The following is a 139,455-nucleotide window of genomic DNA, read 5'->3' as shown; positions in this document are numbered from 1 at the left end:
GCACACTCTTGTTTCTTAGCAAGTATGATGGTTAGGTTCCTTCTCTGGTTCAAAATCCCACTCCCAAACCTGCATACCCAACTCTTTTCATGCAGCCCTGCTCTCCGAGCTCAGGTACTGCCCCTTTTAAATCTTTTCAAATTATAGTGCTGTTCAACCTGTATCAGAATCCACAGGACACAGCCCAAACCCCAGACGAATCACACTGTAGGGGATCAGGCAGAACAGGTTCAGGGTGGACAGCCCCCAGCAGGCCATCCCTCTTGATTCTACCCTGCCCACTCCTCCAGGTCACGTGAGTGACATTGAGGCACGGGAACACATGATAACTTCTTTCAGGTGAGGGTCGGCAGGATAGGTTGGGTTTTCTGTGCTCCAGGAATTAGCTGAGTTCCTCCTGGTCCTTCACAGGAGGTGTTCATGGAACTGCAGGAGGAGTATGGGGCATTGAGGTGAATGTGAGCAACAACTTGAGGGACCAGCTCTTGGGCAATGTCTGTGTCAAGGTGCTTGCTGTCCCCTCCTTAGAGCCCAGAAGTGGAGGGTCACCCATGAAATCTCACAGGTTAAGGTCCATCACTAAATCCAGACAGCCTCAAAGCTGCTGACTAATCCCCTGAAGATCTCCATTTCCTTTGTTGATCCCGACCCACTGTCCTCTCAGTTCTGGTGGAAGGAGGATACAGAGAGGGCAGTGGCTGAACTCAACATCCGCTGATTCAACAGGCAGGCTGTGGATACCGAGCTGTTTCCTGCCACTGACTTCTGGGAGTCATGCTGTCAAAAGTACGAGGATGGAGTATGGTAGTGCAAGAGTGGGAAGACACTTGAGTATGTAGTGGGTGGCTATCAGTGATAGTGGCCTCCTTCATCTGTCCTCTACTAAGGGAATGTACTCGAGCTGGCTTCTGCAACTTCATGCACCTTCAACCCCTATCCTGGAACCTCTCTCCAGTGGCAGCTCTATGGGCAGAGACCCAGATGCAGGTACTGTCACCAGCTAGCATGGGTCCTTGGTTTAATGACAATGGAAATTAAAATAACTGCTGGGCATGGTGGCACACCCCTGTAATTCCAGCACTCTGGGAGGCTGAAGCAGGAGAATCAAAAGTTCAAGCCCAACCTGGGTCATTTATCAACTTAGCAAGACCCTGTCTCAAAATTTTTAAAAAAAGGCTTAGGACCAGGAGGCATCCCACCTGCCTGGCAAGTGCAAGGTCCTGAGTTCAATCTCTGGTACTGGAAAAAAAAGGAGGCGGGGGCTGGAGGTGTAACTCAGGGCAAAGACCCTGGGTTTATTCACCATTATGGGAAAAAAAATTGAGCTGGTCCCTTGACAAAAGAAAGTAAGAGAAAATAAGGAAAAGACTCTAACTTGAGTATCTAGAGGGGCATACTCTAAGGAAGAGGATCAGACTGGCCCATTCATAAAAGAATGAAGGCCAGTTTTTATGCTTGCTTTGGTGGGCTGAGATTGGTCAGCCCTTGTCTCAGTCCTTGTTTCATAGCTCTGGAGGAATCCTCATGACTTGAGGAGCAATTCAGTTTCCATGAGATAAATCCTTATGAGTTGAGGGGCAGTTTTCATTCTGTGAGGCTCTGCTGGAATATAAGGTGACTCTAGGTTTAGGGCAATGGAGATTTCTGGGCATAGGATAGTTGAATGCTCCTGTAAATCTCTTATTCTTGTGTCCTCAGTCTTGAAGGGTGATGAGATAGGCTAGGTAAATTTAGAGCTAACATACCCTGTTTTGCCAACTTTTAGACAGACTTTTCCTAAATGACTAAAATGCCTATATACAGAGCTGAGGATTTGACCCAGAGTTTTACAAAATGAAGCCCAAGCTTTGTTCTACTTTTAATTACTTATTGAACATGTGTAGAACGAAGTGGAGAGTCGTGATTTTTAGGGTGGAGGAAAGAAAACAAACAAACAACACTTTCCAGGGCCGGGGATTTAGCTCAGTGGTTCCGCCGCCTGCCTCGCAAGCGCAAGGTCCTGAGTTCGATCCCCAGTACCAAAAAAAAAACAAAACACTTTCCAGTCTGCCTCAGAAGAAAATACAAATCATGCTTCTGATGAGTAACAGGTTAAGGGCCCAGAAGTTTGTCTTCCGTGTTAGTACCTCAGGACTAGCCTGCCAAGATTTCTTATCCCCAGAGCCCTCTATACCTTGAGCCTGATCGTTAACCTCAGTCACAGTGTCCCAAGACTCATGCCCTAAGATTAGTTCTGATCCACATCTGGAGACCATCACTTAAATCTCAACCCCTAAACTAGCCTGAATCCCAAATCCAAGACCAGCCTGAATCTCCAACGCTGAGACTACCTCCTGGAACCCTAGTCATGTTAATGTTTACCGTACCCAGCCCAACAGCTCCAAGCCAGCTATCTATATTCCTCTCTCCAGGTCACCCCCCACAGGGTCTTATACTGGCTACTGTCCCAAAGAAAGAAACCAACGGTGTTTCCCAGACCACCAGCATGGTGATTTCTGAAACTTTGACCCTTTTGCCCTTCATCCCTAACAGACAGATATTTTCAGCCAGGATCACTCCTCAAAGCCCCCTTTACTTTCCAGCCTCACCTTTCCCAGGTTCCAGAACTCCAAATTTATCTGTTCTGCTGTCCCTCCCCTGTGGTAATAAAATTTCGTATTAAAAACACTGAGCCTAGGGGCCGGGGATTTAGCTCAGTGGTTCCACTGCCTGCCTCGCAATCCTGAGTTTGATCCCTGGTACCAAAAGAAAACCACCCAGCCTAGCTGTGGGTGTTTATTTCCTTTTTGCTGACAAAAAGGGGAAATTGCACTGCCTCCAACCACAAAAACAGTTGAACTTCAAACAAGAGCTGTGAGAGGCTTTCGACCCAGGTCTGTACTGGTAGTGTGGTGATGCTTTTGTGCTGGAAACCTCAGCATTTCTCTTTAAGGCTTCTTCAGGGGGCGATGCAAGTTGGAGGATTCCTAACATGGTGATCATGTTTCGGGGTGATGGTGCTGGGAGTCCATTGGGAGTCTCCCAACAAGTTAGGGCTGAGCTCTATATCCCATGCTCCCTCCCCTTTATTTTTTATCTTGAGACATGGTCCTGCTAAATCAGTAAGTTGCCCAGGCTGGGTTTGAGGTGTTTTTTTTTTTTTGGTACTGGAGATCGAACTCCGGTCCTTGTGCTTGCAAGGCAGGCGCCGGAACCACTGAGCTAAATCCCCAGCCCAGGGGTTCCAGGTTTTTGTGGTCCTCCTGCCTTAGCCTCAGAACTGGGATTACAGGTGTATGCCACTGTGCCAAGCTAGAACTGAGTCTTTGGAGCCCACTACCCTGAGGTAGGAGTTGATAATACTTAAATTAAGTGTACTATATGCCAGGCATTGTCCCAGGCAATTTACTTTTCCTGTTTGAGATGGGTTCCTGCTGTGTTTGTTGCCCAGGCTGGTCTGGAACTCATGGGCTCAAGGAATCCTCATCTCAGCTTCCTGACTAGCTGAGACTATAGGCAACCACTACCACACCTAGCTCTAAATGTTTTTTTTTTTGTACCAGGGATCGAACTCGGGATCTTGAGCTTGTGAGGCAGGCAGCAGCACTACAGAGCTAAATCCCCAGCCCCTGGCTCTAAATGTTTTACTTCTAATAACAGTTTTAAATTCTCCACTATGGCTCTATGAAAGAGGTGCTATTATTACACCATTTTAGGGATGGGAAAAGGAAGGTTGTACGGAAGGACAGGGAAATATGAATCCACACAATCCTGATACAGTTTTCCTTAGCCATCCTGAAGCCTTGGGGCTTCTCGGATAATAGGTCAGGAGTTGGGTTGGAAGGTGGATTCCCAGTTTCCAAAGGGACCTGGGAATCGTGTGCCTTCACTTCCACTACTTCCTTCTTCCACCTGGGTTTCCCGCAAAGTGCGGCAGAGGCGCTGCGGTCGGAAGTCCTGCAGTCGCGGCCCCCAGGCTGCAGGCCCCGGCTCGGATGGGGCTCAGGTACTTTCTGCAGACCGTGCTGCTTCTGGCCCTGGCAGCGCCATCAGAAGCCTCCCAGTACTGCGGCCCCCTCCAGTACTGGAACCCAGACAACAAGCGCTGCAGCGGCTGCCTGCAGCCCTTCGGGCCGCCTCCTTACCCGGGTGAGGAGCCGGGACTGGGTGTATGCTTAAATCCGGGTGGAGATAATGGGTGACAGGGAGCTGGGGAAGGAGCGACATGTGTGGGGGTACATCCAGTTGAGGTTTCCTTAGGGATGTCAGGCTGAGTCGGTGCGGAACCGGAGAGTGTGAGTTAGGGCCACACCGAAGGGACGCGGCGAGGTAGGAAAGGATGGGCGTTGAAGAGATAAATCCGGATGTGGGCGGTGCTTAGTGGGGAAACGGGCGGCGGGGGAGCGGGGCCTGTGTAGGAAGGGGGATGAGACTTACGTTGATAGGATGGGGAATATATAAGGTACGGGGACAACGGATAGGGCAAAAGGAAAAGGGTGTAGCTAGCGCTGAGGACTAGGGGCTGGGTAACCCGATTGAAGCTAGCGTCTCGCACTAGACCACGAGTTTGAGGAAAACTGCGGGCTCAATGACTTCGGGGATCATTTGAGGCACCCGTTCAAAAAATGTTCTCCTGGACAGTGCAACCCCGACTTCGCAGAGCTGTGTAGCCCCTGCAACAGAGGAGCTCTGGTCCCTACTCCCACTGGGAGCCGCGGCAGGACCCAGCAGTGCTATAAAGAGGTGCTGGTCCAACTGTGGAGGGCTGGGCCAGGGTTCCCCGGAAGTGGGGCGGGGATGGGAAAATGGCTTGATATCTACGCGCGTGGCCTGGATCCAGGGAAAGGAAGAGTAGTGTGCTGGAAAGGGTCGGAGGTGGGGTGAAAGGAACGGACAGACTAAGGCCCCAAAGGATTAAGGGTGGGAGACGGCTGATGGGGAGGAAGCGGGGCGTGGCCTCCGGTTTACTCCCAGACCTCTTCCCAGAAGCCTTCCCCTGCCAAAGGGTTCTGTGCCCCGGCAGCTGAAGAAACAAGTCTCTACACTGCAGGAGCCCATGTCACCAGGGAGTTCCAGTCTCTCATGGACAACTCAGAGCAATGTCTCTCCACATTTTGTCCTGCCATGGGTGTTGGTCTTTTTCTTAGTCCTGGTCCTACTCCTAACCTGCATCCTTCTGCAAAGGCACCACCAGCACAAGGCAAAAGCCGATTCCCTTCTCTGCCCTGGCTTGGTTCAAAAAGACCCCAACAGTTACACCCTCTCCTTGCAGTCACCCTCCCCAGGCGCTTTGCAGACAGGGTACACGGGAAAGGTTCCTTTGCTCCCACTCCTGAGCATGGCTGAGTTGGGGACAAGCCACACCCAGAAGGGAAGAGGGGGTGGAAGCCTGCCCTTCCACCACTTCATTCCTTCCAGTCTTCCAGAGCTGGCAGGTCTGATGACACAGCTCCTATCTCGACTCCTGGATGAGCTGGAGGTGCTTGAGGAGCTGATTGTGCTACTGGACCCTGAACCTGGGCCTGGAGGTGGCTTGGCCTACGGTACCACTTGGCACCTTGCTGCAAGATATGGGTTGCCTGCTGCCTAGTCCACCTTTGCCTACTCCCTGCGGCCCAGTCGCTCACCACTGCGGGCCCTGATTGAGATGGTGGTGGCAAAGGAGCCATCAGCCACTCTGGGCCAGCTCAGTGTGCACCTGGCCCAGGTAGGGCGGGCAGATGCACTGCAGGTGCTGTCCAGGCTTGGCTGACCTGGGATCTATGGGGGCCTACAATAAAAATGAAGTTTCCTTTTAAACAAATGCCTGCTGTCTCTGGTACCCATTAGGGGTCTTTCTGAAAGCAAAGCCCTAACTGGGCCAGGGGGACCCTGCATCCTCCTTCCCCAGAAAGGCCTACTTTATCTAATAGCCACTCAATAGAATATGAACACTTCTTGCTCTGAAGCCTTCACAGACCCTGCCATTTACTTCTAATTCTGAAGGACTGCCTCATACCTACTGTTGAGGCTGATGGACTTCCTTGGTTCAGGATGGGTGTGGGGCACAGAGACCTGAGAGTTCCTACCTGCCTCAAGCAGGTACAAACGGGAAGACCACCTCTCCAAACATTGACAGGCTTTATTGTGGGGGGTTCCCACCTGGGACCCCACCCTCTTAAATAAAAAAGTGCATAGAAAAGAAGGGATTTAGAAACCTTTGTACAATATCTACATCCTGGGCCCCAAGGCAGGAAGGCGGCGATTGCTAGGTGGGCGAGAAGGTTGGGGGCAGGGCCCTTGCCAGCTGCACGCCCACATCCACCCTGAACAGAAAGGTGGGAGTGAGATGCTTTGGGAAGGACTAGGGAGACCCCAGGCCAGGGACAAGATGGCATTAGGGGGCTTGAGGAATTGTGGGGAGCCACAGCCTCAGTTAAGGAACCGACGGCAGCGCTTGGCGCCACAGTTGCAGGGCAGCTTGTTGCTGGCATCCTCGATGGGGAACTTGTAGTCATAGGTGAGCTCCTCACCACGAAGGATACGCCGCAGGGCAAAGATGACGATGTGCTTCTGGCCCTCCACATGGATGACACGAGAGAAGCAGTTAGGCTCACATGAGTGGTTGATGAAGCGGGCTGCGTTGCCATGCATTGTGGCGTCCACCACGTCAAAGTCATCCATGCGGAACATGTAGCACCCGATGCCCTACAGGGATGGGTGAGGGAATTAGGTGCTTGGTCCCCATGGGCAGCCTACCTCCCCCACCTTCTTGCCAGGGCCTGTGGAGCCCACCTTCCCGTCGTAGAACTTTTCCCGCTTGTCAGTCAGCACAGAGCGAATGACAATGCCAGAGTATTCAATGACCATCTCTCCAGCATCAATGTTGCGTTTACAGAACAGGCCTCGTCCATGGATGGCTGATCTGCAGGGTAGGATGGACAGGGGGACCTCAGGGGCTAGAGGGACAGACCCCAGGCAGCCCCCAACCAGGATTGTCCCTCCACTCAAGGGGCATCCTCCCAACCCCACTAACCTATAGACACCCACAGCCTCTTTGGATGTCTTTTTGAGGTGGCGAAAGCGCATGGCCATGGGCAGCTCCAGGCTGGTGGCACGTCTGGTGGGGGATAGCAGTGTGACATAGGCTGGTATCCAGTTATGACCTCTCGCTCCTGCTCACCCTCTTTAGGACTCTTCAGACCACTCCCAGCTCCCCTGCTTGCCCTCTATACCTGGTTGACCTGAGCTGCACCTCATCCTCTTCCTCATCACAGGTGGCCCCTTCTGGGAGCACCCGATGCTGGGAAGCCAGGAAATTGAACATGTCAAAGGTGCACTTCCTGCAGAAAAGAGGGAAGAAAGGAGAAAGGGTCACAGCCATTGGTTCAAGGAGATGCTGCCTACCAATTCTGGGGCCTGGGCCGAATACTGGCACCACAGGAGGAATATACTGTTGAAGACACAGTGAAGGGAAAGAGGGTGGGGTTCGTTCTTTTTTTTGTACCGGGGATCAAACTCAGGACCTTGTGTTTTCGAGGCAGGGGGCAGAACCACTGAGCTAAATCCCCGGCCCCTCGTTCTTCTCATGTTACTCTAGAATAACTCTTGGAGTGGCCTAATGTCTTGGTTTCAATCTGTCCAGACTTATTTCCTATCCTTGAGAGATCCCACAGGGTTCCCCAGCCCTCTCACCGGAGATAGACCTCAGCACGGGCAGCCCCATGGGGATTCAGGGGTGGTTCCTCCTGGCCCTCGCCTTGCTGGTGGTAGCGGAATTTATAGTGCTGGCAGTGCTGAGCCCCAGGCAGCTGTTCTGCCAGGAAGATGACAGCATCATGTTGGATGCCCAGGAGCCTTGCCCCACTCATTCCTGAGGAGAGAAGTTGAGGACACACTGATTATGTGAAAGGAAGTGGTGGTGGTAGGGACATGTACCAGTCACCACTTACCACTAAAAGAGAGATGTCTGAGCCGAGCATGTCCTCGGGCCTCTTGTACTTTCTCAATCAGAGTTCTCCATGCCCCTAGAGTGAAGACAGGGCCACAGCAGTCAGGATGAGGTCTGATGGGACACTTTCTCTCCCTGACACTGCTACTCTCAACTCACCTTCCAAGCTCTCTGCCTCCACACTGAAGCCATCCTCACTGGTGATCTCAAAGCGAAGATGCGGGCCGGCTCGTTTTGGAACCTGGTTCTCTTTATCCTCTGGGTACGGAGGCTCTTCCTCAGAGCTCGAGGCTTCACCTGGTCCCAGTGAATAGGTAAGAGCAGGTGAGGATCACCTCACATGAACATAAAGGCCCCACCACCCTGCCCCCAGACAAAGCACGGACACTGGAGTCTAATGGCCCTCCTCCAGCCCCAACTGCCCAGTGAGCCCTGTGGAATGGACAAGGTTTTTCTAAGGAGCTGCCAGTTCCTCTTCTGCAGGACTTCTTGGCTCTACAGGCCACATCGATGGCTTACTGAAACCCATGTATTCTCTAAACATTCATCTACCTGTAATTTTTCTGCTTTTCACATAAAAGTACTAGTGAGCTGGGGTGTGGTGGCACATGCCTATAATCCCAGCACTCTGGGAAGCTGAAGTAGGAGGACCCTAAATTCCCATCCAACCTTGACAACTTGGTGACTTATAGAGACTTTGTATCAAAATATGAAAATGTGGGGCCGGGGGCTCAGTGGTCCCACCACCTGTCTCATAAGCGCAAGGTCCCAAGTTTGATCCCCAGTACCAAACAAAAAAAAAGAAAGAAAGAAAATGTGGGCTGTAGATGTAGCTCAGTAGCACCATGCCTGCCTGGCAAATGCAAGGTCCTGAGTTCAATTCCTGGTATGGGATAGGGGGAAGAAAATGTGCTAGTGCTGGGCTTGGTGGTGCACACCTGTAATCTCAGGACTTGGGAGGCTGAGGCAGGAGGATTGCCATGAGTTCAAGGCCAGCATGGGCTACATAGTGAGTTCAAAGCCACCCTGAACTACATAGTAAGACTCTGTCTCAAAAGCAAAAAAAAAAAACAGTGCTAGGTTCATTCCTCAGTACCAGGAAAACAAAAACACTAGAGCATTATGTGTTTGAAAGGAATTTTTTTTATATTCAGTAAATTTATGTTCCTTTTTTATGGTGTTGGGGATGAAACCCAGGACCTGGTACATGCTAGTCAGGGGTGCTACCACTGACATATTCACCCAGCCCTATATGCAGTAAATTCTTTTTATTTGTTTGAGATGGGCTCTGCCTATGTTGCCCTGGCTGGTTTTAAACTCCTGAGCTCAAGCAATCTTCCCACCTGCACCTCCTGAGTAGCCAAAACTATAGGTGTGTGCCACCATGCCCAGCTGTAAATTTCTATAAATATTACAAGTATACATCATATAGTTTTGGAAACACAGTAGCAAGTACACTGAAGTTTACAGTGGACCCTTGACTTACGAACTCAATTCGTTCGTGAGGGCTGGTTGTAACTCATGTTGGTCAGGCTCCTCTACATAGCCTTCAAAGTCTCCCTCCTGCATAATTTTAGGCCACACTTTCTTCCAGGCAGATCTTGGTGTCCTTAGAGAGACATTGGCCCAGGATTTCTCAGTTAACCCCACACAGGAAAGGATGTGGTAATGTTCCTTCCAGAACTCTTTAAGGGTTAAATCTGTATCTGAGACCATCTGGAAGCACAAGTGGCCAGCATCTAGGTTGTAACTCAAGACGTTGCTTGTAAGTTAAAACTAAAATACCGGCTGTAACCGAAGTTGTTCATGTCAGGCTGGTCGTAACTTGAGGGTCCACTGTACACTAAACTATCAACTATTTAAAGGACTTCTCAGGGATTAAGAAATTTTGAACATGGAAAAGACAGGACTTGCTGACATACAGTAAATGTGGATATGACGAAAAGAGCAGTTGTCAAGGATAACTCAGAAATCTGGTGCTTGAACAAATATAAAACTGCCATTGATTGCAATGGTGAGGAGAAGGAAGAAACAAGTTTAGGGAGAAGGTCAAGTGCTCAGTTTGGAACATGTTGACTTTGGGATGCCCTTTAGAAAATCCCCCTCCTGCAACCTGATGATGGAGTTGGTGAGGTGGAAGCAGACTGCAGGAGCCTGGAGCCCAGGGCCTAGGTCTGGGCTGGAGAGAGCAATGTGGGGACTATCAGAATACAGATAAGATTTAGAGCTGTGAAGCCAGAAGAAAGCATCTGGGGAGAAAGAGAAATCAGAGCCAGAACGCCAGATACAATAAAATTGGCAGGCTGGGAAAAGGAGGCATGACCAGAGGTGAGTGTGGGGTCTTGGAAGCCAGGGAAGGGAATGCTTGGAGGAGGCAGGAGTTAGCTGCCCAACATAGGGGACAGACTGAGGGCTGACCACTGTATCCAGGGTTGGGGGCAGGTGCAAAAGCTTGAGGGGAACATAATTTAGGAGAGCAGGACCCACAGGGCCGCTGTCTTGCCCTATCACATCCCAGAGCCACCATGCCCACACACTCTCCCCCAGCCCTAAGTGAAACCCTAAGCTAGACTCTGCTGTGTGATTAACATCACCTCCAGCCCTCAGCACAGTAGGGTTCACCTCTAACAACTTCTTCCACCTCTTCTCCTCTTTCCCCATTGAACCTCTACTCTGTTCACCAACACAACAGGGCTGGCTGCAAAGCCCTTGCCTAGGCACTTTCTTATTGCTTGTTTTCTACTGCAGTCCATTTGTGCTGCACAACAGACATGTTTGTTTTCCCTACCAAAACTTGGTATGGTTCCTAAGGGTAGGAACCCATCTGTTTCAGTCACTGCCACATCCTTATGCTATCTGACTGCTTTAAGAAGCCTCTCAGCAAAATTGTCTCAGGCCACCTCCCTCCACTTCCGTACTCAACAGCTAAGCACTGTGTAATTAGAAAATCCAAACACCTGGACAGGATTGGGTCACAATATATCCCGAGCCAGCAGATTGCTCAGACCCCTAGCTTACTTGTTGCCCCCACTCTGAGTGCCCTCAGGGACCAACAGAAAACTTCACTTCCAGCCTAGGTGGTAGCAAAAACTATTAAGCACCTCTACACAGGTCCCAATCTCTGCAAACTTCCCTCATTTCCTTTTGCCCAGCTCTGAGCCTGTTCAAAACCACCCTGCTTCCCCGTATACCCTGTTCCTTCCATGACCACTCCTTCTCTCTCACCCTCGACTTTGCTGTCTCAGCCCTCATACCCAACATGGCTATGTTACACCCTCGTCTCCTCTTCCTAATGCATAGCTGCACTTTTGGGTGAGATGCCTCACCAACACTGTCTTTAATTCTGGACTCTGACATAACCTCTTCCCCACCCTGTACCACCTGCTCATACCACTGATCCTGAACCCCGCAGGCCTGGTACTCTGTGGCAGCTGGGGCTAGACCATTGCCCTGGGCCTCTGGGACACCTCTCATCTCATCTTCCTACTGTTCTGCCCTCATCTGGGTCCTAGAGAGTTCCATACTCTGGATGATCCCCAGAACTTCATCCTTGGCTTTATTAGGAACCTAGACCCCTGACCCTGACAGACTAGGCTCTAGTCTAAACTAATCCCCTGGGATTTTGGGCATGCTGGCCAAAGCGCTATCAGCGGACTTGCACATGGAGCTGAAATGTCACTTCTGCTACAAGGCCACCGACTCCCCAGGGCATCTCTGTAACTAGTAACCAGTTTCAGGAGTGTGCCCAGTGAGGGTGCATTTTTCTTTTCTTTTGGGTACTGGGGACTGACCCCAAGGATCCTCTACCCTGAGCTACATTATCAGCCCCTGGTGTGTACTTAGTTGTTTTTTCATATGTCTTTTTGAGACAAGGTCTTGCTATGTAGTTCAGGCTGGCCTTCAACTCACTGTGTAGCCCAGGTTGGCCTTCAACTCACAGCAATCCTCCTGCCTCAGCCTCCTGAGTACAGGGATTACAGATGTGTGACTCCATGCCTGTTATACTATTTTTTTTTTTGGTATACTAGTTTTTGAAGTGGACCTACTTTGGATCTGTCAGTCACCTAGCTGAGCTTGGCAGCATGAGGAAGGCAATGAGAAGCAGCAGCTGGTTCTTACCTGAATACTGATGCCATGACTCAAGCAGCAGGTCTGAGGGCCCATCAGGAGCCCGAGGAGGACCACCTTCTGGAAGTGGCAGCAAAGAGGATTGTTCCTGGAAGGGCCTGTGAGGAGAGACCTGTCAGGAGGGGAAAAGGGATACAGGTCCCAGAGCCTGTAGAAAAAGGGGCCTGGCCACTTACCGAAGGCTTTCCTCCCCAGGAGGCTCCTCAAGATTATCCAGGTCAAGAGTTCCACGCACTGTGGGTGTTTTCATCCTTACTCGGCTAAACCTGGAGGGTAAGCACAAGGCTGAGCTAACTCTCCCACCCCTCCCCGGCCTGCTGTCCCAGCCTCAGCACATTCACTTACCCACTGCTGCTGAGGCCTGGAACTTGGGAAGTGTCCTCCAAAGATTCCCCCTCTTCATCCAGCCGGGGGGTTTTATTTGGGGGAGGTGCTGGTGGGGAACGGCCAGAGAAGGTAGACACCCTCTTGACACGGATGGCCTGGCGGGGTGGGCTGGGGGGCCCACTGCTAAACACCAGCGTGAGTGGAGGCGGAGGAGGGGGTGGGGCGGGGCGGACCACCCCTACTCCTACCACTGGCAACACCCCCAGCAGGGGTCCTGGGGGCAGAGTCCAGGAAGTGGGGGCTGCAGGGGGAATAGTAGGGGGCAGAGGTGGCTGCTTTACTGGGGCTGGGACAGGTTCACCTTCCCCAGCCATCTTCACAAATACTTGCCCCAGCTTGTTGACAAGAATGATCTTGGATGTAGCGGGTTTAGGGGGCTCAGGAGCAGGGCCCAGGCTCAATACCCGGACCCCTGGGGCCCCAGGGAGCCAGGCAAATGTCCGGGTGGGGTCTGCTGGGCTAGGGGGCAGACCTTGAGGGGCCTGGCTGCCATTGGCCAGGGGAGGTGCTGGGGGAAGTGACTCCTCTCTGGGACCAGCAGCCCCCTCCCCAGGACCCCCTAGGTTCTTTAAAACAAAATCCACAATTTCTGATGGCAGGTCCTCAGGAGGTCGGGCCCTATCCCCTGCAGCCCCGAGGACCCCAGCTCGGCCCACTACAGGCCCTGAAGGAGGAGTCCCTTGGCCCCGGGGCTGCTGTACTGCCTCAGCCTCACTGTCTGTGCCATCATCCACTCCGTCCAGTTGCTCAATTCGGGGGGCTCCAGGGAGGGGGCCAGGGCCCAGGGCAGGGCCAGACACTACAGTCACAGGGAAGTGGACATAGTGGGTAGTGGGGCTGGCTTCCTCCTCTGAGCTATCCCCTGGGCCCCCATGGCTGCTCCCCCCTGCCCCTGCGGCTACAATCTCTTCCTGAAAGGGCTCAGTCCCTAGCAAGCTGGCTGCAAAGTCCAGGTCAGCAGCACTCAGTCCTGACACCACCTCCATGTCCTCAAAGTCTGGGCCCAGGTCTTCATGGGGTGGTGGAGGAGATGGGGCCAGGCCAGGGGGAGCCAGCTCCCCTGAGGTAGGTGTGAGGACTGTAACAACTGAGGTAGGAGGGGGCGCCCTGAGCTGAGGGGAGGTTCTGAGAGGAGGGGAAGTCCGCCGTGATGGTGGTGGCCTGGGGGCTAGGGGGCTAGGTCGACGGGAGCGTCTCGGTGGAGCTGGGAAGTCCGGGTCTCCCACTGTAGGGATGTGGTGGGTCAGAGAAGATGGACTTCCTGTGGGGGAAAGGATCAACATCAACCAACCATTTCGGCCTCCACAGCCCCACGTTCCCCTGGATATTCCCAGATGCTCACCAGGGGAGGGCAGGGGGCCAAAGGAGACACCCCCCAAAGGCCTCCGTGATGGCGAGTAGTTGGGCACTTTGATTCGAGCCCCTGAGAAGGAGCGAGGGCCAGGAGCAGGAGCAGGAGCAGGAGCAGGAGCAGGAGCAGGAGCAGGAGCAGGAGCAGGAGCAGGAGGAGGAGGAGGAGGAGCACTGCCTGAATCTGGCCGAAGTGGGGGGTCCAGGTTCTGAACAGGTGAGTGGTGCTCAGGAGCTCCAAGGATTAGGGCATCTGTATCTGGAATGGGGTCCTCATGATTTGGGGTCTCTGAAGAGCCAAGAGAAGTGTATCAGGGGTGGCAAGAGTTCATCAAAGCCTCCTAACCACGTGCCTTCCCTTCTTTTAAGCCAAATGGACCTTCCAGAGTCTTTCTTTTTTTGAGACAGGGTCTCACTATCTGGCTCAGGCTGGTCTTGAACTCATTATGTAGCTCAAGCTGGCCTCGAACTCATGGTGATCCTCCTATCTCAGCCTCCCCAGTGCTGGGATTACAGGCATGTGCCATCATGCTATGCCCAGCTTCCTTCCAGAGTCTTGACCTTGACCCAGTCACAACACAGACTAATGTCCAGTCCAAACCCCATTCACAGCATCTGCAACAACTCTACATATACCTTGAGTCAGATCCCTTCATAACCTCGTCCACTCATCCTCTGCCGTGTCCCTGCATCCTGGCTGCCTGCTGCTTCTCTGAGGCACGCCCATGTGCCACGAGTGGCAATGCCCTCTGTCCAGAATGGCCAGTCCTACCACTTTCTTATTGGCTCTGTACATCTCTGCCACATCAAAGGCATCTGCCCCATCCTGGCACTCAAGGCTATTACCTGGCCCCACCCAGTGTCTGCAAACTAATCTCTGCCTCCTCCACCCAACACTCTTGTTTGCAGCCATGCTGGATGCACCCTCCTCTACTCTTACTTTTGTGTCATGCTCCAACTTGGAATAAAGCTGTTTCTCACAAATGAGAACCAAATCTCTTCCTCCTCCTGTGTGGCCCACAATGACCTCTTCCTTTACTAATCTCCAAGCCCATTCTTGTCTCTGTGCCATCCACTCTCACTGCCATCATGGAAGTGTGCCAGTTGGAAAATGATCAGATCCAGGGTCACATCATGGTTCTACCCTGTTACTGCAGAGAGCAAGTGTCCACCCACCCTTTTGTTTTGTTTTTGAGACAGAATCTCACTCTGTAGCTCAGGCTGGCCTTGAAGTTCAGGCTGGCCTTGAACTCATGGCGATACTCCTGCTTCAGCCACCCAAGTGCTGAGTCCTGGGATTACAGGTGTGTGCCACTATGCCTGGCCCTTTTGTTTTTGGTAGGTGTCCCCCTGGTGTGCAGTACAGCAGAGCTTGTACCTTCCCCCTAGAGGACTGAAGTACCAGTTGAGCATGTAGCCTTGTCAGGGAGCCATACTCGCTTTGCTTCCTACAGCTGTACCAAGTCACCATTCCCCTCCAGCTGACTTTCTCCCCTCTTCACTTCCTGTGAAATGCCAAGCACAGTCCCTGGGCACACAATGCACAGCCAGTAAGTTTCTGTTACTATCTTATGACAAATGAAAGAATAACAAGTGTCCTGGAGTTTCTTGAATAGAGAAGGGGATAGGGGCTGGTGAGTAACTGTTTAGCATTCATGGAGGAGAAAAAGGCAGTATCAAGCCATACCTAAGGAAGGGGCAGGGCTGTGCACAATGGTCTGGTTTTCCTCTGCTGTCTCCAGGTGAACAGGCTCTTCCCTTGGGCCCCATGGCCGATACTCCAGAATTCGGCACCGATACCAGCAGCGCCTCCGAGCATCCACTGTGCTCCAATACAGACGGGAGCACCTGGCGGGTGGTTGTGTGGAACAAAAGGGTTAAGATAACTTGGGAAAGGGGATGCAGCCCCAACGTCCCCCAAAACCACTTAACACCCATGGCCTGCTCACTGGTAGCCAATGGGGAAGAGCCGTCCCTCGAAGTCCGAGAGATCAGAGAGAATACCCAGGGAGTCAATTCGGATGGAGCCTACGGTGTACAGGAGAGGTCAGGGAAGGTCAAGGAAGGCAAGGTCAACAAGAGACAGCAAGAGAGGGAAGAGAGTAAGTGGCTTACCAATGAGCACATTGATGGCATCGGGCTCAAGCCCTGTCAAGAACTTTCGCTTGAAGTTGATGCCTTCAAAGTCCACATAGACTCGGCGGAGAACATCAAAACCATCAGGGGTCACGATCTCCTGGGAAGTGGGAGGCAAATGGGGTTGCTGGATTGGTAAAGTGTGTAGGGCACATGAGGGAAAAGCTTTGTAGGCAAAGACTGAAGTGCCAGGGGCTTGGCCTACAAGGCTGAGGGAGAACACACAAAGAAGAGGCACTGAGAGAGCAATGGGCAGCTGTCACCCCACTGTCCTGGCCCACCTTGCCATCCAGGAGGTCTGTGTGTTTCTGGCAGAAAACTTTTTTATCATCCTGGAAGATGCAGTAGCTGGCCCGGGCACACATGAAGTGAAAGTTGCTGAGGCAGGAGGACAGGCAGCAGCCTACTGTGGCTCCAGGCTTCAGACAGAGTTCGCAGCGCTGCATGGGGAAGGGGCTGCTGAGGAAGAAGCCAGGAACGAGGGCCAGGGTCTGGCACTCAGCATTGCTAACTCTGAGACTCTGCTTACCTCCCTTTCCCCCTCAACACCCTGCACAGCAAAGACTCTCACCAAGCAACACCTCCTCCAATCACATCTTGCAATGAGCTAAATCATCAACCCCTTTTATTTTTTATTGTGAGACAGGGTATCATTAAGTTGTTAAGTTGTTCAGGCTGGGCTCAAACTTGGGATCCTCCTGCCTCAGCCTCCCAAAGTGCTAAGATAACAGCCATCACACCTAGCTCCCCAGTCTTTCTGTGTGTGTGGTACAGGGGATTGAAACCAGGGCCTTGCATTGAGCTATATCCCCCCCTTTTAAAATTTTTTGACACAGGGTCACACTAAGTTGCTCAGGGTGGCCTTGAAGTTGTGATCATCCTGCCTCTGCCTCCTGAGGAGCTGGGATTTCAGATGTGGGCCTCTATGCCTGGGTATTTGCTATTTCAGATTTTTTGAAGGGAGAAAGATATTAACAGCTAACACTTACTGAGTGCCATTTACCATCTTCTACACACCATTCTAATGTGGAACCTGATTTATTCTATTTAGATTTCATAACTGCCCCCTGAGATCAGTATCTCTATCATTCAGCTTGGATACTCTCCAGGATCCAGCCCAAGACTCAGAGTAAGTGGGGGATTCTGAACCAGACAACGCTTCATCTCATCAGGGCACAGTGACAGCAAAATGCTATACAGTGTGGAAAGCACGCAGCATAGGTCCAATTGAGAGGGTGTCTAGCTTTTATGGTCTTGGGCTTTAGGCTCAAATATGGCCGGAGGTCAGAGAGGAAAAATGCTATCACCTAGCACCCAAGTTCTTTTTTTTTTTTGAGACAGGGTCTCACTTTGTAGTTCAGCTGGCCCTGAACTCAGTATGTAGCTCAGGCTGGCCTCAAACTTGAGGCAATCCTCCTGCCTCTGCCTCCCAAGTGCTGGGATTACAGGCGTGAGCCACCATGCCCGGTTTGTCCCAAGTTCTTGGAAAAGAAAAACAGAACCTAGGACCAGCAGTGAAAAGGACATGATCTACTAGAAACAGCTGAAGCAGAGCTGTCTCCTCAAAGGAGAGCTCAATGGCTGCCCCTGTCAGGCCCAGGCCTCACCATCTGCCTCCCACGAGCCACAGCAGCGTGCACATTCTTGAGGGAGCCATCATTCTCCTCAAACACTTCAGCTGACCAAATGGCACAATTGACATGGGTCCACTCATTCTGTCCGATGTACAGGAGCCTCCCTGCCTCCTGGGAGCAGAAGAGGAGTGGTGTGACAGGTGCTACAGGAACCAGGACCCACAACCTCAGACTTCACACAGCAGCCTCACCTTGGAGTCTGCATCTCCATATTTGAGGCAGAGCGCACACTGACGAGGGTCTTCCATGTGTGAGAAAGCAGCTGGATCCTTGCCTTGGAAAGCTGGAAAAGAGGAAATCCAAGAATCAGGACCTGGAACCTGGCCCACCAACTCAGGGCACTGGCTTCTAGCCTCCATATTCCAGTACCTGCTGAGGGATCGCCTGGAGGCTGCCCTGATTCTGGGGTCTCTGATTCCTGCTGTCTCCACTGAGCATAGACATGGTCCAGGGATGGGGGCAACACCGCATTAGGCAGCACTCCGCTGTGGACAGGCAGGGTTAGCATCTGACATGTCTAACAAGGGCAGCAGGACTGGGGCCCACCCACAATATCAGCCTAAACATGCCATGACACCCTTCATCCTCTCTTCACATGGAATTTCTCAGTGCTCCAAATAAGCCAGGCCCTCTGTGCCACCTCTGACATACGAAATGCTGTTATGCTCAAATGTCACCTCTTCCAGGAAGCGGTCTCCGATCCTTAGGCTCTAGCAGGTGCCTCATCTGGGCTCCTAAGACCCCTGGGCTTCCCCATCACCACCCTAACCATTTGGGTCACTAGTGCCTGCCCATGCCCCAAACATTTAAGCTCTTTAAACAGAGTCCAGCCTTACTTGCTCACTACTTTGTCCCCACCTGTTTTGCCCAGGTACAACCAAAGCGAGCTACACAATCCAAGCCTGCTAGTCTAGGGCCACTGGAGAACCTCAGTCTGGTCTGCCACCCTTTTCTCCAGCCTCAACCCTAACTCTGCACCTCATCTTTTCTCAGCCCAGAGTGACCCCTGGATCCCCAGGTGACCCTGCCACTGCGCTCACTCCCTGGTCCCCCTCCTGCTACCCAGCCTTGCTCACTTTGGCAGCCGGGTACTCCGTCGCCAGTACTTGGGGTCGTGGGCGTCGAACCAGCCGAACGCAGATTCTAGCAGCTGGGGAGTGGGTTAACAGAATGAGAAGAACAGTCTTCCCCAAGCGCTGGTGACGGTAGGGTCTGAAAAATCCACTCTCTCCGCCCAATACCACTCAAATCACCCTACAGGCATCCCCATTAAAGCTTACCTTTAGTAGGAGCCCCTTCATCTGGCTTCCAGCCCGGCGCTCTGAGGTTTCTCCTTCTGAGTGCCTCATCAAGATGCTCACCATGTCCTCCATAAAGCTGTGCTGTAAGGGGGGTTGGTCAGGTTCTGAGCTCCAACCCCAACCCTCAGCTCTAGCCCTGCCCTCTCCTCTTGGTACCCACCTGCTCCTCCCCGTGTCCTACTCACCACAGATGTGTAGTGGCCTTCCTCAAAGCGCTGACCCACAGTTTGCAGATCACAGGGTCCTGGGTGCAACTGCTTCTCATCCTGTCCACACTGCAAATGAAGGAAGTCAGCAGGGCTAGTGCTGGGCCCAGTCCCACCCATCCTGCCTCACAGGGCCTCCAGACCTGGGTACACAGCAGCAGTGGGCCCACCACCTTCGAGCTCAGCAGGCCCTGGAGCACCTGACGTAGGCCCCCTTGCAGGGCCCCACTCAGGGCCTCTCGCCAGCGAGGCTGTGTGGCCCCAGCACATGGTCCACATGTGTACAGCACCGAGTCTGGTAGCCCTGAAAGGATCTCGTAATCTTCATCTAAACAACAGGGTGGGAAAGGAGAAAATAGTTTGTGAGGACGTGAGGGCTTCTAGGAGCCTCTGAGCCAGTGATGGCAAACCTTCTAGAGCTTTCAACAATAACAAACAGCCAGCTGAGGCATGCGTGCCAAGGTTCGCCACCACCGCCCTAGGCTGTCAAGGACATTTAGCCTACTTGTCACTGAGGGGTATGGGATGGGAATGGAGTAGGGAGTCCCTAGGTCAGTGATGGTGAACCTTTTAGAGCTTTCAATGATAACAAGCAGCTCTCAATGGCAAGTATGCCACAGGTTTGCCACCACTACCTTAGACTAAGGCTGCAACCCAGTTTTTCTGCCAACTCACCTGAGAGCCCCTCACACTTGGCATGTACCCAGTGATCACACTGTGCACACTGCATCATCTTGCTCTCGTAGTCATTGTCTTCATAGCAGCGTGTGCAGATTGGACAGTAGTTTCCTGCAAGCAAAGAGATGACAAAGATGAAGTGGTTAGGGTTACTTCCTACTGCTTACAGTCCTTGTTCAGAGGCTAACCACATCTTGACTGTTGTTTCCATTATACTTCTGTCTTGGGTCCCTATTGATCCCTTTAAAAAGCTGGCTGAGGAAACAGCTTCTTTCCCAACTCTGCATTCCCAATACCTTTCAAATAATAGGACCTTCCTAAATATGTTGCCTGAACTAAGGAGGAATGTACTGGTTTTCAAACTACCCAGTGGAACCAGAAGAGTTGGGTCCCAAGCCCTCAACTTCTACTGCCCAGGGAGGAACTTTGTGTTCTCTTATATGTGCACTGCATGGACTTCTGTGGGAAGGTGCTCTGAACTGAGGGAAAAGTTCTATAGGTAGAAGATAAAAAGCCACTAGAGGGCCGGGGATTTAGCTCAGTGGTTCCGCTGCCTGCCTCACAAGCGCAAGGTCCTGAGTTCGATGCCTGGTACTAAAAAAAAAAAAAGCCACTAGAATACCTGTTCTAACACTGGCAGAGGCCCTGCCCTACAGTTAGGAGCACTCCCCAGTAGCCCTTGCAACGTTCCCTTCCAGGTCCCACCTTTCTCATAGAGCTGGGTGCACCTGGGGCAGAGGCTGTAATCTCCAGACCACTCGACGTCCCAGTTCTTGCCTGGAGTTGCCCCACAGCTCTTACAGCGGACACAGGCTGAACAGATCTGAGGAAAAAGGGAGATGTTAGGAGAAACCAGACATCAAGCTGGAGCAATACAATGGGGGAAATAGGCAGGAAGAACTGGGGGAAAACAGAAGAGGAAGGACAAGAGAAGAAAGAAATTCAAGTACAGGAGGAAGGTGAGAAAGGACTCAACATTAGATGAGAGCTGTGATGGCGAACCTTTTAGAGCTTACACTGATAAACAGCTGAGTGCAGCACACATGGCATAGGTTCACCACCACTGGGCTAGAGAAAAGGATTCTAAGCCTGGGAACATGGAATCCATGAGATCATGAACCATTACATCAAACTCTGCATCTACATCTTGTCTATATAAAAATGGTGAGGGCTGGGGATTTAGCTCAGTGGTTTTGCCACCTGCTGCGCGAGCGCAAGGACCTGAGTTTGATCCCTGGTACCAAAAAAAAAAAAAAAAAAAAATGTTGGGCCGGGGATTTCGCTCAGTGGTTCTGCCACCTGCCTGGCAAGCACAAGGTTCTGAGTTCGATCCCGGTACCAAAAAAAAAATGGTGAGAGGGCCCGGGGATTTAGCTCAGTGGTTCCGCTGCCTGCCTTGCAAGTACCCGAGTTTGATCCCTGGTACCAAAAACAAAAAGCTGAGAAAGAAACATTTATGACATTCTCAAAGGAATCTCCAGTTCTCCCTTTTTCATGACACCCCTTGCCTAGAGCAAGTCTAGGGGTAGTCATGGTATAATTAGAACACCAAAGTGAGATGTGGGCCTCATCTCTTACCCAGTGGCGTCGTTTGCGTGTGGCCCGGGTTGGGTAGCTGGGGCCCAGGCAGGCTGGGTGGTAAGCATGGCAGCAGCGCTCACATTCCAGTAGGTGCTGTGGGATGTTTGTGAGAGACAACTGCAAAATCTACCAATATAGGGATCCTCCACCTCTATAGTTTCCCTTCCCCCAGGCTGGCCCGTGTGTCTAGACCTTGGATGCTCGGCCTTTACGTCCACAGACATGGCAGAATTTGCAGCGGCGGCAACACCAAGTGTCACGATGCTGGGGCAGGGGCCGTTCAGCCTCCTCCAGGCAGAATGGGTGGAAAGGATCACAGCACACTTGGCAGAACACCAGCTGGAGGTGGGGATGAAGACAGCAAATGATGGGCACAGTGTGAGGCCAGAAGGCCAGGGGAATAAGACCTGGTTGAGAAGTCAGGAAGAGCCAGTGAAGGCCGAGGCAGAGCACCAACCTCATGTAGGCCTTTGCTGGCACACAGCAAGCACACCATTGGTGGCCCCCCTGGCACAGAAGTGAGCACACTCAGGCCACCCATCAGCCACACGTTCTCTAGGTCACAATCCTCCTAGAGGAAGAGAGGACACAGGGTTGGAGAACAGCCAAGAACACAAGACAGATCCATCCCTAAAACCCTGGCTGCCCATCTCAATAGGACCTTGCATGGTTAACAGGAATGTAGTTCAGTGGCACCACACCTGCCTGGCAAGCTCAAGGTCCTGAGTTCGATTCCCGGCATGGGGGTGAGGAGAAACACTGGCTGCCCTGGGACGATCAATGAACTTTTTCCAACCACAAATCCTGCAACTTCCAATGCCATACCTTGAAATCCACACGGACCCGGTGCACACCATCTGGGGACTTCTGTTTTCCAGTCCAGCCATTGGGAAAAGAGGCAAAGGAGCCAGAGCCCAAAGCATCCTAAGGAGGGATGCAGGGCTAGTCAAAGGTTGCCAGCCTCACCCTCTCTGTGGGCTCTCCTCCTCATTGCCCTTCCTCCAGCCCATGGGACTCTGCCTTTTGCCCAAATCCCACTGCTTTCCAGACAGGCAAAGTCTGCCTCATCCCTCAGGGCCTGCCCTCTGGTGTGGATACACCATGTACTCAGGTATGCCTGTCACTCTGACTTGCCAGGTAGCTCCTGGAGGGCAGGAGCCATGCCTCACACGGGGCTCAGGGTTCTTGGAGCGGGCCTGCTGACCTTGTCCAGGCGCTTTCGGGCCTTGAGCTGCAATACAGGCTGTAGGGTGGGTTTGCGGGGTCGGCTCTGCTCCTCTGGTTCTGGCACTGGCAGCTCTAGGAAGGACACAGAAACAGTGAGGTCCTCCCCTTCCATGCCTCATCCCCATCTTCTATAACCCCCCAAAATTACCTAGATTCCTAGGTCCTTCTCTAGGTAACCAAGACACTCAATGATGATCCTTAGGCCTTGCTTGGTAAGTTCAGTGAGAACCTTACGTACCAGTTCCATTTGACCCCTAAAACTGCCTCTTCTCTGCCCTCAGCCACCCTCTTGGGTAGACTGATAGGATCCTTGGTCTGAGAGCTCTGTCCTTTTCACACAAAAGATAACCAAAATGGGGGTGGGGTGTAGCTCAGTGGCAGAATGCTTGCCTGGCACACACGAAGCCCTAGACTCCATCCCCAACAATGCAAGAAAAACAACAACAACAACAACAACAAAGCAAAGACACAAGACTGACTGAGAGAAAAAGTATCAAATGGTTCATACCATTTTCTCTGGGAGTCCGACGACGAGGAGCAGGAGGACCCCCAGGGTCTGAGTCATCTGAATCCTCGAAGATATCATAGGAGGGTCGCTGTTTGACGCAGCGCCGGGCTGACTTGCGCTGCAGGAGGGAGTCCTGCTCCTCGGGCCCTGGGGGGGCCACCACCTCCTCCCGGGGCCCCCCAGCTCCCGCCCCCCGGCGTGGGCCTGGAGGACCAGGGGAGGCCTCAGGAGATTCATCGGAATCCCAGGGCAACAGCGTCTTCACTATCGTCCGGCCTGTGGGAACAGGGGACTAAGTAGGATTTGAGCTTAACCAGGGACATTGGACATTAGGACACGAAAAGAAACTAGGCAGAAAAGAACAAAGACAAGAGAGATACAAAATCCCTTAAAAGAAAAGAAAATGGCAGAGAACTGCAAAGGGGGAAGAGCAAAGAAAAGTGGCTTCCTTCATACCACAATCTACATAAGGTTTTGTGAAGGAATGCTCTTCAGACCTTGTTACCTTTTTTTGCCAGCCTTTCCATCTTCCGAGCCTCTATCTTGTCACACTTCCGGTATCTGGGGAGGGGAGCAGCACGTCACCAGGGTAGGGGACTGGTGGTCTAGGGGAAGAGAGGAAGCTCTCTACAAGGATGCCAATCCCACTGTTCTGGCTGGGCAGAAGGAGGGGCTGGGGCAGGAGGCCTGCTGGCTGACAATCCCAGGTGGCCATGGAAGCCACATCCCAGCTACTCACACACAGCACTGTTTCTTGGTGTTGGGACCTCCAAACTTGGGCTTGTCCAGGCAGTTGACACAAGACCCACAGTCCTGTACACGGAGGCAGCCCCGACAGTGTCCACACCGAGCCATACGCATCTTCTTGCCATGGTGGGAGGGCAGTGAGCGCCGGGGTGTATGGGCCAGAACCCCACCAGACCCTGCAGGCTCCAAGTCTCCTCCAGGACCTGCTGACTCCTTTCCCCTCTGGGACCGGGATGGGACACTTTCAGTCTCAGATGCAGAGGACGTATCTATTGCACCAGAGAGGGAGGAGATGGAGCCACAAGGCCACCAAGCATCCTACCTCACTTCCCTGTTCTCCTTCAGATCCCACTCAATCAGCCCTCTGGTCCCCATGTTCCTCACATACCTAGAACTGACAGGTTCCAGGTACCCAGACCCAATGTGTTTTACCAAAGACCTAGTATCCAATCCTCTTGCCACCTGATGAAAGCCCCTGACTCAGCTTCCTCTCTCCTAGGCTTCTGGTTCAACTGCTCAACCCCAAACCAGACAGGGCTCTCAATACTCTCCACCAAAACAGCCCCCTACCCTCTGTGGTGAGGTCCTGCCGATCCCGGAGAGGGAGGGCACTGAGGCGGGGGACATCTTCAGGTACCATGGCCCGGGCCTGACCTAGGGCCACAGCAGCATGACGGCAGACGTGTTTGATGCGGGGGCCTTGCACAGGGGACTCAGGGCCCTGGGAGAAGAGAAATCAGGAATACATGTGGGGAGCTGTTCCCCGAGTTCCTGAAGCCAGTCTTCTTCAAAGGGCCCTCAGAGCCTACCACATACCGAGGCTCGCTCTCTCTTAGCTTCCACAGACTCATCTTCAGACCTGACACAGCCTCTGTCTAGGGTCTGCTTGACAGTCCCCACGGCCTCCTCCATCTGCCCTCCAGGGCTTGGCTGGCAGGGGAATAGACAGGGTCATGGGCTGGAAAGTGAGGACAGATGGGGATAGGAATAGCACAGGGAAGGGATGGAATCGGGGAAGCACAGAAAAGGACTAGTTTTGCGGGTTCCCTGTGATGTTAGAGAGCATTTAGGGAGGCAGATAGGTGGACTGGTACAAGGACCTGGCCAAAACACCATGCTCACCGGCATTGACGCTGACGCTGCCACCTTCTGTTGCTGCTGCTGGTCAATCTTGAACAGCTGCACCTTGGCTCTCTTAAGGAGGCTGAACATTTTCTCCTCCACTCCAGACAGCGGCAAGGAACCCAGGCCTGCAATCCGTGCCTTTTCCAGTGGCAATATATGCTGTGGTGCTTGTTGCTGTTGCAGCTGTAACTGTGGCTGCACTTGTGGCTGCTGTGGCGGCAATGCCTGGGGGAGGAGTTGGGTCTGCAAGGTCTGCAGGGGTTGCTGTAGCTGAGCCTGAGGCTGCTGCCCATTGCTCAGAGCTGGAGCCCCATGGGGGGGTACCTCAACCTTAACAGGTGTGGTGACCACAGGGGCAAATCGAGGCAGGCTGAGGTGGTTGGTGCGGCCCACTGCCCGTGGCTCAGGCTCAGCTGGAGAGTCATCAGCAGGAAGAGGCTCTGGTTCAGGGGCTTCAGGAGCCCCAAGAGGAGTAGTAAGCACCGATTCATAGATCTTCAGGTGGGCTTCACTTGGGGTAAACTGAGCAGCCCGAAGGAGCAGGGGCCTCCTTGAGGGGGTGGCAGGGGCAGCTGGTGGGGATGGGGCTGGGGGAGGGGCTGGAGGAGGAGGGGGTAGCTCCCGGGTTAGTGAGGTCCAGCGAAATGTGGGTTCCCTTAGGATGGACCGTCTCTTCTCAGGGAGTGGGACTGGGGCAGATGGGGGAGTTGGGGCACGTGGTGGAGAAGGAGCTGGTGCTGGTTCCTGGGGAGCAAGTGGGGAGATGGCGATGGGAGGTCGCAGAATAGGTGAGACCTCCACTTTTAGAGGCTTGGGAGGGTCTTCATCCATAAATCGCCGGGGTGTCTTGATGACACGTGAGGAGCGGGCACTCACTACAGGCATAATAAACTGCCGGATATTCTTCAGGAAGGTGGTACTTTTGGGGGCCACAGTGGGACTGTCTTCCAAAGGGGCTCCTGTGGTTGCACTGGGATTTGGAGTGGGAGGAGAGGTGCCCTCTGGCCCTGCCCGAGCAGCTTCCCGCTCTGCCCGCTGGCTAGGGGTCAGGGGAGGCCGGCCCCTCTTCCTGGAGCATGTAACAGGGACAGCTGGAGGAGGGGACTCTTCTTGCTCTTCTGGGGCTGGAGGTGGTGGAGGGGATGGTACAGGAGGGGGGGACACTGGAGGGGGTGGAGGGCAAGGTGGAGGTGGAGGAGATGCTGAAGGGGATGGAAGAGGAGAAGGAGGCGCAGGGGCTGGAGGAGTTGGGGGTGGTGATGGTGGCTTTGCCTCTTCCTTTTCCTTGGCTAGTATCACCTCCTCCTCAACCACAGTTCTTTCTTCCTTTTCTCCTTCCTCTTTGTTTTCTTCTTTTTTCTCCTCTCCCTCCTCCTCCACCTTCTGCTCCTGCTTTTTCCAATAAGGACCCTCTCCCTGTTCAGATCCAACTTGTCTTTGGGGGTCATCCTGGCAGCTTTCCCCATGTCGACCTTGACCCTGACCTGATTCAAGTCCCAAGGACAACTGTTCCATCTTCACTCTTTTGGCCTTGGAAACAAACTTGATCATGAGGGGGAGCCCGCCTTGGCCTCTGCCCCTGCCTCCTCGGCCTCCTCTCCCAGACTGTCCTCCACGTTTGAGGGTCCCAGGTCCTGGGCCAGGCCCCTCCTTGCACTTCCAGCTGCCAGTTCGGTGTTTTACTGGAACCACAGGAGGTGGGGGCTCAGGTTTAGGGATTGTCACAGCTGCTTCTGCTACCACTACTGCTTGCTGCTTCTTCCGGCTGGGGCCTGCTGGTCGTCCTGGGGGCCGTCCCCGAGACCGACGGGGGGTGGAAGGCTCACATGCCCGGCTCCGGGGGCCTGGGGGTGCCTGGGCCCGCCGGAGAAGTTCAGTCAGTGCCTGCACCATCCGTTCTGTGCCCTCCTCACCCCGTTTTCGAGCAGGGGTCTTGGGGGGGGCAGGAGCCACATCTGCTAGGCGAGGAGGAGGAGGAAGGGGGGTCGTCTTATGCTTGCGGCCCCGACCTCGGGGGGCTCGACCTAAAAGGAGAATAGGTGTGGGGAGACAGGTCAAGCTGGCCCTGCAGACTGAAGGTGCACTGGCAGGGCAGGGACTAAGTCTCACTTGTCTGTTTCTCCCACAGCCCGGCCTAGCTTAGGCTCTGAACACAGGACACACTCAGTAACTGATGGAGACTAGTTAAAAAGGGAGAGCTGACACAAAAGGTGAGAATAACATTCCTGTGAAGCTATGGAGGTAGAGTTTCCCCCATCACTCACCTCGCTGGGATCGGAGCGCAGAGCGCAGGGAAGTGGGGGCCACATCTTCATCTGAATGAAAACCCTGAAACTCCTGATTTAGGTGACCAGGGGTGGAGGGGAGAAACAGCAGTCAGTGCCAAAGCCTGATTCCACCTGGGACTCAGGTATTGAGGAATATCCCCAGCTTCCCTCTTAATGTACCCCTACTTAATCAGAAACAAACTAAAAAAACCGGAACATCAGAAAGGAATAGAAAATGGTCTCTCCCCAGGGATGGAGGCACAAGACATTTTCAACTCTTCTCCAGTGCAGGCCACAGCAGCACAGCCACCACTGGTTTACTGGCTTAGAAGATAACACAACAGAGTCTCTTTGGGTCAGGCAGTAGGCCCTCCGCACTGAGGGTCAACTCTAATTCAGAACAAAGTGGGACCTCTATTTACACCTTTTCAGACTGTACTTTCTTCCTGAATAAAGATGGGAATAGGAACACCCAAGTCGGTGAATGGGGCATAAAATGGTTTACCTTTTTGGGACCCACCCTGGGCCCTCCAGTGATTACTAACTGTCCTAATACACCCCACACTTTCCAACCTTTTCTGATGGTCTGGGGGATAAACCCTGAGCTGAACTCTGACCTGCCACACTCAAGACTCAGTTTTCATTCCATTCCTCTTTAACCTGTGTGCCAAGAAGCAGCCCTACACTACTCTATCTTAGATAGATGAGGAATTGAGACACTGGTGAAACCAGCGATGTGTCAAAGTAGGAGCCCCAGCAGGGCAGTCTACAGATAAGGCCCTAGACAGCTCCAGTCCAGGTCCACTAAAGCCATGCTGCTGCTGTCAACCATCACTGGTTGGGCATGCAGTCCCCATGGCCTCCTCACCCACACGCCTCTACTGCCCTACCTTTGCTACCAAGAAAGATCAGTCTAGGACACTTCAGCAGAACCTGCTCTGAGCCGAGCGCCTGGTTACAGCTGGGGCTTCTCTCCACTTTCAGAAGCCCTATCCACCCAAAGCTCCGTGCAGCCCACCTACTTCCATGTCTGTTTCCAAGAACAATTCTCAGAGCAGGAGTCCTGAGATCCCCACTTCCCACGCCACCCTCCGGGGCCATCCTGAACCCTGTAAAACCCCTGGCCTCCGCCCAGCCCAGCGCCGGGGACGCCTCCGACCGCCTCACCTCATCGTCGGATTCCCCGTCACTGCTCTCCTCCTCTGGCACGTAGCCTCGGCTCGGGCTCGGGCCCCAGCCGCGACCCCGGCCCCGGCCCCGGCCCCGGCCCCGATGAAGGCGCGGGCCCGCCCATAGACGGCGGAGCCGGCGCAGGCCCCGGCGGAGCCCCAGCAAACGGAGCAGGGCCGTGTCCTCCCCTGGCTCGCCTCCGCCTGGCCCCGCTGCGCCGCTACCACGCCGCAGAGCTACCCGCACTCTTTCGGCCCCACTGCCCCGTCCGCCGCGGCTCCCGCCCCCGCCAGAGCCCCGCGGCCGGCCCGGGAAGCGGCCCCGCGCGGAGCCAGGCCCAGGGCAACTGCCGCCGCCCGCCGCCGCCGCCATCTTGGCACCGTGAGAGGGGCCGGGGAGGCGGGGGGAGGGGCGGCCCGTGCGCAGGCCGGGGGGTGGGGCGCAGAGGAGGGGCGGGGCGGCTGCGGCGCCCGACAACAACTAGCGCCACCGCGGGGTACCACGGGAGTGGGAGTCTGGGGCCGGCGGCCGTCACTCTTAAGACTGCACCTGGAAAGCATAGACCCTGCGTCGCGGCCGCGGCGGGGCGATCCACAGAGGCCTCCGGGAAATGTAGTTTTGATGACCTGCTCCTTCCGACGGGAGCTGGGGCGCAAGAGCAGGGACTCGTAGGTCTCCAACCAGAACCGGGAAAGCTAGTTCCGGGTCTCCGGAAGGCGTGGTCCTCGCCCCAGACTCCGCCCATTATTCCGGTCGGAGCCAGAGGCCAGCGTGGACTACCACTCCCAGCGTGCCTCGGGCTTCGGACCCTGAGAACCCGGCCGGCGCTGGGAAACCCGGAGGCGTGGGCTGGGAAGGAACGACGCAAAGGGTTAGTCTCAGTTCCCAGCGAGATCTTCAGGGATTTCTCTAGGCAAGAAGAGAAGGTACCGGAAAGGCGCATCTCTCGGGTCCTGTGTTCAGAGGCAGGTGTCCAAAAGCAGGGCCGGAGCTTGCGCTCCTCACCAGTCCTGGGCCGGGCGCACCTAGCGCGCGCGCGGTATTGTTGCGGAAGGGGCGTTTTTGAGTCTCATAGCCAACCTCCACCCCCGGTCCTGTTGTGAAGTTTTCCGGGACACAGGTCTTTCGAACAATACCTCCGGAGGAGGACTGGGCGCTCCGGGAAGTGGACGCTGCCTGACCCTCTGATTAGCGGACGCTCGACCACCAGAGGCCGCTACAGGACAAGAGACTTGGCCTGGGGGGGTCTCCAAGCACGGACTAAAGTCTGGATTCATCTTTCTTTCCAGTGCTGACCAGACAGCACTCTTTTATTATGACGATGCAACCAACAGAACCCATACAGTTGATTTTCTCTCGAGCAAACGTCAGTGCCCTGGCCTCACCCCGGATGGCTGGCCCAAGCTTCTGTTACCCTCGGCTATTCGCGAGAGGGCTCTCAGCCTCTGCTCAGGCGCTTCTGCGATGGAATTTTGCCAGGCTGTTGGAGCAGCAGTGCCGGCTCAGAAGCCGAGCTGGCTGGCCTTTCACTCACTGGACTCTTGGCTGAGGCCTGAGAAGCTCAGGTGGTGGAAGAGGAGGGACCGAGAGAGCTCACCGCCGGGGACTTTCTCGAGGAGGAGTACAGAAAAGTGGAGCGTATGGTCCATCCTGGCGGGAGCTGGCTAGGCGAGTGGCCACTCATGTGTGACTGCATAGAGGACAGGCTGGGGCAGCCGGCCCTGCACAGAGGGCAGCGGTAGGGAGCGGCCCCGTGCGTCCTCAGGTGCTTGGTCATGGCGGAGAAGTCCCGGGATCGCTGAGGACACAGGCTACAGGAGAAGGGTTTCTCTCCTAGGGCGGGTGGAGGGCGAGGCCAAGAGAGGAAGGAAGGAAGGGACAAAGGCTGGTCAAATTAGGGTTACACAGGGCGACTAAGGGAGAGAATTGTGCTGGAGCCGGGGAGAGTCACACTGAGCACAGCGCCCATACCTGTGTGGACTCGGTAGTGAGTCTCCATTTGATGCTTGAGTGAAAACCTCTTTCCACAGACAGAGCAAGAATAGGGCCGAGACCGAGCAGGAGGGGGCGGAGGAGGGTGTTGGTGAGATGTGCTGCCTGCTGTGCTCTTCTGACCTACACAGGTTGCCTTTGTGCCTATGTGGATAGAAAAGTCAAAGAAAAGCAGGGCCAGGAATCCCACAGCCAAATCACTGGAATATTCAGGTAAGACATCAGGAGCTCCTCAGGGGCTAAGGCAGAAATGCTCTCATCCTACTCACCTGTGGCCTGCCCAGACTCTTCCATCTCCCCAGGGCTGAGCTGCAAAGGGACCTGGGGTAGGGAACCTGGAGAGAGCAGAGTGAGGAGGAAGAAGCTCAGGCTGGACTCTTGGAGCCCAGCCCCAGGGAAGGACCCTGTATTCAGGACAGCTTACCTTGGGTGGGGCTGGAGGAGACCAACTGGTTCTGACTCCAGAGCCCTTTGGGGTGGTTCAGGGTCAGTGAGATCCTAGGAGTGGGAGTTGGGAGAATTATAGCCTTAGAAAAACCTGGAAGCCTGGGCAACCCTGGCCTCTTCCTCATGAAGGAGGTATCCCGAGTCCTTGGGGGCTGGACCTTGGCTTCCTCTGTGGTGGAAACTTCTTGTCCCATCCTCAGTTCAGGAAATGCACAGTAGAGATAATGGGTGTGATTTTTCCACCCATCTGCTGCCGCTTCAGGGCAGCTCCCTCCCATCCTAACGGTTTTCCAGTAGGCCCTTCACTCACCTCTGGTCCTGAGGCCAGACTTCCTGCCAGGCTCCAGTGATGGGGGTGCTATGGGAGAAGGGAGTGCCATATCTGGGTGGCCACAGCAGGATGCTCCACAGGGAGGGCTGGCCCTCCCCCAGCCAAGGGGCCTCAGCCCACCGGGGGCTGGGGATGATTCTGGTTTGGAGGGAACTTGGTAGGGGATGGGGACCAGGGAATGCCCGCAGACTTTCCTCAGAACTCTCTGTCACCCTGAGGACTACTCCTTGTTTCCAATCTGCTCCCCCATGGCCAACAGAAATTTGGCTGAGTTTCTCCTCCTTTGATCTCATCTCCCCTTGAACCTCCTGTGTTGCCCCTGTCATCTCAGGGCTCTCTCTTGGTGGCTTGTGCTTGTGCAACTTCTGTTCTCTCCCACCAAGTCTAAAACACTTAGCTGAGTTTTGCTTCTTTCCGAGGCTCCCCAGTCCTCTCTCAGAATCCCTCATGGGTTCCTCTGGTTCCTCCTGATGTTTCTTCAGCCCTGGATCCAGCTTTTCTTCAGTCTTATCCTTTCGAGCCCTTCTGCAGGCCTCTTCCAGAGCCTGCACCCCTAAGGCCCTGGCTGCCTCCTCTAGGGGCCCCAGCTCTCCAGGCTGCAGGTCTACACTTTCCCCATAAACAAAGCTCAGAAGCTGCGCAAAGGTGGAATGGCTGATGCCTTCTACCAGAGCCCACTGGCCTCTGCAGCCCAGCTGCTGGCTTACACCTGCTAGCACCAGGCTGTGAGCAGGGAACTCCTGGCCCTCTACAGTGATCAGGGTATCACACAGTGCTGGCCGGAGGCTGGCTGCAAGCCGCACCAACCGATCAGAGCCATAGGGGCTAAGCAGTCTTGTAGGGGGCAAAGGCATTATGCCTTGCCTGAATACCAATCTCAGAGACTGAGAGAAAGGCTACAGTGTGGGGTCCATGGCAGAAAGAGGAGGGAGGAACAGCATGTTCTCAGGCCTGTGGAGGTGAGGAGAGAAAGAGTGAGTTATGGGTCCTACATCAGAGCTGGCTGACATGAATGGAGCAAATAAAGTAGGCCAAGAGACAACCTAAACTTTATCTAGAGGCATAACAGGAGCCAGCAGTAGGGGTGTGGTGTTAGAAAATGGAAATTAGATAAAATTGGAACTTAAAGAGCAAGAGCCAGGCAATTAACAGAAACATCAAGCAGTCAGCTGGGGATTTAGCTCAGTGGTTCCACCACCTGCCTCACTAGTGCAAGGTCCCAAGTTCAATCCCCGGTAGAAAAAAAAAACAAAACATCAAGCAGTGGGTTTAAGATTAGTATAGATTTTTTTTAAATAACACTAGTATAGGGCCGGGGATTTAGCTCAGTGGTTCCGCCGCCTGCCTTGCAAGTGCAAGGTCCTGAGTTCGATCCTCAGTACCAAAAATCTCCCCCCAAAACAAAAAACACTAGTACAGATGGCAACCTATGGCTTAAAGGATAGCAGCCGTAGATACTTCTGCTTCTCCAAGCCCTTCTGCAGAGAAAGACCTCCGAGCAGGCTGGGCTTTCCTCATTTCAGGCAGAATTATCACAAAACTCAGTCAACCCTGCCATTTAGGCATAGAGCCAGACAGCTTCATGGGAGAGCTTGGAAATCTAGTGGGCCCTCCTCCAACAATCCATCATGGGGAGCCCATCATGCTGGAAAGTCAGGGAAGCAAGACAGGTTATGGCTGCAGGGAGGCAGACCCTAAGGCATGGGTCAGTCATCTCCCTAAAGTTGAAGCTTCTAAAACACATCCTCAGAGGAGCTGGAAGAGAACAAGGATTCCAATCTAGTGAGTTAAAAAGGCAAATTTAGAAGCCAGGGGAGAAGGCTCCTCCTGATCCAGTGATGGAAAGAGGTTTTGGAGAAGGCTTTGATGGCTGAGGAAGTGGAAAGAAGGGAAATGGGAACTGTCCAGGGGGAGGCTATTCCCTCTCAAGATTAGGACATGGAAATTGTTTAATGTTATTTTTTTATATGCCAAAAAGTGAGTAGAAAGAACCCAACAGATCGGTTTATTGCACATCAAAACCACCACTTTTAGGAGGAGAACTGGAAACTCAGATACCACAAGAAACAGCCCAAGTATTGTAGCACCCAGCTGACATAGTCCTGGGTGCAGGTTCTCCATGAGTAAGTCTGCCTCTTTTTTTTTTTTTTTTGGTACCAGGGATTGAACTCGTGTCCTTGCACTTGCAGGGCAGATGGCAGAACCATTGAGCTAAATCCCCGGCACCCTAATGAGTAAGTCTCTTGTAGGAAAGAAGTTTACTACTTGAATGTCTCAGGAGAGGGCTATAGGTTGGCAGGGAGTGGACAGAAAGAAAGCAGGAGAGTGTAATGGGAGAAAGGCCTTGGCTGGGGAATAAGGAACACTTACCGGCTGTCGCTGCCTCCTGGAACCACATGCTCTGAACTGCTGTTCAGACTCCTGTCCCCCTCCCCCAAAGCTAGCCCCGCCCCTGGCCTCAGTCCTCCATTGGACGTCCCAGGTATCAGTCTGCCACAGTCCCCCAGGGGGTGTGTGTGGTTGTGTGCCCCTGGCTCTGCTTTACACCTGCAGGAGAGACCACACCTCTGCTTCCAGAACCCAGATGTTCTGCCTCTTACCCTCCTGCCTCTTCAGTTGTGAACTGAAGTGAAAGAAGTAAATCTGTGGCAACGAGGACTTTGGGATAATCAGACTTGCATTTGAGTCTCATCTCTGCCAGTTACTAGTTGAGTCACCTTGGGCAAGTCACCTCTTTTGAGCCTCAGTTACCTCATTCATGAAATGAGGATAATCTCTGCTTGCCTCATGTGAAGGCGGGGATGAGGATGAAATGACAAGAAAATGAAAGTTGTCTGTAAGTACATAGCACCATTCTAATGACATTATTTAGAGATGACAGTAGAGCTATAGTAGCTAGAAGCTATTTCTACTACCTCAACAGTAAAAAAAAGATGGAAACATCTGCATTCCAAGGAGGGGGTAAAAAGTCAAAAGCATGCCTCCTCCCTCTCCCTGCTTTAGTACTGGGCAGCATTACGTGCTGTGTGGGAATGAACCCTGTTTTCTGGGCTGCCATTGAGGACTCTGTGTGTGTGACTCAGATCCTCCCATCCAGCTCTGAAGGGGACAAACCCAGCAAGGGCTTGTGGTGGTCTTTGGAGAGAAAAATTTCTTTTTCTTGGCCTGATGACAAATGACATTTCTCTGAAATCAGGACTCAGGGGTTTCTTTCACTTCCTGCCCCAGGGGTCAAAGTCCCTAGAGATTTCCCCTTTTTTCACACTTTAGCACCTTTAATCTGAAGACAAAATAGGCCTGGGAGGCTCACATTTCTTTTTCTGCTTCTTACTGTATTATCACTGATCCTGTAGCAAATTTTGGATTTATTCAACAGATGTTGACAAAGTAGTTATGGTGTGTGCCTGGCATATCATATATGTGCAGTAAATTATTAGAAGATGAGTCAGATACTGGCAGGCTGCTCCGGTGACAAGACACAGTCTGGTTCCCCCCAAATTTCTCCTTCAGATCCTGGTCCTCTCCTAGATCCAAATAGCCTCTCTAGGTTCCCTTTTCTGTCTTTGGCTACAGGACCCCAAAATGTTCAGAACAGCTTCCTACTTTCTCTCCAGATCTAAAATGCCTTCCCTCTTATTCTAGCTTGGGTGTGGGCAAGTGTTAACCCTTCCTAGATCAGACAGGGTGTGTCGGTGGGTGAGGCTGGTGGAGGGGCAATAGGCTGGGGAGAGGGGAAGATGAGTCAAAGTGAAAGGGAAAATGCAAATGGGCAAGCTGTATTCATCTGCTACTCTGAGTGTTAAAGATTTTCCATTTTTGAGCTTTCTAACTCCTCACATCACCACACCCAGGGACACAGTAGATACCCACATAATAAAAGACATAAAACATCAATCCTGTTACATATGTCAACAGAGGGATGGGTACATCTCTCCTCTAATGCAGAAATACACAATCCCTAAAGACAAGGAAGAAGTGGGAAAAGCCAGAAGGACAAACCCCAAGTATAGAAGGAAAGATACAGTGTTCTGGAAGACTGCATCATCACGCAGTGGAGTGTGGTCCCCTTACCTCCTAGCCCTCCATCATGTGCCTGTGACTAAACTGCCCCATTTCTGTGGTTTTTCCCACTGATGACTGTGATCAAAGGGCAGCAACAAAGTCAGGGAGTATCACTGTGCTTTCGGGGAACCTTAAAGGGAGGAGAGGGTAAGGGGACTCCCCACAGTGAACAAAAGCCCCCAAGAATGAGAAACCTCCTGTTGCCTCCCACTTAAGTGTCTGCCCCACCTAAGGATATCCCCTTAGGGGTTCCTTAGAGCTCCCCTCAGGCCCTCTGCACCTCCACCCTTAAGCTAGTGACCCTTGTCTAGCCTCTGGCTACCTTCTTGGTAGTATCATCCAAGCCATCCTGTGCTAAGCACTGACAGCAGAAGCCCTTTGGGAAGGGTAGGGACACTGCTGACCTATTTTTGGAGGTTCTCCCCTCTCTAGCCTCAAAAACCATGCTTCCCTTCCACTTGCCAAGCTGACTCAGTAGGAATCCTTTGCAGTTGTTCTGGGGTATAGCCCAGAAACCACAGGTTAAGAGACACAAGCCTCCACCCTGACAGAAGATAGAGTGGATAGGAGAGATTCAGCACCGGAGCACATGAAAAAGGAGGTCTGATTTCTGTATCTCTGTTCTTTTTAATACTCATATTATTAAATCAAGTTTGAGGTCTGATTTTTCTTTATTCTTGGGGGTAGGGCACTGGGATTGAACCCAGGGCCTTTGCCGTGAGATAAATCCACAGCCTTTTTTATTTTTTAATTTTTGACTCTTGCTAGATTGTTAAATTGCCCAGGCTGGGTTTGAACTTGTCATCCTCCTGCCTCAGCCTCCCACAGAGCTGGGATTATAGGCATACATCACCATGCCTATATACTTACTGATAGACTTGACTAATGAGACAGGAGGAAATGTGTGAGGTGCTCATTTTCAGGAAATGTGTTTGCCTGGCTGCAGTCAGAGCTTTCCAAAAACCCTTGTATCATAAACTCCTTCAGCTTGATATGTCAACACAGCAATACAAATATCAAATATATGTAAATATTAAAATAAGACCATCAGAAAGGTCAAGGATTATGTTTTATGAAAAAATGTTTTCCTTCCATCTCACTTATTTTATATATTGAGCCCACTCCCCAAATCACATTGGACAAGATTCAATTTAGAAATATTGTGTATTAAAAAATTCCACCAAGGAATGTATCTCTATATATCAGTGTGCTGAAACTCTCCACAGTATCTTATGTAGATTGACTAATTGCCCAACCTGACATGAACTTTCAAGATGTTTGCTCTTTTTGGTTAAGTACATCCAAACATACCAGAGGTGATAACCACACCTCAGAATGAATTAGTTCCTTTCTTCCCTTAAACCCATGCTCTACATAACCCAGGAACCACACAGTCATACCCCAGGCTAGCGGAATCTAGGTCACAGAGACTCTTACCATAGTGCACCTTTTGTGGATTAAGTGGAAAAGGAACTAGACTAGAAGTCAGAAAACTTAGATTCCCCTGTGCCCTCATAGTGGATAGTCTTTCTCTTCAGCCTTAATTTGGGGCTAACATCACCCACTTCCACACAGGGATTGTTCCAAGACCAGTGCAGAGTACCAGTATTCACTTAAACTAAGGCAGAGGGCCTCACTCAGATCTCCTCTGGCTGTGTCCCTCCTGGTGGGCTAAGGAGTCCAAGGGCATCTAGGAAGGACCCACCTGGAAACTTAAGAGTACATACACACACATACACCAGCTGCTGTCATGAGACCATGCTCTGGGAATCCATAGCCCAGGGTTTCCTGGACCACATGACTGAATCCACGTCCACAACCAACATGGGCCTCAACTCCATGTTTGTACTCATACAGTGGACTGTGTGACATATACACACCGTAGGCCCCAATTGTAAAGGGCATGTGGGCTGAGCTTGGATGTATATGCAGGCTAGTATGAGAGACACACTGAGGTGTGGGCCAACACCAGGTATAGGAAGAACAGGAAGGGGGAGATATTCATTTGTAGTTTTGCCCAGACCCCATAAATAATACAGGAGCCTGCTTTATTCCAAGGATTCTTAACCTCTTCAGGATAACCATCCAGATGAGAATGTAAGCCATAGGACCAACTGTTTACATTAGAATACAAATGGGGGTGTGTGTGTGCTGGGGATTTAGCTCAGTGGTTCCACTGCTTGCCTTGCAAGCGCAAGGTCCCAAGTTCAATCCCCAATACCAAAAAAAAAAAAGAACAAGAATATGAATGAACAAATGAATGATAAATTCCACAGATTGCTCTGAAGCCCATTCCTGGACAGGTTAAATATTCTTTCTTCTTTATCCTTTTCCCCATCCCTATATATAAATGTATACAAATACCCTTTATATATGACTGTATAGTACTGTTGATTGAACTGAGTAAAATATTTTTTCAAAATTTTGAGCCAGGGTCTCACATGTTGCTCAGGTTGGGCTCAAACTTGTAATCCTCCTGCCTCAGCCTTCCAGAGTCCTAGGATTACAGGCGTGTGCCATCAGCCTAGTTACATACATACAGATATTATTTCTAGGAGCTCATAGACCCTTGAAGTCCACTTAGAGACTATGCCCTGCACCTCCATACAAAAAAGCACTCTGAAAGCATTAATACCATTGAACAGCTGAATGAAATTAAGCATCAACATTATGCCCAATGAGTATAAAGAGAGCATTGCTAAAGACAAACTTGATTTCCTAAAGAGCAGAATATCTCACACACCTCTCCCTGTGTCCAGTATAATATTCACCTTCCCCATGCACCTGCCTCATCTTGCAATCTGATATCTTCCAGGAAAGACCAAAAAGAGCATAAGGAAGATTACAGTGGGGAGACCCAAAAGCCTCAGATGCCACTGTTAGACCCATCGAGAAAGAACCAACCAGAGACCAATATTAAATCCACACAGGAGTTTATTACTGGTCGGGACCGAGCCAAGCATCGGACTCGAGCCCCAACTGTGGGGAGACAAACATGTTTTATACACCTTTGAGGCCAACAGTTTCTAGGCCCCCCTGTGGGACAGAACTAGCAAAGCAAGCGAAAGGTACAGAAGCAGAACATCCTGCTGTTAGAACATTTGTAAAACAATAGTTGATTAATTGTTATTTCTAAAGAGACTTTCTAAGGGGAGGAGGTTTTTAAGCTTCCGCCTTCTGAGTTCATCTAAAGGGCAGGCAGGTGGGTCAAGCAGCAATATGGAGTCTGTCTTGCTAAGTAGGGTCCTTCAGCCACCAATCCCAGTTCTGTCTAGAGCCACTGCCTGGCAATAATAGTTCATCAAAGCAGCTAGGTGGGCTAGGATTCAGAGGCTTCCATCCTAGAACATCCAAAGGATCACTGGCCTTTACCTCCTGGCCACGATGCTCAACCTGGACCCAATAAGGAAAATCGGCCAAGAGCCCCTCAACCACATCTGTATTCCCAGCATGCCCTGGGTGCAGTGACCCTTGGTAACTTTCCTAGGGGCTTCGACCTAGCTCTCACCCCCAGCCCAGGCGGGTCCAAAGACCTCAGAAAACCTTCCAGGTACACACTAACTTCATGTGTTGGCCAGTGACTGTAACTTCTGGAGAACTACAAGCTTCTCCTCTCAGTTACTAGATCCAGACTCAGGCCAGGACCACAACCAACGTCCAGCAGCCACAACTCATGGCCATGACCCTTTGCAGAGCTAAGGGCTTCCAACCTCTTCAGAACGAATTTCCAGCTCGAGGTGGTTTCAGGGGCCACAGACCAACCTGGAATGAATGTTGGGTTGGCTTTTTCACAGCCCAAAGTGCACAGAACCCCCCATTTCCTCTCCAGGACAGAGGAAACCCCAGGGGCTAAAACCCCTCCACTCTTTTCCAACCCTCCATGGCAGCCACACAAGTACCCAGACCCTGCTCTGCCTGAGGTAGGCTGAAACATTCACAAAAAGAGTAATAAATACCATGGCACTCACCAGCTTTAACCCTGTTTGTCTTCCTTTTTCAGCGTCGCTTATATCCAAGCCCAAGTGACCGTTAGAAAGTGGGGAGCGGCGCGAGGCCAGGGGACAGGGCACGAGGTAACGGGAGAGTGCACAGCGCCCTTCGCACCTCGAGGCTGACGCTGATTGGCTGCAGTGCTGCCTGTATTCTTTTTCCTAGCCCTTACCCTAACCCTTACCTGCTGGGGACACGAGCAGCTTGGGAGAAACAAGGAGCAGGGCCACTTCCCTGCTTCTGGCTCAGGCCTGAAGCTGATTGGCTGCAGAGCTCAGACTGCCAGTGTTGATTGGTTACGGAGTTCTCCCTTTCCCACCTCTTTTCTGGACCCTTAACTCCTTCACAGGAATAGCGGAGAAGGCTACTTCCGCAAGACCTCAGAGGAACCACCATCATTCTGTTGTTTCTGGCTTTGCTCTTGAACTTCCCTCAATTTGTTTGTTTATTTAGGTACTGGTGATAGAACTTAGGGCCTTCACACTGAGCTACACCCCAGCCACATACCACCCTATTTTTATCTAGAGACAGGGTCTCAGTAAGTGGCCAACATGCCTAGGCTTAACTCAAACTTTCGTTCCTCCTGCCTCAGCCTCCCAGAGTGGTGGGATTGCAGGCGCGTGCCACCACACCTAGCCTGAGTGGCTCTTGTTTGCAAACCATTGCATCTTTCTCTCACACCCTACCATCTGTGGACATACACAATTCACAGAGAAGTGCGAGGGGCTGTGTAGGATGCCTCCGTACTTTTTGGCCGGAGACCCTCATGATGGGTGGCATCCTTTTCCCGCCATTTGCCCTGCCCCACCGCTGATTGGATGCGCAACCCACTCCGCCTTACCCGGAAGCATTCGGGGAACAGGGAAGACACAAAAGTGGACAGAACCTTGGCCCATGATTGACCTAGGTTCTCAAACTACAACTTCTCGCAGGCTCCATTGTCCGCGAGCCAGAATTAAATGTGTACCTCAGGTACCAGTCACTGCACTGCCGCGACAAGAATTGCCCCCAAGGTTAGAGCTCGGCCAGTGGCTTTGGCGCCTTTGTAGGGCGCCAGTGCTGACAGGCTGCTAACTGTGACAAGCTGTGGCCCCAAGGCACAGACAACAGCACCCTTCCCGCGTCAGTCAGCTATGGTGTCACTGCTGATTGGCTGGCCCTATTCTTTTCTAAATGGCTCAGACTGGCATCTGCTCTCACATGCATCCAATAAGGAGCGACGGAGCCTTAAGGAGGCGGGCATTGCTCTGCCGCTGCCATTTCTGATTGGTCCCGACGCTTACTTCGCTCTTGAATCATCACCCGGCAAAAGAAACTGGAGCCTGGCGGAACAGGTGCAGGTGCGATTTCTAGTACAGTCCTGGCCTCTGCCAAGTGTTGGCACCTCCTTCTTGGCGGCTAACAGAGGAGCTGAGGGTAGGAAGAATAGAGATTGACACGAAAGCTCTCCTGAGAAGGGCAGCGCACAAGCCAGGCACGAAGGTGCACGCCTATTAATCCCAGCATTCTGGAGAGTTGAGACGAGACAATCGCCAAGTTCGAACCCAGCCTGGGTATCTGAGCTACTTAATGAGACTGTCTCAAAAATTTAAAATACAGAAAAGGTTGAAAATGTAGCTCAATGTGAAGGTCCTGGGTTCAATCCCGGAGACAGAGCGTGGGATGAATCCCGGGTCCAAGAGGCAGCAAAACCCTCAAAAAAGAGGGGCAAAGACTGGCACCGGTAGTAATGGTAATGGCAGGCCCCGGTTATCTAGCCCTTTCCATGTAATGTGCTTTGTGTATCATTTCAACGAATCTTTCTAAATAACCCCTTGAAGGAGACGATTGCAGTGCCAGGTTAACCTCAGAGGGCCAGAAAGGCGAAGTCATTTGCCTCAGGTCACACAACAAATAAAATATGGGCATTGCTGGGACTTGAACCTTGGTCTGGTGAGCGTCTAGCCTTCAAGCTATGCTATGATCAGATAGGATTGTTTTGGTGGATGTGGAATAGTGTCTGATGTAGTCCTTGGTTTACCTCAAGGACAGATGAGAGTTTGAGTTTGGGTATTTTTGGTTGGTTTTTGGCCTTGGATCTAATCTTGAAGACTTGGCACATTTGAAAAAAAATTCTTTTATTGCTACATTTTAGGTATACAATATGTTTACATTTATCATTGGGTGCTTGTAGCTGTACATGATGTATCTTGGTTCTTATTTTTTTCCCCCATTACCTGTGCGCCCTTCACACCCTCCACCCTTCCCTATTTACATAGATTTCATTTCCATTTTTTTCTTTTCTCATAATTTTTCCTTTCCCCTTCCCCTCTCACCACCCCTACATCTTTGGACCTTTTAATATTTCAAATTATGAATTATTCATTTTAATCATTTTAATCCTTATTTACATTTTCAGTTTCTCACACTAGAGAAACTGTTCGGTATTTACACATGTGTGTCCTATTTATTTCACTTAAGAGTATGGCCTCAATATGCATCCCTTTAGCTATAAATATCTCTAGTTTCTCATTCTTTATGGCTGAGTAGTACTCCATTTTATAAAAAAAAACAAACAAAAAACCACATCTTCTTTATCCAGTTTCCAGTTGATGGGCACTTGGGCTGTTTCCAAGCTTTAGCTATTGCAAACTGTGCTGGTATAGACATGGGTGCACATATATTGCTGTGGTATGATTCTTTTAATTCTTTGGGGAAGATACCCAGTAGGGGAATAGCTGGGTCAAATGGGACCTCTAGCCCTAGTTTTTTTTTTCTAGCCCTAGTTCTTTGAGGTATCTCCATACTGATTTCCACAGTGGTTGCACCAGTCTGCACTACCACCAACAATGGAGAAGGGTTCCTTTCTCCCCACACCCCCGCCAGCATTTGTTATTGGTTGATTTCTTGATAGCAGCCATTCTTTGTGGGGTGAGGTAGAATCTCAGTGTTGTTTTCATCTGCATCTCTCAAATGACCAGTGATGTTGAATATTTTTCCATACATTTATTTGCTGTTTTTACTTCTTTGTCTGAGAAATGTCTGTTCATTTCAGATGCCCATTTTTGAATTGGGTCTTTGAATTTGGGGGTCTGATTTTTTTCAATTCTTTATATATTCTAGATAGTAGCCCTTTGTCTGAGGTACAGCTGCTAAAATTTCTTCCCATATTGTAGGTTGTCTCTTAGCTCTGTTGATAGTTACTCTTGCAGTGAAGAAGCTTTTTAATAAGATGAAGTCCCACTTGTTGATTCTTTGTGCTAGTTCCTGTGCTACTGAAGTTTTGTTCATAAAGTCTTTTCCTATGCCAATGTCTTCAAGAGTTCTACCTAACTTATCTTCTAGCAAGTTTACTGTTTCTGTCTTGATATTTAGCTCTTTAATCCACTTCGATCTTAGTTTAGTGCACGGTGATAGATATGGGTCTAGTTTTAATCTTTGGCAGATTGAAATCCAGTTTTTCCAACACCATTTATTGAACAGGCTATCTTTTCTCCAATGAGGGCGTTTGGCTCCTTTGTCAAAGATGAGGTGGCCGAGTATGTCTGGAGTTGTTTCTGCATCTTCTAATCTATTCCACTGATCCGTGGGCCTGTTTCTTTGCCAGTAGCATGCTGTTTTTATCACAGTAGCTTTGTAGTATAGTTTCAAGTTGAGGATTGTGATACCCCCAGCCATGTCTTTGTTGCCCAGAATTGCTTTTGCTATTGTGGGTTTCTTCTGCTTTCAAATGAATTTTTGGATTGTTTTCTCTAGTTCTGTGAAGTATATTGTTGGAATTTCAATCAATATTGCATTAAATCTATATAGTAGTTTTGGAAGTATGGCCATTTTCACTATATTCATTCAATAGTTTTTAAACTTAAGGCATCCTGCCCTAATCTATAACAGAGGTACAGTACTCAAGGCAGCCAACAACAAAGGATTAGAAAGAATAATTATCTCCTTTTACAAATCCAAGACTGGTGGCCAGAAGGAATAACTGGTCTACTTCAAGCTCTGTGAGTCAACACTATGAAACTCATTAGCATTAGGACAAAGAATCTACATTATTCCAGCTTTATGGAATCATATGCCTGGTGTGTGAGTGCGTGTGTGTGTGTGCGTGTGTGTGTGTGTGTTATGTATGTGTGTGTACAGACATGCATGTGGTTCTCACAGGGACTGAGGAGTAATGCTGCCCCTGCACTTCCTACCCAGGAACAAGGGATGTCTTTCCATTTTCTTATATCCTCCTCGATCTCCTTTTTCAGAGTGCTGTAGTTTTCAGTGTAGAGGTCTTTTGCTTCCTTTGTGAGGTTGATTTCTAGATATTTCATTTTTTTGGATGCTATTGTAAAAGGAATTGTTTCGCAAATTTCTCTCTCAGGGAGTCTGCTATTTGTGTATCAGAAGGCTATTGCTTTTTGAGTGTTGAGCTTACATCCAGCTACTCTACTGAATCTGTCAATTAGGTCCAGAAGTCTTTTGGCCGAGATTTTTTGGTCTTCTATGTAAAGTATCATATCGTCAGCAAACTTGGCACATATTTTTAAGTCCTCAAACTTCTGGCAAAATAATTGGTATTGTAGAAAAGGGTATTCTAAAAATTAGGACTGGAGTGTAGCTCAGTGATAGATAACTCACCTGACTTCTAAGAGGCCCTGGGTTTGATTTGGGGAGTTAAATGTCTTTGAGGAGTAGGGAAATAACAGTTACTTATTGAACACCTACACCATGCTGGACCCTCTGCTAACAAGCTTTAATGGATCTCAAGAAGCAGAGAGCCTATGGTTAAGTACTTGGGTGCTGGATCCAAAACTGCCTGGATTCGTGTCTTGGCCCTGCTATTTATTAGTTGTGAAACCTTAGGCAATTTCCTTAACCCCTCCAGGCTCCAACTGTTTCATCTTTAAAATGGGAACAATAGCAGTACATACCTCTTAGGGCTGTTGAGAGGATTAAATGAGAGAATAGAACAGCAGCATCTCTTCTTTTCCCCAGTGTCCTGAAGCCGAGTTGTTTCCTTGCAGTCAACATCATCTGCCTTGACTCTGATATAGACTTGGAAAATTAAGACTGGATATTTGTCATGGGAAAATCTGGAGGAAATATGTTCCCAGGAGAAGTGGCAAGTGCAAAGGCCCTAAAATGAGAGTGAATTTTGTGTATTAATACAGCAAGAAGTTTGTCTGGAGCCAGGGAGTTGGCTAAATTTCAGGAGCTCAAGTCAGCTGCACAGATGTTCATAACAGATTTAGAAACAACAATGTATTTTTCAAAGCATAAAGGACTTTCCTCAGGCTTTGATTTCTGAGGAACTCGAGGCCATGATTATCTCTGAGGTTTAGTGTCCAAGGTTGCACAGGTATTTAAACTTAGAATTCAGGTGTTCTAACTCCATGAGGCTGGTGTGTAGTCATCAAATGATTTGCATTCACCAAGTGTGATGGTGCAGACCTGTAATCCCAGTACTCTGGGAGGCTGAGACAGGAGAATCTCAAATTTGAGCCCAGCCAGGACAATTTAGTGAGAACCTGTCTCAAAATAAAAAATATAAAAGGGCTGGGGTGAAAGGGATTAGATGAAAGCCCTGGGTTCAATCCCTAGTACAGAGAGAGAGACAGACACAGACAGACAGAGAGACAGAGAGACAGAGATAAATAGAGACAGACAGGTACTGACTTGCATTCACTTATTTATTAAACTCCTATAATGCATCCCACCTGCGCTGAGCCATGGAGAAGACTAGACACTGCCTTCAAATATTTCACCTCTAGTCTGCTCAACTAAGAATGCAGGCAAGAAGAACAAACTAAGCAAAACTCGAAGTCACATCTGTAGTGCTTAAGAGGATGGGCAAGATGGTACACAATCAGGGCACAAGTGGCACGACCAGTATGGACACCAACAAATGGAGCAAATTGCTTCGTGCACTGACAGTGAAGATGAGGAGAAACTGAGATACAGCAGAAGTCCCTGTAGCCTGTAGACAAATGTGGAGGCCTTGGCTGGGCTCTGTACAGCATCTCCCAGCTGAGAGGCCTGGAAGAGGATGGCTTCCCAGGCAGGGGCCTCACCACAGAGAAGCAGAATGACACGTACCGGACATGCCCAGTATCTGTGACAAATGTGGGCCTGTGTCACCTAGAACTGCCATGGGAAGCAGTTCTCCAGAGAGCACAGCACTGACTTGAGCGGATGCCTGAGGGTCTTTGAGTTCACAGCACAGCCTCAAGTGTGACCTTTATACATATAAAACAGTAATACAGTATATGAAAATGGAAGTAAAAATGGTAAGAAAATCACCCATCATTTGATTACCCAGATCTTAATAAAAGGCCTTTCAGGGATGGGGGTGTAGTTTAGACATAGAGTGCTTGTCTAGCATGCATAAAGCCTAGGTTCAAGCCACAACACAATAAATAAATAACACATTTTATGAAATACTTGCAAAATGTCTAAAAAAATTTTAATAACTGTAACTGGTACAGGCACTCCTCGTTTAATGACTGAGATCCATTCCTGTGACTGGGTGGTCAGATGAATTGCTTATTAAGTGAGGAATTGTATACGGTATGTACATTGCAATATTCAGAACAAAGAAATGGTCAAAGGAAACTCCAACTTGATGAACCTTCATTTTATTTGCAGAACTCTTACATTCAATACTGTAATGTATAACAGAAACGTAAGCCCACAGAACTGTTCTGTATAGTACATTCAGCAAAAATTACAGTACGGTATAAACAAGGTGTACTGTACAAAAAGAGGACATTGAGGCTCTGTAAACCAGATGTACAAAACTATAAAAAAAAAGACAGGTCTCAAATCTGAGTGGCAGGTCATAAGTCCTGACAGCATGCCTTGGTGGTTAAGTCCCAGTAGTCTTTTTTAAAATGGGTAGACCCCTAAATGAGGACTGTCTTATTTCCAGCAATTAAAAAGCCATGTTTTCAGAACATTAACTTTGGGGTTTTATCCCTCTGCCTAATGATTTACATGGTAACCATCCTACAAATAAGTATCTGGGATTCCAGTAGTTCTGCTTATCCACAAAATACCTTGGTATTCTTCTTCTCTTCTTTTTTTTTGGTACCGGGGATTGAACTTGGGTCCTTGCGCTTGCGGAGCTGCAGCAGAACCACTGAGCTAAATCCCCGGCCCCAAAATACCTTGGTATTAAGGTATAAAGTATTATGTGGCTTACAATGACTGTTAACCCCATTCTTTCCTGATTAGAAAATTGGCCTTTACCAAGAAAAGTTTTGGGGCCATGTATGAAACTGTACCATAAACTCATTCTAGTTTGAACTTGACTGGTGATCACTTTCTTAGGGGAAGGTTGGGAAAGTCTAATAGGGAATAGCATTTGTGTCTCATTACTGTGACTCTCCAAAAGGCATCAATTATGGCATCTGTTATTTCTAGACCCATCTGTAATTCCTGATGGTAATTCAGCCGGCATCGCATCAGTCAGATGGTGATATGATCAGCAGATGCAATGCTCGGACTTGCAGTTTGATCTTTTGTACATAAACCTTGAATCCTGTAACCTTGCTATAATCACTCATTAGTTCTAGGAGGTTTTCTCATCAAGTCTTTAGGATTTTCTACATAGACAATCATGTCATCTGTGAATAGAGTTTTATTTCTTCCCTCCCAATCTGTATACCTTGTATATCCTTTTCTTGTCTTACTGCATTAACAGGACTTCCAATAGACGTTAAAAAGAGTGATGAGGGGCTAGGGATTTAGCTCAGTGGTTCTGCTGCCTGCCTTGCAAGTGCAAGGATCTGAGTTTTATCCCTGGTACAAAAAAAAAAAAAAAAAAGAGTGATGAGGTGGGAATTCTATGTCAATTTGATTTTAAATGTTCTTTTTGTTTGATTTTGCGGTGCTGGGGACTGAATACAGGGTCTCACACATCTAGCCAAGTGCTACATCACCAGCCATTTTCATTTTTTATTTTGACCCAAGGTCTCATTAAGTTTCCCAGCTGGCCTTGAACTTTCAATCTTTCTATCCCAGCCTTCCTAATAGCTGGGATTACAGGTGTTCTCTTTGTATAGCCCAGCTTGGTTGTTCTTTATATATAGCAAAAAGAACTTGAACACTAAGGAACCTCTTTTGATTATGTTTTCAATAGGACTTGAAGTGGCACTGTAGAAAAAGACCATTTTCTTAACCTTATACATTTTCTTTTCTTTTCTTGGCACTGGGGATTGAACTCAGGACCTTGCACTGCCTTATACATTTTCTGTTTTATATCTTTCCATTTAGGTACCCAGGGTATCTGAGATGGCATCTAAAAGGCCTCAAGGGAATCTTCGTGTCTTTAATAGATCTCCTACTTGAGTTTTGTCTTCTTCTTCATCTTTTTTTTGGTACCCAGGATCAAACTCGGGACCCTGCACTTGCCAGGCAGGTGGCAGCACCACTGAGCTAAATCCCCAGGCCTAAAAGGTTTTTTTTTTTGGTACCGGGGATCAAACTCAGGACCTTGCACTTTTGAGGCAGGTGGAGGAACCACTGAGCTAAATTCCCAGCCTTGAGTTTTGAAACATGACTTTAAATACAAGTCAAGGTCTTTCTAAGCTCTGTGATATCTGAAATACTGAAAAAAGCATCTATTCCCAGGATGGTTCTTTGTTACTGGAGGAATGGCCCAAGGTCCAGGCTCCTGTTGACATTATTCATCAGGTGGCTTCTTCCTGGTACCTCCTCTATTTGAGGAAATCCTGACAGTAGATTGCTCTCAGGTAGAGGCATTTGATACTTCTGGTGCGAACTGCTATCTTGTCATCTTATTGCATCCCCTGTGTGGTGGACTGTTTGTTAGAATGGCTTCCATGATTCTCCTCCATATCTGTATACTCTTGGTTAATCACCTTCCAGCTAAATCTGGGCTCAGCCACAAGACTTGCTTTGATCAATGAGACAACAGCAAATGTGCCAAAAGCAGAGACTTAATAATTGCTTCTTGTCTTAGTTATTTTCTGATTGCTGGGACAAAATACCTGATACCCACAAGTTAAAGCAGGAGAGGTTCACTCTGCTTCCTGGTTGCCTGAAGCCAGCAGCTTCTTCTCCCCTCTGTGCCTCCGCCATGCTGTCCTGGCTTAAATCCAGCGGACTATGGACTGAAACCCCTACAAACTAGTCGTCCTCTGGAGCTATCACCCATCAAATGGATGGCCACTGGTGGAGCTATGGAGCTAATTTACAGATCTGCCCCCAAGTGTGCCTGGACCCACCAAACTAGGACTTCAGAGATGGAGAGGGACTAGACACTGGCTTAATGAGGGTGTTCTGAAAGCCATTAGGACTACTTGGGATCTGTTCTAGCCACTGCACCTCCCCAGTCAATCAGCTGTCTTCCCATCCCCTCCTGTGATGACCCTGTGTCTTTCTTCTATTCATGTTGTCTGCCACTCACCTGTCAACACTGAAGTATCAAAACTGTCAAAGTTTGTGAAAATGATCGCATTTTTGTAAGCCTGTCTGAGGTTCCTAGCAAGGCTGTGTACTTTGAGGTTATCTGTTAATATATATATATTTTTTTCTGTGCACATATTTTCTACAATAATAATGACAATGACAGCTAACATGTATTGAGCACTTGCTATATGTCAGACACTCTTTTAAGTACTTAGAGTGCTTAGGTAATCTAAGAAGAACAGACCTAAAAACACTGACACAGGAAGGTCTCCAACAACCCTATTTTGCCAAACAAAGTTCAAAGCTCCATACACTTGACTTCTGAATCAGGGTAAGAGCTTCCAGTCAAACTGATGGTTCTGTACAACAGTGATTGCATATGATCAAGAAATTATGATCAGTCATCCCAATATCACCAGATACCTGATGAGAGCTGATAATGTGGTAATGTGGATGATAAACACCAAAACAAACAACAAATACACAGAAATAAAAGCATTGTGTAGAGAAATCAGAATACACAAGGAGAAAAGAATTAAATAACAAAAGATACTGCATCTAAGAAAAGGGAACATGATATAACAAAAAAGGAACATTTAGAGGCCATAAACGTAGTCTTAGAAATTAAAAGGATGACAGTAGAAATGGAAAAATTCAGTAATAGGCATGGTGGTGTGCCCCTATAACCCCAGCACTCTGGGGGTCTGAGGTAAAAAGATTGTTAGCCTGGCCTAAGCAATTAGTGAGATATGTCTCAAAATTAAAAATAAGCAAGGGCTGGGGATACAGCTCAGTGTGAAGGTTTTGGATTTATTCCCCAGTACAAAAATCCCCAAAAAACAAAAAAAACTCGGTAGTAAGTCTCATAGAAAGTGGAATGAATAGTCAAAGTTGGAAAATTGAAGAGAAAAGAAAACAAAATTAGAAGAATCGTCTAAGAAGCCCAATGTCTAAATAATAGGCATTCAAAGAAAAAAAGAGAGAAAAGAGAGAAACACATCATCATCATAAATGATTCTACAAACATTTCCTGGAAATGAAACACAAGCATTTGGAGCTTCAAAGAAATACGAAAAAAAGGTCCAAAGGGGTAGGGGAAATGGGAGGGGTAGGGGGAAGGAAAGAAGGGAAAGGAAAAATTATGAGAAAGGAAAAAATGGAAACAAAGTCTTTGTAAATAGGGAAGGGTGGAGGGGGTGAAGGAAGGACAGGAAATGGGGAAAAAATTAGAACCAAGATATATCATGTAAAGGTACAAGTACCCAATGATAAATGTAAATGTATTGTATACCTAAAATATACCAATAAAAGAATCTAAGAAAAAAAAAAAGCAGGAGAGGTTGATTTTAGCTCACAGTCTGTAGAGGTTTCAGTCCATAGTCAGCTGGTTCCAAGGCAGGGCAGCATGGCAGAAAAAAAAAAAGTTTATGGCATGGCAGGCAGGAAGGAGCAGCCTGCCTGCCTGCCTTCCTTCCCTTTATAATCCATCCAGGCTATGAGCCTATTGGTTGTTGCCACCCACACCCAGAGTGGAGCTTCCCTCTTCAGTAATTCCATTATCCCCAATTTATGCTAAACCAATCAGAGGACTAATCACACATGCATGATCCAGCCACCTTTCAAAAGCCCCACTTATGAGTGCATGAGGCTCTGGATGCCCACCTAGACATAGACCATAACACTTGTACAGTTGGGAGGTGTTCTGTCTTTCTGCTCTTGGGAACCCTGTGAGTCCTGCCATGTGAATAAGCCAGCACTGGCCTGCTGTAGACACGTGACCCATCACCCAGCCCCCTACACCAACTGCTATCCAGCCCCAACTGCCACACAGTGAGTGAGGCCACCCTAGACAGCCTGCCCCCAGCCACCCCACCAGCAGGCTGCTGTGGCATGAGTGAGCCCAGGGGAGACCAACAGAACTGTTCATCTGAGCCCAGCCCCATGGACTCTCAGGATTGGGGGCTAAAAACAAAAACATTATTCTAAGGCACCTTATTTGGGGAGTTATTTAAAAAGCTACCTGATATGTCCCAGACCACAGTCATTTTAAGGCAAATATCACTTGCCTTGAATCTGAGTATAGAGCTTGAAAGTTCAAAATTTTCTTCAGTTTCCAGATTAGTTTCCTCAGTATTCAGAATTTATTTTTATGTGGTGAACTTTAATACTAAGAGTCTTCTTTTGATTTTTTTTTTTCACCATGCCTTGGCATAGCTCCTCAAAAAGAGGCTGGGTGTGGTGGTACACGCCTGTAATCCCAGCACCCCAGAGGCTGAGGCAGGAGGATTGCCATGAGTTTGAGGGCAGCCTGGTTTACATAATGAGTTCAAGGTCGGCCTGAATTGCTTAGTGAGACCCTGTCTCCAAAAAAAAGAAAGAAAGAAAGAAAGAAATAAAAAAGATCACTTTGTTTTTTTTCTTTTTCTTTTTCTTTTTTTTTGTACCGGGGATTGAACTTGGGGCCTTGCACTTGCGAGGCAGGTGGTGGAACCACTGAGCTAAATCCCTGGCCCAAGACCACTTTCTTATTGCTCTACTTTCTCCGATTTGCATCTTCCTGTTTCTATGTGCTGAGGAACTGAGAAAGTAGTTACTTTAATGAGACATAATGATTCTATTTCATGTTTTTAATAGTTCTCTGTCTTGATGTGGTGAGAATTGTCCTCTGAATCCAGGCAAAGCAGCTCCATCTGTAGTGGCCCCTGTGTCGCTGGCCAGTGGGCTATGATCAGGTACTGGGACAGCATGCCAGATGCCAGCACAAGGTCATCCATCACTGCAGCCAGGCAGAGCTTCCTGATACGGACGAGACGGGGACGGAGTCCACACAACTTTCCCCCAGCACCCTTCTTGCTTTTGATCTAGCTCTTGCTATTTTAATTAGCACCCTATAAAGCCAGTAGCTTAGCAAAGAGGAGGTTGGCAATTTGGTAGTGCTGCAGTCCACAAGTCCTTTACTGCTCTGGAAATAAATCCTAATAAACTCATTTACTCCAAACTGGACTTATCTGAGTTGTTCCGTGCTCTGTCAACCTCCTCTCTATTTGGAGGAAGACGTTTCCTTTACTCTCTCGATGAGAAAGGTCCGCAGCATTTGGTAAGCGGCCCTCCCTACCTAGGTTCGGAAAGGCACTGGAGATCATTGGCTGCAGTGTGAAGTTAGCCACCTGCTGTTCACAGCCCGGAAGGAACAGAGCAAAGCGCTAGAACAGGGAAGAGATGGCGCAGCTCCTGCTGCAGACTTCCAGCTCCCTCTATTGGCCAGGCCTCGCCTGACAAACAACAGTGATGACAAAGGCTAACACTAAATTCTCAGTGCTTTTTTAGTTAGTCTCTCCTGAATCGTCAGGAGGAAGGTTGATGGGGAGAGAGGATAACAGTTCTTTCCATCCCCAGTAATTATAAACTGTTCCACAGTCCCAGGACTAGAGCCGTTCCCCACTCACAGACCGCAGGCTGGGATCTGTGGATGGAGTGCAGGCCATTCCCACTCCAAGGGCAGGCAGGTGCCCCAGGAATGGTCAACGGGAGTTTTCCACAATGGCGATGGACACCACAGCCTCCTGCCAAGACAACGAGAAACCATCCAGTGGGGACACCACACTGCAGCAAGTTCCACGTCGAGTCTGAATGGGAATCCTCCCTTCCTTTCCTGGCTAGGTTCTGTTTTAGGTTTTTTTTTTTTCTTTTTCTGTTTAGCATTGATCATCCTCTGACATGTATGTATGGCTGCCTCCCCCCCGACCCCCATACTAAGGACTGAACCCAGGGCCTTTGCTACACCCACAGTCCTTTTTTCTTTTTTTCGGTACCAGGGATGGAACTCAGGACCTTGGGCTTTCGAGGCAGACACAGTGCCACTCAGCTAAATCCCCTGCCCTTTATTTGTTATTTTGAGACAGAGTTGCCGAGGCTGAGCTTGAACTTGTGATCTTCCTGCCTCAACCTCCCAAAGTTGGGGTTACAGGTGTGCATCCTCTTACTGGTTTTATCTGTCTCACTCTCACCCTGTGCCCAGAAGATAAGCTTGCAAAGGGAAAAACTGAGATTTGATGTATTCTCTGCTCAGTCCCCAGATTCCAGAAAAGCATCTGATGTACCAAATCAGCAAGGAATAAGTATTTGAATGAATGTACTAGTGAATCAATGATATTCACAATTTTGCTAAAAAGGTTGCAATTTTATTTGTGTGGTACTGGAGACCAAACTCAGGACCTTGTGCTTGCAAGGCAGGCAGGGTACCACTGAGCTAAGTCCCTGACCCTTTTACTAAAAATATATTCACAAATTTACCACCTAGGACAAGGGCAGCTATAACTGGCCAGCACAGCTTTCTTCTGCATGAGATCGCCTCTCACCACAACTGAAAAGTCTGTTCTTGTAATAGCACATCCCTCAAGTAGCCAGGATTTACATCACCATTCTCCAAGGCCTTGCATAGCAATGTGAATTTTCCATTTCGGGGGGTTCTCACTCCACTTAAGGACCACTGGGGTCCTTAAGGCGGCCCTGGGGAGACAGCGAAGTCCAAGGCCCGGCATTCTGGCAGAATGTCGCCACCCACAGCTTCCTGCCCTTCTGCAAAGCGCATGCCCTGCTGTCTGCTCTGTCTCTGTTGTAGGACTTTACTAGCCCAGTGGGGATAGTCTGAGGGGATCACAATAAAAAGTCTATTGCTCTACAACCCATTAAACTGCTTTAGTTAACATTGTTAAAAGCATTTTTGATCGATGAGTTGTTCACTTAACCTGAACATTTGGTGAGTTGGTTTCTGGTGAAGCATCCCTTTTCTTCACTTTCCCTCTGTAATTTTTTCTTTTCTTTCCCTTTCCCTTACCCTTTCCCCCCTCCCCTCAGCCCTTCTCAATTTTTTTTTCCGCTATTGGTGATAGAACCTCGTGCCTTCTCACAGAGCTACCTCCCCAACTCTTTTTTGTTTTGCTTTGTTTTTTGCTTTGAGACAAGGTCTGGCTAAGTGGAAACTAAGTTACTGAGGCTGGGCTTGATTTGCAGTCCTTCTGCTTCAGCCTGCCAGAGTGCTGAGATTACAGGCATGTGTCACTAGTTTGGTTTGTGTAATTTCTTTCTGCATTCCAAACTGAAGACATTTTGAAATGATGCCATTGAATACAAAGTTTCAAATAATGGTATTGGATCCTCTGAAAAAAGTCATGATGCACGTGTAAGTGTAAAGTATTTTTAAAATCATTATCATTTGCCAAACTGGATAATGCATCCTGGATTTAAGGAAAACTACTCATGAAAATAAACAGTTTTTTCTGAAACAGGGTCTTGCTCTATAGTTCAGACTGGCCTTGAACTCACAGCAATGCTCCTGTCTCAGCCTTCTGAGTACTGAGATTACAGGCACGTGCCACCACACCTTACAAAAAATACACCATTTGTAAGAAGGGACATATCCTGTTCATACACAAACTTTTCTGCTTTTTCTCTTCTCTCTAGAGTTTTACATAAATCAGAACTAGAGATTGTGTCTTAAAAATAGACTTTTCCCTTTGAATTAATTTTAGATTTATAGAAAAGTTATATAAAGGACTGAGGGTATAGCTCAGTGGTAGAGTATTTGCCCAGCACACATGAAGTCCTGGGTTCAATACCCAGCACAGAAAAAAATTGTGAAAAGAAAAACAATACAATGTGCTCTTGTATACAGGTCACCCCATTTGCCTGTAATATTAACATACTGTAGGACCAGGGATGTAGCTCAGTGGCACTGCAACTGCCTGGCAAATGCAAGGTCCTGAGTTTGGTCCCTGGTACCAAAAAAAAAAAAAAAGACCAGGAATATTAACATACTGTGTAACATGGCACAGTTACCAACACTAAGAAATTAGCATCAGTACAATACTAATAACTAAACTCCACAGTTTATTTGGGTTGCACTTGGTTTTTTTTCCACTAATTTATTTTTTTGTATTTATTGTTCTTCCAGGATCCAATCTAGTATACCAGTTTTGTGCTGTCATTTTTCTCATTGAATGACAGTTCTTGGAGATAGTTCCATATCAGTAAATCTAAATGTGGTTCCTTTAAATTTAGCTGCATAAGAAAAAAAAAGCTTAGCTGCATAGTATTCTATGGTGTGAAAGAAATGAATTACTTAATGAATTCCCTTCTAATGTGATTTAGGTGGTTTCTTAGTTGTTATTGCTTTTTTTTTCTTTGTAGTGTGGAGGATGGAACCCAGGGCTTGGTGCATGCCAGGCAAGCAGTCTCCCAGTGAGCCAATCCCCAGCCCAGTTATGTGTTTTATGACTTCTTTTTTTTTTTTGTACCGGGGATTGAACTCGGGTCCTTGTGCTTGAGCAGCAGGCAGTGAAACCACTGAGCTAAAGCCCCGGCCCCCAGTTATGTTTTTTAATTACCCTCATCCATTGCTCTTTGCACATGCTCCACAGTGCATTTACAGGAAAGATTCCCAGAGGTGGACTCCCAGAGGTGGATTGAAGGGGTGTGGGTTATACTTTTAAGTGAGAAAACCAACCTGCTTTCATGGAAGGAGTGGAAACAACAATGAATATGATCAGAGGTGAGTGGCCTGCCTAATTGTTATCTAACATTACAGGTTATTCTTTTTATTCTATGATCTCAGATGGTAGAGACTGTGAGGTTCTGTGGGGCAGACCTGAGGAAGTGGCAGGAGAGGAAAGCCTGGGGAAATAGCAAGGGACCAAGCCACATGTGGCACTGGGGAGCCATGGATGGTTAAACACCACAGAGGGATGTGGCCATGTAAAGGTTCAGTAGAAACTGCCATCAAAGGCTGCTTCCCTATTGTGTTGAGTTGGCCTTGCCTCTCACCTCTTTGCTCCCCTCTCACCCAGAGGCACTGGCTTCTCAGTGAGGAGGTTAGGACAAACAAACCTGTCCTGCCGGCTCAGGCCCGGCCAGCCTGGTCAAGCCACACTCTGCGGGTTTGTGGCCACATGGAGCCTGAGAGGGTAGTGGCAGACCTGAGCCAGAGACGCAGGCCTACACACCTGGCCACCCACAAGCCAGCTCCATCCCTAGGCCGGGCACCTGGGAAGGCCCGTCCTGTCCCGACTGCTCAGGCAAAGTTGAAAATGTTTAGCAGAATAACTCTTCCCTCCTTCTCCAGGTGTATATCTCATGTCCATCAGGGGCATTTATTTATGTATTTATTTTTGTGGTATTAGAAATTGAACCCAGGGCCTTGCACATGCAAGAGCTGTATCACTGAGCCATCCTCAGCATGTTTTAGTTTGTATTTTGAGACAAGATCCCACTAAGTTGTCCATTGTGGCCTCGAACTCCTCAGCATCTGGGAATAAAGAAGATTGGGCCACCGTGCTGGACTTGCACCCCGTTTTATTACCATTTAAGTTTTTATTTTTCTTGGAGGACAAAAGCAATTATCATCATAAAATACTGGGAAAATATTAATACTAAAATACCCAAAGAATGTAATAAAAAATCCCCTGTGTCTCCCCTTCCTTTTTTTTTTTTTTTTGGTACCGGGGATCAAACTCGGGACCTTGCGCTTGCGAGGCAGGCGCCGGAACCACTGAGCTAAATCTCCGGCCCCCCCTTCCTTAATAACCAGTGTTAGCTGGGAGTGGTGGCACACACCTGTAATCTCAGCACTCGGGAGGCAGAGGCAGGAGGATCACTGTGAGTTCAAAGCCAGCCTGGACTACATAGCGAGTTGAAGGCCAGCCTGAATTACATAGTGAGACTCTGTCTCAAAACAAAAACAAAACAACAACAAAAAACCCAATGTTAACATTAGAGATAACTTGTTATCTTTTTTTAAAAGTTATTTATTTATTTGAGGGGTTCATGAGACAGGGTCTTGCTATGTAGTCCAGACTGGCTTTGAACTCACTGGCCTCACATGGCAATCTTCCTGCCTCAACCTCCTGAGTGCAGGGTTATAGGAGTGCACCATCATGCTTGGCTTCTTTTTTTTTTTAATTTTAGTGTAACCATAAACATATCTTCTTTTTTAAAAAATGCATGTGTTCTCACTTGCCATTAAGTATTCTTTTTTGCAATATGATTTTAAGGGAAAACTGATTTTATACATTTTATTTTCCAATAACCTCATAAATATTTTTTTTCAGTGCCGGGGATCAAACTCAGATCTTTCCGCTTGCTTGCGCAGCAGGCAGCAAAACCACTGAGCCAAATCCCCAGCCACATAAACATTTTTAAAAGATCTTCTATTAAGCTAAGTATGATGGTGCACACCTGTAATCCCAGCTACTTGAGAGGCTGAGGCAGGAGAATCAAAAGTCCATGGCCAGCCAGGGCAACATAGTAAAACCTTATCTCAAAATAAAATAAAAATTTAAAAAGGCCTGGGGATATAGTTCAGGTGTAGAGCACTTGCCTACCATGCATGAGGCCCTAGGTTCAAAAGACCCTCAGCCAAATATATTAACCCTAACATACACTGGCCCCAGAGGTTGGTCATCACTTGGTGAAAGCACTAAGAATTTTCTAGTGTGACTTTCTTTCATAAGTGCAAGTATTAAAGAAACCACCAATAGAGTGAAGAGACAACCCACAAAATGGGAATAAAAATTTTTACCAGCCAATGCTCAAACAAAGGACTCATATCTAGAATGTATAAAGAACTCAAAAAACCATACCCCCCCCCAATTTAAAGACCCAATCCAAAAATGGACATCTGAAATGAATAGACACTTCTCAGATGATGAAGTACAAACAGCAAATAGATACGTGGAAAAAATGTAACATAACCGGTCATTTGAGAAATGCAAATTAAAACAACACAGATTCCATCTCACTCCAGAAAATTTGCTATCATTAAGAAATCAACCAATAACAAATGCTGGCAAGGTTGTGTGGAAAAAGGAACCCTTCTCCACTGTTGGTTGGAGTGTAAATTGGAAATCCATATGGAGATTCCTCAAAAAAACTAAAACTAGGGGTTGCATTTGACCCAGCTATACCTCTTCTAGATATCTTCCTAAAAGAGTTAAAAGCATCATACCACAGCAATATATGCACACACATGTTTATAATAGCTAACACAATTTATAGCTAGACACAATTTATAATAGCTAAATCTTGGAAACAGCCCATATGCCCATCAATGGATGAATGGATAAAGAAAATGTGGTTCTTATATACAATGGAGTACTACTCTGCCATAAAGAAGGATGAATTTGAGACATTTTTAGGTAAATAGACACACTTTGAGAAATAAATGGATGCACTTCACGTGAAATAAATCAGACACACATGTTTAAATATTATATTGTTTCACTTGTGTGAGAAATCCAAAGCATAAATAAGGAGAAAATGAAGAATAGATATTGAGAAGTAGGAAGAAAATGTTCAAATGGGAAGTGGAACAAGGGGAGGGGGCGGGGGAAGGGAATGAAGGGAATAGGGTTGAAAGAAGAAATGGAAGGAAAACAATGGAAACAAAGTTGTGTAAATAGGGAAGGGAAGAAAGGTTGAAGGGAGGGGAGGGGAATGGGAAAAATAAAATATATTATGTACAGGTACAAATTATGATGAATGTGATCAATATGTATGGTAAAAATGTACCAATAAAAATTAATATTAAAAAATTGCAAATATTTGGGTCATTTTGGTGTTGAGGATAGGTAGGGCTCCAAACACTTGAAATTGGGGTCCACCAGAAACAGTTGCAGTCCCAGGAAGCAATTTATTTTTGCATTTTGTTCTGACAAGAGAGGTATGGAGAAAGTCCCTGATTCAAGGGTCGATCATTTCTTCAGCTCTGAAACTGGAATCCCTATAGTGTGAGGTTGGCAGTGCTGCGATCCCATTTTACAGAGGGACACACTGAGGCTGAGTTTGGTGGGGCTGGAAGGAAGCAGTGCTGCCTCTTTGCTTCTTGGAGAATCAGAGTCACAGACTTAGTCACTGTGGACCACTCACGAGGAGGACACACAAGACCTAAAAAGCAGATGAGGACGGGACCCCCCCATGATTTCTTTGACATGGTTATAAGCTGGTCAAATATGTGCCTGGTGATGAGGAACAAATTTTATTCCAGGGACTGCAGAAAAGCCAGTTAGGCCAGTTAGCCTAGAAGGAGTCTTGTTAAAATATGATGTGTATCATGTCTAAGTGGTTTAAAACAAAAAACAAACAAAATACCCAATCTGGTTTGTACAGTAAATCCAGATATTTTTCACTGTTTTAGAAATCTCTTTATTAGTTTTTGTTTTTGAAAAGAAAATATCTTTATGAAAATTGTTTCAAACATGACACAAGTTATATATGATGTGAACATTCCTCCTCCTCTCCCATCTCCTCCTACTCCTCTCCCCAGAGGGCTCTTTCAGGGGATATGGATGTGTAATTCTTATCAAAATGGAAGCACTTCAGCACTGTGTTTGGCTTTTGAACTTTTTCACTGATAAAAATTACGATGACCATGGCACAGCTTTATTCTGGAAAATATTGCAACTCTTTTTCAAAAAGAAGTGAATTCACACATATTGGCTTGGAAAAATAACCACGGTATGGCTAGGTGGAGAAACAACTAGTAAAGCAGTGGGTGTTGTTTTGTTTTGGTTTGATTTTGGTACTGGGAATGACCCTAGGGCCTTTGGGCTGAGCCCCAGCCCCAGCTCTTCTTTTAAAAAACAAAACAAAACACTTAAAAAAAATTTTTTTTTTTGAGACAAGGTCTCATTAAGTTGCTGAATTGCCCAGGCTGGGATCAAACTTGCAATAAACAAACAAACAAACAAACAACTTGTGATCCTTCTGCCTCAGCCTCCCAGAGGTAAAGCAGTATTTAAACATGATTTCATTTAACACATGTATATGCTTGTTTAGAAATACAGAAATGTGTACCTATAAGCCTTCAAAAGGCTAACAAGGACATTTACCTTCCTTTTGTTTTTTTGGTCCTGGGGATTGAACTTGGGACTTTGTGCTTTCGAGGCAGGTGCTGGAACCACTGAGCTAAATCCCCAGCCCCATTTACCTTCCTCTATAAAAAAAAAATTTTAGTTTTTTTTTTTTTTGTACCTGGGATAGAACCCAGGACCTTGTGCTTGTGAGGCAGATGTGGCTCCACTGAGCTAAATCTCCAGTCCTAAAATGTCTAGTCTTAATATCAGTTATCTAGAGGTTTAGAACAGATTGTGGGGAGAGGAGATACTGGGAAGTGGAACATGGAATGTATCCACTTCTAAATTTGTATTATTTTTTAAACGGGCAGAGTAAAAGTTAGTTTTCTTTCTCTAAAAGTATCTCCCAAGTCTCTTAAACACCATCACCATCATCATTGTCATTGTCATTTGACTTTTTGAAAAGGGTCTTACTATGTAGTTCAGACTGATCTTGAACACACTATGTAGTCCAGGCTGCCTTCTAACTCAGGTGATTCTTCTGCCTCAGCCTTCCAAGCCCTGGGATTATAGGTGTGGGCCACCATGCCTGGCCTCTTAAACATTATTTAAAAAGCATTAACCCTTTTCTTTAAAAAGACCAGTGTAGCTGGGCATGGTGGCATATACCTGTAATCCCAGCCAAACCAACTTGGGCAATTTAGCAAAACCCTGTCTCTAAAAATATAAAAAGGTGAGCAGGGGATTTGGCTCAGTGGGTTTGACGCCTGCTGCACAAGTGCAAGGACCCGAGTTCGATCCCCGGTACCAAAAGATATATATATAAAAGACTGGGGATGGAGCTCAGCAGTAAAGTGCTTATTTAGTATGTGTGAGGCCCTGGGTTCCATCCCCAACAGGGGTGGGAAAATGAAGGAGGGAGAGTGATGGACACTAAGTTATACTTAGTGCCTTTCCTCACCTGGAACCAAGTACCTGAACCAAGACAGTGAGATTTCATTCCTAACCTTGGCTAAAGCACTGGGAGAGAGGCCCTTTCTGGCTGCTGTGTTGCTTAGCTATAAAGATATAAGTTTAGTGTTGCCCAAGAAATACTGTCAGAGAAGGAAGCAGGTTTCCCAGCAACCTAGACTGAACTTTGGAACCAGACATGCCCGAAGCCAACCCTTTCGACTTGGTGATGTGAACCAAAAAATTCCAGCATCAGCTGGGTTTCTGCCACGTCCATCGGGAGAGTTCTTGTTCGTTCAACCTTGCCCCAAAAGAAAATAAATTCATCCATACATTCATTCAATCAGCTAGTATTTATTGAGCATCTGGTTCCACGCTCAGCCCCGTGCTGGGTGATGGTGGGGACCAGAAAGTGACTCTGACAGAATGTGTCACCCCTAGCATGGTGATCCCAGTCTACAAGGGCTTAGACAATCACAAACTAGGAGCAGTGGTAACGCTTGCCACACAGAAGGAACTCAGGGAGCGATAGGGAGAAGCTGAGGCCAGGTAGGGCTTGGGGTCCTGGATGCAGAAGGGGAGGGTGAGGGAGGTGGCAGGGGAGAGGTGAGGCAGCTGCGTAGGCCCAGCAGGAGGAGGCAGAAGCAGGAGCCCAGAGGCCGAGGAGCAGGCGTGGCTCTGCCTCTCGTCCCTCAGAGTGTGGTGTAGAAATACATGGCTATCAGCATCACGGGCAGCTGAGGAGAAGGCAGTGAGACGGGGGTGCCCGGCCCACTCCCAGCTTCCTCCCGCCCACAGGCTCCCGCCTCTCACCGTCCACATCAGGATGGCAAATCCGAACCAGGAGATGCCCCACGTGTAGCTGTCGATGGCATGGGCTATGTGCTCGAAGCAGCCCTGGGTGAGGGACAGCGAGGATTGGAGAAGATTCCCAGGAGGCTGGCAGCCAAAGGCCAGTCACTGTGTGACTGGGGAAGCCCTTGGGGAAGTCATTTCCTTTCCTGGGCCTCAGTTCCCACCTGTGCAATGGGGATCATGGCAGTGTCTATGTCCCAAGGAGGCTTCAGGGGCCTGGGAGGTGATGTGGAACCAAGCCCAAAGGTCTGCAATAAATCCTTAGGTTTAGTCCAGTTCTGACACCTGCTCATTTACAAATGAGCTCGAGTGGGGCCAGGGCCCCTTCATGCAGCCCCTGTCCTAGCTTGGGGCTTATGCTCTGGCAACTGGGCTGGAGGCCACCTCTGTCATACTGGGCAGCAGGACCTAGTATGATTTTGACCCTCTGAGCCTCAGTTTCCCCCCCTTCCATGAAATGGCGATCTTGAGAGCAGTCACAAGGATTCCATGAGATGATGCATGATCGCGCTCTGCACAGAAGCGGGATTGAGAAATGGCGGTCCTATTCTGCCCCTGGCCATGCTTTGCAGCCGGCTGCCCTCTCTGGGCCACTTGATTTAAGATGTGCTGCCATAGGGCCTGCAAGCAGCCAAAAGCAGTCAGAGGAGCCAGTGGGACCAGTTTTTTTCCTTATCTACCCTCCTTTTTAGTCAATATTGGGGATTGAAACCAGACCCTTTGCACTGAGCTACATCCTTAGTGTTTTTAAAAAACATTTTTAAAATTTTGTAGCCAGGGATTTGGCTCAGTGGTTCCGCTGCCTGCCTCGAAAGCACAAGGTCCCGAGTTCCATCCCTGATACCAAAAAAAATTTTTTTTTTCTGAGACAGTGTCTCATTAAGTTGCGGAGTCTTGGCTCAAACTTAGGATCCTCCTGCCTCACTTCCCAGAGTGCTAGCATTATGGGCATGTGCCACCAAACATGACTTTAGTCTACATTCCTACTCCTGTCCCTGGTTTTGAGCTGGCCTTGCGTAATTAAAGAACTCTTTGGGGCCTGACTGTTCAAAATCAAATCCCAGCTCCCTGCCTAATTAGTGAGCAACCTCTCAGTCTTATCATCTGTACAGTGAGGTCATTTTGGAATCCTTACCTTGTCAGATTGTGGTGACAATTAAATAAGATAAAAATTGAAAGCACTGAAAGAACAGGTGACATAAAGGAGAAACTCAACAAACGTGGGTCATCACTGGCACTGTGCTGTTGACATCACTGTGGTTGTTGCTCTCATTCCTGGGCAGCCTGAGACAAGTTGCAGGAGCCAGGTGTGGGTCAGACGGAGCTGTGAGCATCCTGCTGACTTGCAGGGAGAGTGGGGAGAGCAGGGGGAGAGGAGGGAAAGAGAAAGCCAGAGAGGGGAGCAGAGGGGGAGGCAGACAGACAGACAGACAGTGGGAGGGAGAAAGTGAGCACCAGAGAGGAAGTAGAGACCAGGAAAGGACAGAGAGGCAGCTGCGGTGAGGTGAGGAGCCCACCTTGATGAACAGGTAGTCCACGTGGCCCACGCGACAGCCTTCTTCATTGAGGGGGATAAAGTTTCCTGTCCGGCGACAGCACAGCGGGGGCCAGGGGAACACTACCTCCGGAGTGGCTGCCTGGAAGGCGGATGTGTAGCTCACCCAGTCCATGGGGCCAGATGTACCGCAGCACTCTTGCTGGAGAGACAGGTGAGAGCGAGGCAGGCTAGGGCTCAGAGAGGGCAATCTTGTGCCTAAGGTCACCCAGCAAGCGCAGGGCTGGCCTTTAACACAGCTGGACCCAGCCTGCCCAGGACAGGTAAGCTGATGGGAGGTTTGGACCAAACCTACACTTAGGCCTTTTAAAAAAAATTATATTGCTGACAACTATGCTGACAAAATGATACAAAAAGACAGATTTCTTAATTTTCCTACTCCCAGTGGGTGCATAGTTTTTAGCCCTTGAATGGTGAAAATATAGGCTGGCTTCTGGCAGTCTTGGAGGCTGAGGCAAGAGGACTTCAAGTCCGACCTCAGCCTGGGCAGTTTAGTGAGGCCCTGTATTAAAAATTTAAAAATAAATAAAAAGGACTGGGGTGTAATTCAGTGTAAAGACCCTGGGTTCAATCCCTAATATCAACACCAAAACAAACAAACAAACAAACAAACAAACAAACAAGCAACTCTACCCCCCAAAGCCCGATAGGCTTGGGCACGCTTCAAACACAGTTCAGCTCCTGGCTGGCTGTATGACTTGGACTGAGTTGGGACTTCAATTTTCCTTGAGTCCTCAGCTTTTTCCTCCTCTCATGCAATATCATGTTGAACTTAAGTAAGAGTGTGGCTGCTGGAACCTGGTGGCCTGGGTTTGGATTCTTCCAGTTCTGTGACTTACCAGCTGTGTGACCTCACGACAGTCATCAACCTCTGGCCTCAGTTTCCTACCAATCAAAAGCTAATCTCCCTCAAGGGGTGGCTGTGAGGATTATAGAAATTTTACAAGTGCTTTCAACAGTGCTGAGCAAGAGTCGGTGCTCAATAAATGGGTGGTGCTATGGTTATTATTATTATCACTGTGGGGGTGGCACGGATCTAGTGTGCCAGGTATGAAACCCAGCTCTGCCACTTACCCGTCGTATGAGCCTTGGTGAGTGACCTTCCCTTTCCGAGCCTGTTTACCCTTTTGGAAAATGGCAATGGTCAAAGTTCCCTTACCCCATAGGGGCCCTTGAGTGGCCATCTTTCAAGCCCTCACTCATATACAAGTGGCACGATAGGAGCCCTTCCTACTTCTGTGGACAGATAGAACCCCAGGTCCTTCCAAAAACCATGCCCACCTAGATCATGTTTTTTGTTTGTGTGCTTTGTTTTGTTTCTTTATAGAGCTGGAGGTGGAACCCAGGACCCTGAACATGCCAGGCAAGCCCTGTCCCACTCAGCTGCACCGCAGCCCCAGCGCCCACCTCAATCATGATGCGGTCCCAAAGGCGAGTCAGCTCCTGGCCCTGGTCCGTGTTGGCACTGTAGAAGGTCAGCATCTGCTTGGTTATCAGGGATGGGTTGGACACCATCTGTGAGGGTTGGGAAGAGCAGAGGCCAGCAGGGCTGGGTGGGGGGAGAGGTTGACCTCCCCCTCCCCTAGCCATGCCCTCCCTGTCTGTCTGCTCACATAGTCACGGTGGGTGTAGGATGTGATGCAGGAGGCACACTCAAAGATGTAGATGATGAGCATCAGCACCAGATACTGGGAAGAGACACAGGGAGGGACAGCAGTCAGAACAGAGTCTGTGCAGCCACACCCCAAAGAGAGATGGAGCTATAGGGAGAAGAAATGGGATATGTTGGCAGGAGATGTGGCTCAGTGGTAGAGCGCTCACCTAGCATGCAGGAGGCCCTAAGTTCTATCCTCATGGTCAAAAAGAGAAACAGACTTTTTGCTTAGGGTGTAGGCAGTGTGAATTGTCATATCTGGGTGACAGGTGCATAGGTGTTCACTGTTAAGTCGTCCAGCTTTCCTGGATGTTTGAAATATTTTATAATAAAATGTTGAGAGAAAATAAAAGCATAACTAGCTTGGGGGTGGGGAGAGAGAAAGATTGATTGAGATTCTCAATACCACCAGGGACACTGAGGTACAGAATGGGGGGGGGACCGGAAGATATGAAGGAACTAGGGTGAATTTTTCCAGATTCATCCTTGGCATGGAGCAAAATAAGGCTCAATAGTTGTTGTTTCATGAAAATTCCTTCCCAGTCCCCACCCCTCACTATCACCCTTAAAGCAACAGGAAGCTGGGGGTGGGTGTGACAGCTCACCTGAGAGATGGCATGACATCACATAGCACAACTGACTGCCTTCAAACAATGTCCTTATCGCACCGACAAATGTGTGCTCAAGTATTTACAGGTAAAGGACTCGTGGTCTAGAATGTGCCTCAACCTATTCCAGGGAGAAGAATGTGGCCAGGCAGAGGGGGCAGTGCCCTGAGCTGGTTGAAACCAGGTGATGGGGACACAGGGTTCAAAATGCCATTTACCCCACCTTATGTCTGAAATTTCCCATAATTAATTTTTTAAAAATTCTATGCCTTAGTTAATGATAAACTAATAGGGGAGGCAGGCATAGACACTTAAAAAAAACTAATTAGGTGAAATGTAGGGCTTTGGTTAAATTGTTATGCCAGAAAATTAAATATAGGATTAAAAAAGGAAGGAAAGAAAGGAGGGAGGGAGAGAAAAAGAGAGGAAAGGAGGAATCTTTCATAGCTCCATCTTATTTTTTTTTTTTTTTTGTACTGGGGATCAAACTCAGGTCCTTGCGCTTGCGCAGCAGGCCGTGAAACCACTGAGCTAAATCCCCGGCCCCCTATAGCTCTATCTTTTAAAAACTTTACTTATTGGGCTGGGGATTTAGCTCAGTAGTTCTGCTGCCTGCTTCGCAAGTGCAGGGTCCTGAGTTCAATCCCCAGTACCAAAACAAAAAATTTACTTATTTAATTTAATTTTATTTGGAGTTGGTGGTGGCACTGGGGATCAAAACCAAAACTTTTGCACTGCTACATCCCAGCCCTTTTCATTTATTTATTTATTTTACTTTGAGACCATGTCTTGCTAAATCACTAAGTGGCCCAGGCTGGGTTCCAATGTGTGATCTTCCTGCCTCAGCCTCCCAGAGTGCTGGGATCGAAGGTGTGCACGCCATGCCTGGCTCCATAGCTCTGTCTTATTCATGATAAAGCCAAGTCCTGCAAGGCCCACCAGGTTAGCCACCTTCCTTGTCCCTCCTACCCCCATTCCCATCCTCTGTGTTCTCCTCACCCATCTGCCCTCAGTCCTCCCACTCCCTGATGCCTCTTCACTTGGCTGTGGCCACACTGGACTCCTGGCCCCTCTGGCCTCAGAGCCTTTGCTTTTGCTGATGCCTCTACCTGAACTGTTCCTCCTGCAGAGGCCCCTGGCTTGCTTCTCACCTCCTGAGCTGCTGCTTCCTCTGGCCAGGTGTCTCGGTCTCCCCTAGCTCCTACCTCCCTTCCCCACCCTCCTGGTCAAGGGCTTTTATATTCTGCTCACTATTGTCACCCCTAGCATAGGCTTGGCCCATGCTTCCTGCTCAGTTAACATTTGTTGACTGAATATGTGGTTGCTCCTCGGAGTCTAAAAGATCCCCCCACAATGTAGAGAAGCACAGTGTGGCCTCTGTGTCTGTAGAGGCTGCACTGAGATCCCTGCTCTCCCAATCACCTGGGAGAGGCCATTGGCTTCTTCTGGCCTCAATTTCTTTATCTGGTAAATGGGTCAAAAGCATTAACTGCAGGGGCTTCTGGGAGGACTGAGGGAGCTCGCTTTCCAAGGTTATCAACGAGTACGGGTTGGCAGAGACTAAGGGCATGGGCTCAAGAGTGGAACTTCTCAGGTTTAACTTTTGCTTTTGTTGTTGTTATTTTTGTTTTTTGAGAGAGGTTCTTGCTATGTAGCCCAGGCTGGCCTCGAACACCCCAGTGCTAGCATTACAGGCGTGCGACACCATGCTCAGCTGCTCAGTTTAAACTGGCTGGGCCATTTGCTGCTTGTGAGACTTCCCCTCTCTGAGCCTCATTTTCCATCTCTGTCAAATAGGGTGATGAGGATGATGACAATGACGACAGTCTCCAATGGCAGGCAGTGAGGAGTAAATCCATGCAAGTCATTTGACTCCTGGCTCGTGGGGAGCACTTATTAAAGATAGCTTCACTGTGTTGTTGTTGTTATTGGCAAGAGTTCATGAGCACAGACTCTGGAGACCAACTAAGTGGGGTTCAAATCCCAGCCTTGCTAATGAGCCATCCTTCCATGCACAGCTTCCCTCTAATCCCCACACCCGTTTTCTTTGTAGTGGCCAGGGGTAATGCTCGAGCCTAGATTATGGGGCCTTGGGACCATGCAATGAAATGATGCCCGTGAGGCCTGAGGGAGGTGCCCTGTGGAGTTCACATCTGGGTCTTGGTAGCTGTTATTATGACTGTGACAATGTTGTCCAGGCCCACCTGTGCCCATCCACCCCGCTCCGGGGTCTCACCATGAGGATCATAGACCGATGGCAGCAGAGGGCTGCTCCCACACCGAAGCTGGCCACCATGAAGAAGGAGAAGCCACAGAAGATGGCGATCCAGGCTCCAGCGAAGACATCATCTTTGCCTGAGATGCCCATCAGTGGGTACACGCGGTACTGGTCAGCTGTCACCCATACAGTTTCGGCAAACAGGGCCAGGCCTGATAGCTGGATGGGGCAGCTGGTTAGAAACGGCTCCTGCCTTCTTCGGAGCCTCCACTGTCCTCTCAGAGTGGCCCACTTATAAAGTGGGCACGTAATGAATGGCAAAGCTCTTGCCCCCTGAGCTCAGGCTGGGCAGAAAACAGGAGGAGAGGAAGGACCCAGCCAGATCCCTGACCCCTGCATCCCAGCTGCCATTTGAATTCAAGGAGAAAGAAGATGGGCATGCTGGCACATGACTGTAATCCCAGCACTCTGGGAGGCTGAAGCAAGAGGATCAAAAGTTTGGAAAAAAAAAAAAAAGAAAAAGGAAAAAGCAAAAGGGCTGGGGATTTAGCTCAGTGGTTCTGCCACCTGCCTTGCAAGCACAAGGTCCCGAGTTCGATCCCGGTACCAAAAAAAAAAGTTTGAGCTCTGTCTGGGCAACTTTGTGAGATTCTGATTCAAAATTAAAAATCAGTAGCCAACTTTGGTGGTACACACCTGTAATCCCAACACTCAGGAGACTGAGGCAGGAGGATTACAGTGAGTTTGAGGCCAGCTGGGCTACATAATGAATTCAAGACTAGCCTGACCTATGTAGTAAGACCTTGTCTCAAAAAACCAATAAATAAATAAATGAACAAGCAAATAAACAAAGGCCTGAGGATATAGCTCAATGTAAAGGCCCTGGGTTCAATTCACAGTACAAAAAAAATTGTAAAGGAGATTGTAATAGTTTTTTTTTTTTTTTTTTTTTTTGGTACCAGCGATTGAACTCAGGTCCTTGCGCTTGCGCAGCAGGCAGTGAAACCACTGAGCTAAATCCCCAGCCCAGGAGATAGTAATAGTAAAGGAGATGGAGCACAAACCAGCATTAAGGAGATGCAATCCCTCTAAAGTGAAATTCAGGGCTGTGACTATAACACTGATAAATGCATCATTTATCCTTTGGTCCAGCAATTCCACCTCCAGCAGTCAATACTGCAGCTGCATGGCTCATGCAGGAAACCACAAATCCCCAAGGCCTGTCCCTGCAGCACCAGGATAAGGGGCCAGAGGTCATTCAGTGGAGTGCTACACAATTGTCAGAGGGACCAGGAGACTCTATGATCTCATTCAGAGTGGACTAGTGGCTACATAATCAAGAGAAAACTAGGGGTACAGAGCAGAATGAGAAATGAGCTACATTTGGGGCAAAGAGGGGGAGAATATAGGCATATATGTTCTTATTTGCTTGGATTTTCTTAAAGAAATATCAGAGAAGCTAAAAATTCAGTCACCCAAGTGTTGGGGCATGGGGAACAAACAGGGAGACTTCTCTGTGGACAACTTTGACAATAATAAAAACTAACACTTGTACAAAGAACCTGCTGCATGCCAGGCATTGGTCTGAGGAATTGCTTTATGTGTGAGAATCATTATTGTTACCAGCTGTAGTGTCACAAGGCTCTTCTGGCCAATATAAGTAGTAACCACATGTGCTCAACTCTATTCAAAGCACATTAACCCAAGGATTCATTGTATCCTAACAGCACATCCATTTTCTCTCCATCTTACAGTGGAGGAAACTGAGGTCTAGAGAAGTTGTGTCACTGGCTCCAGGCCCCACAACTAGAAAGTGACAGTGTTGGGATTTGAACCCAGGCTGCCTGGCTCCAGAGCCTGGTACAAGCATCACTTGTCTGTCTATCTGTCTTGCACTACCAGGGATCAAACTGGACATTTTACCACAGAGCTACTTCCCCAGCCCTTTTAAATTTTTAGTTTGAGACAAGGTCCCTCCGAGTTGCCAAGGCTGGGCTCAAATTTTCAATTCTTGTGCCTCAGCCTTCTGAGTAGCTGGGATTACAAGTGTGCTACCATGGCAACAAATAAAATATGTTTTTAAGCCAATATTAATTAAAAGACACTTATAATTCATTATTATGGGCCTCTTGTGTACCCAGCTATCACTTAATAACTACCATGATGTTACTGATGATGGCCAGCATCAGCCTATACACAACAAGGAAAAAAACCTATAGATGAGGAAGAGGAGGCATCCAGAAGTCAGGTTGTTCCCTTAAAGTCACATAGCTGGGGAAAAGTGGAGCTGCTAAGGTCCCAAACCCTCAGCCCCCATCCCAGCTCAGAGCTGCCACCTCCCAGCACACCCTCCATGGACCTCCCCAGCACCAAGAGTGTCTCACCAGAATAATGATGTTGCCCATGACCAGCAGCCCCACCACAATCGGAGACCCCTTCTCTCCCTCTGCTGCTGCAGATGCCATAGTCCTGCCTGGGACAGATGAGTGGAGATGAAGCCAGGCAGAGCCAGGAGAGGCGGGAAAGCCCAGCTGGACCCAGTCTCCACTCCACAGCCCAGCTGCCAAGGATGCTCTGCTTTCTACAGGCTGCAGGTTGCAGGCTGGCACCAAAGTGCCCAGCACCCCACACCCTGGCAATTAGCCCTTTCACAGCAGGGAAACCTAGGCTCAGCCCCAGTATCCCTGGCCAGAACTCAGGGCTAGCCTTCCTTGAACCTCAGCCCCTTCTAGACTCCCAGAGCCCCCTCCTCACCTTCTCTGCTCAAAGCCTCTCTGGCCAGCCCCACCCACAGAGGCTCCCTATATATGCCCAGGCCACTCCTTGGGCCAGTCTCCGAGGAAAGAGGGAGGGTGCCCAAAGGAGGGGACAACACCCCCGGCAGGCATGATGGGAGAAAAGATTTTATGAGCTCCCTGCCCCTCAAGTGATTTATAGACCTGAAATTCCAGATTGTGCTACTACCTGGTCACCTGGGCAGGGTGATGTGGCTGTGGCCTCTGGTTCCCAGGCTGTTTTGGAGGAGGGGAAGGTGGAGGTGTATGTGAGCACACCACTAGATATCCCTCTCCCTAGAAAATGGGTTTCCTGGGAGCAGGAGACTCCTGTGAATCTGTATCTTCCTCTGCTCTGTGTGACCTCAGAAAGCGGCTCCCCCAGGAGCCTGGGGTGAGGGGGCACAGGCAGGGACCTCGAAGGCTGGGGAGGACAGGGCTGGAGCAAGGGAGGGGGATGGGGAGATGAGGGGAGAGGCGGGAGGAGGCTGGGAGTTGGCTTTAGGGGCTGTGGCCTGAGGGGAGGATGCTGGGGGAGATGGGTGTGTGAGGGGAGTTTAGGAAGAGGATGGACAAAGCCCAAGAGTATGCCAGGACAGGATCGAAAGTTCGAGCCCAGCCTGGAGAATTTTGTGACTTAGTGGCACCCTGTCTCAAATTAAAAAATGAAAAAAACCACAGAAACCTGGGGATATATCTCAGTGCAAAGACCCTGGATTCAATCTGGCCAAAACGGGGAGAGAAAGGGACACAACTAATAGACTTGGTAGGAGAAAAGTCGTCGGGGCCCCTAGTAAACACACACACATGCACACACACACACACACACACACACACGAACAAAGCCAAGGGGAGGGGGACATGCGTGCTGGTTGTCAGGTGAAATTGAATACCCAGGAATCCATCCAAGAGTGTCATCTCGGGGCAGTTGTTGCCCCTTGTTGGACCCTAAAAATTTTACTTCTTGTTACATGGAAGGATTTACACTACAAACTTTGGACCATGAAATGACCTTACTAACCCTGGTGATCAGGCTGCTTGAAGATTTCACTGTTTCTTAGATGCTGGACAAATGCCTACGGGGATCATCTTTGACCATTTTCAACATGACCTTTTAAAATGAAAAACTTGCTATTCTATTCATATTTATGAAGTCTTTGGATGGGAAAAGGGCTTTTCCAGATTTAAAATTTGTGATAAAGGCAATTTTAAAGAAATAAAGTTTTGGGGCCAGGGATTTAGCTCAGTGTATCTGGTGCCTGCTGCACAAACGCAAGGTCCTGAGTTCGATCCCTGGTACCAGAAAAAAAAATTAAATTTTAAAAACAAATTACCAAATTGTTTTCCAAGGCAGAGTACAGTGGTGCCTTGGTTCACAAACTTGATTCTTTCCACAATTCTGGTCACAAACCAAGTTGGACAAGAGCCAAATCAAATTCAATGGTTAGGTTCAATGTTGACCTTATGGGGAAATCTGATTCAGTTCTCATCCAGTTCAGTTTGCAACCAGAATTGTGGAGAGAACTGAGTTTGTGAAAGGAGGCAACGCTGTATTTCAAGCCTTTGTTAATCCATAAACTGTTTCCCATCTATGTTGAAGAAACAATGGCATTTTTCTGGTATAACATCCCACTGCCTGCATTTTGCTTGTCCTTCCTTGTGAGGTTATTTAGTTTGTGTCCCAGACTCCATGCGGAATGAAAACTTCGTATTCGTAGCAAAGCAGAATCTCAGATCCACCCCAACCTGCTGATCCAGAATCTGCATTAACAAGATTCCTGAGTACCTTGAATGCTCCAGCTTGCTGCACCTTAGAACTCCCTGGGAGCATTAGCACTCTCAATGTATGGCTGTACCCCAGATTGATTCTCTAGAACCTTCTGGGTTTGGTCATGATGGTGGTTTCTTGCTTCTACACAGTTACAGTGGTATTTTTTTTGGTACTGGGGATTGAACTCAGGTCCTTGTGCTTGCGAGGCAAGCAGCAGAACCACTGAGCTAAATCCCAGGCCCTGCAGTGGTAGAGTTTTTGACAGGGCTCCAATAAATTCCTCCCCCCAGTAGGTTCCTTCCTCTCTTGACAGAGTTCCTCCCTATACCTCAACTTCCTCATTCCTGATTGCAGAGGGGAGGTAACAAGGCCCTATGGCATACCTGTTCTGTAGTATTTCTTCTTTCCATCTATCCATCCTTCCTCTCTCTCTCTCTCTCTCTCTCTCTGTACTGTGGACTGAACCTGGGTTCTTTGCATTTAACTACATCCCCAACCTTTTTTTATTTTAAATTTTGAGACAGGGTGTCACTAAATAGCTAAGTTGCCCAGGCTGAGCTCGAACTTGTGACCCTCCTACCTTGCCCTCTTAGACTGCTGGGATTATAGGCATTCTCCACACCAGGATATTTCTTGAGTCATTTCTGCAAAGTCAGGCTAGAGCCCACTTCTCCAGATTTGTATTTTAAATTTCTACCTCATTCTAAGCACTTTTGGAAACCACTGAAAGTTTCCTTTTTAGTTTTTTTTTTCATTTCATTCATAAATATTTGTTTGTTTGTTTGTTTTTGGTACCGGGGACTGAACTTGGGACCTTGTGCTTTCGAGGCAGGCAGTGGCACCACTGAGCTAAATCCCCAGCCCTCAGAAATATTTGTTATACTCAGTATTTTTAAAAGATAATAGCTTAAAATACACCTCAATGTTGTCATCACACCTAAGAAATTATTTTTAATACCCAGTCAGTGCTCAAGTTTGTCTCATAAATGTCATATTTTAATAATTTGCTTAATTTGGGATCTAGACATATTTTTTAAAATGTGTGTGTGTGTGTGTGTGTGTGTGTGTGTGTGTGTGTGTGTGTGTCTATGTTAGGGATGAAACCAAGGCCCTCACACATGCTAGGCAAGTGTTCTGCTACTGAGCTACACCCTCAGCCCTTAAGTATCTTTTAATCTGTATTCTTCCTCTATATCTCCTTTTTCCTTGCCTTTATATTTATGGGAGAAAGTGTATCATTTTTCTGTTACTTTCGAGTCTATGTTTTTCCAATTGGATGCCATAATGCAGTTAAACACATTCGTTCCTCTGTAATTCCCGCAGATCAGAAGTTCAATCTAGGAGTATAGTCAGATTCAGGCTTGAAATTTTTGGCAAAACTACTTCATAGGTGGTGGCAAGTGCTTTTTGGAGACACATCATGTTTGATTGTTGTCTTAGTTCATTCAGGCTACCCTAGTAAAGTACCTTACCGAAATATCAAAGCATCTCATGGGGAATAGGTATGTCTTTCTCACAGTTCTAGGGGCTGGGAGGTTGAAGAACAAGGTGCTGGTGGCTTCCGTGTCTGGTGAGGGGCTGCTTTCTGGCGCGTGGACAGTGCTTGCTTGCTGTGGCAGAAGGGGTGAGTCACCTCTCTGGTTCTCCTGTAAAAGAGCACTAACCCCATTCATGGGGACTCCATCTTCATGACCTAGCCTCTCCCAAAGGCCCCTCTTCCCAATACCATCACCTTGGAGATTAGGATTTTAACATACAATTTTTTTTTTGTTTTGTTTTTTGTTTTTTGTTTTTGGTACTGGATATTGAACTCAGGGCCTTGCTCTTGCGAGGCAGGCGGCGGCACCACTGAGCTAAATCCCCAGCCCTTGGTTTAAAAAATTTTGAGAGGACACAAACATTGAGAGCACAGCAATTCTCTTTTGGTGATGTTTGCAACCATTACTGCCCAATGCCCAGATCCACTAGGGGTTACAATATGCTGATATTCTAATTACATCTTTCCTTCTTTAGTTATTAGCTGGAATGCCAATTCAAAACAGAAAACCCTCCTGGAAAGCTATATTCAAACCTATAAAATATGGGGTCATGTTGAGTTGAGTACAATGAAATGAGGGTCTGAGGGAAGCCAACTATGTTATAGCCAGATGGATGTCCATCACAGGGTTTTACTGTTTCAAATTCCTCACATTAAAGCTGGGTATGGTGGTGCATACCTGTAAGGACCATTGTGAGTTCCAGGACAGCTTGGGCTACATAGTGAGTTCAAGGCCAGCTCGAACTACATAGCCAGACCCGTCTCAAAAAACAAACGCATTGTAACCCCCTTTCTGCTTAATATGCCTTGGGAGGTTAGTACCCTGCCCTGAACTCTCTTTTATAAAGTCACCCCAAAAGGAAACCCACAGCTTTCTGACCTAGAGGTGGGGGCTGGAAGCCTGTCAGTTTCCTCACTTGAGTAGTCCTAATCCTCTGCTGAGCAGTTGGAAGGCTAAAATGTGCTCAGCATGGTAGCTTTATAGCCTGCCGCTCTACTGTAAGGGAGGACCTGGTAGAAAGTCCCATGTTTGCCTGAACCCAGGAAGACTGACAAATGGTCTTGTGACCACCTCCTGCAAGAGAGGCGGAGGAGAAACTGCCTCATGGCCACTCCACACAAGGCTGCTATCTCTCTCTGGGTCTTGAGGAATCACAGGGTGTTCTGCCAAGGTTCCAGTCAGACCAGACCACAGTTAGGTCTCCCTTGAGTGGCTTATGTGGATTTGTGCAAGATTGGGGGTGTCATGGACGAATTGTTCCCCACAGTATCACCTGATAGGTTGTTTCCAATGGCCAGAAGGGAAAACAGACTGTTCCATCAGAGATAGCTGTTGGGCACTATCTTTCCCAGGGATTAGACTCAGCTATCACTATCAGCAACAATGTGGCATGGGGTGCGTGGAGAAATAAGGACGCACACAGGAAGAAGGGTTCTTGCAAAAAATACTTGACCTACATCTAATCAAGCCTGCAGAGCTAAGTTCCAGCTTATAAGATGATGGAAGATGAACGACACCACGAAGTGAGGTAAATTCAGAGTGAGATATATTCTACAAGACAACTTGCTTAGTTTCTTTAAAAATTATTTTACATAGCAGGGTGTGTCATGTGAAGAACTATTGAAGAATTATATATAAAAAAAGCCAGGCTCAGTGGCACATACCTACAATCCCAGCATTTTGGGAGGCTGAGGCAGAAGGATCACAAGGTCAAGCCCTGCCTGAGCAAATTAGTGAGACTGTGTCAAAATTAAAAATTAAAATGGTATAGGGATGTGCTCAGTGTGAAAACCCTGGGCTCCACCCCAGTGCTGCAACAAAGAAAAAACAAAACAGAACAAAACAAAACTAGAAATCTAATAACTATATGCGGAATGTGAAACAGATTGTATCCTGCTACAGAAAACAAACTAGCTAGCCACGTGTGGTGGCGCATGCCTGTAATCCCAGCCTTCGGGAGGATCACTGAGAATTCATGGCCAGGCTGGGCTACATAGGGAGTTCAAGGCCAGCCTGAACTACATAGTGAGACCCTGTCTCAAAAACAACAGAAACTGGCTAAACAGTAGTATGGAAGGCTTCCAATACAATTGGGGAAATTTGAATACATAAATGTAGATATACAGATTTTAGGGACTTACTGTTAGTTTTTCTTATGAGTGATAATGGTATGAAAGAACATAATTTTTCAAGATACAAGTTTAAGCGGTATTAAGGATGACATATCCAGATATTTGGAAACTATTTTCAAGTAGTTCAGCAAAAAAAATAATGTCTAGGACCGAGGATTTAGCTCAGTGGTTTTGCTGCCTGCTGTGCAAGCGCAAGGACCTGAGTTCGACCCCTGGTACCAAACAAATAAATAATGTGTATACAAAGTGAATATGACAAAACGTTGACAACTGTTCAACTTAGGTGGTGGACAACAGGGCAATTGTATTATTTGTCCACTTTTTCTGTATGCTTGCAACTTTTCATAATGAAAGATTATAAGGGAGAATAATATTCCTTAAATCCCTGGCCTCTTGGAAATTATACCCTGTGGGGAGGCAGTAATCAAGGATGAACAAGACATTTGAAAAGTTAGTGTACGTGCTTAAGACAATATGCAGGAGTGCAGGGTGGGGGTGATGTCCAGGCTGGGTGGGCGAGAAAGGCTCAGTGGAGACCAGAACCTGGAGAGGGAGTGAGTGTAGGGTGATCTGGTGCAAAAAAAATTTCGGGTAGCAAACAACAAAGGCCCTGGATTTGCAGCCTGGGGTATTGAAATGTCTCAATTGCTCATTCTTGCCACAAGGAAGGCTAAGTGTGGCAGGAATGGGGTGAGCAAACCAAAATGGCAGATCAGAGGAAATGAGAGGGCTCTATCTTCACCAAATCAAGTATATGTATGTTTATCAGTGCTTCTAGGCATCTGGATTACCTCTGGAAGAGCTCAGGAAACTGAACAGTCACAGCCTCTGGCCGTTGGGATCAGGGAAGTCCTACATCTCAACTTTGGGTGAGAGGTGGTACTGGGGATTGAATCCAGGGCCTTCACATTGTACTACATCTCCAGTTCCAAGGTCTCACTAAATTGCACAGGCTGGGTTTGAACTTGTGATCTTCCTGCCTCAGCCTCCCAGAGCGCTAGGATTACAGGTATGCACCACTACACCCGGGCATACATCCTGATTTGCCACTGGATGGCCTACAGTTTCATCTGAAATTTTCTTTGTGTCTTAAGCTCTTTTCTACTGCCATGCACGCTATAAGGTTCTATATTCCTTAGGGTTCCTACTTGTGCATTAGTCTTCCTCCTCCTGGACAGCCCCCACCGAAAGTCCTTCCTAAGGCCATTTTCAATTCTACAATCCTCTGCTCATTTGAACGGACACGCATCAGACAAGTTTAGCACACAACCATTTGAGATTTGAGGTCTTAATACACAATTCAGCCACAAGATGGTACTCCAGCTGGCCATGACATCCCAGCTCCCTGAGGACACGTTTGGTGGACTTTTAGCACTGTTCTTGTGTAGCAGCTCCTTTGGGGGCACTGTGAAAGAACAGTTCTTAGTTTGGCCTGCTTAAATGACTTCCAATCAACACTGTGATCAACATGCAAGAGGAAGTCCAGAACAGGAAGAAATGATTTGCTAGGTATTAATAATCCATTAATTTCTCAGATATAATAATGTTAGTGTGATTATGTCTTAAAAAATCAGTATTTCTAAGAGATGTACATTCATTCTGGAAAATATAATTTTCCAAATTTTCTTAAAGATGGATGTGGTAGCTATTCTGGGAGGGTGAGAAAGGAGGAGCAAAAGCTTGAGCCCAGCCTGGGCAACTGAGGAAAACTGTTTCAGAATAAAGAAGGGCTAGGGGGTTAAAAAAAAAAAAAGGAGAGAGAGAAGAAGGGCTAGGCGGTGTAGCTCAGTGTGAAGGCCATGATTTCAATTTCCAGTACCACTAAAAAGGCAGGGTGAGGGGTGGGGGGACGAAGAAACGGACCTAGAGATGAACCAGAGAGGTCATTAGCTGATAACTGTTGAAAGTAGGTAACTAATACATTAAGTGATTACACTAGGGGTTGGCGGCTGTGGTAGTGGAGCCCCAGCGGTGGGGCTAGGCTGGGGTGGGCTGGCCTATTACCGGTAACCCGCCTGGTGCTGCCAGATTTAAGCCTTCTTGCCTTGTGAAGAAAACTGCAGAAGTGGGGTCAGGGACATAGCTCAGTGGTGCAGCCCCTACCTGGCAAGCATGAGGCCTTGAGTTCAATTCTCAGTACCAAAAAAGAAAAAAGAAAATGGCAGAAGCACCACCAGAGCTTTCTGAAGGGCAGCTTGTTGTACACTCAGACACTCACAGTGACACTGTCCTAGCCAGTTTTGAGGATCAAAGAAAGAAAGGCTTTCTCTGTGACATTACTTTAATTGTGGAGAATGTGCATTTCTGGGCCCACAAAGCCTTACTTGCTGCCAGTAGGGAGCGACCCTTCAAGTGTAATGAGTGTGGAAAAGGCTTTGCCCAAAAGGACTCCTTGCAGGTCCACACCAGGATGCACACAGGCGAGCAGCCGTACACCTGCACCGTGTGTAGCAAGGCTCTGACCACCAAGCACTCGCTGCTGAAGCTCATGAACCTGCACTCAGGACAGAAATCTTTTACCTGTGATCAGTGTGGAAAATATTTCAGCCAAAAAAGACAACTAAAGAGCCATTACCGAGTTCATACAGGGAAGTGCTTTAACACAAATTACTGAACAAATGCAGAGAGAACATACATGCACTGACATTTTTTTTATTGTTGCGACAAGGCCACTCATTACCAGAAAGTAACCACTGCCATAGAAAATTCATGGATGTGTCTCAGCTAAACAAACACCTCCGAACACACAGATGAAAAGCCATTTACTTGTGAAATTTGTGGCAAATCTTTCACAGCAAAGAGTTCTCTTCAGACCCACATCAGAATTCATAGAGGAGAAAAGCCATACTCCTGCAGGATATGTGGCAAGTCCTTTTCTGACTCCAGTGCCAAGAGGAGACACTGCATTCTCCACACCAGCAAAAAGCCTTTCTCCTGCTTGGGGTGTAACTTAGTTTGCTCGCTTAGACAACTTGAAGGCTCACCTGAAAATCCACACACCAGAAGCCAGCATACACCAGAAGCCAGCAGCATTTCCAGCAGTAGTAATGCCGAAGAGATCAGGAATATTCTTCAGCACACACCAGAAGCCAGCAGCATTTCCAGCAGTAGCAATGCCGAAGGGATCAGGAATATTCTTCAGCTACAGCCCTACCAGCTCTCTGCTTTGGGAGAGCAGGAGATTCAGCTTCTCATGACCGATTCTGTATGCAACATCAATTTTATGCTGGGTCCTAGCCAGGGCATCAGCATTGTGGCTGCTGAGAGCTCCCAGAACATGACGGAAGACCAGGCTGCTAATCTCACTCTGCTCATGAAGCAGCCAGAGCAACTGCTGAATTTGTTTCAGCTCAGCAGGAGTAAACCAAACACATTAGGTCTCAACATGATTGAAAGGCAGATGGAACCTTCCCTGACGGAGCCGGTACACATAATCACGCTGTCCAAGGAAAATCTGGAGCATCTTCACGCCCATTAAGAGCAAAGAGGAGGGCTCCACTTAGCAGCAAGTGCTTCAGACCCTGCTCAGCACCTGGAGCTGATGCAGGAGCCCAAGTTGCCACCACCCGCTCACCATGGGCCCCGGCCCCCACCACTTGGCCAGGAGCAGAGCTGACCTGTGCGAGTGTTGACTGCTCCCCGGGCCCTGCCCATAAGCCAGCTCTAACCAGGTGGGAAAGGCACCCTGTCTGAGATGCCAGATTACAGATCTCTGCAGAGACGTGCTGGCCAAAAGATAGATATAACTCGCTATATCTAGGCAAGGGTATGTGTGTCTGAGCTATAGTACTGATTTGTATTTAGCACTTCAATATCGATGAACGCTTTTCATCTACTATGTCTCTTAAAGACTGGGGGAGTTTTTCTTTGGGGTCATTGATTTAGTTTTCTGTAAGTATTTAATGTTCGCAGCCATATGTGTACTCTTGCTGACCTAGGTATATTTTTAATTTTTGGGGGGCAGAGGAAGTCATGTACGTTGTATTGGATAGAGTTCCCCTTCTTTCTCTGAAGCAACACAATTGCCAGTGCAGACAAGTCTGAGCTGAGTTTAGGAAATGTGTCTTTTAAATAACTTCCAGTCCCCTAGGACAGAGCAACTTGACATTTAATCTTCGTGGGGCACCACAGAGTAATTGTGTCACACTGAAGGCAGATTCAAACTCAGATAAAACTATATTTGTAATTCAAAAATTATATACCAGGAAAGCCAAAAGTATACTTTAAAAAAATTATGAATTTGTTTCCTATAAAACCCTTGATCTATTTTAATAGCAGGCTGTTACAATTTTTAATTAAGTATTAAAATATGAAATTGTGTCAAAACATTTACTCCAAATGAACTCTGAATTTTGTCAAAAATGGTATTTGAATTTCATGATGAAGTTAAAGGCTTCTTAATTATCCTGGGACATAAAACTATTCAATATAATTTAAGTGTTAAATATACTCTACTAAATTCTAATTAATCTCTGAAGATACTGATCTGTGTCTTGGGTCTGATAACTTTCTGGATGTGGAAACTTACAATCTATTTTTATTTCAGATTGCCAAATCCTATAAAAATGGATGTATCATTTTAAAAAGTAAATATCTTTTTTTAACCTTAAAAATAATTTTAAGCCTCAGAGACTTAGTGGCCAATTTTTAAAATAATTCTCAGGGCTGGGGATTTAGCTCAGTGGTTTTGCCACCTGCTGCGCAAGCGCAAGGACCTGAGTTTGATCCTCAGTACCAAAAAAAAAAAAAAAAGTAAAATAATTCTCAAAATATTAAATTATATTTGGGTTAGGTTGCCCAGTTCACTGTATTTAACTGAATTCTTTGATCATTTTTCTCTTCTAAACTGGTAAGGGACTTGTGAGAAAGAAGGGGGGTTCCCAGTATGTGAAAGTTAACACAGGGGTGCTGAAAGTAGGTTTAAAATTAATAGACTCTGGGGTCAGGGATTTAACTCAGTGACACTGTGCCTGTTTCGCAAGCACAAGGTCCTGAGTTCGATCCCTGGTACCAGAAAAAAAAAATTAATAGAATCTTTTTTTTTTTGGTACTAGGGATCGAACTCAGGTCCTTGCGCTTGCAAGGCAGGCAGCAGAACCACTGAGCTAAATCCCCGGCCCAATAGAATCTTCACATCTGTTGTTTTAGACATCTTTTATTTCCACTTGAATAAGATGAAAATATTTTTGTATTTGTATATTGTGTATTTTCCCAGTTATATTTTATTATATGTAATTCACAAAATTTCCAAAATAATATATGTCTTACATGCATCAACCAAAGAAATATTAAATCAGGCCTGACTGGGAAAAAACCAAAACAAAACGTGATTACACTATCTTCATGTACTTCAAAAATCACACAAGAGGGGGCCGGGGATTTAGCTCAGTGGTTCTGCCGCCTGCCTCCCAAGTGCAAGGTCCCAAGTTCAAACCCCCGTACCAAACCAAACCAAACCAAACAAAAATCCCATGAGAGCCGGGCATATGCCTATAGCCCCAGCACTCAGGAGGCCAGGGCAGGAGGATCCCAAGGGTAACTTAGCAAGACCCTGTCTCAAAATAAAAAAGGGGAAAAAATAAAAAAGGGATGGCCCTGGATTCAGTTCCCATCACTGCAAAACACAACAAACAAAATGTAAGTTAAAAATCTATACAAATAAAATTTTAGGGACTTGAAGCTATTTTGTATAACCCTGTTGATTGGCAGAGAGGTGGTCAAAGTTCAATAAAATAAAATAAAAACAGAGAAAGGAATCACTGTGAGATCCTTCTTACTGCTGGTCAGGGTACCATTTCCCCCAGCTTCTTGCTCAGCCATACAACTTTTACACACATGGTCTTATACTTTTCAACTGAGTTTTTATTGTTAGTTAAGTCATGATTCAGGGTCCTAGGGTAGGGACCATCATGTAGCCAGGTCCCCCTTTACCAATGAAAAGGACAGAGGACAGAGAAGCAGACGGATCCAGTTCAGATCTTGCCAGGAAATGTGCCTTCAACCCGGCGTTCGTCCCAGGTTGAGACCTGCAGAAAGACAGATGACATTACCCACCCCTCTGAGGGGGGACCAAGATGGGTGGGTGTCTTCATCTTCCTCACTATGCCCATCTGTGCATTTGGTCAACAAATAACCACAGGTGCCTGCTAGGTGCCAACCACTGTCCCAGCAGCCAAGGAATCAGGGGTGACTCAAGCCAGTACCGTTACTTTCAGGACAAAAGGAATAATAAGCAGCCATGAAAAAATATACAAGGCATGAATTGATCAACAAGATATGTAGTTAAGTGCAAAAGGGTGCCAAGCAGGGTTGATCACACATGTAGAGATAGCATAAAATGGGCTGGAAAGACCCATATCATTCCAATTTTAGTATATGTGCTGCCAAAGTGAGCATGAAAGACCCATATCAAATCATTAACATTCCCAAGAATTAGCATCCTTTTTGTGGACTTCCTTCTTTTTAAAAAATTTTTTCATTGTTTTTGGAGACAGTGTCTAAGTCACAAGTTGTCCAGGCTGGAGTTGAACTTGCAGTCCTCCTGCCTCAGGCTCCCAGAGTACTGGGATTAGAGGCATGTGCCACCACACCAGGCTGGGAAGTCCTTTTCTTTTTTTTGGTACTGGGGATCAAACTCAAGTCCTTGTGCTTTGGAGGCAGGCGGGGGCGGAACCACTGAGCTAAATGCCCAGCCCCGGGAAGTCCTTCTTTGAGTCTGTCCCTCAGCCTTTCCCTCCTGAGGGAAGTTTCTTCTTGAAGTCTGACCTTACAGGTATGGACCACCACACCTAGCTGGTGGACCTTCTCATAGGTAGTTATAAGCATATTCATTTTTATAGGCACATAAACACACCTTCCCACATTTACATGCTAGAAAAGTAGGGGCCATGGAGACTGACTGAATAACCCCAGAAGGTCCACCGCCTTCTGGCTGTGTGACCTCAGGCAAGTTACTCAACCTCTGTGCTTCCAATTCTGTAAAATGAAGACATTGATAGTATTATATATATACTTCATACAGTTGTTCTGGCATGTTTGACTTTATGTGGCACAAAGTATTAACAAAAGTACTTACAACGTAGCTGGTGTAAGGGGTCAGGAGTGTGCCAATTTACAGACACACACACACACACACACTCTATACTTCAAAAAAATATACAAATCGGTCATACTATATACATTGTTCTGAACAGGCTTTCCCATGTGCCTTAGAGATCTTCCTATATATTCTGTCACTTAGATTAACACAGTCTCCATAAAGGCTACGGACATAAACACATCACTATTTACCTAACTTTGGTTGTTTATGAATGATCCCCATTAGAAACAACTCTGCAGTGGGGATTTAGCTCAGTGACACCGCACCTGCCTTGCAAGCTCAAGGTCAAGTTCAAATCCCTGGTACCAGAAAAAACAAAAACAAAAACAAAAAAACAACTCTGCAGCAGATATCCTTATATATAAAAAGATTTTTGTATGGTGCTTAGATGTGGAATTGTCAGGTCAGAGAACTATATATTTTTTTATTCTGAGAAGTACTGCCCAATTTGACCTGAAAAGTGACTGGATCAATTTATAGAACCAACGTCCTGGCAGAGAACCTATTCTGCCAACACTTGCCAATATCAACCTTTGTAATTTCTGTAGCACAGTAACAAGCACTTCTTTTTAAGTCTATATAGTCCAGGCTGGCTCAAACTTGTGATTCTCTTGCCTCAGCCTCTCAAGTGCTGGGATTACAAGTATGTTCCACCATGCCCAGCTTTTCTGTTGTTTTAAATTTTGTTTCCTTGATGACGTAATTGGGGATGAATATCTTCTCATATCTGGGGTTCATCTGAATCCCTCATACAGGACTCGTACTGTTTAGTCCATAGTTCTCGTTTAAAACATACAATTCTGGGGAATGAGGGACATTGAGATGTTGGTTTGATCTACTAACCTTTGCTTTAATAATCCCACTTCATGGAAAGGAAACTAATGAAATCATTCAAATCTAAGAAATAAATATTGAAAAAAGATGAAATACAGCTAATTGGACAGGGAATACTTTTTAACTATTAAGAGACTATGGCACAGGGGCCGGGGATTTAGCTCAGTGGTTCTGCTGCCTGCCCCGCAAGTGCAAGGACCCGAGTTTGATCCCTGGTACCAAAAAAAAAGAGACTATGACACAAGCCTGTAATCGTAACACTAGGATCCCATGTTTGAGCCCAGCATGGGCAACTTAGTGCAGCCCTGTCTCAAAATTAAAACAAACAAACAAACAAACAAAAAAACTAGGGACTGCCCCAAGACGATAGTTACCTAATAGTTGAGTAGCTTATATTGGCATGAACGCAAGTATACAATGGTGTTAGTAAAGAAAACAAAGTGCAAGATAGTATGTCAAGTATGACCTGTAAGTATATAAGAAGTATACAAACACACACACAGTAGCACATGGAAAAGGAGTGGGTGATTTCCACCTAATTACTAGGGGGTTCATAAAGGGGGTGACTAGGAGACTTTCACTTTCTATATATTACATAAATCTCTTTTATAAAAATTCTCCAAAAATATCCAGTGTAATTTTTATAGGCAAAGTATTTTTTAAATGGAAAAATAAAGGATGGCTGGAAAAATGATTTAAATGCTTACATTATAGGGACGGTGTACTCCACCCCTGACCTTTGCCCTCATATTAAATACATATACTTAGGTTGGAGGTTAATTTTTTTTTTTAATACACAAGAAAAACCTGAAAAATGCTATAATATCAGCCAGGACAGGAAAATAAGGAAAAATTTTCTGCTTCTTCCCTAGTTTATAAGATTCTGTGAAATGGTTGTATTACTTAAAAAAAAAAAAAATGTATTTTGGAATAAAGCTAGGGCTGCTGGGCATAAAGGGGCCTGTGCAGAGTATGAATTTATTTATGTATTTGTTTTTTTGGGGGTACTGGGGATTGAATTTGGGACCTTTCACTTTCGAGGCAGGCAGTGGCACCACTGACCTAAATCCCCGGCCCTGTTTGTTTGTTTTTTGAGACATGGTCTTGCTCTGTAATTCAGGCTGGCCTTGAGTTCATGGAGATCCTCCTGTCTCAGCCTCCCAAGTGTGGGGATTATAGGTGTGCGCCACCATACTTGGCTTAAACTGTGTCCATATCCAGGCTAACAGGGCAGAGAGAGCAGGTTACCTGATGCTCCCCAAGTCAAGGCAGGCCCAGGCCCTAGAGGCTGGGATGTGATGGTAGCAGGACAGAGAGCCTGCTTCCTGGTATCATGGACGAAATGTACATATGTAGACCCTGAGGCTGAATGAGGGATGTTATAGGATCACATTTTCTTATCCAACATCACCAGGGAGAAATTCTGGGGGTCCAGGATATTCAAAGATACCTGAGACAGTCTGGCTGGAGAGGGGAGAAGAAAACCAAGTGAGTTGAGGAAAAAACCATGCCCTTAAGGTATTTTGTTCTAGAGAAGTGAGCCCCAAAGCTGTACATACAGGATGCCTAAGATACTGAACAACTAGAACATAATATCCATCAAAAGGCGACCAGTGAAATAAAAGCACTTATAAATTATTCAAACAAGGCAGATCTTTATGCTGTCATTAAAAGAGGCTCCAAGACACACTAAGTAGAAGCAGTTCATAGAAAAGAATATATAGTATGAATCATTCATAAACAAAAAGTTCCACAGGCTATGGGATGAAGAGACAGAAGCAGCAGGGAGGGGAGGGGAGGGGAGGGGGACGTAAAAAGAATTAAGATGTGTTATGTACATGTACCCACTCCCCACAATGAATGTAATCATTATAAAAAATATTGCATAGGCTTATATATATTACATAGTCAGGTGCAGTGGTGCACATCTGTAATTCGAGTACTCTGGGATGCTGGCAGGAAGATTGCAAGTTTGAGTCCAGCCCAGTGAACTTAGTGAGACCCTGTCTCAAAATAAAAAATGATTTTTGTATTCATTTTCAGCAATTAAAAAAAAGTCTCAAACATCTTTCAATATATTTTATAGTAACGGAGTCCTCTGATTTAAAAGGGTAATGTTGAACATAAATCCTTTATATAAAAAGAGAAGGCATAATGATGAGTACTAAATACTGACAAAAGGTCTTGTTAGATCAGGGCAAAACGACTGTCTTGTGTGACCTCATTTTTTTGAGATACATTATTGATGTAGGTAGGGGTGGAATGACACGTCTGAGATCTGCTCTAGACCACTTAGGCAAAGGAAAGAAGCTGGGTGTGGTGGTGTATGCCTGTAATCTTAGCACTTGGGAGGCTGAGGCAGGAGGATCTCAAGTTCAAGGACAGCCTGGACTATATAATGAGACTTTATTGAAAAAAAAAGGGCTGGGCCGGGGATTTAGCTCAGTGGTTTCGTAGCCTGCTGCACAAGTGCAAGGACCTGAGTTCGATCCCCGGTCCCCCGCCCCCCCACAAAAAAGGGCCAGGTTTAATCCCCCTAACCCCTCAAGAATATATGAGGAAATGTGGAAAAAATCTTGATTACTATTCAGTTTGGATAATGGATGTATTTGGAGTCACCGAATTATTTTCTTTATGTATAATTTGAAAATAATCACAATAAAAAGGGCAGGATTATACAGGATACATTAACAGAGGGCATGAGTGAGGTAGATCCAGCCAGATGACCTTGGTCCCCTTGGCTGAAGGCCCTGACTTGTTGAGGGTCCAAAGGAGGGAGGTAATTCTAGGGGGAGAAGAGGCATGAGCCCCATGCAGAGTGACTCTTTTCCCTCTGCTCCACTAAGATGAACTCCCACCAATCACAACCCTCCGTCTGCGTCCCCACCCCAGTATCCCAAGGGCCCCGGCAGGAGGACATACCCAGGATATGGGGCACAGGGACTTGTATACTCGATGGTACCACTCGCACACAGAGACATCACCCCCTTTTGCGTTCATTGCCTTCTGGCAGCGGTGATAGTCTGTGAAGAAAAGGGGCCAGGGTCAGCTCAGAACAAAGGGCAGAACATACTTTTCATGAAAAGTCAAAACACTTTCTACTTCATGATTACACATACACGTGAACACAAGTTTGCAGGGGTACAAAAACAGTCTAGACACATCTCACTAAATAGATTCTGTAACCGGAAGAACTACTGTTCAGTTTGAAAATCCAGGGGTCAGGAATAATGGGAAGCAAGAGGGGCCTGTGTGGGGAATTTTTGAAGGTGGTCTTGATGCTAAGATGTGGAGTCCCAGAAAGGAAGGCAAAGGGGATAATCCGGTTTTTAAAAGTAGGCATCTCATTAAAAAAAAAAAATTACTCTAGGTATTCCAGTCTTGGGCAGATTCCCTAGAGAAATATATATATAAAATTACATTTATAAGAATGTTTAAACAGCACCATTCCTACAGGTGTCAAAATGGAAATCATACAAATGTTCACGAATCAAGTAAGGTGTGGAAAAATGAAAAAGAGCAAACTATATGACACACATAGATGAATTTGGAAAAAACTACTGAGTAAAAAAAAAAATCTAAACACCAAAGAATATATAACAGTATTTATAAAGTTCACAGAGGAAAACTAAAGTGCAAGGGAGAAAACTAAAACGTGATCACCTTAAATTGGTGGGTCATATCCTCTAGTGAGTTAGCACTTTCGCTTTAAGACAAGGTCTTGCTCTGTATTTCAGGGTGGCCTTGAACTCTCTGTGTAGCCCAGGCTGGCCTCAAACTCCCAGAGATCTTCCTGCCTCAGCCCCCCGAGTGCTGGGATTACAGGCTTGTGTCACCACGCCCGGCTCTAGTAGGGAGAATAGTGTTGCGTTCCAGCCAGGGCACAAAATAAGTAGAGGTGATCAGTGTGCTGGCAATATCTATTTGTGTGTGGATAATGGTTGCACGGAAGCTTCACTTTAGGATTATTCATTTAGGCCCCTATCCTGAACAATGTTGGTGATGAGAAGCATGGGCCCTCCAGAGATAGGGTGTCAAGAATAAAAGGGAAAAGCCAGGACACTGGGTCTGTCCAGAGTGGGCAAGAGGTTAATGCCTTAAAGTGCAACACCAGAGGAAAGTCAGCAACCTCCACCACCATGCCTTGCTCACCCAGGTAGTTCTGCCAGCAGTTCCTGGTCTGGTTCTGATTGGGGAAGCGGCTGTCAAAAGGGGCAGTCTTGTAGTTCTTGATTTTGGTCTTGATGTCTTCTGCCATAGCGCTGATTCCTGGAGGCAAAGGGAGGGATGTTGGCAGGGAACCTGAGACAGGGAGGTCAGACCAACCAGGCCCAATGGAGGAAGCCCAGACACTGAAGAATGGGTTGTGCATGAATAGGCTACTACTTTCTCCCTCTTCACATACAGAGACAAAGGGAGGGGAAATGCATATACCTCTGGATGGAAATCATGGCAGGTTTCTGGGCAAATCCTTAGCAAAATCAAGCCTGGTCCCAACATACTACTAGCTAACACTCACAAAGTGCTTACTGCATGCCAGGTACTGACTGGTTTACACATCTGACTCCCACATCCACTATAAAAGTCAGTAACTAAAAAATAAAGAAATAAAATAAAAGAAAAGCCAGGAACTGTTCCTACCCCATTACCCATACCAGGAAGAGACAGGATGTCTAAGTGACTTCCTAAGGTCACACAGCACACAATCAGTGGGTTACTGTCATCACTGGCATAACCTACACTGGAAAGATTCTTAATCTTTTTTTGGGGGGGGAGTAATTGATAATTTTTGTAAAAATATTATTTACTTTTTTTTTGTACTGGAGATTGAACCCGGGTCCTTCCACTTGTGAGGATTCTTAATCTTTTTGCTGTCACAAACTTCTCAAGGGTCTGATGTATCCCATAAGCCTCTCTCTCAGAATATGTCTAAATGCATTTTAAAAACTGTATAGAATTACAAAAAAATCAGTTATATTTAGTTAATAGTTTATTAAGTACCACAATTTTAAGTAAGCATGAGTGAAAATGGTATTTTCTAATACTTGCAACTATAATGTGGCATATATCTGTGATTTTGATTGCTGATAAAGCCACAGCTGCTACTAATACTCCTGAAATTGCTGTCTCCATTCCTAACTGAAGGAAATGTTATATTTCAATCAGAAGCTAGTAAAAACACGGATGTGACCTTCTCCACCTCCACCACTCATCCAATTACTAGCATCCTTTGAAGTCTATTGACTCTGTGACCCAGGGTTGAAAACCTCTGATACACCTCTGAAGGGGTGATACAGTTTTCAGGAATATGAGAGGAAGTGCCTATACTCCAGAGAATCCGAGGAGCTACAGCGCCACACAGAGGTGCACAGGCCAGTGTTGAATCCTAGAGGCCCAAGGTAGTGGTGGACGTCTGGGGCACTAGAATACTCTTGGGGGAAAGGGTGCTGGGAGAAAGTGAGGCGGCAGGTTGTAAAATATCACCTGCTGAGACACGGTCCCAGCCGCTGGGGGCGTTTTGTGCAAGATCTTGACCTTATTATCTGTGGGTGAGGGTGGACCCAAAGATGATCCTGCGGCCCCTCCAACATCCAAGGGAGGAGGTAAGAGGCGCCAGGGGAGACAGGCTGAGGCCCAAACAAGCCGCGAAGCCCACCCCTATGGGCCTGGGGATTAAGTACTGCAGTCCCCTTACTGGGTCCAAATCTTGGTCGCTTGCGTAGCTCCTGCTAAGTCGCTTAACATCGCTGAGCCTGTTTGCTCGTTGTTAAACGAGGTAAATCACAGGCCCTATATCATGAGGCTGGAAGGAGCATTAAATAAGCTAATAGTTGCTTAGAATGTTGCCTGGTACTAAGGAAGAGCTATATATAGTAAACCTTAGCTATCACTATCAGCAGAAGAACGAAACGCCACCGACTCGGGAGGGCCGGTGCCGCTGCCGCCGGCCGGAAGCCTCAGCCCATTACCGGGGAAGCTGGGGTCTGGCTCCTCAGCCTGTTAGGCTGGGGTCTCTCACCTGAGAGACCCCATACTCACCTAAATACGACCCTGAAGCCCCAAGCAGCTCAATGTGACCCTCAGCGAAGACGCCGCTGTTACACAGGAAGCGGAACTAAGACCGACCGGAAGCTGTGTCTGCTGAGACAAGCGGGTCATCCAAGAGGCTAGAGCGGCCACAAGGAGGCGGTTTCCGAAGCCACGCCGGCCACGCCCACCCCAAAGAACTTTGACATTCTATTGGGCTGAATTCCTGTTCATCACCACAGGCCAGCCCAATCTGAGCTTTCGCTGTTTATGGAATTGTCTAAACTGGTACTCTGGCGGCTTGGTTGTAGGTTCTCATCTCGCTATTGTTTTGTTTGGTTACCAGGAAAAGTGGTTCTGCATCCTGGGACTGGCTGGAGAGTGGGCGTGGGGAAAATGTCTCAGCGAAAGTACTTTTATTCATGCAAGAAATATTTGTTGAACACTACCTGTGTCAAGCTCTGACAGAGAAAGTTGAGAAGACATCGATAAAGAAAATAGAAAAGTCCGTATCCTTGTAATTGTTACGGGATGAGCCTGGAGCGGTAACGCACGCCTGTAATACCAGCTACTGAGTAGGCTGAGACAGGATCACAAGGTCAGCCTGGAAGACTCAGCGAGACCCTATCAAAATAAAATTAAAAGGTTTCAGGCTGTAGCTCGGTGGTGGAGGGCTTGTGTAGCATGCGTGCGGCTGTGGGTTAAATCCCGATACTAAGAAAAATAAATCTTTATGGGGTCAGGGCTGGGGATTTAGCTCTGGTGCCGCCGGCCGCCTGCCTCACAAGCGCAAGGTCCCAAGTTGGATTCCCGGTACCAAAAGAAAAAAAATTTTTATGGGGTCAATCGTTAGGAGATTGAAAACGAACTATCTCACCCCTAGTGTCACTCGTTACAGTATGAGGAATGCTCTGCTCATTACCATCTTTCCTTAAACCTCAGAGGGTACAATTCAACAAATATGTGGGGAGCTGAGAGTGTTTTAAAAATCCTACATCACGGGGAGGAGAGATTAGAAGTTAAAAGTTGGGTCTCTGAAGGGTCTGGCTGAAATCGTCCCATCTGAGAAAATGGCACCTCTGTCAGAATTATTCTTGACTCTCTTTGCCTCACAGTCCATAGCTGATCTATCAATTCTTTTTTGGTTCTGCCTTAAAAATGTTCTCAGAACCTCCCTCTACTACATGTATCTACAGCCACCATCTCCTTCAGCCTGGACCTCTGGAATAGCCAATCCCTGACTCCTGGCTTCACCCCTGCCCTCCATAGTGTGTCCACTCAGCCAGAGGAATGCTTTTAACCCCTCAGCCAACTCACCTTCTTCCCTCAGCTCAGAGCAGTCCTTACGAATGATCCACACAGTGTGACCTCCCATACCTCCATCTCCTACCCTCTCATTCTTGGTCCCACTGCTCTGAGCATACTAGCCTCTTAGCAGCCCCTAAAATGTGCAGACTGGCTTCCTCTCCAGAGCCTCCACACTTGTGGTTCTCTTAGCTTGGAATCTTCTTTCTGTAGATGGCTCCCTTCTCACCTTCAGGTCTGTTCAGATGTCACTACCTGGGGGACCCTTTCTCAGACCAACTATTTAAAATTGCCTTAAGTTACTGTCTGTCCCCTTTCCCTACTTTATTTCTCTGTAGCACTAATATTCTCACTTTGTCTCCCTCAATAGAATAGAAGCATCATAAATGAGCAAGTTTTGCCTGGCAGTAGTGGCTTATCCCTGTAATTCTGGCTCCTTGGGAGGCTGGGGCAGAAGATGGCAAGTTTGGGCCCAGCTTGGGCAGCTCATTGAGATCCTGTCTCAAAAAGAGATGAGGATGTAGCTCAGTGGTAGAGTGCCTCTGGGTTCCATCTCTTGGGTCCCTTCCCTGCCAAGGAGTAAGAGCAATTTTGTGTGTGTGTGTGTGTGTGTGTGTGTGTGTGTGTGTGTGTGTGTGTGTGTGAGAGAGAGAGAGAGAGAGAGAGAGAGAGAGAGAGAGAGAGAGAGAGAGAGAGAGAGAGAGAGAGAAGCAGCTGAGGTCAAGGAAAAGGAGCTGTGAAAGAGAACTGCTTTCCTCCTTCATCTCAATCTGGCTTCTGAAGCTTCCCACGTACTGTGCAGTGTGCAGGCCTAGCTGGGTCAGGGGCCTCCTAATGCATTCTGTGTCCATCAATATTGTAATTACATATTTGTGAAAATATATATTTACATGCTGCATTCATTCATCCCTTTCAGCCAGATCTTCTTAAAGGCCAAATCCTTCCCATTCAAACCTCTCCACATCTCCTCAGTGCCCTGGGGACAAAGTCCAAATGGCCTCCACCATGCCTTCTGGGCCAGTACCAGGGCTGCTCCTACATTTCTGGGCTCAGGTGAAGAGCTACACTGTGGTGTGTGGGATCCAACCCATAGTCCAACCGAGATACTCCGGGGGATTCAAGCCCTATGCGGTGAACTTTAACAGTGACACAGAGGTGATGGATCTGGTAGATGAGCCCCTTTCCTTTCTCCCCCAGAGAAACAGTGTTCACATGTGGCCTTTCTTGGTGACGTTCTGTACCACCAAGAAGCCACTCTTTTCCTGTGAAGCTGGAGGCAGCTAACCAAGGTGTCACCTTGCCCTTATCCATCTTCTCCTCCCTTGACCACTTTGACTGGGCCCTGGGATTTGCAGCTGGACTGTGGTATTCGAGGTTTGTCTCAGCTGTTTTCTAGGGAATGAGAGCAGAGAAATAGCTGACAGTATTTGTCATGAGCATGAGTGAGCTGCATCCTGCAGGGAGAGTTCCAGTTTGGCAAATAAAAATATAGAACACTCAGTTAATTTCGAGTTCTAGATAAACAGCAAAAACTTAAAAAAATCTATGTATGTCCAAATATTGTATGGGACATACTTATGCTAAAAATGATTTGCCATTTCCCTGGGTTTCTAAGTTAACTGACATTTTCTATTTTCTCTGGCAACCCTATCCGAAGACACCCAGGAATACCTGGAGGGAGTAGGCTTTGTAGGGTTTGAGGTGGGGGAAGAGTACAGACTGAGCTTTACTGTGCAAAGCAAAAGATGCAAAGGGGATGGGGTGGGAGATGGAGTTGTGCCACACTGAAGAAACTGAGGTTTTTAACATTGTCAGAGAAACAATAGGATTAACTCTTTAATATGTTTTGTGCTGCTATCAAAGAATGGCTGAGAGAGGGTAATTTGTAATAAGACATTTATTTTCTTGCAGTGCTGGAGGCTGGGAAGTCCAAGATCAAGGCACCCACATCTGACAAAGGCCTTCTGGCTGTGTCCTCATGTGGTGGAAGATGGAGGAGGAAAGAGACACAGGGGCTACACTCACCTTTTATGATGGTGTTAATCTCACCACGATGGCCGGGCTGCTGTGGGCCACTTGCCTCCCAGAGGGAGCTATATGGCAGGGAGAGGCTGAAGGTGAGGTTCTCAGCCTGATGTCTTCACCTTGTCCATGTTTATAGGGGTAAGCTGATTTTCTAAAAATAACTATTTTATTGATTGGTACAATCAGGGTCTTAGCCTTTGTTTCTGGGATAAGCCAATGTTCCCAGGAGCTATGGCCACGTAGCAAAAAGTATGCAAAGGTCCCACAAAGGGCAGCCTCCTCCAGTACATCCGGTCACAAGTAAGCGTGCAGTTATCTCCATTATGCTCCCCACCCAGGTCAGGCCCTATGCTGCCTATTCCTCCCTAACTGTCCTACACTGTCCAGTGGCCAGAAAACTGTAGGTGCCCCGCCCTCCCCAACCTCCAAGTTTCTTCCCACTGGGCCTCATGTGGATTCTGCCTCCCTCTGCTGTGAATTGGAGCCTTACTCTGGGTGTGAGCTGCGTCGGTCATAGAACTTACACCCTTTGCTGCTCACTACCAGGGTGTCCTTTGTTTGTGGGTGTCCAGTGTTTTCTGGTTGTTGTTTGGTTTGGTTTGGTTTTAAGAGAGGAGGTCTCCTTTGTTGCCCAGGCTGGAGTGCCTCACTACTCACAGGAGTGATCCCATTGGTATACTTGGGGCAGATGCAGATGAGCACAGTGTGCTACTACCCTGAACTCCTAGGCTCAATCAATCCTCCCGCCTCAGCTTCCAAGTGGCTAGGACTACAGGTGTGCACCACACACCTGGCTCTCCAATGTCTTGAAAACCACTGCTCCACATGTTTTCTCTCTCTCTCTCTGTCTTTTTTGTTGTTGTTGTTATTTCTGGTGTGAGAAGAATCCAGTCCTTGTTATTCCACCTGGGCCTGGAGCATAAATCTCAATGGTCATGTGATTTGGTAAAGTTAGAAAAAAAGATGAATTGCAATCACAATCAATAAAAAGCACCATCTTTTCTCTGCAGGTTCTACTCAAATTCACTTCCTCTGACACCTAGTACCATCAGAGTGGCAGATGACAGTTTGGAATTTGGGGAAGTAAGCCACTGTCTTAGTCACTTTCCTTGTCACTGGGACAAAATACCCAACACTCACAACTTAAAGGAAGGAGGAGAGGATGTTTTGGCTCACAGTTTTAGAAGTTTCAGTCCATGTCTGGCAGGTTTAAATACAGGAATGACATGGTAGGAAGAACTGGTGGAAGAAAGATGCTCATGTCATGGTGGCTAGGATGGAGAGAGAGAGAGAGAGAGAGAGAGAGAGAGAGCACAAACTAGGGCTTGGTTGACAGATAGTTCTGCACATTATGCAGGCACCACCCAAAAGTGGACAGCTGCAGTACTACAGCCCCTTTCTGGGATACCCCTGAGGGACAATGGTGAGGGAAATCTTCACAGTGGCCAAAACTTTGGGCAGTGCACCTGGTCATACATTTTATTTGGAAGAAAAAATGGCCAGATATGTGACTATATATTCATTTATGGGCTGTAGCCAGTGGTCTGGTTGGATGGTCAGGGACTCAAAAGGAACATGACTACAAAATTAATGACAAGTATATGGATAGACCTCTCCATGTGGGTGAAAGGTGTAAAGATGTAAAGATATTGGTGTGCCATGTAAATGCTTACCACAGGGTGACCTCAGCAGAGATGGAAGGGAGGAGCTGGGGAGGGAAGAGCTGACTCCTCCTACCAGGTCTCACCTCCTAATATAGCGGTAATGCCCATAATCCAGTCCTCCACAAGCTCCACTTCTGAGCACATGACGCTTTTGGGATCATTGTCAATCTAAACCCTAAGAGCCAGAATATCCTTGTGTGTGTGGGAGAGGGGGTACTTGACCTTGAACCCTGGGCCTTTGCATTGAGGTACATCCCCAACCCTTAAATTTTTTTTTGAAATTTTGAGACAAGGTCTCACTAAGTTACTAAATTGCTCAGGTTGGGCTCAAACATGTAATACTGCTGCCTCAACCTCTCAGTGTTGAGATTATAGGTGTGCACCACCAGGCCTCGGTAGAATATCCATTTTCAAACCGATTTAGCAAGATGTTTTTGCAATGTTTCACCAAAACACAACAACTATTGCACACTCTCAGACAAATATGAAGGGTACATCTTTGCTACCCTTAAATATTTATTAAACAATAGTGAGAAAATTCAGATTTAAAATGTAATAAAATATGCAACCAAAGCATTAAAAGTAAGCAATGGAATCCACAGAAATTTTTCCATCATGTGTAAATGACTTGGTATAAAACTTTTCAGGAGCAGAAAATCATTAAAAGAAACAAACAAACTTCAAATGGAAGCCTTGAATAATGAATTTATACTGTTTGAATTCATACTCCACCCCCAGAAATTAGTGCTTCAACAGGACTCGCCTGCGCCCTCTTCTGGACACTGGTTGGCAGCGCGTGAGGAAGAAGCGTACTGGAAGACACGCTTCTCAGCGGAGAGGCACAGAAAGTGGCCCGCCAGGCTGGCATCTCTTCTCTGCCAGTTCGCCCCTCCGCAGGACCCGGTCCAGCTGCCTAGGGAAGTGAGGACGCTAGAAAGAACACATGGGAATATTTCCCTAAGTCCATCTGATCTTAGAAACTGCAGAAACCACCAACAAGACCACACACAGCCTGACAGCCTAAGAAGCGGTGGAAAGCGCAGAGTTTATAAACTGGGTAAACTCTGGCTGGTTCTGAGCCAGATTTGAGGCCCGCCTCCAACAGGATGCGTGCAGCGTTGGAGAAATGGAAAGAATTTATGTCACAAAACCAGATACACACCCTAGAAGAAATTTTTAGAAAAATACAAGTACAGAAGCCGGGCGTCACCGTGGTGCTGCGCGAAAAATACAAGTGCATAACTCAGTCCTCAGGGCAATTCAATGAGGCAGCTCCTGGCATTAATTCCACTTTTCATGTGCAGAAACTAAGTTATATGCTTAGCATTTGCGAGGTCTTCTGGTTCCATCTTCAGCACCACAAAAGGGAAAATAAAGGAAACTGAGTGACAGGGGAACTGAGAAGTGTGGCAACAAATACTGGGTTGCCAACAACTGAATTTTGATCATTTTCCCAGTTAGAGATGTGCCCTACAATATTCCCTCATGAGCACATCAGCAGCAACACTGCCAGAATTTTGGGGGCATTCTGTTTGTTTTCACATCTCACCATGTGTAATTAAACACCCATGTGGGATTCCTGCGTGTAGGTTAATGGTGAGTACACAACCATTCTGTTCTTCACTATTCAGTAATCTACACGAGCCATCAACCCTTTATTATAAAACAGGCTTTGTGTTGGATCATTTTGCCCACCTGTAGACTAATGCAAGTGTGCTGAGTGGATGCTGGATAGATAGGTTAGGTGTATTAAATGCATTTTTCACCTGAGGTAATTTCAATTTACAATGGGCTTATGGGGTGTAACTTCACTGTAAGTCGAGGAGCATCTATCTGTATCCGGAACACAACCTCATGCCATGTCTGCGATTTCTGCAGCCCATTGGGACTGCCCTGTTGGGTTTGACATAAGTGAATTCCTAGGGAACTTTAAAAAACTCTCAGTGCCTCCCCAACCTTCCAAACCCTTGGATCCAGTCTCTGGAGTTGGTCCCCACGTGTGTACAGGCGTCAGCAATTAGCAACCACAGCCCAGGCCTGAGGGTTCTGCCCCACACTGACCAGCTGAACCCGGCACAGTCACGTCTGTCCCATCCTCCCTAGCCCGGAGTTTGCTTGCATTTGCGGATTGACGGTCGCTGAGGCTGGACGAAATCCTGCAGCCGCGCCCTGGGGCCGCCCTCGATCTCCCTATCTCTGTCTTCCATTTGTAGGGAGGCAGTGCCCACTGGCGGATGGAGGGAGAAGGGAAAGCCAGGCCTTCGAAAGCTTAGCTCAGCCTGGCGACTGTCGAGGCTGGACCGCCTAGTGGCCGCTTCCTGGCGCTGGGGAAACTTTCTCTCCTCCAGCACTGGCTCTCATCGCCCGGTGGCACCAATCGAAAACCGCCCAGGTCCTCGCAACGTCCACGCACGAGCTCTGGAGACTCAAGGATGCAGATTCCGAAACTTGCTGAATCCCTGCCAGAGGCCAGGATAAGGCTTAGGGCCGAAATGACTTCTCGGGGGCACCCTCACACCCCTGAAGTGAAGGGCCATTAGTTGGGCGTAGGAACCCAGCAAAATTAAAGTGAGACAAAATATCATAAGGCACGTTTGCTATTCGGCCGAGGCACCGCTGGGATTCGAACCCAGGATCTCCTGTTTACTAGACAGGCGCTTTAACCAACTAAGCCACGGCGCCGCCCGCAGAAACAGCCCTCTAAACTATTCCCTATTAGGAGTTACTCCACAGGCCACGCGCATGTGCGGATCCCTGGCGCATGCGTAGTGTAGACCCTGGTGTGCCTGGCCTGCCGCAGCCTAAGGATGTATGAAAGGCTGGGAGCTGGAGCCGTACGCAGGGGCGAGGGGCGCTGGTTTCCTTTCTCTGTAAAGTCTCTTGCTGCGTAGATCTCGTATTATTCTATCTTCAGAGGATGCTCGTCTCAGTTCCGGGCTTTTTGCGCTGCAGAACTGACCCAGCGAAGCACGGCCCGAACTCCACCCTCATTCGAAAACGCCAGCTCTGCCCAGGCCGCCAGGCTGCCGGGTCCTGGGGCGGGGGGGAGCACGGGGACCCGAGAGAGCCTCGGATCCATCCGCACCGCGCCTTGAGGCCTCCTGCCTTGCCAACCCTGGGGGCCCAGAACTTCAATTGGGCCGCTTCTTGCCGGGTCAGAGAGCGTCGAGGGTACTTCCCCATCTTTCCCCTCAAACTGAAGCCTTTACGTGTTTCCGAGCGACCATGCACTTCCAAGAAGCCCGGACCACGGCCTGGAAGCAGCTATTCCTGTGGGAGGTGTCCCTGGGGCTCCCATTTGCCCCCTGGGGTCTCCTCACTCCTCACTGGGGACACTAGCCACTGGGTCCCAACACTTTCCAGAGGGCCTCTGCGGCAGCGAAGCCAACCCCTGCCAGCGCCTGTCCCCACCTTTTCTACTGTAGGAGATTCTGCTGCAGAAGTGTTAGTCTTGCGGAGAGACTGAGGGAGGAGAGGGAGGAAGGGAAAGGGGAAGAAAAAGGGATTTAAGATGTATTATGTACATGCATTAATTCCCCACAAGGAATGTTAACATTGTGTACTACACACAGGTACTAATAAATAAAAAAAAATTTAAAAGTCTAGGCCCAGGAAGATTTCCCCAGAATTATTTGTAACAGCAACCTAGGTGCCCATCAGTGGGGGCAGTGTCCACATACACAGTCCAGGTGTCCAGCACAGCCCTAGGAATTCACAGCTGTGTGCGTCTTCATGTGTGGAAAGTCCTCAAAACCAACAGGAGGACAGAGGCCACAAGTGGAGCTTTGACCATGTCATACATCATGTCTTATAAGTAGGTGAATAAATATCGAGCAGTCAGCTTGATAATACTGAGCGGTCACCCACGCTGTGACAGACAGGGATGGTGCCCAGCACAGGACCTGCTCAAATAATGATTACAGATTGTGAGACTTACACACAGAATTGTTGAATGGCAGACAATCGACATGGTAGGCATCACGTTTTTATAGTGGACCAAGGAACACTTGGCAAAACTCATGTGAGCCACATCAGATGGAATGGGGCCCTTCATGTTTGTTAACTGAAAATGTCACTCTTTCTGGATTGATTTATGTTGTACAGTATCCTGTGGGAGAAGGAAGAGGGCCTCACATGTGCAAAGGCATTCTGGACATTGAAAAGTCTGGGTAGAGATCATGAAGCATCCTGTGATGAAAATGCCAGTACCACCCCTTGTCTAATCAGACCTTCCTCTGTGCTGGGCAGGTGGCTACCTGGGAAAATTAGCAGTATCTTAGTTGGTTCTGTGTTGCTGTAACAAAAAAACCCAAGACTGGATACTTCATACAGAAAAGGATAGTAAGCTTAGAGATCTGCAGGCAAGAAAGTTCAAGACCAGGTGGCCTCATCTGATGAGTGCCTCGTGTTGTGTCATAACATGGCAGATGGCATCACATGGCAGAAGCATGTGTAAGAACAGCAAGCAGCACGTGCAGAAGAAACCAAACATGTGGATGACCCAACTTTATAACAGTCTGCTCTTCTGGTAGCTAACCCAGACTCCTGATGCGAACCCACTCCCAAGAGATGGCATTAATACTGTGCCAGGGCAGTGCCCCCATCTTCTATTTTCACCTTACAGAGGTCCCCCACCTCTTGGTAGCATTGCAGGGAGGACCAAGCTTCCAGCTCACAAACGGGACAAACCATAGCCAAACCATAGCAGCCACAATGGGTTGCCATCGCCCACAGAGGAGCCTCACGTGACTTCATACGCATTTGGCAAACCTGTCCTCAGGAAGTGCCAGTGCCATCCCTCTGGGGCCACCTCACAGGACAGCTGTGCACTCCAGAACGTGAGCGCATACTGTGTTCCAAACACGAGACAGAATGAACACCAGGACAGAAGGCCTAGAAAGAGCAAAACTGCTTTTACAATTCACATGGACACTTGTTATCCAAAGGAATCTAGATTTACTATGCATGAAAACCGAAAGTGTTCATTTTCCCCCCGGATGCTGCGGGACTGAGGAGGTGCCTGGTGCTGGAGCCCGGCCAAGACGTGGTCCCTGCCAGGTCTGATCCGCCCACTCAGCGGTGAGGGGCCCCACAGAAGGGGCCCCGCAGAGCCCTGCAACCTGCATGACAGGTGGCTGACGCTCAGCTCACCCCAAGGGCCTGGTAGCCATCAGTCCTCCTTGCTCTCCCCCTCTGATGACAGTGAAGCCTCCAGTGGTGAGCCCCTTGCCTCTCTCTGGGAGAGTACACATCTGGTGAATACTTCAGAGGAGCTGTCACGTTCGAAGGCAGAGAAAGACCTGTCACATCCTTAAAAACTGACATGAAATATTTTAAGACAGGAGCAAGGAGATGGTGGTCAGAGGAGATTCATGGGATGAAGGTGAAATTCCCCACCCAACCCCCAGCTCAACCCAGCTTCCATGGCTGGGCCGAGGCAAGGGCTTCTTCTCTGGAGTCCCTAGTCCTCCAGAATGGACCCGGCATGCCAGTGGGTTTGGGCAGGCTTCTGTTCCCTCTTCCCCTCCAAGCCTGAGCAGTATGGAGGGTAGGCTTGAGGGCAGCCACTTGGTGGTGGGAAGACAGGGGTGAGTGTGCATCCCTGTCCACTGCTCTGTGCAGAGTGGAATTGTAGGGCTGAGGAAACATTCTGACACCTTGACATGCTGGGGACACCTGACTTTTATAGAACCAAGAGAAGCAGGCAGGCACAATTTCTGAACAAAACGGGTTTCTACTTGGCTAATGCGAGTGCTCAGCATCCCCCTGGGTCCTGGGCCTGCCTCTGGCCACAGCGCACAGAAGAGAGGATGGGGATGGCCTAGCTCAGCTGTCTCATCTGCTTTCCACTCGCCCTAGAGAAATGAGAGTTCCTGAGCCTCCCGCACAGGAATGGGGCCCAGGGGGCCTGGCCGGGGGTCTGCAGCTGGACCAGAGGAGCTCATGTGGTGTCCAGCTGTGTCTGACCATTTCTGCTCCGGACACACAGTGCTGCCTCGTCTCCGCCACACCTCCGCATTCACTGCACTCCTAGCCACGCCAGCCAGGCTCACTGCCCCAGGGGTCCCGCACAGGCTGTTCCCACGGAGGGAGGTCCTTCCCAAAACATCTGCATGGCTCACCTCCTACCACCTTCCAGGCTGCGCACGGGTCACCTTCTTAGCGGGTCCCATCCTGGCCACCCTTTAAATACCGCAAACCCCAACACTCCCACCCCTTTCCTGTGTCAGTTGTCTTCAAATTACTGTCACTATGGGACTTACTACACATCTTCCTGTCTCTTTACACTGGGCTTGTCTCTTCTCCTAGAATTTAAGCTGCTACAGGGTGAGGATTTTACTCTTCAGGGTTGTATCCCCAGTTGCCCAATAAATGTTTGTTCACACCTGCCTTGAAAGCTGAGGACCCGGGTTCGATCCCCAGTACCAAGAAAAAAAAAGTTTGTTCAAAGAATAAATTCATCAAAAAAAAAAAAAAGAAGAAATTCATCCAGCCTTGCCTGAAGTCACACCTGCATCTGAACTTTTCATTATGAGAGTTAATAATTTTCCTTTGTTACTTGACCCATGTTGAGTTGAGTTTCCATTGCTTATAAACAAACTTGTGCCTATGATTTGTTTTGTCCTCACTGCAAAAAAAAAAAATCCTCCTTCACTGGAAATCGCCGGTCTGATCTTAGGAAAGTCCATATGAATGGAATATGAAGAACTCCACCCAGCAGCCTTGGAGAACAGAGCCTGGCACGGGTTCATCACTCACTGTCTCTGGCAAAGCAGCAGGAGCTCACGGAGCCTTCGTGGCCCTGCATCAGAGTCACACAGGCGCCACGGTTTCGAAACTCTCCTGTGTAGACAGTCCATATGTTTAAGGCTTTATCCCAGGAGGTTGTACACAGGAAAAGGCCACTGAAGGTAAAACAGCAGTTTGAGATGGCGCTCTCCTGTGCCCTGAAACACAGGCAGGGGACATGTTAGCGCTTCCTGGATGGCAGAACATGTGTCCCTAGAAGAGGGAAGGATGCCAGAAGCGGCCACCATCTCCTGTGAGCAAATGGACACCAGTCCTTTGACCCACCGTAGTCCAGAGACTAATTGCTTAGACTGTGTCACACCACTCCAGGATTTCTCAGCCACCCTAATATGACACGCTGTCGTGGATCATTCTTTGTTAAAGAGGCTCATCTTATAGAAAGTAGGATGCTTAGCAGTATCCCTGACCTTTATCCAGCAGATGCCAGTAGCTCCTGCCATAACCCATTTATGACAAACAAAACATCTCTAATCATTGCCAAACGTCCACTGGGGAACAAAGCTGCCCCCAGTTGAGAAGCACTGGGATATTCAAAAGCTGCCGTGGCCTGAGGAAAGAACACCTAAAAAGCCATCAGCGGCGGCTGGTGGACTAACGGCCGTCCAGCTTCCGGGTGGGTCCGCTCACAGAGAGGCCCGCCCCTCTCCTCCTCCTTTCTCCTGTGCGGTCGGGCTCGGCTCCTTCCCTCCGCGTCCCACCCCGTGTCCCTTCCCACTCCTCTCTCGCTCGCCCTCCTTACTGTTCCGCACCAGTGCTCCCTCCTCATCTATCTCCAGGGCCATTAAAGCGCAGAATAATGTTCTATAGACTTAACTAATAAAGGTTTGGGTTACTCATTCTCGATTTTAAAATATTTTCTTTACTTGAAAATAATCTATCAGCTTTCAGCCCCTTTTTTTTTGTTTGTGATCCTCAGAGTAGTTTCCCCGTGATTCTCATTTCCTCCTAGAGAGAGAGTTTTCAAGTGAAACTACAAACGCGTTCGTCCATCTCTGTGCAAAAATCAGTCATTCCACCAGAAGAAAAGACTGAGCAAACCTGTCTTGCTGAGCTCAGGTCAGAGTGTCAGACCCCATCTCGGTTCACTGAAAGGCAGAGACTGAGCGGGGTGCAAAGAGGAGAAAGGTCAGCTCCTCGGAGGGCCCAGGACAAACCTCCCCACAACCTGGTGTCTGGCAGGCTAGGAGCCCTGGCATACACTGAGAACGGGACCCCGTCCCTGGATGTAAACTGGAGCTGTCTCCGCTGCCAGGATGGCTTCTCACGTGGAGTGAATCCCACTTCCCAGAGAGAACAGGAGTTTGGGGGCCGCGCCTCTGTGACGCGGAGCTCTGGACACGATGGAGCCACGGCACTGATCTCTCCTCCTCCGGCCCAGTGCAGCTGACAGCCCTGGGCAGTGTTTACAAAGGGAACGTGAGGAGGCCATGGAAGGCAGAGAGAAGAGGCAGATATCCCTCAGTCAAAGGGGAAAAATATGTGTGGGGGCAAAAATAAAAAAGGCCTCCAAGAAAAGCCTGTTCTCCCCAAGCCAAGGTCCAGGACAGGGGCAGCCTAGCAAACCAGAAAACTTTTAGATAACTGCTGCCCTATCTGAGCCAGGAATCTCAGGAAAAACTGCAGCCCTGTGCTACCCTCATCAGAAAGGCTGAATGGGAAGCCTAGATGGCCACCCTTCCGTGCTGTGAGATGTGGCCACTACAGCAGATTTCAATAGAGCCCGAGTCTCGCAATACTCCAGATGCCCAACGTGCAAAGGAACTCCCAAGAGTCAGGAAAAGCTGGACATGAATGAGAAAGGCAATCAATAGATGCCGACACTGAGATCACAGAGACGTTAGAATTATCTGACCAGGATAAGTAAGTAAGATAATAAGTAAAATAACCCAGTCATAAAAGGATGCATATTGAATAATCCCGCTTATATGACATATCTAGGATGGGCAAATTCATGGAGGGGAAAAGGTTATTGGGGACTGGTAGAAAGGGAAGTTATTGTTAAATGGAGATAGGTGATGATGAAATGGTTTTGGAAATAGATAGGAGGGATGGTTGTGCAATATTGTGAGTGTAATTAAACCAGTGAATTGTGCACTTAAAAATAAGTAAAATGGCATGTTTTATGTGTATGTATTTCATCATCATTAATGATAATGTCATATCCTCAAAACTACTAACTTCATTTTACATGGGTGAGTTGTGTTTAAAATGAAAGGCAAGGAGACAGGAAAGCAGGAAGGGAGAAATAGTGGCTTCAGGGGGGAAACACAAGGTTACAAGATACCAGAGAGTGATCTGTCACTATATTGTATATTCTTGTGTACTTTTTAAATTTCAAATTATGCTGCATGTTTTACATTTTCATAAAAGTAAATTATAGGGCTGGGGATTTAGCTCAGTGGTTTTGCCACCTGCTGTGCAAGCAGAAGGACCCAAGCTCAATCCCTGGTCCCCCCCAAAAAAGTAAATTACAAAATGAGGCACAGAGGCACATGCCTGTAATTCCAGCTATTCAGGAGGCTGAGCTAGGAGGATCACAAATTTGAAGCCAGGGTGGGCAATTTAGAAAGATCCTGTCTCAAAATAAAATAAAAAATAGCTGGGGATTTAGCTCAGTGGCTCCACACCTGCCTCGAAAGTGCAAGGTCCCGAGTTCCTTCCCTGGTACTGGAAAAACAAAAATAAAAACAAAAACTGCAAAATAGAGCCATATAATAAAAATTAAAAAAAATAAAAAATGGACCTGGAGTGTGGACCAGTAGTGTGCTTATCTAGCATACATAAGTCCAGGTTAAATCCCCAGTACTGAAAGAAAAAAAATTACATAATTGCTGAAATGTAAAAATGCAAAGTCAGGAATTTTTAAGCATATAAAGATATCAATAGCAGAGCATGAAAACAAACATGGGGCCCTTTTGAATGTGACTCCTCAGAGGTCACACACTATGAAGCCAGCCTTGCCTTGTGGCTCTGAAACTCTTTGCCCCTATATTTTCTTGCTAAAAGGTATGTTTCCAGACTGGGCTGGTGGCTGGCCTCAGAAGGCTGAGGCAGGAGTATCACTGCAAGTTCAAGGCCAGCCTGAAGGACACAGTGAGATCCTGCCTCAAAAAACTAAATGAAGAGAAATAAATAATTAGTGAATGGTATATTTCCAGAGATAATCAATTTAAGATAAATCAAAACTACCAGTAGACATTTTGTTTATCTCCCTCTTCCACATCATATCCATTAGGACAGCAGAAGTGGGAGGGGGGTCGGGACATTGCACACAGTGGGAGCTCGGTCGCCTCTGCTGCCCTCACCCCCTCACTGCCATCACGGGGCGGGGGGGGGGCTCTGAAGAGCAGCATAGAGAGGGCGCCCATGGCGCTCTAAGCCAGGCTTTCCCTGGGGGCGCTCTCGGGAACAGCACCCTTGGAGGGCCCACAGTGCAGCCAGGACTGTGCTAAGGTCCTGCTTCGTATGTTACCCTGTTCAGACCTCACCTCAGCTCTGCTTGCAGAGAGGAAACTGAGGCCTGAGGTCACCCAGAATGGGAACCACATCCTCTCAATGTCTGGCCTGGCCACCAGGGGAAGCTGGCCTGGCCATGCAGGAGTAATGGAGCAGAGCAGGCAGGGGACAGGAGCACCACACGGTGGGATCCTGATACCAGGGCCTGGTGCCGAGGGCTGGGCCCATCTGGTGGTGGCCGTTTGCCAGGGACCCTCTGCAGGCACTGGATCATCACAACTTCCTGTTTTACAGGAGAGGCTGGAAATTCGCTTGTGGGGGGGGGGCGGCAGGGGATTGAACCTAGGGCCTTCACACTGAGCTGCACCCCAGACCTCTTTTTATTTTCATTTTGAGACAGGGTCTCACTATATGGCCAAGTTGCCTAGGGCGTGCTCAAACTTGCGATCTTCCTGCCTTGGCCTTTCAGAGTGCTGGAACTGCAGGTGCCGACCACCAAGACTGGCTGGAATTCACATATTAATGCAGGCTCTGCACACAGTTTTCCAGGATAGACTCACGCTAAAACAAATGCATCTGGGGCCCAGCCCAGCCAGCAGGCCACAGGTGGTGGCTTCTCCCTGCCTGTGTCTCTGACCTCCTTGCAGACACCACTACATGGACATGCGCTTGCAGGCAGACTCCCAGAGGGATCCAAGGCAGGCGTCCCACCCACGTCCCTGCAGCAGAATGCTGCTGGCCTCCGGGACCCTTCTCACCTGGAGATGGTGAGCAGCGTGGCCTGGGAGGTGACATCCCAGATCTTGATGCACCTGTCCAGCGAGATGGAAGCCACCCTCTGGCTGTCGGGGTCAAAGCAGCATGTGGTGATTGACCTTCTGTGATGGTCTGCAGCACAGGACAGTGACTTGTTGCCATGAGGACCACACTCTGGGCCACTCAGCCACTGATATGAAGACTCAACTCCAGTTTTCATAAGTGACTGTGCCCCTCACATGCATTTCCTGAGCGCCTACTATGAGCCAGGCTCGGAACACTGAGCCCAGCTGACCTGCTCCCTGTGGGGCGGGAGAGACGCCCTTGAGCAGGCAGCAACCCGCCACATGCAAGGGCCATGAGGGGACTGTGTAGCCCATCTTGGCCTACTCCACCTTCCAGGGCCCACAAAGGCCGTAAAAGTCATCAGGCAGGAAAAGAAGCACACCCCAGGCAAAGGAACAGCACATGCAGAGGCCTGGAGGGAGACAGAGCCAGAAGTGCGGTGCACAGCTAGAATGTGGAGCGGAGGAGAGGCAGCATGTGAGGCGATGTGTTAGGGGAAAAGGCAAGCTGGGGTGGTGCTTGTGTCATGGCAACACGCTGGTAAAAATAAACAGAAAGGACATATGGGAAGTACAGTTCAGGATGGTCACCGTGCAATGTATTGTTAATAATAGACACCTCGAGCCAGGCATCGGGGCCCACACCTGTAATCCCGGCACACTGGGAGGCTGAGGCAGGAAGTTCGGAATTGTGAGCCCTGTCTGGGCAACTTAGCAACTGCCTGAAATTTTTTTTTAAAAGGTGCAGAGTTCTGGGGCTGTTGCTCAGTGCAATGGCATTGGGTTCAATCTCTAGCACCACCAAATCATTATAATGATAATAATAATAATATGTATCTTTGGACTGGGAATTGAGCTCAGTGGTAGAGCACTTGTCTAGCATGCTCAAAGTCCTTGGTTGGATCCCAGCTCCACAAAATAATTATAATAATGATAAAAGATACCTCTGGGGAGGGGACAGGACAGGTACTGCTGCTTTTGCTCTTCACATATTGAAATTTTTAAAATAATAACTGCATTTTTTAAACTTTGTCTTTTTAGATAATTGCAAACTTACACACAGATGGAGGGACTCATACAGGGAAATCCTATGTGACCTTCACCCAGTTTCCCCTATGGTAACATCATGATACTAAAGTATCACTACCAGGGAATTCATATATGATGGTTATTTTGTGTGTGTGGTTATTATTTTTATATTTTGAAAATATAGATAGAAGCTGGATGCAGTGGTGCTTGCATGTACCAGCATTTTTCAGGGGCTAAGGCAGGAGGATCCTGAGTTTGAGTTCTGTTTAAGCAACTTAGTGAAACCCTGTCTCAAAATAAAAGGGCAGAGGATATAGTTCAGTGTAAAGGCCCTAGGCTGAATCTCCAGTACCATAAATCAGTCAATCAATCAAACAATCAATTCAGGTAGAAATGTTAAGAAGGGTGGGTCTATGTGCATGTGTGGCCGGACGGGAACATTGTTTCACGTTATAAGCACAAGACTGAAATGAAAAGTGTTAACCAAAGAGGACCAGCCTTGGTCGTAACTGTGCTTTTCACAGTGTCCAAGCTTGAACGATGTGGTTCTTACCATGACAGGTTCACCGAGTAAAGCTGTCAAAAGTCACTATTGGTCAAGCGACAAGCAAGCACTCCTATGGGGGGCAAGACACAGCTGGGAGCCCGGGGGGCCTCACCTTCAATGTATGTCATGGTGGTGATGTTTTCCACATCCATTATGTAGATTCCACAATTTATATCCAAGCCTGAGACCACGTATTTTCTGTCAGGAGAAAACTTACAGGACGATATGAAGGTGTCATGCTTGGTCTTCCACTGAAAGGGGTTGACAATCAAAAGTTGTTTCTTTGGGCCAGGGATTTAGCTCAGTTGTTCTGGTGCCTGCTTTGCAAGCGCAAGGTCCCGAGAGCCTCGGTAGCAAAATAAATAAATAAATAAATAAAAGGGTAAAAGTCATTTCCTCCCTCTCACTGGCCCAGCCACCCAGTAGAACTCTCTATGATGGTGGAAATTTCTATCCATGCACCGTCCAAAATGGTGGCTGATGGTCACATGCGGTCTTTGGGACTTTAGTGGGCTGTGTGAAGAAGGAGCTGAATGTTTAAGTTTGTTTAATTTTAATTAATTAACTTATTAATAAATGTAATAAATTAATCTGTGTCCAGGACAGAGGAACAGGGATGGGACACACAGAGAACTGGCCACAAGGTTCCAGCAATGGCCAACTTTATTCCGGTCCAATGGGGTAAACAAGTGTTATTGAGTGTCTGCCCTGTGCCTGGCACTGTGGACAAGATGCTGTAGCCCCAGACACTCTCAGTACCCTGTGGACAAAAGGGGGTGATGGGCTAGCTACGGTGTTGTACATTGTAATCCCAGCATTTAGGAGATGGATGCAGGAGGATCCTTAGTTCAAGGCCAGTCTGGGCTACATAGTGAGTTCAAGGTTGGCCTGGACTACATATAGTGAAACTCGGTTTCAAAAATAAGAAAAAAGGCTGCCTGCTGCGCAAGTGCAAGAACCTGAGTTCAATCCCTGGCACCAAAAAAAAAAAAAAAAAGAAAGAAAGAAAAAAGGCAGGGAAAAGGGCAGTGCATTCTCAACAGTCTAGGAAAGGAGGATCTCTCTCTGTCATAAATTATATATAGCATTGATGTTGTGACTGTTTAAGAATATGTCCTCAAATTCTTCAACAGTTCCCCCCTCCAACAGGTGGAGCCTAGTTGTCTTTCTCTTGAATATGGCTGGACTTAGTGACTCACTTCTGATGAACAGAATATGGCAGAAGGGAGAGTGTGGGGCTAGAATATAAAAGAAATCATGGGGCTGGGTGTGTAGGTCAATGATAGACAATGTGGTTAGCATGCTCAAGGCCCTGGGTTCAATCCCCAGCACCAAAAATTAGAAAAGCAAAGTAAAAGGAATCTAGGCTTGCTCCTTGCTCTTTCTTGGATCACTTGCCCTGTGGAAGTTAACTGGATGACCTGAGGTCATGCAGTAGCCCCACGTCTCCCTGGGGACCCACATGGAGCTGAACCGAGGCCTCCTGCCAAGGGCCAGTGAGTGAGCCATCTTGGAAGGGGATTCTCCAGCCCCAGTGGAGCCTTAAGCTGACCATAGCCTCAGATGATATCTTCACTGTGGCCTCACAAGAGACCTGAGCCAGAACCAGTTAAGCTGCTTCTTGATTTCTGATTTTCGAAGCCATGTAAGAATAAATGTTGACTGTTTGAAGTTACTAAATTTTAGTCATGTGTCAAGCACCATTAGATGACTGCTTCAGCCCCATCATTGGCAAGGGCCATAGGTAATTTGTGCAACAAAAATAAGAAAAGTGCTTTTTTAAAGAAGAAGAAGAAGGAAACCACTCCAAATAGTGAAACTGGCTAGAGACAAGAAAAAGAAATTAACAGCAAAAGAAAGAAACACTTGGGAAAATAGTCAAAGTCAGGAGAAATCAGTGCAAGTCTCATCTTTCACCTACTATGTTGCTTACACTTTTGAAAAATCACAGTGCCCAGCCTGTGGGGTGGGAGGTGATGCATTCTCCTTGAGCACCTAGGGTCTGAGTGGGCAAACGTTCTGGAAAACATTTTTTGAAGCTCTGTGTTACCATGCTATTTGAATTGGTAATGGAAACTAGCTATAGACACTAAAGAAATATGGGAGAACATGTATAAAAAACACATGCAGAATTTCCTTATCATAGTGTTGTTCATAGACAAAAATAAAAAGAGCCTTAGAGTCCTCTACCAGGGAATGGTGAGACAGGTCCTGCCCTGTGTGTGCTGAGGAATCACATGCAGCCATTAAGAAGGATGATGGGGACCTGTTCTCACTCAGTTTATTGTTAATTAGGGGTGGGGGAGTCAGGGTCCAGAAAGTATGTGCATGATGATGCTATGCTAGTTAATAAGACATACTTGAAAACTGTGTAGGAAAAGAGACCCAAGATGGTAATTATACTCTCTGAGTGGTTGTTTTAAGGGTTTTTTTTGTTTTTATTTGTTTGTTTGGTGATACTGGAGATTGAGCCTAGAGCTCTCACACTGAGCTATATTCCCAGCCTCTTTAAATTTTTTTTTATTTTGAAACCGGGTCTTGCTGAGTTGCTAAATTACCCAGACTGGCCTCAAATTTGCCATCCTACTGTCTCAGCTTTTCAGAGTGCTGGAATTACAGGCATGTACCATCACACCTGCTATTTGTTTTTAAACATGGCTTATTTTGTCTTTTTAAAAACGTTTACAGTGAAAAAAAAAGACAGAAATGTGTACAATGAATATACTTGACTCTTGCACTGAAAAGAAAGTTGTTTTTTAAAGAGAGGAGAGGAGGGGCACTAAGTAGCTGCTGGGGGAAGTCAGTGCAGGTGAGGACAGGGGTCCTGAGAAGCCCGGGGGCAGGGCTGAGGCTGCCTGGGCGGGGGAGCCGGGTCCCAGTCCTGTTGAGACGGGTGGATAGTGGCCCTGTCCCAGAGAAAGAGAATAGACGGAGAAAGGCCCGCAGCCTGGTTCTTTGGCCACCTGGCCTTTGTCCCACGGCCTCAGCCCCACTTCCTGCCTCACCAAATTCAAACAGCCCACAGGGGACCCTGCAATGCCATGCCTAGCCCTAGCCCCGGCTTCACTTGTGGGTCCAAACCCTCCATATCTTTCAAGCAGATGCCTTGCTCTGCCTGCTGAGGAAGTTTCCTCCCCCAGTGCCTGCCCCCATCAAGGGCAGCCTCCGCACAGCCAGCGATGGCTGCTGTGGGGTTCACACTACACCTCAGTCACTGAGAAAGCACTCTTATCCTGGAAGCTTGGGGCTTTTGTCATCTCCCCAACCCTGGGTCCAGGCCAAAGCTCCCAAGGCCCAGACCAGCCCTGCACCCTGCCCATCCCCACCCGGGGGCAGGTGAACGTACCAGCAGCTAGCCTGTTTCAAGGTCCCATGCCCTCACTGTCTTGTCATAGGATGCTGCAATGATTCTGGAAATACAATGACAGCTGTGGGCCTTGAGCACAGAGACAATTAGGCCTGTGGTTTTTCTGACAACTATTTCTTCTTTTTTACAATTTAGGACCAAAATGCAAATAATATAAGAACCTTTCAAAAGATGCTCCGTGTGCCGCCCTGGCGAGCAGTGAATTCCCACTGAAAACAGAGATACCCTGGAGCTACCAGACATCACAGCACCGCACTGTCCTTACTCCTTCAGCCACCCGAAGATGCTCTTTTTTTGGTACCGGGAATTGAACTTAGGGCCTTGAGCTTGCCAGGCAGGTGCTGTGCCGCTGAGCTACATTCCCAGTCCAATAGTGTAGTATCTGCATACAGCCTATGCACATGTCCCATATTTTTAATTTAATTTTATTTAATTTTGGGGGTATCAGAATTGAACCTAGGGCCTCTCCCTTCGAAGATGTTCTTTTATATTTAGGACTTTAAAACCATCTGTTCTTCTCTTCCGTAATTTGCTATTTCTAAGAAGATCGTTACAGTTCGCAAGGACACTCCCTTCCCTCTCTGTTCACATCCGTTTTTTAACAGGAAAATGCTTTCAGAGACTGTGTGATGTTCAGAAATGTTTTCTTGTAAATTTAGCGAAATGTATAAATACTGTATACCTATATCTTATAGTGCATGTTTCTGTGGCAAAGTTTAGTCTCTATAAAATAAATTTCCATGAAACTTAAATCACATTCTAATTTCTTACTAGTATACTGGTTTTGGAGCTCCCCAAAGTGAAAACAAATCTATATTAAAGAAAATTTCTTTGTCTGTCAAAGGCCCGTCTCCTGTCTGTGTGAGTGGATTTAAGCAAAAGTGTCTGAGAGATCCTTCTCTCATGTCTTGTCTCTTCTCAGATGACAGCTCGGGCCTGCCCTGCTCCCCTGGGCCTCAGTTTCCCCTGAAAAATGAGGGCCTGGAGTATATGACTAAGGCCTCTTGTAGCTGCCATAGTGTATATGCAACTATGGAATAGATACTTCACAAAGAAAATTCAGACTATCTTTATATTAAGCACAACAATGTTCCCTTTAAGCACATAAAGCTTTCAAAGTGTTGCATCCATTTGATTTTCACAGGAAAAAAAAGTGGAAACCTTGAGATCAATATAGGGGAATACAGGGGCCGGGGATTTAGCTCAGTGGTTTCACCGCCTGCTGCGCAAGTGCAAGGAACCAAGTTCGATCCCCGGTACCAAAAAAAAAACCCGGGGAATACAGTTGTATATTTGCTTTAAAAAAACAACCAACCAACCAACCAAACAACAACCTACCAATGCTGTACCTGTGGACTCCATGTGGATTCTCATTTTTGCTGAGCCGTGTAAAACAAAGGAAATGTCACCTTCCGCTCTCAGCCACTGCACTCTAACACAGGAGCTTTGGGCCTTTGCTCAAAATCCCGAATCACAGATCCATTCTCAGCATCCTCAAATAATGGGAGAGAGCAGAGAGAATGGTCAGGGCTGTATTTGTAGGAGTTGTGAACTGAAGTCAGCAGCAGCCTTAGCCTGTCTACAGAAGAAAAGTTAGAAAACATCATGATCCCACGACTCTCCCTCATCCTCAAAGAGCCTTTCCAACACCTCCCCCAAGCAGGAAGAAGGACTGCACCATCCACGGGGAACTCCCCAACAGCTCCACAGGCAACAGATGGGCACTGGCCACTGGGAGCAGAGAGGCAAAGAGATCATTTTTCTCATTCTCTACTTTGCACGCCCCGCCCCGTTTCTCTGAAAACAAGACCTAACTAGAGATGAAAACTGCCAGCCCCTATCGGCTTATCCTTGCCTTACAATAGGCCGGAGCAAGGTGTGATCTGTGTGACATTGGCCATCACCATGCTAACAACCAGCTATTAATTCAGTGGAAATTTATTTTCTGGTTAGGTCTTATTTTCAGGGAAACACAGTAGCTATATCTTTCACTAACTTTTTAAAAAAAGTTTCACACTTTTGCGTCAGCAATTCTACTCTGAGGGGGCTGCTCCTAAGGAAACCGCCTGATTTGTGGTCAAAGACTTATACACATTGGGTTCCCCGGAACAATCTGGGTGTCCATCTAAAGAGGAAAAGTTAAACAAATTAGCATATCCCACAGAGGGCACCAGCAACTGCTAACGATCATGCTGAAGGTTAACAATGCAGAATGTGAGAGATCAAAGCAGGGTTACCAAAGCACAAGGGTGTCTGTGGCAGCAAAGAGAAAATAGTTTTACTAAGAAATGTGCCAACAGCTTTTCAGGACAAGCAGCTGGGGAGGGGGTGGCAAGTTGTTAGTAAGACAATGACTTACTAAAAAGATCTAGTGTTGTGATGTAAGACCATGGTGCAAGGGTGTGGCGACTTTTCAGCCTGACCAGGGCAGGTCGGTGACAAGACCCCCTGGATATGTAGAGACCACGCTGCATTAGGACCCCCAAGACCTTCTGGGAAGCAAGGGACCCCGTGTCAGGGGTCCCCAAGACCACATTACAGTCACATTCTCCTATAGTCACATTCACAGCTAAGGGTTATTTCGGTGAAAGTCCACAAAACCAAACTAGCAAAGAGAAGAGGCAAGGGCGAAGCCCAGAGGAAGACAGGCACGGGTGTCCGAGAGACTTCTCCCAGTGGAGAGGCTCAGAAGTGCTGAATTCCTCCAGCAACAAAATGCAACAACACATAGGAAGTGTTCTCTACCAAGAGGCTGTAGCTGAGCCTGAGTCCAGGGTTTTTGCTTTGAAGGGGAGGGGTGGGAAGTGCTGGGCACATAGGTACAGTACTCTCTGTCTGACATGTACCCAAATTCCAGACTTCCAAAAGAAACACAGTTTGCACAAACAATTGAGGCAGAGTGAGTCACTGGTTGTAGGGAACTGTTTACCGGTCCAGCCCTAGATGCAGGCCAAGGGCAGTTTTTCTAAGGCCAGCAGCCTGGGCCCGCTACATGAACACTTTCTGTGCAGACTCAGCCTCCATCCCTTGTTCCCTAAGACTTGAAACAATGGAGTTAGGTTTGAGGGATACCGGCAGGCCCTACTCAAAGCCCAGTGGAAGGAAAGGACAACAGGAGTCCCAAAGTGGACCTCCCCAGGGCAGGACCCATCTAGGCTGGTGGCCAGGGTTCCAGAGTCTAACGGCTTGGGAAGAATGGGCTGGTTCTGACAGCCTGGGACCGAGCCTCCTCTGCTGGTGTGCTGCTCTAGGAAAAAAACATGACTGTGAACAAAGACACCGATCACCTTGGGGCCTGGGATTGAGGCTCATGTAGTCTGGGCAGGGCCTTATGCCAACCAAGGGAGCAGAATGGATCAGAGTCCACAGGGCTGTGCAGGTTCAGCATTCAATAGGGACGTGAAGTGGCCCAGAGAAGGAAAAGCAGCCATGGACAGAGAAGCCAGCTCCTTCTTCACTTGGCATTTTGGAAACAGGACAATTTAAGTGGTGAAGTTTTTAGGATGGGGAGGTAGGCCCTCTAATTTAATAGTTAGAAAAACCAAGGAGATAACAATACGTGTAGCTCAGGTTTATTATGGTTACATATTCAGTATTTCTGTACAGTTCCAATTTTGTAAATGTATTTATATGTGTATGCACATAAAAAAGATATCCTCCAACATTTTGGCAGCTGTTAACTCTAGGGTAGTGGAATGAGTTTTTCTTTCTTCTCTGTGTTTTGATGCAGCACAGGGAGGGTGTGGAGGACTTTTGGGGTCTGGTGTGGGCCAGCTAAACTCTGGGGCAGCCCAAGTCCACAGCTGGCCCTGTGAGGCTGTGGGGGCTCAGGGAGGCCCAGGAGGTCATTCATGTGTCCACCCAGGGATATACAGCTGATGAGTCCTAAATGTGGAGTCTGAATCAACTTGGACAGTACCCAAAGCCTTCTGTGGTCAGCCTGGTCTTGGCACTCACAGGTGACAGATGTTCCTTTAAGGTCATCTGTAGAGTCAAGGGCTGTCCTCTGCCCAATTACACATAAAAGAACCAAGAAACTAGCCTTATTCACTCCATTCTATCTCCTTCCTGCCCCTGACACGCTAAGTCAGCAAAACTCAGAACTGACTACCCTTTCCCGTGGACCACGGCCCCAGACACCCAACCATCTTTGGCCTGGCCCCTGATGACCACTGCCATCCTCCAGCCCTACTCCCTCCTCATTCCCTCCTCACTGGCCAACAGTGGCCTCAAACATCCCTGCTAGGGTCTTCTGATCATGTCCACAAAGCTCTGGAAGGCTGTAGTGGCCACTCTTCTGAACATCACATCCCCATTTCTTGTTCTCTTGCCTCCTGGATGTTGGATATTGATCTTTACTCAGGCCTGCCTCTTTCAGCCACCCCTCATGGACAAGTCCCAGACCTGGTCATTTTTCTGTCCTTTGTGACCACCCAGGCCTGGCCATGGTCTCTATGGATGGAACTGAGTTTTCCGGATGAGAAGGAGACTCAGATAAGTGACAGCTCAGAGACCCCAGGTATAACACAGGCACAACAGGAACCATCCCCCAAATAATTGGGGGGCTCTCAGTCTAGTGGTCTCCATCCTTTGGTCCTAATGTGTTCAGGTCTACAGACAGGCTACTGCTACACTGGCTTCTCTCTAATGGCTTGACCCTAGAGTAGCCTCCTCCTTCTTATACTTTGTTCAGAAGACCTTTATAAAGCTTGAGTTCCTTGAGTGTCAGAGAACTCATTACTAGAGACCTCTCCACAAGAGGTGCCTAAGCATTTTTTTTGGTATTGGGGATTGAACTTGAGTCCTTGCACTTGTGCAGCAGGCAGCTAAACCACTGAGCTAAATCCCTGGCCCCGCCTCGGCTTTTGAGATGTTTTAGTTCCAGGAGAACCTAACACCAAGCCACTTACCCACAGCTTCACAGTACAGTCATAGGAGCCATTGCAGAGCTTTGTGTCATTCACTCAGAAGTGGTAGGAACTCACAACATACCCATGCCCACTCAGAATTTTAAATGGGATCCAAAAGAAAGGATAGAACAAACAAGTTCAGTAAGGTTGCAGGAAACAAGGTTAATATACAAAAATCAATTGTATTTCTAAACACTTGCTGTGGGCACCTGAAAAAAATTAAGAAAACCATTCCATTTACAAAAGTATCAGAAAGAATATGTAGGAGTTAATTAAATAAAGAAGTATAAAACCTACTTTTGAAAATTATGAAACATTGTTGAAAGAAATTAAAGAAGACCTAAATAAATGGAAAAACATTTCATGTTCATAGATAGGCAGACATAATATTGTTAAGATGATAATATTCTCCAAAATGATCTATAGATTCAACATCATCTCATCAAGTTCCAAGCTGATTTTTTTGTAGAGTTGACAAGACAATCTTAAAACTTACATGGAAATTCAACAGAACCTGAATCAATCTTAAAAAAGAACAGCAGAGATGGAGGAGTCATGCATCCTAATTTTGAAGCTTCCTGTCAAGCAACTAATCAAGACAGTAGAATAATGGCATAAAGATAGAACTATAAATCAATGAAATATAATTGATAATCCAGAAAGAAACACTTGTATTTATAGTTAACTGATTTTTTATAAGAGTGCCATGGCAATTAAATAGGGAGACAATAGTTTTTTGTTTTTTTGAAATAAATTGACTTAGGAAACTGGCTATCCATATAGAGAATGAAATTGGATTTTTACTTTACAACATATATTAAAAATCAAATGCAAGCCAGGTATGGTGGTACACGCCTGTATTTCCAGCTACTTGGGAAGCTAAAGCAGGAGAATTGCAAGTTCAAGTTCAAGCTAGGCAACATAGTGATTTAGAGACACCCTATTTCAAAAAAAAAAAAATAAACAAGGACTGAGGTTGCAGGTCAGTGGTAGAGTGCCCCTGGGTTCAATCACCAATACTACAAAGGAAAGAAAAAAGGCCAGAAAGACTGAAGAATATGGCTCACTGATATAGCACCTGCCTAGCAAGTCTCAGCACCACAAATTTTTTTAAAAAATAGATTTCAAATGGATCAAAGACTTAGTGTTAAAACATAGTATTAAAACTATGACATTTTTATAAAACATAGATGTAAATCTATTATACATTAGGCATACTTTCTTAGATATGACACCAAAAGCATAAGTAACAACAACAAAAAATAAGCTGGGCATTAGCAAAATTAAAAATATTTGTGTTGCACAGGATATCAGCAAAAAAATACAAAAGATAAACAACATAATGGGAAGACACTTTTGCAAATCATGTATGTGATAATGGGCTTATATCTAGGACATAAAAAACCTCTTACAGCTCAACAATAAAAAGAAAACTCAATTAAAAATGGGCAAATGATCTAAATAGACAATTTCCCAAAGATATACAAATGATGATTGACAGCACATGAAGAGATTCTCTACATCATTATCCATCAGAGAAATACAAGTGGAAGCCACCATGTGATACCATGCCATATTTGTTAGGATAGCTATAATAATAAGTGTTGACAAGGATGTGAAAAAATAGAACCACCACAAATTGCTGATGGGAATATAGTGTTCTCTAAATTTTTTTTTTTTTTTGGTATCGGGGATCAAACTCGGGACCTTGCGCTTGCAAGGCAGGTGGCAGAACCATTGAGCTAAATCCTCGGCCCAGGGGAATATAAAATTATACAGCCACTTCGGAAAACAGGTTGGCAATTCTTCAAAATGTTAAACCTGTGAGTTAAAATATGACCCAATAATTTCACACTTCAGTGTATACCCCATAAAAATGAAAATATCCACAAAAAACTTACATGTGTACAGAATGTTGGTGGCAGCATCATTCATTAAGTAGAAACAACCCAGATGTCCATCGATGAACTAATACAGAAAATGTGGGCCGGGGATTTAGCTCAGTGGTTCTGCCGTCTGCCTCAAAAGCCAAGGACCCGAGTTTGATCCCCGGTACCAAAAATAAAACAAAACAAAACAAAAAAACAAACAGAAAAGGTGTCATAGGCACTCAGTGGAATATTAGTTGGAAATAAAAAGGAGTAAAGTACTGATGTGTGCTTCAGTATGGATGAACCTTGACATATTGTGCTAAGGAAAAGAAGCCAATCACAGAAGACCGCATACCATCCTCTAATTCTATTACTATGAAAGGCCTAAAGGCAAATCTATAGAGACAGAAAGTAGACTCAAGGTGGCTGCCCAGAGCTGGGAGGATGGGTTGTAGGGAAGTGGGAGGGATTGCTAATAGCTACCAGGTGTCTTTTTGGGTGATGAAAACATTCTCAAATTGATTGTGATGATGGCTACACAAGTCCGCATGCACTAAGAACCACTGAGTTGTACACCTTGTATCGTGGAATGGTATGGAATGTGAATTATTATAAAGATGAAAATTAGACAAGAGGGAGCTAGCCTGAAAACATCCAACCCTCCCTCCCATGGCCACGTGTTGGGGGCACTGGGCCAGAACTTGGGGGTGCTGGCTTTGGGAGTGCTGGGAGGTGTGAGAGTGCAGGACATGGGACCAAGGGTTTGGACTCTGCTTCTGGGAGCACAGGGTGCATGGACAGTGAGAGGGAGGTGCAGGGCGGTGGAGGGATGCAGGGGAGGGGACCTGGGGACGGGCAGGGCAGTGGGAATGTAGGAGGTGAGCAGATACCCGCCTCCAAGGGGCTTGGGGAAGTGGGGACACACTGACCCCACCCGGGGCTCTATCGCCAGGGGGCATAGGCAAACTGTGGTAGGTGGGAGACGCAGGGCCACCATCTGGGGTGGTGTCTTCGTTGTTTCCCCAGGGAGCAGAGTGTGGAAGTGCGGCCACCCAGCGTCTCTTCCAGCTGGCCCTGCCACAGCCACTTTGAGGGTGCCACAGAGGGTGTGGGGTGGAGTAGGGGAGTGGACCCAGGACTCAGGGCTTCCCTGAGGTTCTGGTCTTGGAGAGGGGCTCCTGGTCGCCCCAGAGCGCCTCTGGCATCACTGTGTTTTGCCCAGACTGCTGATCGCCCTCGTCCAAGGCCAGGGGGTCGAGCGTGGCCAGCAGCCCATTGTGGCGCAGTGCGGGGAGCGACCTTGAAGCGGCCCACGGCTTTCACCATGGTGGCCCAGGGCAGCCTGCGGGGCCAGTGGTCCCTGGTGGGGACCACGAGCATCCCCTTTGGGTCCTCGCCCGAGGTTTTCAGGGAGTCCGGTGGGGAGGCCATCTCGGATCCCAAACCGCCGGTGGCCGCCCCAGGCCTGGAGCTGGACGGTGGCAACCGCACCCCTGTGCCCTGCGCCAGCCCTTCACATCCACGGGCCTCTGGGCCGGGAAATGAAGGCTCCCACGCGGACCACAGCTGACCCTAAAAAACGGGGTCGAGTCCTAGGAACCGGAGGAAGGAGACTGAGCGTGTGAAACCAGAGACCCCACCCCTTGTGTCGTCCTTCTGGGTCACCCCAGCTCCCTGTCATAGGGCGATTTCTGTGTCCTTCGCCTCTGTAGGAGCTGCTGGCCAGCCCTCTTTTCTGTCAATCAATAGAGAAACAATCAATAAGAACTGCAAGGGCCCCTGAGAAATACATGTAACTGGTTGGGGTGGGGTCACACAGTCCATAAGATTGTAAGGGAAAGATCTGTCACTGAATCAATGACAGTAGGGGAGAGCAAAATGCTGCCTCATCTGTTGAAGGCCCATGGCTAGGAAATAAGACTGGGTGGAATTATTCCAGAATACAAGGTTTGCCATCTCTGGGTGGTAAAACTAAAACTGATTTTCTTCCTTTCTTCCACTTTAAAATGATTCTGATCTATGAGGTTTCTTTCATAATTTAAAAACCTCCACTTGGCTAGGGGTGGATGCCAGGGCCCTACTCGTACTGGCAAGTGCTCTACCCTGAGCTGCCCTTCAGCCCTGCACTTTGATCTTTGAAAAGGTTTCTCTTCCGTGCACATGAGGTGGCCTCACAGCAGGGATGCAAGGTCTACAGAGCAAGGACCCTGGCTCTGGGGCACATTCTCTCCCTAGGCCTCTCTGCCTACCTCAGACACGGGAGTGACATTTCTGAGAGGATGTGGCCTCCAGCCTGGACCCTGGGTCTGTGTTGCCCAAGGGGCTCTGGCCACCTGAGTTCGGGGAGCTTCACTCCCAAGGCACAGTGGGTGGGAAGCAGCCACTTCCCTCTCCATGCACATCCTTTAATGAGTCCAAACCATTCTTACTAAACTCAGCTGTCTTCATAATGAAATCAGAGGATAGTCTTTACTTTTAATTTCTTATAAAACTTCCAGGAAATTAAAAGAATCAAGAAGAAAATAGAAAAATGCCACTTTAATTAAACTGTTCAGTCTGAATTTTTCCCTCTGACACTAACTGAAATTAAAAATAGAAATCAATTTCTGCAAATTTTCAAAGCAGCCTTTGAAATGTCAAGGTTTCAAAAAATTATTTTACAGCAGGAATTTACATATAAATACAATCTGTACAATGTATTAACTGAACAATCAGCAAGCTTCTATCACAGAGGAGATCTGATACTGAGACAGGCTGGGCAGGATTCAATCACTGCCTCTTTAGTGGGAGACATTTCAGCCTGAAAAAGAAAACAGAAATGAGAGAAGGTAAGTTACATATGAACTGAAAAGCTAAACAGGACTGAGGCTGTTGCTCAGTGGCAGAGCCCTTCTAGGTTGGATTCCCAGCAGTGAAGAGAGGGAAAAAAAATCCAAAAGCTCCTTAAGGGCTGAGAATGCCATATCTTACCCTGGGTCACAGTGGAAAGTTTGCACCTAGAAAATACTGCACACAAGGAAGCCTGACTTAATCTGAATCATCAGCTGCTTCTTCTCTTACCCCTAACACACACAGAGACATAACCCTCCCATCTTATATTAGAACCCCTGTATAAGAACACCTTCTAATCCCAGTGTCACTCCCCCATCTCATCCATTTATGACCTTTGGGAAGGAATTAAAACATGTTTGCTCCAGGGTTGTCAGGTTTACATCTCAGTTTTATACATATAAGAATTCATGGCACCTGTCCTCAGAGTAGAGCTGATTCACCCTGTCCTTGATCTTTGTTCTGCACAGAAATCCAAACATCCATGATGACAGAGTAGCTGGATACACTGTAGTATATTCACATAAAGGAACACTCTGAAGCACTGAGATTGACCCAGGTACTGCCACCCAGGAATCTCCCAAACTAGGTGCAAAAGAGACTATACAACAAAATTTCTTTAAATAAAGTTTAAAACTACTAAGAGTAATCAGTGGTGATAGAAGCCAGAGGAATGGTTACCTTTGGCAAGCAGGGAAAAGATGGTAAGTGGGAGGAGATACGAGGGGGCTTCCTCCTCGATTCATGTGCTTTTGCCTATGTATACTCAGAAATGTGTGGAGCCTTGGACTTACGCTGTTTGCACATTCACATATGTGTGTGCAATAAACAGCTGACTTAACTGTATGATTCCATTTCTATGGTATCCCAGAACATGTAAAACTAGCTTATAGCAAGTGACAGGAAACAGATCACAGTCTCCTGGGACAAGTGGGGGTAGACTGCAACTCCAACAAGAACCAGGCTGCACTGCCACTGAAGAAAAGTATCAGGGGGCCTTGCCAAGAGTGAGGCCCCATGCCAGTGCTAGGGATGCAGACACACATAGTTGTAACCCCAAATGTGACAACTATGCAGACAGTCCAGGCACAGAGTGGAGGGGGCACTCTTTCAATGATAGCCCCTCACCCCGAGATCCTTGGGGAGAGCCTGAGGGCCTTGGTAAGAGGCCATGAGAATTGTACCTCTAGCAACCAAACAGTGATATTTCTTTTCACCTCTGACCCTCTCTTCCAGCCCTTCCTCAGAGACAAGTGCTCTTGAGTGTGTGGTAAGAATCCTTCCAGCTTCCTTCCTGTTCAAAAAGGTACATGCTATGTATGGTTTGAATAAATGCCCTCAAAGGCCTGTGTGTTAAAGGCTTAGTCCCCCAGCATAGTGCTATTATTGGGAGGCGATAGAACCTTTAAGAGGTGGGGCTTAGTGGCAGGTCTTTAGGTCACAGAGAGTGTGCCCTTGAAGGGAACAATGGGACCCAGCCTCTTCCTCTTGCTTCTTTTTACTTGCTGGCCACGAGGTAAGCAGTTTTGTTCTACCTTATCTTCCTGGCATGATGTGCTGCCTCACCACAGGCCTAAGACAACACAACCAACTGACCATGGACTGTATGCTTTAAAATCATAGGCCAAAGTAAACTTTCTCTCTTTATAAGTTGATTATCCCAGATATTTGTTATAGTAATGGAAAGCTGACTAACAGAGCACACACATGTGTATTTAGAGAAATCCATGCTTGTATCCTTTGTATTTTTGGACCAAAAGAACACATTGTTCATTTTAAAGAAATGAATGAAAAAGAACAAAAAGTTGATGTTTATCTTTCCAGAAAGCAATACTCTAAGGACACAATAATTAAAGCAGGGGGGAGAGAAGTACAAAATGGCTAAGGAATAAGAATAGAGAATACACATGGGGATAGGTATTTAGAAGATGATCAAGTTACACTGGCCCTAATGAAACACAGCACTGAGTGGGCTGAGGTGGCCAGGGATCACCTCTGTTGTTTCCCTCTTCATCTTAGCTGCACTTCCCAGTCCTGGGGTGGCCAGGTGGGTCACACATCTGCTGTGGCCCATGAACTGCGGCTGGAGGTGCCACTTCCAACCTTCATGACCACCTCCAACCCATCCACCTTCTATGAAGACCATGTGCTGAAGTGGGAGAAAACTGGGGTCCTTGATTATATTCATGCTTCCCTGTACTAAGCCACTGCCAGTAGGGCCCTCTTTTCAATTGCAACTAGCTTACTCACTCTGACTAATGCAATTTGCTATCCATTTGGAGAAAAATAACTTTGGTGCCTACCTTACTCTGTTCCCAAGAAAACAAAATGATCCAAATGGATTAAAACAGAAACAAAACTATAAAAGCATTAGGGTAATGTGTGTATATGTGTGGAGACAGCGTGTGTGTGTGTGTGTGTGTGTGTTTGTGTGTGTGAGATATATATAAAGTTGAGGAAGGCTTTTTTTTCCTCTCCCAGTACTGGGGAGTGAGCCCAGGACCTTTGCCCTGAACCACATCCCCAGCCCATTTATTATTATTATTATTATATATTTTTTAATGGTAGGGATTCTGGATACAATTGCTATAGGTACTTTTATCTTATTTTTTTATGTTTTTGCTACATGGATCAAACTTGGAACTTTGCACTTGTGAGGCAGGTGGCGGAACCACTGAGCTAAATCCCTCCATTTATTATTATTATTATTATTATTATTATTATTATTATTATTATTTTGAGATAGGGTCTCACTAAGTTGCTAAGTTGCCCAGGGTGGGCTTAAACTTGGTTTCCTTCTGCCTCAGCCTCCCATAATGCTGGGATTACAGGGTATGCCAACACACCTAGCTAAGGAAGACTTTTAAAAAAGGTAAAATTGTAGCCAGGCATGGTGATGGATGCCTGTAATAATGTAATTAGTAATAATGACAAAGTAGTTGAGGGCAGGGGAGAAGCTCAGCGGTAGAGTGCTTGGTTAGTAAGGCTCAAGGTTCCATCTCTAGTACTGTCTATAAAAAGTGACCAGGCATAGTTGTACACACCTGTAATCCCTGCACTCTAGGAGGTTGAGGAAGGAAGGTCACAAGTCAAGTCTGGCCCAGTCAATTTGGTGATGTAGTGACACTCTGTCTCAAAATGAAAAATACAAAAGGGGCTAGGGATACAGGTCAGGGAGAAGGCCCCGGTTCAATCCCCAGTACTGGAAAAATAAGTAGTTGAGAAGTGCTCAAGATATCTTCATTTAATAGAGGAAAAATAATCAATAAATACTATTTTTATGGGGTATCGGGGATTGAACTTGGGTCCTTGAGCTTGCGGGGCAGGCGGTGGAACCACTGAGCTAAATCCTCAGCCCTGATAAATAGTTTTATTATTTAATACACAAACTTTATACTTAAATGCCCTTTTTCCTACTTTTTGATCTTCACCAAAAAATTTGTTTTAAAGTACAGCTAAATAAATAAAAATATGCTGCTTTAAAAGAAAAAGTGTCTGAACAACTGAGCATTTGCACTGAATGTCAGCATTTCTGTTAAGGCACAGAGAGAGGGCCCCGTGTCCCTGATCCTGGCCTTGAGATCCTCCCTGACTGGCTTCCTGTGCCTCTAGGGCTTCTCTGGACACCGGAAGCAGAAGCTCCAGGCCCTACAGGATCCTGGGACATGCAGAAGTTACTCACTTCTCTTTCCTTTGTATGTGCTCCTTCTTGTTCTTGTGTTTTTCTTTGTTCTTTTTATATTTCTCTTTTTGAGGTGTGTCAGGTTTCTGACCAGCATCTGAAACACAGATGTAATAAACACGTGAACTATAGGGAAAACATAGACTATAAAAAGTAAGCTCCTTGGGGACGGGGATTTAGCTCAGCGGTTTGGCTGCCTCTTTTGCAAGCGCAAGGATCCTTCGATCCCTGGTACAAAAAAAAAAAAGTAAGCTCCTAAATTGCTGAGTTAGGAGTCTGATGTGGACGGAAGGTCCCCATTAAGGCAGAACTCCTGCCCTTTGATTTGCTTCTGCCTCAATGATGAACAGATTAGCACTGCGCACCGTCTCGCGCCACAGCCAGGAAGCGGCCTGAAACCTCCTGCAGGGCCTGAGCAACCCAAGCAGGGTCCCGCCGTCCCTCACTTCCGGATGACACAGAGGGAGATGAAGTCGAAGCAGACAGCCCACGAGCCTGTGGTCACGTCATCCTCAGGTGAGCTGGGCGCCAGCCGAAAGCTGAGTCCTGGCTGCAGGCCCAGCCCTGTGATTCTGGCGCGTTGCCCAAGCTCTCCAAGTGTCTGTCCTCATTTTTAAAACGGGGTAACAAGAATCCCTGCTCTCTTAGGGACAAAGGGAGGATGAGCTAAGACCAGGCGCCTGAATCCCACAGCCCAGAATTTGGCACATAAATGTCAGCTCTTCGTGTATCATCTTCTCTTCACAAAAGATATTTTATAAGAATTTATCCTGTAAGTGGAAATACTAAAATGCTAGCATCAAAACAACATAATGTATGCAATTATTAAAAATAACTAAAGAACCTGGGCATAGTGGCACACTCTCATAATCTTAGCTACTGCATTTGGGAGGCTGAGGCAGGAGGATCACAAGTTTGAGGACAGCCCAAGGGACTTAGCAAGACTCGACCTCAAAAATAAAAAAGAAAAATTCTGCGTATGAATCTCAGAGTGAAGGCTCTGTGTTGAATCCCAAGAAAGATAAGAAAAGACTAAACAAGTTGCATGGGCCTAGACTTACCACCTGGATTCAAATGAAAATGTTTTTATAGGTTGTTAATTTGCAGATAATCAAAACAAACAAAAAATCATGGTAGTAGAAGCAGTACATTATATCAACTTTTTCCACCTAAAGAAAAGTTTCAAAATGTTTGAGGAGTGTGGCTATTTTCCAAACCCAGTTAACAAATGCCTGTAACTTCTAGTTTTAAGAGTTGGTTAGATATTTCAGAATTGACTTCCCTTGATTTTTTTCATGTGAGTTTTGAAAGTCATGTCCCCCAAGTAACCCATGCAGCAAATTGTTATAAAATATTTTACGAGTATTAAGGACATTCTGGAAAAGAATGAAAGGAATAATAATGAAGGAATAATTATCTCGCAAAATAGCTTCAAGTGCTGACACCAATTTTAAATTAAAGATCTAAACAACTAGAGGAAATGAGAAAATACATTCACTGTGATTTTCCCCGGCTTCATACTTTTCTCTGCTTTCTAGCATCTCTTTGAAAGCTGAGTTAATTAACCAAACCAATACTTAAATGTGGGTACTGTAGGAAAATATAAAGTGGATATTGGAATTATATGCCATTCACATATCTGGGTCACATTATCAGATATTTGTTAACACAGCCTTCAAAGAGATGATAAAATCCAGTCTAAACATTTTATCAGATGTCATCGTAAGGTGGCACTGTGCAGGAGTTGCTCACAGATAGTGGAAAAGGAGGATGAACGATTTTTTTTCTGAAAGAGCTAGTTTTATTTTATTTGCTTCATTACCCAAAGTCTAAAAGTGTCTTAAAATATTCTTCTCCCTGAAATTTCCCCATCTTTGTACAAAAGACTATTATGTATTTTAAAAATCTCTACAAGTGATGAAATTTAAAATGGTGAGTGTTCTACAATAAACATCTGAAAATTAGAGAAGGAAAAGTTTAAAGGTCTCTGGCACTGTTGAGCAACAGCTACCATTCAGGCACTAGCTGGAGGCAATTAGTTTCAAAATGTGACCAAAAACAGAGCCTGGTGCCAGATGAGAGGGCTGGGTGGGTGTAACAACCTGGTAGAGCTGTCACACCTCAGGGAGACGCTTGCTGACACTGGCAGGTGAAGCAAGGAGCTCAGGACTCACTGGGGCAGAAGGCGGAAGGCAGCCATGCCCGACTCTTCTGTTCATACAGTTGCATCTTCTGTGTCAGGAAGGGAGGTATCGGGCAGGCTTAGAAAAACACCAGAGCAGGACTTTCACCCATTTGTCGGGTATTAATACATGTAAGTCTTTTGTTAATGTCTTTTACCACCCAACAATGTGCTGTCTTCACTTTGCTCAAGTAGCTCAGGCCAGATGCTGAGGACACAGCGGTGAACATTTCAGAGTCACCTCTGCCCTCTGGGACCCTGGAACAGGGAAGTGAGATACATGAGGACACCTAAGACCAGGTGCACCAAGGTTGTCCTCCCCAGAGGCAGGTGTACCTAGGGTCACACACTCCAGGTCACTGCAGAGCTGGGGTGGGGTGGGGGAGGCGACTGAGAAGAAATTAACACAAACAAACAGGGTCTAAGAGTAGGTCCCAGCCTAGAGAACTGATGAGGACTAATTTCACTCAGAATAAACTATCAACAAAGGAAAAAATGAAAATAAACAATCATGTTGACAATGACAGCCACATTATTTAAAAGATGGCTACATTTTCAGATAAAAGAGAAAAATTTAAAAATATGCATCAAAGTGATTATTTCTAGGAGGTGAGATTATAAAGGATTCAAAATTTCTACATTGTGTGTGTGCATGCGTGCACATGTGTGTCTGAGTATTGGACACAGAACCTCCTACTAAGCTGTATCCTCAGCCCTTTTTTTATTTTTAATTTTGAGACAGGGTCTCACTAAGTAAGTCAGTAAGTTGCCAAGGCTGAGCTTGAACTTGTGATCCTCTTGCCTCTGCCACCCAGAATGCTGGGATTACACGTGTATATCACCATACCAAGCCATTTCTATACCTTTGAATTTTCAAATCAAGTATATATGACTTTGTAATTTAAAAAATGGATTTTCCCCATAAAAAGAAATTGATATTTGCAATCACCTAAAAAGAAATATTTTATATTTCTGTGCAACTTTTTAAAAATAATGTCCACATATCCACATTTTTTGATACAGTTTGAATTGAGTTTATGTGCTTTCTGGCCGTGTTTATAATCAATAAAAAGGTGCTGAACTTTTATAGAGAATTAAAAAACATAAGTGACTGGGCTGGTAGTGTGCCTCAGTGATACAGCGCTTGTCTGGCTGGGAATCCTGACTCTCTCCTTTAGTGACAGTCACAGTGGAGCCTCTCTGCTTTCGTGAGAGGGACAGCATGAGAAATACTGAGAGTCTTGGCTGATAATGGGAAAACATTAACCCTAGATTCAATGCTACTTTATTCTGCCTAACAAAATAGAAGAGAAAGATGTGAAAAGATCAAACCATGCTCAAATAATTTAACTAAGTCCCCAAACAAAGCTGAAGAATACAGAAATATTCAGTGCCCAGGACAATTGGACATCCATAGGTTAACAAAAAGGAGTCTAGACACTGACCTTGTTTACATCTACACAAAAATTATTTCAAAATGGATCATACACCTAAATACAAAGTAGAAAACTCTACAAAGTTTTATAAAACAAAGGGAATCTTGGGTATGGGGGTGAATTTTCAACTGCAATGCCAAAAGCATCCTTGAGAGAAAAAGATTGATAGTTGGATTTTATTAAAACTAAAAATATATGCTTGTGAAAGACACCGCTAAGAAAAAGAAGAAAAAGTCCTGACAGAAAATATGTGCAAATCACATGAAAGATTACGGACTTTAGCCACAATATACAAATAACTTCTAAACCTCAACTATGAGAAAACAACACAGTTTTTTAAATGGGCAAAAAATAGGAACAGAGGGCCAGAGCTCAGTGGTTTTGCCGCCTGCTGCACAAGCGCAAAGACCTGAGTTCGATCCCCAGAACCCCCCCCCCCAAAAGATAGGAACAGATATGTAACCAAAGGAGATATACAGATACAAATAAACATAAACAAGATACTCAACTTCATATCTCAGTAGGGAATTCCAAATTGAAACAATAAGGAAGTACCACTATACCTCTATTAGAGTGGCTAAAAAAACCCCAAAACCCAGACAATATCAATTCCTTGTGGGGATGTAGAAAAATTGGAACTCTTGTTCACTGCCAGGTGTCCTGGATTTTGTTTTGTTTTGGTACCAAGATCGAACTCGGGACCTTGCGTTCCAAGGCCTGCGGAGGCACCACGGAGCTAAATCTCCCGGCTCCTCTTTCATTGCTAATTGGAATGCAAGACGGTACAGCCACTTTGGAATTCAGTTTAGCAGTTTCTTAGAAACTATGTCAGTCACTTTCTTGTAGTTGGGACAATATTCATCATCCACAACTTAAAAGAGGAGAGATTTATTTTGGCTCACGTTTTTAGTCCATGGTCAGCCAGCTGCAAGGCCAGAAGGCATGGTGGAAGGAGGAAAGCAGCTCACCTTACCCGGCAACCAGGAAGAAGAGAGATAAGGGAGGAGACACATTTCCAGGCCACGCCCCCAGTGACCTGTCTTCTCTGACCAGTCCCCACTTCCCATCAGCAAGTCAGCTCTAACACCCCCATCCAATCACCTTCCAAAAGCCCCACCTCTGAGTGTAGGAAACTTTGGGGAACATCTACCTATAAACCATAACACTCTGCCCCAACTCCCAAAAGACTCATATGCATTTCTTTATGCAAAATACATTTCTCTCTCTCTCTCTCTCTCTCTCTCTCTCTCTCTCTCTCTCTCTCTCTCTCTCTCTCTCTCTCTCTCTCCCCTCCCTTGCCCTGTCTCTTTATCAGTGTATTTATTTCAACAAATGAATTTGTGCTGATATCTCCAACTTAGTCCAGCACTTCAGTGTCCATCCTAGCATTCTCCTCTGCTTTTTTCTGGTTGCTTCTTTCTCAGTCAGTAAACAACCTATCTGTTGCTATCTTATTTGTTGACTATTATTACACAAAAAAAGTAGTTTCAGAATTTATAGCAAGTATCCTTTTGAGAAACAAATATACCAACTAGAATGTAACTTAAATATAGTTCTTTTTTCTTTAGTCTCACAGTAGCTAATCAAACAGTCTTAAATCTAGAATGGTGGCAAATGCCTGTAATCCCATCTACCAGGAGGCTGAGGCAGGAGGATCATTAGTTCGAAGCTGGCCTGGGCAATTTAGCAACTTAGTGAGACTCTGCCTCAAACAAACAATCCCACACTGTCTTAATTTCTTCTTTAGTGTAGTTAAGACATCCATTTATTTTTAAAAATTTTTTATTTTTTGGTACCAGGGATCAAACTTGGGACCTTGTGCTCACAAGGCAGGCGGTGGAACCACTGAGCTAAATCCCTGGCCCAGGACATCTATTTATAAACAGATTTGTCAGCATGTTCATTCCATCTTCAGTTCCCCCAACATTTTGGGTGATTTCTAAAAATTTGCATATAATAAAGTCACTCTTTTTTGTTTGTTTGTTTTGAGATGGAGTCTTGGTGTATAGTTCAGGCTGATCTTCAACTTTTTTTCTAGCACAGGCTGGGCTCCAACTCTTTTTTTGTTTTTTGTTTTGTTTTTGAGACAGGGTCACTCAATGTAGTCCAGGCTTGCTTTGAACTCACTGTATAGTTTGGGCTTGCCTTGAACTCACAGAAATTGTCCTGCTTCAGCCTTCTGAGTGCTGGTATTACAGGCATGCACCACCATATCTGGCTGGGCTCCAAACCTTGATCCTCCTGCCTCAGCCTTCTGAGTGCTATGATTATGGATATGCCTCATTATATCCATCTTACTCTCTCTCTCTTTGACAAATTACACTGATGGTTTTTCCAATGTTGAATCAATCAGCCTTGTATTCCTGTCATAAAATCCATTTAGTTGTAATATATTATTCTTTTAGTATATTGCAGGATTAAATTTTTCAAGTGTTTTGCATCTATGTTCATGTGGCATATTGCAAAGTACTAGTTTTCTTTTCTTGCAAAGTATTTGTCTGCTTTTGATACCAAGATAATTTTGGTCTCATAAAATGAGTTGAGAAGTATTCTCTCCTGTTCCATTTTTCTGAAAATATTGTATAGAATTGGTGTGATTTCTTCTTTGTCTGGTACAATTTGTCAGTGAAAGCATTTGAGCATGCAGCTTTCTTTGTTGGAAGAGTTTAGTTATAAGTTCAGTTTAAAAATAAAGATAGTATTCATATTACGTATTTCTTCTTGAGTGAGTAGCTTCCTATGAAGTTAAGCATTTATTTACCATCCAATATAGCAATCCCACTGCTAGGTATTTGTTCAAGTGAATTGAAAATTTACGTGCAACCCAAACCTTTCCAACCAGAAGTTCCATGGTATGACAAGTAAGCTGGACTATCAAAGTGATTTGCTTGGAAGCTGCCTACAGGATTAGTAAAGCACACTTTTGGGCATGTTTGGGTGGGTCATTGAGATGTGACAGGATTATATCTAGTCCCTGGCTCCTTGCAACAGCTAATATCTGCTTTGCTTCCAGGCCACCATGAGCTAAGCAGCTTTGCTCTGCCATGATGTTCCTGCTTTAGAGGTAGCTGACCATGGGTTGAATCCTCTGAAACCATGAGCCAAATAAATCTTTCCTTTCTTTTTGGTACCGGGGATTGGACTCGGTACCTTGTGCCTTCGAAGCAGGCAGTGGAACCACTGAGCTAAATCCCTGGCCAAATCTCTCCTTTCTAAAGTTGTGGATGTTAGGGTTTTTTTCCAGCAATGGTAAAGCTGACCAATACACATAGCAAGTTATGTTATGCTATAGGAACATTAAGGAATGGCTCCTGCTTGATATCAACTCTCTAAGAGCTTCAAGATCAGACAGCCTTAGTCCTAAACCACAGCTGGACTCTGACCCAGGATGGACCCACACAGAAATTCTCCAGGCCAGGCTGGCCCAACCAGAGCCCTTCCATAAAATCTAGAATTTGGGTGGCTGGCCTGGGATGTGTAGACCAGGTGCTATGGGAGAAAGGGTGGTGATAGGGCCATGTTTTCTGCCATGTGGTTGGAGGAAATAGATGTTGGGTAAGAGAACCAGACCAGGCCCAGAGAGAGGGGTTGAAATGAGGGACAAACCACATCAGTTTGCTTCCAGGTGTCTCTCTCTGCATTCCTGTTCTGAGCCCAAAGGAAAACATAATTTGGGTTTCTGTTACCTGCAGCCCAGAGCATTCTAATGATCAAGTGCCTTTCCTTCCTTGGACAATTTATATTTCCTTTTAGAGAAGAGAGTTTTTTCACGCTGCCTGTCACTCTCTCAACTGGCTCTCTTCTCCTTAGTCTAAGTGTTGGGCCATTTCACACCACAGTACCCTTCGCTTTCATCTTCATAAAGTAAGGGAAATTCTCTTTGACTTATTACTTGTAAGCATCTTGGCATGGAGAAAGTGCTCAAAGGACAGTCATGACAAGGATCTTGTAAGAATGGACACTAGGTCAGGCATGGGGGCTCATGTCTGTAATTCCAGTACCCTTTGAGGTTGAGGCAAGAGGGTCACAGGTTTGAGATGAGCCTGGGGAATTTAGCAACCTTGTGAGACCCTGTCTCAAACAAAACTAAAGAGTAAAAAGAAAGCTCGGGATGTAACTTTGTGTGAAGGCCTTGGATTAAATCCCCAGTACTCCCAGAAAAAAACCCAATCAACCAGCCAACCAACCAAACAAACAAACATAGCACCAAGACTTGCCAGAGATCACATGAATTTTGGGCTGATATATATCAAAGAGTGACAATGACAATAGGGATAATAATTTGAGATTTTCCCTTTCTCAGGAGTGAAAATGAACTTGTTTTCTTGAAACTTGTTTCACTTGAGGGCTTTTATTATTGTTGTTTTTGTCATTATTGTTGCAGCAAAACTCCACTGGGCACTCTGAGTTCACAATGATTACAGATGTGCTCATTTTATCTCCATTTCCCAACTTTACTACTTCACAGCCACCTGTGACCACACTTTACACAGAATCACATTAGATTTTGGCTCTTGCTGATAAATTAAGGCAACCAGGATTATTTTCCCCCTTTTAGTTACAGAAACAAACAAACTAAAGGAAAATGAAAACAACATTGTCTCTTTGTTTTCTAAGTGGCATAGGATGTCATTTAAATAAAGAATCAAGTGAATTTTTGGAATGGGCCTTTCTGATCCACATCATCTGGTGGAGAAACTCATTAGTTCCTTGTTTTTGGCATGGCTTCCTTTGCTGACAATATAAGGATTCAAGTATGTAAAAAAATTAAAACCTACTCCAAAGACCCTGATGACCTGCCTGTGTACAGTTTACTTCGTGCCAGAAACAATGTTGAGCTGAATTTGGCTTCTGCTGCTGTGTGAATGTAAATTTGTATTTCCAGTGCCAAATACCTCTTATTTTTTCTTTGTTATTTTAGATGTAGGGAGCTGGAAGGACACCAATAAGCTTCTTGGCTTTGATTATTTCAACTGCTGTGATGTTAATGATTCACTAATTGAAAAAATAAAATATCATGGAAATCTTCTGCTAAAAGAGAGATTTCAAAGCTTGTTCTTTCTGTTGAAAAAAGTGCCCTTCTGATTTGCTTAAGGAGGCATGGTATACTTATGAATATTTTTTTCCTTTGAAACAAATTCCAAAAGGTAGGAATAGGCAATTCACAAAGGAAGAAACACAAATGACCAATAAACATGAAAATATGTCCATTAAAGAAAATGCAAATTGAAACAGTGACATTTATTTTCCTACCACATAAGAAAAAATACAGGCATACTTCATTTTATTGCATGCTACTTTATTGTGTTTTGGAGATACTGCTTTATGTACAAATTGAAGGTTACCAGCAAGCCTGCATGGAACAAGTTTATTGGTGCCATTTTCCCAACAACCCATGTGATCAGTAGCAGTGAAGGAATTTTTAATTAAGGCACATACACTGTTTTTAAAAAAGATATAATGTTCTTGTACACTTAATAGATAGTATAGATGTAATTTTTATATGCACTGGGAAACCAACAACTTTGTAACTTGCTTTATTGCAACATTCACTTTATTGCGGTGGACTGCAATGGAACCTGCTGTATTTCCAAGTATGTATGTATTATACAAAAGCTTATGATAATCCCCATAGTTACTGAAAAAAGTGAGCACATTATTTTTGTGGTCCTAGGAATTGAACCCAGGGCCTTTGCACTGGGCTATATCCCCATCTTTAAAACAATTTTAAAATCTTGACCACAGAGTCTTGCTGAGCTGTTAAGTTGCTTAGCCTGGACTTGAACTTGCACTCTTTCTTCCTCAGCCTCCCCGAGTACTGAGATTATAGACATGTGCCACCATGCCAGGCTTTGAGCACCGTTTTTATTCCACTAGAGGAACTATGGACTGCCCCACCCTCTAGTGCAAGCTGGTGATGTGCATCAGTGTATAAATGTGCACCCTTTGTCCAGAAATTGTACTTCCAGTATCTCATTTTAAAGACCTGTTGTGAGGATGAACACTGAAGTCATTTACAGAAGATTGCCCAGGAGAGAGACTAGAAACAAGCTAATGTCCATTAGTTGGGACTGGTTAGGTAAATGGCTGCACAGCTCTCCATATATAGGACAGGCACTAAACACAAAGGTGCAGAACTTCCTATGAGAATGTGGAGAGGTGCTGTTGATATAGTTTCAAGTGCAAAAGTCACAAAACTGCTTATTGTGATTCCATTTCTGTACAGCAAAGTCTGTTTATGTGCATTTAAAAAAAGCCATCTGGACCCCCCCCCCCCCCAGCGCTGAGGAGCAGAGCTGCCCCCAGCACAGAAGAGGTGAACCTTCTGGGCTGCCATACCACTGCCCCCAGTGCTGAGGAGGTGAGCTGCGCAGGCACCAGCAGCACACATCCCTGTCTCCCCCCCACCCCTGCCCCGTTGAAATGAGAAGACACTTAAACAAGTCTCAAAACCAGACTCCCAGATCACCTAAAGCAACCCCAAAGGGAAACAAGATGGAACAATCTGATACTCAACCACCTGGACTCCCTGAACTGGCAACAAAAGAGAATCTGGAAAAAATGAAATCAGAAATAATTTCTCAGATAGCAGCAGAGATTGTACCCATAGTGCAAGACATGATTAAAAAGTCTAGAGAGGACACAGATAAAAAAATAGAGGAGCTGAGGAACATGATGGAATCCCAACATAGGAAACAAATGGAATCCATAAAACAGATGCAAACAGATTTCCAGGAGATTAAAAACTCCATTGAAAGTTTACACAGCAGAATGAGCCAACGTGAGGACAGAATTTCAGATATAGAAGATAAGATTGCAATTAGTGACCAGGAAAAGAAAAATTTCTTTAAAATTATAAGGGACCATGAGAAATCAATCCAGCAGCTGCTAGATGATGCAAAGAAAAATAGCATAAAACTGATCAGAGTCAATGAAGAAATAGGAGAGTGCAGATGACATAAAAAAACTGTTCACAGAAGTGATGGCAGAAAACTTCCTAAGCAGGGGAAAGAACTTGACATACAGATAAGTGAGGCATATAGGACTCCAACTAGCCTTGATAAAAAAAAAAATCTACACATAGGCATATAATTGTTAGGATTCCAGAAACCCAACAGAAGAACAAAATTCTACAAGCAGTTAGACAAAAGAAACAAATCACATACAAAGGAAAGCCCATCAGAATCATAGCAGACTTCTCAGTGCAAACCCTCAAAGTAAGAAGAGCTTGGAGTGATGCATTTCAAGCCCTAAAGGAAAACAGCCTCCAACCCAGATTGATGTACTCTGCAAAACTATCTTTCAAAATTGATGGAGAAATAAGATACTTTCATGAAAAAGAGCACCTTAGGAGCTTCATGAATATCAAACCAGCACTCCAAAAAGTTTAGACAATATCCTAGGAAAAGACAATGAGGATCACAATCCCAGGAAGCCCAGCAGAATGAATCCATTGGGCATGACAAGAAATTAAATGCAAAGGGAGAGAATCCAACAAAAAAAGTCATGACAATGATAAGTCAATATGTATCAGTTATAACCCTCAATGTTAATGGTCTCAATTCACCAATCAAAAGAAATAGACTGGCAGAATGGGCCAAGAAGCAAGAACCAACAATATGCTGCATACAAGAAACACACTTATTTCAAAAAGAAACTCATAGACTGAAAGTTAAAGGGTGGAAAACAATACTCCATGCGACAGGAACCCGAAAAAAAGCCGGAGTCACTATCCTCTTTGTAGATCAAATGGATTTCAAACCAACACTGATTAAGAGAGACGAAGAACTACATCCTTTTAAGGGGAACAATCCAAGAGGAAGAGATGACAATCATAAACATATATGCACCAAATACTAGTGCACCCAACTATATAAAACAAATACTAACAGACATGAAAAATCAAATAAGCATTAATGCAATAGTAGTGGGGACCTCAATACCCCACTGTCACAAATAGATAGATCAACTAGACAAAAAATAAGCAACAAAAAACTAGAACTCAATCAAACTCTTGAACAAATGAACTTAACAGATGTTCACAGAGTGTTCTACCCCACAAAATCAGAATACACATTCTTTTCAGCTGGACATGGGTCATTCACCAAAATAGACCACATACTCACTCATTGAACATGTTTAAATAAGTGCAAAGGAATTGAAGTTATCCCCTGTATATTATCATACCACAGTGTAATGAAATTGGAGATCAATAGCAAAAGAAACCACAAGAAATTTATAAACACATGGAAATTGAACAACACACTTCTGAATAACCAATGGGTCACAGAGGAAATTAAAGAAGAAATCAGGTAGTTCCTACAATTAAATGACAAGGATAATACAACATATTGGAATCTATGGGACACAATGAAAGCAGTCTTATGAGGGAAATTCATAGCAGTGAATACTCATATTAGGAAAACAAAGTGAGCCCAATTAAACAACCTGATGCTGAACCTCAAGCTTCCAGAAAAAGATGAGCAGGACAAACCCAAAGCTCATACAAGGGAGGAAATTATAAAGATCAGGGCAGAAATCAATGCAATGGAGATTAAGAGAACGATACAAAAAAATCAATGAAGCCAAGAGTTGGTTCTTTGAAAGAATAAACAAAATTGACAAACCCTTAGCCAACCTTATCAGAAAAAGGAAAGAAAAGGCCCAAATCCATGCAATTAGGAATGAAAAGGATGAAATTACAAAGGACCCAGCAGAAATCCAGAGGATCATCAATACCTACTTCAAGAACCTATACTCCAATAAGATGGAAAACACAGAAGAAATGGACACATTCCTAGATATGTATGAATTACCAAAGTTGAACGAAGAGACCTAAAAATTCTAAACAACCCAATATCAATCAATGAAATTGAAAACATAATTAAAAACTTACCAACTAAAAAGCCCTGGTCCTGATGGCTTCATGGCTGAGTTCTACAAGACATTTAGAGAGGAGCGACTGCCACTACTGTTTAAATGCTTCAATGAAATTGAAAAGGAAGCAATACTCCCAAATTCCTTCCTGGAAGCAAGCACCACCTTGATCCCCAAAGGAAAGAAAAACTCAACTGAAAAAGAGAACTATAGGCCATCTCACTAATGAACATAGATGCAAAAATCCTTACTAAGATACTGGCAAATAGAATGCAGAAGATCATCAAGAAGATCATACACCCTGACCAAATGGGATTCATCCCAGGGATGCAGGGATGGTTCAGCATACGCAAATCAATAAAGGTAATACACTACATCAATAGAGTCAAGGACAAAAGCCATATGATCATCTCAATAGATGCAGAAACATTAGCCACGGGAATTAGACAAGAGAAAGAAATAAAAGGAATAAAGATAGGAAATAAAGAAGTCAAATTGTCATTATTTGCAGATGACATGATACTCTGTATAGAGGACCCCAAGAACTCCACCAAAAGTCTTCTAGACTTAGTAACCAAATTCAGTAAAGTAGCTGGATACAAGGTCAACACACAAAAATCAATCACTTTCCCCTGCATGAACAACAGACTCACTGAGAGAGAAATAAGGCAAACGATTCCTTTCACAATAGTATGCCAAAAACTGAAATACCTAGGAATCAATCTTACAAAAGAAATCAAAGACCTCATCTCTGAAAATGGATATCAGAAAATGGAAAGACATCCCTTGCTCCTGGGTAGGAAGAATCAACATAGTGAAAATGGTCATACTTCCAAAACTGCTATATATATTCAATGCAATCCCAATTGAAATTCCAGCAGCATACTTCACAGACCATGAGAAAAAAAATCCAAAAATTCATTTGGAACAAGAAGAGACCTAGAATAGCAAAAGCAATTCTAGGCAACAGAGACATGGCAGGGGGTATTATAACCCCCAACTTGAAACTATATTACAAAGCTACTGTAATAAAACAGCATGTTACTAGTAAAGAAACAGACCAGAGGACCAGTAGAATAGATTAAAAGATGCAGAAACAACTTCAGACACACTCAGCCACCTCACCTTCGACAAAGGAGCCAAACACCCTCACTGGAGGAAAGATAGCTTCTTAAATAAATGGTACTGGAAAACTTGGGTTTCAACTTGGCAAAGATTAAAACTAGACCCATATCTTTCACCATGCACTAAACTAAAATTGAAATGGATTAAAGATCTAAACTTTTTTTAAAGATCTAAATATTAAAACAGAAATGCTGAACCAGCTGGAACAGAGGTTAGGTAGAACTCTTGAAGACATTGGTGTAGGAAAAGAGTTTATGAACAATTCTCCGGTTACCCTTGAACTAACACAAACAATCAACAAGTGGAATCTCTTCTTATTAAAAAGCGTCTGTCTGCACAGCAAGAGAAACCACCAGCAGTGTGAAGAGACAACCCACAATGTGGGAAAAAATTTTCACCGGATGTTCCTCAGACAAAGGTCTACTATCTAGAATATATAAAGAACTTAAAAAAATCAGACCTCCCAAATTTAAAGACTGAATCTAAAAGTGGGCATCTGAAATAAACAGACATTTCTCATACAAAGAAGTAAAAATAGCAAATAAGCATATGAAAAAATGTTCAACATCACTGGTAATTCGAGAGATGCAGTTGAAAACAACACTGACATTTCACCTCACCCCAGAAAGAATGGCTGCTATCAAGAAATCAACTAATAACAAATGCTGGCGGGGGTGTGGGGAGAAAGGAACCCTTCTCCATTGTTGGTGGGAGTGCAGACTGGTGCAACCACTGTGGAAATCAGTACGGAGATACCTCAAAGAACTAGGGCTGGAGGTCCCATTTGACCCAGCTATTCCCCTGCTGGGTATCTTCCCCAAAGAATTAAAAGAATCATACCACAGCAATATATGTGCACCTATGTTTATAGCGGCACAGTTTGTAATAGCTAAAGCTTGGAAACAGCCCAAATGCCCATCAACTGGAAACTGGATAAAGAAGATGTGGGTTTTTAAAAAAATATAAAATGGAGTACTACTCAGCCATAAAGAATGAGAAACTAGAGATATTTATAGCTAAATGGATGCATATTGAGGCCATACTCTTTAAGTGAAATAAATAGGACACACATGTGTAAATACCAAATAGTTTCTCTAGTGTGAGAAACTGAAAGTGTAAATAAGGACTAAAAGGTATAACAGATAATGTGAAATAGAAAGAAAAGGGGCAAAGGGGAAGGGGAAGTTGGGGGGGTAGGGGAAAGGAAAGAAGGGAATGGAATCAATATGAGAAAATGAAAAAATGGAAACAAAGTCTTTATAAATAGGGAGGGATGGAGGCGTTGAAGGGAGGGCAGGGGAACGGGGAAAAAAATAAGAACCAAGAGAGATTATGTAAAGGTGCAAATTTCCAATGGTAAATGTCATTATATTGTATACCCAAAATGTACCAATAAAATTGATTAAAAAAATTTTAAAAGCCATCTAGCCAGTAAAAAAAGGATAGATACCATATGATTCCACTTATATGAGGTACTTCAAGTAGATAAATTCATAGAGACAGACAGTAGAATGGTGATTGCCAAGGACTAAGATGTAGAGGGATGAGAAATCATTATTTATTTATTTAGGGTTTTTTTTGTGTGTGTGTGGTACCAGGAATTGAACTCAGGACCTTGCACTTGCCGGGCAGGAGCAGCTCCACTGAGCCACATCCCTGGCCTTTATTTAGGTTTTTTGAGACAGGGTCTTCCTAATGTATTCCAGGCTGGCCTTGAACTCATTATGTAGTCTGGACTGGCTTTGAACTCACGGGGATTCTTTTGCCTCAGCTTTTTGAGGGCTGGGATTACCGTTGTGCTCTGCCAGCAAGAAGTTACTGCTTAATAGAAGTTAAGAAAGATGGAAGATGTTTTATAATATACTATAGTACACATTTATATCATAACAGTGATTTGTTGTCATTATCAAGTATTATGTACTGTACATAGTCAACTGAGCTGTACTTGTATATGAATGACAGTGCAGTGTTTTATTTTGTCTTACACCAGTGGTGATATTACATTATCTACAACAACGACGTCACTAGGTGATAGGAATTTTTTCAGTTCCCTTATAACCTTATGGGACCAGTGTTGTATA

The 139,455-nt window shown here is 46.7% G+C and overlaps 6 protein-coding genes, 1 long non-coding RNA gene, 1 other non-coding gene and 1 pseudogene across 12 annotated transcripts in view; 3 read left to right on the top strand and 6 right to left on the bottom strand.

Moving 5' to 3' along the window:
• Positions 1–5,782, top strand: part of Igflr1 (IGF like family receptor 1) — a 6,203-nt gene extending 421 nt beyond the window's left edge. Inside the window, 3 exon segments of the mRNA XM_087191354.1 lie at positions 1–4,128; positions 4,538–4,722; positions 5,030–5,782. The exon segment at positions 1–4,128 is cut by the window's left edge and continues 421 nt beyond it. Coding sequence (XP_087047480.1) covers positions 3,975–4,128; positions 4,538–4,722; positions 5,030–5,731 — 1,041 coding nt within the window. The 5' untranslated portion in view covers positions 1–3,974 and the 3' untranslated portion in view covers positions 5,732–5,782.
• A 300-nt stretch (positions 5,783–6,082) lies between these two features.
• Kmt2b (lysine methyltransferase 2B) lies at positions 6,083–28,736 on the bottom strand. The gene is made up of 37 exons (XM_004858926.2): positions 28,352–28,736; positions 27,182–27,254; positions 24,915–26,941; positions 24,609–24,722; positions 24,363–24,513; positions 23,785–24,061; positions 23,551–23,606; positions 23,046–23,321; positions 22,515–22,609; positions 22,136–22,234; positions 21,768–21,881; positions 21,503–21,649; positions 21,308–21,403; positions 20,435–20,552; positions 19,727–19,840; positions 19,195–19,379; positions 19,031–19,120; positions 18,825–18,926; positions 18,621–18,694; positions 17,914–18,029; positions 17,736–17,827; positions 17,518–17,655; positions 16,192–16,350; positions 15,890–16,010; positions 15,724–15,802; positions 15,462–15,622; positions 13,767–14,063; positions 12,383–13,685; positions 12,214–12,303; positions 12,029–12,135; positions 8,069–8,206; positions 7,911–7,985; positions 7,654–7,831; positions 7,194–7,301; positions 6,995–7,078; positions 6,754–6,883; positions 6,083–6,666 (listed from the first exon to the last, which is right to left on the bottom strand). The coding sequence occupies exons 1-37, from the start codon at positions 28,724–28,726 to the stop codon at positions 6,391–6,393; spliced, it is 8,235 nt and encodes a 2,744-aa protein (XP_004858983.1). The 5' UTR covers positions 28,727–28,736; the 3' UTR covers positions 6,083–6,390.
• Positions 28,737–29,915: 1,179 nt separating this feature from the next.
• Zbtb32 (zinc finger and BTB domain containing 32) lies at positions 29,916–39,259 on the bottom strand. Of its 3 annotated transcripts, XM_087191289.1 has the most exons (6): positions 39,155–39,259; positions 31,104–31,151; positions 30,771–30,844; positions 30,616–30,681; positions 30,326–30,490; positions 29,916–30,187 (listed from the first exon to the last, which is right to left on the bottom strand). In XM_087191289.1, the coding sequence occupies exons 4-6, from the start codon at positions 30,638–30,640 to the stop codon at positions 29,916–29,918; spliced, it is 462 nt and encodes a 153-aa protein (XP_087047415.1). In that variant the 5' UTR covers positions 30,641–30,681; positions 30,771–30,844; positions 31,104–31,151; positions 39,155–39,259. The 3 variants fall into 3 exon arrangements, with proteins under 3 accessions (XP_087047415.1, XP_087047414.1, XP_012932892.1); XM_087191288.1 differs by having other exon boundaries at positions 30,771–31,151; XM_013077438.3 differs by lacking the exon at positions 39,155–39,259 and having other exon boundaries at positions 31,104–35,076.
• Positions 39,260–60,696: 21,437 nt separating this feature from the next.
• Upk1a (uroplakin 1A) lies at positions 60,697–70,104 on the bottom strand. 2 transcript variants are annotated; one of them, XM_004858923.3, is made up of 9 exons: positions 70,018–70,067; positions 69,648–69,736; positions 67,282–67,482; positions 64,397–64,471; positions 64,191–64,298; positions 62,746–62,925; positions 61,393–61,476; positions 61,187–61,270; positions 60,697–61,110 (listed from the first exon to the last, which is right to left on the bottom strand). In XM_004858923.3, the coding sequence occupies exons 2-9, from the start codon at positions 69,726–69,728 to the stop codon at positions 61,066–61,068; spliced, it is 858 nt and encodes a 285-aa protein (XP_004858980.2). In that variant the 5' UTR covers positions 69,729–69,736; positions 70,018–70,067; the 3' UTR covers positions 60,697–61,065. The 2 variants fall into 2 exon arrangements, with proteins under 2 accessions (XP_004858980.2, XP_004858981.2); XM_004858924.4 differs by lacking the exon at positions 61,393–61,476 and having other exon boundaries at positions 60,698–61,110; positions 70,018–70,104.
• A 7,784-nt stretch (positions 70,105–77,888) lies between these two features.
• LOC110344718 (zinc finger and BTB domain-containing protein 24 pseudogene) lies at positions 77,889–79,106 on the top strand (annotated as a pseudogene).
• A 2,213-nt stretch (positions 79,107–81,319) lies between these two features.
• Positions 81,320–89,604, bottom strand: Cox6b1 (cytochrome c oxidase subunit 6B1). Of its 2 annotated transcripts, XM_021239740.2 has the most exons (5): positions 89,451–89,564; positions 88,220–88,358; positions 87,564–87,680; positions 86,334–86,434; positions 81,320–81,504 (listed from the first exon to the last, which is right to left on the bottom strand). In XM_021239740.2, exons 3-5 carry the CDS (start codon positions 87,667–87,669, stop codon positions 81,451–81,453), a joined length of 261 nt encoding a protein of 86 aa, XP_021095399.1. In that variant the 5' UTR covers positions 87,670–87,680; positions 88,220–88,358; positions 89,451–89,564; the 3' UTR covers positions 81,320–81,450. The 2 variants fall into 2 exon arrangements, with proteins under 2 accessions (XP_021095399.1, XP_004858978.1); XM_004858921.4 differs by lacking the exon at positions 88,220–88,358 and having other exon boundaries at positions 89,451–89,604.
• An 88-nt stretch (positions 89,605–89,692) lies between these two features.
• On the top strand, positions 89,693–93,777 carry LOC147824005 (uncharacterized). Its single transcript, XR_015443104.1, has 2 exons — positions 89,693–90,036; positions 92,655–93,777. It is a non-coding gene; the product is annotated as an uncharacterized LOC147824005 (long non-coding RNA).
• A 3,263-nt stretch (positions 93,778–97,040) lies between these two features.
• Trnat-agu (transfer RNA threonine (anticodon AGU)) lies at positions 97,041–97,114 on the bottom strand. Its single transcript has one exon. It is a non-coding gene; the product is annotated as a tRNA-Thr (tRNA).
• Positions 97,115–98,538: 1,424 nt separating this feature from the next.
• Positions 98,539–118,674, bottom strand: Wdr88 (WD repeat domain 88). The gene is given in 9 exon segments (XM_087191329.1): positions 98,539–101,379; positions 105,457–105,586; positions 107,208–107,346; positions 110,442–110,505; positions 111,679–111,684; positions 111,858–111,955; positions 115,373–115,484; positions 118,408–118,542; positions 118,544–118,674. Coding segments are annotated over 9 exon segments (1,011 nt in total). The 3' UTR covers positions 98,539–101,183.
• Positions 118,675–139,455: the final 20,781 nt, after the last annotated feature.

Source organism: Heterocephalus glaber, unplaced genomic scaffold, assembly GCF_053883595.1.
Source record: "Heterocephalus glaber isolate CG9 unplaced genomic scaffold, H.glaber_assembly_v1.0 deba00001561, whole genome shotgun sequence".
NCBI classification, from domain to species: Eukaryota; Metazoa; Chordata; class Mammalia; order Rodentia; family Bathyergidae; genus Heterocephalus; species Heterocephalus glaber.
The sequence above is the reverse complement of the archived record's forward strand: the minus strand, read 5'-3'. Positions and strand labels throughout refer to the sequence as shown.

What these genes read in the sequence shown, in the direction of transcription:
- Kmt2b (XM_004858926.2), bottom strand. Translation starts at nt 28,726, where the DNA reads ATGGCGGCGGCGGCGGGCGGCGGCAGTTGCCCTGGGCCTGGCTCCGCG. An exon ending in ACCAAGAAACAGTGCTGTGT is followed by an intron (nt 23,607 to 23,784) that starts GTGAGTAGCTGG and finishes TCCCCTCCCCAG; the next exon opens with ATACCGGAAGTGTGACAAGA. An exon ending in CACGCAAACGACGCCACTGG is followed by an intron (nt 20,553 to 21,307) that starts GTAAGAGATGAG and finishes CTTTTTCCTCAG; the next exon opens with ATCTGTTCAGCCTGTGTCCG.
- Zbtb32 (XM_013077438.3), bottom strand. Translation starts at nt 31,978, where the DNA reads ATGCCTTTGCCCCCTACAAGACTGCTTAGCCCCTATGGCTCTGATCGG. An exon ending in GTCTGGCCTCAGGACCAGAG is followed by an intron (nt 30,845 to 31,103) that starts GTGAGTGAAGGG and finishes TCCCACTCCTAG; the next exon opens with GATCTCACTGACCCTGAACC. An exon ending in CTCCTCCAGCCCCACCCAAG is followed by an intron (nt 30,682 to 30,770) that starts GTAAGCTGTCCT and finishes TGCTCTCTCCAG; the next exon opens with GTTCCCTACCCCAGGTCCCT.
- Upk1a (XM_004858923.3), bottom strand. Translation starts at nt 69,728, where the DNA reads ATGGCATCTGCAGCAGCAGAGGGAGAGAAGGGGTCTCCGATTGTGGTG. An exon ending in ATCGGTCTATGATCCTCATG is followed by an intron (nt 64,472 to 67,281) that starts GTGAGACCCCGG and finishes GTCTCTTCCCAG; the next exon opens with TATCTGGTGCTGATGCTCAT. An exon ending in TTGCCATCCTGATGTGGACG is followed by an intron (nt 61,111 to 61,186) that starts GTGAGAGGCGGG and finishes CCTTCTCCTCAG; the next exon opens with CTGCCCGTGATGCTGATAGC.
- Cox6b1 (XM_004858921.4), bottom strand. Translation starts at nt 87,669, where the DNA reads ATGGCAGAAGACATCAAGACCAAAATCAAGAACTACAAGACTGCCCCT. An exon ending in CTGCTGGCAGAACTACCTGG is followed by an intron (nt 86,435 to 87,563) that starts GTGAGCAAGGCA and finishes TTTTCTTCACAG; the next exon opens with ACTATCACCGCTGCCAGAAG. An exon ending in CCCTGTGCCCCATATCCTGG is followed by an intron (nt 81,505 to 86,333) that starts GTATGTCCTCCT and finishes GTCTTTCTGCAG; the next exon opens with GTCTCAACCTGGGACGAACG.